We start from the raw sequence: 121,671 nt of genomic DNA on the forward strand, positions 1-121,671 counted from the left end.
CATGAATTTTCAAAACAACCAGTATTAGGTAACGCTACTGTCAGGTATTTATATGAATCAATTGAACTTGAAGGTGGTATAAAAGAGCGACTGATCCTATTTGTCGTATTACGACACATACAATTTCCAGCGTGGTAAGATCTACGGGTAGACCCGCAAATCTACAGATTAGATTCAACAGCTCCTCAACGTGGATTTGTACGCGAGCAATTACAAGTAAGTCCTGAAGACACACAACTACCACCGCATTCACTTTTGTAAACTAGCGCCAGGGTGGCAGCACCCTTACGTCGATTACACTCAAGACAGGTCAGCATTACATTTTCACTTGTATGACCAAAATTACTATTAATTCTGTCTACGGTGAGCTGTCTTGGATTATTATTTGAATACTGTCATAATATTACCGTGTGACAGCTCGCACAATGATTATTCTTATTTTTTTGTCACATTGTTTATAACTAGCCAATTTTTTTCTTACTATATCATTATCAATAACATCGCTAACACCTTCGTTGATATATTCTTTTGACTCGAGACACTGCGAGATATACTAAGCTTGACCATTCGATACGATCATCGACGATCCAAATATTTGCATCAGAGATGGTTAATCTTTGTGATGAATGAATCGTCATTGCGTATCCTAGCATCCATGGAGTATTGTCCCTCTCAACAACATTGACATGAACTAAAACAATATCATTTAATACAAGATTTTTTTTCTGACGATCCTGGTATATCAACATCGATATTCTGTTATCGTGTTTCTGCTGGTCGATAACACAATGGTACGGGTAGATTTGAAAACTTTCCTTATGTAACATAAATAATTGTTGTTGAAGTGTATCACAAACTATCTTTCTACTTGCAACTATCAAATTATTTGGTCTCCATACATTCCAAAAATTATTAATAGGAGTTTCTGAAATTATTTCACGCATTATTTCACATTGAATTTTATTCGGTTGTAGTCTGATTAATTTCTTAAACTCTCTTAATTCTGGATAATCTACAAAATTCTTCAGCCATTTATGTGGAGGCAATCCAAGAAAAGGCGGTGGTTGACCATGATCGCCACACATTATCACAGCAGTATTTTTTGTCAATAACCAGTCCAGAAATATTTGTAACATATCCAATGATACCGTGCATATTTCATCCCAAACGATAATCCCGGGAATATATTTCTCTCTCATTCGCTCAGGAGTTCATTTATCTCCCTTCATCGAAAGAATGTATGATAAGTGCATGATTTAATATTTCTGTCTCTCATTTCTCTTGCGAGTCTGTGTGTAGGTGTTAATACAACTATTTCTGAACAACTGTTCAAGAATAATTCGAGCACACGAGTTTTTTTACCATACCCTCCAGGTCCATTGAGATAAACTGTTTTATGTCTAGTTACAGGATCATATACAGATGGTGCAGATGATAATTTTTATATTTGATTATTTTGGTAATAAATATCCTTAATTTCGACGTCGGCGGATTCAGAATAATTGAGTTTATTTCTTGTTTTATTCTCCATTCACCCCATGATGCATAATTACCGATATGAAGTTGTTCTAGCAATCCTGTATTCTTGCTGTTATAGCACAAATCCATAGCGACTCTGACAGCAAACTTTGAAACTCTATTTATCATCGATAATAGATTTATCGAAACATACACGAGCATTGAAGATCTTAAATGAGTAAACTGCCGTGACTCACCATCAATATAACTCACAATTGTACCTAAATTAGTTCCGTCCGATAAGTTAAAATTACTTCGACTTGTAAACGTATTTCTATTCGTTGTATCAGCAATTATAAAATCTAATTCAGCATCATCTATAATCAATCTTGCGCAATTTCGTATAAGTTGAAATGATCCTCCTTGGGTGAATTTACCGATTATTTTTCTACCAAGATCTTTTGTGATTTTATTCTCAAAATTGGTTATATCAGGATTTTCATCATCAGAATATCTTTTTTTTGTGGTAACCAAAACGTCTTTCTGCGGATGATACGATTTAATTCCTTCACTTACAATCGATTATAATAGTATTTTTACATCAAGCATATATCGTAATAAAACTATTGGTACCCACATTTTTTCTGAAAAATGTTTACCAAACCAGACATAACAAATCGGATGAAGATTTTCAGCAAACTTAAATGACTCGATACAATCGAATCAAGTCAAGTCAGAATCCGGTAATGGTCCATTTATCGATACTCTGGTCATCTCGTGTGTGGGGTTTCCAAATCGCTCAAAATACTTAGAACACTCTTCCATACCAAGAAAACTTCCCGGATAAGATGCAACCATATCAACCGAAATAACATCTCTGAGATCGTATTTAGTATTCCATATTATTATATGCTCATTTTTTTCCCCGTTAACTTTACATTGTCAGAGTCGTCCAATACACATATAGCATTCACGTGCATAAAGGAACTACTTTCTATTGCAAACAAACAATGGACGCAGACGCCAGCACTTTTGATTTGTAAACAAAATCCTGTACACTCGCGTAAGAGGCGCTTTACGTTGTGGTTGTTTAAATTTGTTTCAAAATGAACTAAAACAGATGTTTCGTGGACTGCCACATACCACCTGCTCTGGCACATTCTACGTTGATACAATGTTTCGGATTTAGTCTAGCTACAGTATACAACAGATGCAAGAAAATGTCCTTACAAATAACATGCAAGTGACAAGTCATATACTGTCTTCTTTAGCTGGTGATAAGAATGGCAAAAAAATATACTTACAGTTTTACATCCAGAATTTCCTCAAAATGTACTTTCTTAGTTCTGCAAATCCGAATTACACGAGCCATGTCATTGGTTCTCAAGCTTGATTACACATTTCGATATTGTACTGTAATTTCGAATATAAGTGCAATTACATCCTCCTTACTGCACTCAAAATGAAATAAGCATTAAATTCCATAGCGTCTTTTTGATAATTGCAGTTGAAAGACTTCATATTTTTTTTACACATTATGAATTCAATCATTCAATGACAGAAACAGAAACACATTTGCAGATGTTAACAGGCTTCTCCCTAGCTGATTCAATCCTATGTTTTTCGTGTGGAATTGTCACATACAAATCCAGTCCATAATACGAAATTTCGTAGAATCGAAATTAATACCAAAATCTATTCATTCCAGATCAAATGAAAAAGTTGCTGCAATGCACATTCATTCACAATATGACTCCAAATTTCAATTTTGACTAGACACGCCATTTTCTTTCGAAATAAAGTTTTATTCGTCTGACCAACCAGAGCTGGCGTCATTAAGTCAAGGGATATTCTGTCAAGATTAAATTTATCTTTAGAAGGTTTTGTCTTAATCTAAGTTAATTCTTCCATGTTTTAATTAAGACAATTATATATTTAACTTGATATCTCATATATATATATATATATATATATATATATATATATATATATATATATATATATATATATATATATATATATATATATATATATATATATATATATATATATATACATACATACATACAACAAAGAATAAATGCAAATGGCTTATTGTAGGCTCCACAACTCCTTGTGACAAAGCTTGTGTAAACGAATTCTGCGGATATCACTTAAAAAGTGTACGGAAAGGGAGTTTAGGACCAAAACTGCGGTTACTGTGTCGTGTTGGAGTTAGAGGAGAAACGCAGTTGTATGTGCAAAGTGGTGGTACAAATACAGAGAGCTCAAAAGATATTATGATAAAAAAAATAACAACGACAATAATGATAAAGTTATAAGAAGTGTGATATATTATCTAGCTTGATTTTAAAAATAATAATTTAGACAAATCATTATTTAAAGAAATAATATTATATAGAAATGGAGCAAAAAGAATTAAAAACTTTGTATCTCTTTCATGCGTGATAGAAAAAAATTAGATCAGAATTAGCTCAGGAATAGGAAACGAAAACAATTATTAACACGCGCGTGAGGCAGTTAAAAATGTTTATGTCACATACTAGTTTATGGTAATATATCCATAAATCTGAAGAATTTGACAATATTTTTTAAGCTGATCTAATTCAATGTAAGAATGTGCATAATTCATAATGTGATCTCTATCACACGTAATCATAATAATATGTTCTCGCTGCAGTTCATTTAATTGTTCCTGCGTCAACAATAAAGTTTCATTGCCGTATTCGTCAATAATTATATTAACACTTTATTTTTCTGTATTTACTTGGGGTGGTGTTATTGATGTTCTGATATTATATACACCATCAGTTCCATTCGATATTTTGGAGTTGTTATATATTTTTTCAATTCTAAGAAGTTCGTTTAAGTTTGGTTCTATTGGACGTTGATTATCTTTTTGTTATAGATTTGATTCTGCGTTGAAATTCATCATTGATTTGTTCAATTTGATAATTACTTGTGGGTACGCCGACAACTTGCCAATCGGGAGTTTCATCGAAAATAGCTATCACCGTTCACGAACCAACTTTTGGAAATAAATTCGCCAGATTACGTCGTTGATATTTACCAATCATCGGTCAGAAGTGTGTTAGGGTGACCTGACGTAGCGCCTGTTTATCAAGGTCCACTAGAACCAAAGTTAAATGAATTTCTTACAAATGCAAATATATATATATATATATATATATATATATATATATATATATATATATATATATATATATATATATATATATATATATATATAACAACTCCAAATATCAAAATATTTTTCCGTGGAATGGAACAGACGGTGTATATAATATTTATGCTTTTCGTGATGAGTTATGATATTTGGAAGTTTATAACATGTATTCCGATCCCATTAAGTCTGAGATCAATCAATCAATCAACAAAATACGAAACTTATTTTCTTCGTTATCACCGTACTATAATGATGATATAAAACAACAGATCATTTAAACAATACTACATCTAAATCAGGTAGAATCAGATTATGATTATGTTAATAACACTTTCATTAAAACAGCATTTGAACGCGTTGTTTCTTAACCCCGCCCTAGAAAACCATTTATCAATCATTATAAAATAACAGAAGAAGAGTATAAAGTACCATACAATTTTACATTCGTTGTACCAAAATTTAAGAAAGAGGAAATAAAAAAATATCGATGAAAACTTTCTTATAATCGTCGAGTCATGGGAAGAAATAGCCCCATCAGCAAATATTCTCAAACGCAATAATTATCCGTACGGTAGCGGTAGACATATTTCACAAGGAATTGTAAATATGACTTGAACAATCGCATTCAATCTTGTATGTGATGCAAATGATGGCAGCTATCAAATAGATCTTGCGAAATCTAGTCAGGCGCAACAAGGATCTATTTTATATACATTTACACCGCAAGAACCTCCTGGATATTTTATTGTACAATAACCGATCAATCCGGTTTATCTACGGTTTCATAATCCGTTATTACCAAGAATACATTTCAAACTTACTGAACCAATCCGGACACTTAATCAAGAGGTATTATATAATGTACCAACTTATGAGAGTTCTTTTTTTTTACAGGACAAAGAGGTACTTAAAACGCCATCAGAACAATAATGACACCACTCACAGCCAATACAGAACAATTTAGTGTTAACAGAACTATTGACGAATACAGCAATGAAAATATTTTGTTGACGCAGGAACAATTAAATGAACTGCAGCGATAACATTATTATAGTTACGTGTGATAGAGATCAGAAGATCTTAAATGAGTAAACTGCCGTGACTCACTATTAATATAACTCACAATTGTACCTAATTTAGTTCCGTCCGATAAGTTAACATTACTTCGACTTATAAACGTATTTGTATTCGTTGTATCAGCAATTATAAAATCTAGTTCAGCATCATCTGTAATCAATCTTGTACACTGTCGTTTATGTTGAAATGATCCTCCTTGGGTGAATTTACCGATTATTTTTCTGCCAAGATCTTTTGTGATTTTATTCTCATAATCAGTTATATCGGGATTTTCGTCATCAGAATATTTCTTTTGTTGTGGTAACCAAACTTCTTTCTTCTTTCAAACTTCTCCCAAATGGTTTATAAAGCCATATTTTGCTTGTATCGGAGAAATCATGTCCTTGTAACATAAACCTTATGAATAGAAAACTATGGATGACAGGACATGTTTCAGAAAGGTAACAAATATTAAAAGAGGGTGCATTCATAGGTGATATGACTATTTTCAATAATAGCATCTGTTTCACAATTGTTTTGCACCCCTCCTTGCCATCGAATAATTAGTCAGAACAGTGTGGGATAATCTGAATTGTACAATATTTTAGGTCCCAAAAGAATTAGTTATAAACTGAAAAATAAATTGAAAAATAATAAAAATGTATCAGTTTATTCAAAATGGTACATGCGGATGGTTTGCAAAATGATAAAAGTACAAGAAAACTTGATTAAGACAAAGGACACGATTGGCAAATTTGCAATACTGATAATAGACTTGATAAGTAGCGGCTATTATTTGTCAACATCATATATAACATAAACTTGTAAAACAATGGTTCCATAGATTTCTTGACCACATCATACAATCAAACTTCACAATTCCGCCTCAGTATGATTAGCCTTATGCATATAGCATATCCTTCTTTAACCACAATGCAATAAATACATACATGTCCCTCTTTTAAAGCGTTGTAATTAATGCTTATATTGCCCTCTGTTACCGCGAGGTAATGCATATATATCGCTCCTTTACCGAGATTTTATGCATACATGTTCCTCTTTTACCACGATGTAATACATACAATGTATTTCTTTTACCGCAATGCAATGCATACAATGTTTTTCTATTCCTGCGGTGTAATGCATACATGTCCATCTTTTACCTGGATGTAATACATATAATATGTTTCTCTTGTAATGCAAGTAAACTCTGAGAAGTAAATTATGTCTTAATATACATTTAAAAATGAACATAAGTAGACTATTTCCAAACAGAAAATACATAAAGGAACATAAGTTCGTAAAAAAACACGAGAATGTTTATGAAACATAGGTCAATTGTGTATTACGATATATCATTAGGACGGAATGTTTATGAAACAGAGGTCAATTGTGTATCACAGTATATCATTAGGACGGAATGTTTCCTGCAGACAGAATTCGGTGAATTTAAGAAAAAAAATATATTGTAGACTTAATCAATTATTTTAAGTTATTGTGGAGCCCGAGAAAGGCTTTGCGTGTCATAACCAGCGTTGGTCTAGCTGTGAGCAATTATTTAAGAGTCATGCACACACTTGGATCATTGTGGCATTAATGAAGTTACTTTGTAAGCTAGTATTGATTTTCATAAACATTACCATACTGGTCTTATTCAAACTATGAATGCATGAAACAAGTATTACATTAAGTATCGGGATTCTAGGTAACTCAGCTGGTTGAGCATCGGTATCGTAACCCGTTCCTCTTCATGACATAAACATAAATGTTCTCCCTGTCTCATTAAAAGTAACCAAAGACATAGGTACTTGCTGGCATTGTTAAATCGGCTTAGCATTTATTTAATTTTTTTAGGGGAATGGAGGTGTAGTTGTTCCATAAATTTGTTTTTAACCTCTCGCAAAATCCCCGCTAAGCAAGCAAAAAAAGCATAATTAACTTGTGGTAAACCTATATCAGTTACTCCGTGGCGAACCTTATGATTCATAGTTTGTGCAAAAACTTATCATCTGTGTATTGACAGAGGATTAAATTTTATGATAGCTTTTGAACAAATGTTATAGTTACCGCGGATATTAGCTATGCATATGGAATAACAACACACACACACACACACACACACACATATATATATATACACACACACACACACACACACACACATATATATATATATATATATATATATATATATATATATATATATATATATATATATATATATATATATATATATATATATATATATATTCGTTCATTCTTTTCTTACTTTAATACTTGATATATTTACCGGATATATTTCACTGTGTGGCAGCAAAAACAAACGTAATAGTTTAACGAGTGGCTTAGACACGAGTTATAATAATTTTTTGTGTATCGTACGATGAATATGTCAGGCATTTATGCAAGACAACAAAATAATTTTATGCTTGGTATATACAAAATTTATTGCTTAATCTAAACTTAGAATAATAAACTCTACATAATCTTTCGCGTATCTGTGCCGCTTAACTATATTAAGTAAAATGTCGATTATCCGTATATTTCCACCTAGGGACAACTATAGTATATTCAGATTTTTTTAATCTATTACAGTGGACATGGATCTATGAATGAATCACAAATGACAATCCGACGCCAACATGTATCAGAACTATATAAATCAGAACAGAACAGTCAAAAATAATCTCATACAAGTTAATTACAAGGGTATCATGAATAATTTTTTTTTAAATTTTACACTTGATTGTTGATCTCATGCAACTTATGTGCAGCAGAAAACCTATGTTAATCAATTATGATTGATATTCAGAATGGTTCACAAGTATCCTAACATCATCCTGTAAGTATTTGCAAGATTTTTATCAAGAATATATAAAATGTTTGTCAAAGTAGAACATTATTAGAGATAAACCATAAGGGCCCGGTCGTTTCGCCTGGAAGTATCACAGGTTCTGTAAAAAGAGAAAGCACAGCAAACATAATATCCCTATCGCAATTTAGTTAGACTAGAGAGGAATGTATTAATGACAATCACAAGACGTTTATGAAAATTACATCAATGGTGCATCAATTATAAAATTTGTGTAAAATACAAAATAGGATGGATGTTAGTCAGGAACATATATTATATAAGAAAACTTGTGAATAACCTTGATAAACAATTCGTACTTATCGTTTCTCACGACCTATATAACTAATGAATATGCAGTATTGTGCCTAATGATATTTTATTATATATATGGCACTCTTGAAACAGAGAAATATTGTTTTCTTCATGAACCAGCCAAATGTTGGTTTACAAGACATATGATAAAACCGGAGAGTACAACAGTGTAAGTTTAAAATTAGCGCTGTAGCAAAGAACAGTAGAAACAAAATTGATTTATTAACAATGAGATAGAACAGAAAGTTCAAATGAGGATTTATCCAATAGACACATTTCTCAGTTTATCTCTCAGTGGATGTTCTCACAACATATAGAATGTCCTTTGAAACCGGTAGAATTTACGAAAATCTCATACTAAAGTAAATTGTGTACAAAAAGTAATAAAAGTTAAAGAAAAGGTAAATATTAGTACTAATCATCACTCTCACTAAAAAAAACCCTGACAAATACTCAAACCCTGTTTTCAAAGTTTAGTTTCACTTCATGAAACATGTGTTAAAGTATACTCTCACGAACGTTTGAAATTAATAAATAGATCGAGACCTATGATTGTATTCACACTTACTAAACATTTATAAAAATCAATACCTAGATCAATAAAATAATCAAAATCCTTAGAGAATAGTAAACTATCTTTGTACGTCATTTTGTAACACATGTAGCAACGCATTACTAATAAAACAAAATGTTCAGAAAAACAATGGTTAGACGAATCTTCCTCTGGCTCTTGCATGAAGTGTAATTTTAATTTTTTCACATTTATCAATACCAAATTGTAATTACGCATTTTCGTTGAATATCTTTATCCATTAATTATGCCATCAGCTTTCAAACTAAGTGTATTTTTATACTGGTTTAAGGATCATTACCAAGACGATATACATAGGAACCGTTGAAATGAGAAATATTATTCGATATATATATATATATATATATATATATATATATATATATATATATATATATATATATATATATATATATATATATATATTGTGTTGTGTTGTTTTTATGCCAAAAGGTGTTTAGATCTTATGTTAAACGTAAAGAAAGAAACGTTATCAAGTTGGCAATGACATATGCTAACAGATTAAAAGTAACGAAAGTAAACACAATTGTGACAATAATAGAATTTTACATAAATGTGCAAAATCCATTTAATTGCCATGAAAGGCAGTTCACAAAACTATGACTTTGCCATTGTTAAAAATTACGCAAACTGTTGTTGACCTTCTGTACAGATACATCTGAATTTAAATTTTAGTCCATGTAAACGTAACCATGTCTAAGTATCTCTAGTAAGACGGACTAAACGCTGCAATAAAGAGTCGGGGATCTATGTAATGGAGACTATTCTAACCTGGGCAGCAACATATTTCTGTATCAAGTTATTCAAATTCAATAAGATATTCAGGATATGCCTGTGTATCACTGTAAATGACATATTCATCCTTGTTCGGACTCGATGTGGAGTCAAACGTCATCCCTGTTGTGGGGTCAGTGGGAGGATATCTCTCCGCGTAACCCTGTGCCACTACGGTGGAGTTTCCAGAAAGAACTTTACACTGGTAAATGTATTTATGCCCGTTTGTATCCCTCTTGGTGTAGTTATCATCACATCCATACTCCGATTGTGTTGAAAAGTAAACACCCTTCCCATACCAAACTTTACCACCTGTGAAAACAAAATATAAACTAATGTAAAAATAAGGCATATTGTTCACTGGATACTCAATCGTGTCCCACACTTTTAAGTAGAACTCTTAAAATAGATGCAAGTTAATATAGATTTATATAGAAATGTTCTAAATTAAGCACAAGATCGTGGGCAAATTACCAGGTTCTCAGCGCGACTCGTTACTAAAAAACTTGGTAACAACTGGTGCCTGGTATGATATAGAATTTTGCCTTAGTTTTCTTACCTATCCGGTGGCCTATGTGATAAGAGCATCCGTATCGGTGGCCCGCAGTCGCTGGTTAGAAACCCGGCCGAGTCATATCAGGGACTTACAAAAATGGTACTATAAGCCAATCTCTTGGTGCTCAGCATTAAAAGGTTAGTGTTATGACTGAATGGATGGGTTTTATGATAATTTCACTGGGTGGGATATGATGCTACATGTCTAAACATAACTATAAACTGCCACGCTGCAGATATAGTTTTGATACGTCTAAAAGTTTTAAAGCTACTTTAAAATAAACACACTCGCGCGCGCGTTCTTTCCTCTCTGACATTAATGTAAAAACAAATATTTCTATCAATCAGTATAACGTTTTTCAGATATTGATAAAATATGAAAACGAGTAAGGAATCATCCAATCGGAAGATATGATCAAAAAGCTTTTACCTCAATTTCGACAAGAAACATTGTCAACTGGATTTTACAAGATTTGTAAAGCTGTGTTACGTAAAGCTGTATTACGTACGGTATCAAAATAAGACACAATACAGAGGCAGTGATAAAGATAAGCAGTCGTATTTGGAAAGATATATACTTTGAAAGCAGGCAATTATTTCAACATTACTATAGTAAATGTTTAACATAATAAAATAAGGGGAAGGATGCTGCTCCGCAAATTGCCAAATTAATAATCCACGTGATCTATGTGTTATTCTACACAGTATTGTTCATTATTCAGTGATTGTACTATTTATTATACTATTTGATAACATTGAAAATTTACTATCACGTTCTCATTAAACATTTCATATATATATATATATATATATATATATATATATATATATATATATATATATATATATATATATATATATATATATATTCTAATTTGGAAATCGATTCGGAAACAGGACACTGTTAATTTTCTTACCAAAAGTTTGGCCAGCGAAACTCCTGTTAAAACCATTGAGATTGATGCTATCCACGTTATCCAACGCCGTTCCATGCCATAATATCATCTCCACGGATTGAAGCGTAGGATTCTGATGTTGTATGAATCTGCGTTTCAGTGCATATTGTTGGAACATCGTTCTATTATGGATACTCTTGATCTGAACAAAGTAATGAGCTTGAATATGAGCCCTTGCGTATCGATTACAGGACAAAATAGACAAACACAAATAAAATAAACTAATGTGCCGTTAGCGGTATATCCTGGAAGCGAACAACTGGTTTGTTTAGAGCATATTTTATTGCCACTAAGTTTACACGAGTTCTCTGACTCACCTAAATCCCAAACTTCGAAACTGACCCCAAGATGAAAATAGTTTTACAGGAATTAAACTAAATGTCAAATACTAGGTCAGAATGTCATATATTGAAAGTCATTTATTATTCCAAGAAAATAGAAAAACTATGGACGAATATAAGTTACTGAGAGAAACAAAGGGCGGAAGAGACAGAGACACTAGAAGAGGGAGAACATATCATTATACTAGTTACATACACTGTTGTCCATTTCACGTCTTTAATATATATATATATATATATATATATATATATATATATATATATATATATATATATATATATATATATATATATATATATTGCTTAGAAGATAACTGTAATTACTTGAAACGTCTGGGTTCGTGGATATGTTTCTGAACATTTAGGAATATTACAGGGTTTGTTTCTTTATATAATCCAGCGTTGACTTTCAATAAAATATCTATAGTTACACAAGATGTGGATGAAAGACTCGAATCATTAGATATTAAAAATAATTTGAATGAGTGTGCAAAAGCTTGTGTATATGAAGAAAGGCTGCCTAATGAAACAGCTTTTAATCATATCTAATTATTTTATGTACTACTGAACCAGGCTATGCACCGTGGTATCGTACATGCCGTATTTGAAAAATAAAGATAGCTGATTGAGTGAATATGGTAACTGGGGGACAAATAACGTAATATTTTGGGAGGACCTTTATATTGGAAACGTGTCTGCACGGTTGAGTTTTAAACCATTGTCACTTTATCGCTGTCGCCTTGCAAATGGATATCTTCAAAATTGTTAAATGGAAGATAAATATGATTTGACAGATGGTTTAAAGGAAAACTACTGTTGATTCTGAAAACTTATAATGCAAACAAAATGTGATTATAGACCAGACACACAAAATATACACAACCCCTGTCTCATCGTTGTTGTGATTATAACACCGGACACACAAAATATACACAACCCCATTCGCAGACTCTTAGGGTGAATTTATTGGTTAATGTAGGTACAACTTGTTTGATGTAGACATAAAAAAATTTAAGCAGTTTTTAGTCACTCATGATTTTAAAAACTGGACCCCAGGATAACCTAAACAACTGACTTGTCATAATTTAGTGCAAGAAAAAGGAACTTTGTGATTGTAATTAGTAAAGGTCAAATAAAAATAATATACAGATTTTGTACCAGAATGTCTAAAATTATTAAATTTTTCCTATTTTGTAAAATCGGGTACCTGCCAATTAATTTTTAATTCGAAAAATAAATCCATAATTTCCATTGATTTTTTTGTTTTAAATGTTGGCTGATTTTATTGCGAGTGGACTTCTTTTCGACCCGGATACAATAATGCAACTGAAAGAGAAAACATTTTCCTGCAATATTTCAGGGGCGGATCGGGGACGTTCTACTATCGCCACACTACACTCCCACAAAATAATGAACTAGAAAAAGCCCAAACGTTTCCGGGAGTACATTTTATCTACAGTTGTGTCGTTGAAATTATGCCCAGGAATCACTTAAAAATGTAGGAACTTCGGGGGTCTTCGCCACTGTGGCCCCTCAGCCGGCGATGTCTCACATAATATCCATATAGCTGTTAACAAACTCTCGAAACTATGATTCATGATCCGCCACTGTACATTGCTAAACTATTTCGCTGGTGATTTAACTAATGATCTTTGTTTTAACTTTTCATTGACACGAGCTCCTATCAAATAACCACGTCACATATTTGCAACAGAAAGAGAGAAAGGAATATTCTACCGATTTTTTGTAACCACATTCATTAGCGCTGAGTATTTATTTGAGAAACGCAAAGTATTTGCGTCCAAATTCATCTAGCATAGGATATCAACTATACAGCTAGATAGGAAACACATGCTTCTTCTGGAATTTATCAAGAACTAAAAGAAGGAAACTTATATTCATTTTAAGGAAAATACTATTAATTTACCACTATAAGTAAAACCAGAATAGCTAATGTATAGTGAATAATATACAAATACTATTTTATTTTATTTTTCTTTGTTCATTCGGATCTTTTTGTGTGGACAGACGAATACAATCTTGATCGTAGACAGAGCATGTCCATGATTAATTTGTCTCATACTTCCTTCACATGAGGCGATAGACTTTCACAATGATTAGAGGTACATAAATTCCATCACTTGAAAAGTGTGTATGAAAGCATCATTATAATAATTGAACAACATCTGCTAATTTACGACTGAAAATATTGCTACTTTAGGACTGAAAATAGTACTACGTTACGACCGATAATATACAATTGAAGATAGTGCTAATTTACGACTTTAATTTACGACTGAAGAAAGTACTAATTTACGACTGAAATTTGCTACTGAATATAGTGCTTGTTTATCAACTTGTATTTGCTATATTAGTACACAGACGTGCCCACCTTATCTCGATCACGCACACATAGCCCCCACACCCACAACAACCCTACCACGTTGGAGAGCGTAACCAATTAAGAGCAGATTTATTGCAAACTGTCAGACCACCCTCGTTAGAATTTCAAAGATGTAATATGTTACATGAACTAAATTGATTAAATGCATACTGTTCTTTAGCTCTGACAATCAAGCTGACCAATAAGGAGTCTGTAAGCTAAAAGAGCTGTCTAATGCCAGACAGACATCAGACCTTGTTTAATGAAGGCTGTTTAACTCTAAATCTCGTAATTACCTGACGTTGTGCGATGTTTAGCAGCCGGTGTTTCTCGATAACATTGAATGGTATAATAAAAGGTCCGTGTTCTGTGAAGTATGATCTTAGGCATTTTTTTTTACAACGGCCATAACTTTAAGAGTTCAATGTGACTACCTATTTCTTCCTCCGGTGGTAGGGGTGTGTTTGTGTTACATTTGCATTTGTGATGTTGATGGACTTTCAAATCTATCACACATGAAGTTACAGCATCTTTAGCAGTTTGTATTCCACTAATATTAGATAATACAATGCACAATTAGTGAGTGTGAAAACAGATTTTACGATCTCGTTCTCAATGGTCACTGGTACATATGACAAGAAACTGTTTATGCTTGCAGTTTCTTAAATGAAAATATTAAACTTGCAGTTTCTCAAATGACTATGTTACTCTATAGTGTGATGTATAACTAGCGCGCTACATGATGATACAGTGTCCTTGACATTTGAGATCACATATGCAATATAAAGGAGAATGATCCTCGAGTGAATACACTGACTCAAATTCATTACCAACATGAAGTAGTGTTTTAGAAAAGTCGATAGTATTGCGGGCTAATCTCGCATTAATAAAAGAAAATGTTAAGCACAAGAACACGAATCGTAAAATTTTGAGAAATACTCATACCGCGTGTATCTGCTTCAGCATGTAACTGCCGATTGTACGCATGAAGTTGGCTTGAACATCCAAATATTCCTTGTCAGTGGTTTGTAATGTAACAACCTTCAGGTTGCTGGTATCGTTTTGATCCCAGTTAGCAGGTAGTGGCTCCAAATCACCTGTTAAGTCAAAAAGTGATGTACAGTAACAATTTCTCGAGCTATATTATTCATGTTAGTATTAATATTATCATCATGTTCTCTTCAACGGCCTTAGTATTACGCCTGCTTTGTTATTACATGAGATTGGGACTCCTGGTGTATTGCTAGATATCAAGGACTTTCCTTAGTACACAAACTGTTATGCAGAGCGCCGCTTTATACACATTGTTTGATAGTGTGCAATGTCTCCACGTAAACATTTTCCAATAACAGTCACCTAAATGCGTTTGAAATGTAAAAATAGGCAGCATAGTAATATGGATTTATTTAGAACTAGAAGCTATTAGTTTATTGCCGGGGACTGTAATTTATCTAGGAACGGGAAAAGCAGTATTATCTTTATATATCTACCTAACATCCATTATTTTGAAATGATTGTTAGATTAACTATTGTTATACAGGTAAAATGGGCATCAAATTACTGTTTTACCACATTGACATATGAATCTTAGCTCATTAGTCTCTCACTTTTGTTCATTTTCTCCTCCGTAACAATATAGAAGTCTTATTTTTGTACACTCAGTACATCGATTGTCTCTACCATTTGTCTTTTTGGGTGGGGGTAGGGTTCGTTTGCATTTGCATTGACGACATCATGCAGTTGGATGCATCTCTGGCAGACATTGTCTCTAATACGACTGAACTTCTTCCATGAATCATGATTTGCATTTGGGCCAGTGGAAACTAATGCTGACTACCATTTATTTTTCTAGTTAAATTTTAATGTGAAATGATAAAAATCATGTTTATTCAAGCTACACAGTGTGGAGAGTAATTAGGATTCTAGTACTAAATATCTTATTATATTAACTATTTTGGGATAATTTTGTGGTAAATATTGGTAACATAAGGTTTAATGGTTGTTTTAAAATCATACATGGTAGACATTTTTAGTAAAATGAAAGCATAATTTATTGTGCAACTGATTAACAATATTTGAATGCATTTTGATAGAAGTTTAAATGACCTCATGCTTATATCAACCATGTATACTATTTTCTTTACCGTTAACCTTATTCAACATTTCATATTGCAACATATATGTTAAATTTTATTCTGTTTCACAGACTTTTTATACAGTAGTTGGAATCAACTTCAGATGTTATGTTAGTTAATGGATGTACTTTCTTATTTCTTTGCTTCACTGATCAAGGTAAATTCACATATTTGATATATTTTAACCTCTTCATCGTATATTGCACTGTATTTTCCACACGGTACATCCTATAAACTCATTATCTTGAAGAAAAAGAAAAAATATTCATGGTAACTGTATTATGTACTCCATACTCCTATTTGTGTATTATATGCTCTTCTTTTATTTTAACGAGATAATTTTTCCATCGGTTAACGACTGTTAAACGGTGCATCATATAATTTCCATTTGGAAAGTATATACTTTCTTCCATTTATTATTTTGGTCCCGAAAATATTGTTTTAGCTTTGCACACGTCATCATCTTTGTCATGCAAAGACAACTCTTGTTCGGGAGACAAGCCCTTAGCCTCTTCAGAATTTTCATTGAGTGTGCTTCCTAAAAGTATTTCCCTAATTTTTAAATATTTCCTCTTTCAAATTCGGAAGGTAGCAGTTTGTTATTTTGAATCGTGAAATTTTAGCTGTTTAACCTATCTTGAATAGCAGTTTTATATATCTGATCTCTTTTCTTCCTGTCGTGCTTAAACAGGAGTATTGTCTATCGAACTCTGATGGTGCGTTTTTATATTCATTGTTTAGTTTAACACTTCTACATTTCAGTCTTAATAAACCTCTCTACTGCGTAATAGTTTTTGTGTTTCTTCTTTGATTTTACATTTTTTGCTAAAAAAAAGTATAATAGGAAAACATTTACAGAAAATCTTCAAACTTTGGTGTAAAGCTCAATTCATTCGTTAAAAATAATCTCTGTAAATATTTATATAAAGGCAACATGTGAATGATTTTTTTTCAGTGTTCACTTTTTCAGCGAAAGTGTATTTTTATGTAATATCCATCTCATACAAATGCATTCAAATGCATTTGCATTAATTGCATTTTTTCATTTTTCATATGCTTGCATGTTTTCTAAATCTGAGTGCAACTGGTCATCTTTTTGACTTGCACAATCTCTTTTGTGAGGATATCTTTCTCCACTGCCTCTACACTATCTGGGTAGACGTTTCAGTTACGTATTTTCTTAATTCATCGCTACTGTATTTTCCTTTATGCCAATATTTTTGTACAATAGAAAACTGTGCATTTAGGATCAAAGATGTGTCATACATTATCCTTCTCTAGTCATTTGAAACGGTATAAAATATCCAGAAAATACTTTATGCTAGAGAAATTAACAAACCAAAATAGACGAAAGATTAACACATATACATATATTTTTTTTAAATAGCAAGTTCTAGTCTTTCTCCAATTCTTTGAAACGCATTAATCATTTTAGAATTAGATATTTTTTTATTTTATTCCTATGGCTGACTGTTACAGTTACCTTATACAAGATTAACTGTTTAAATTGAGCCTTGTTCACCGTACAATATATCACTGTATTAATCAAAGTATTGTAAACTAAACTTAAAATGTTTACGCGTAATAATATGTTATGTATTAGTCACTGTTAAATGCTTACTTCCTTTCTAATTAGTATTGCAGTGAATTAATCCTGTCACTTTGAAAGCTATTGTTGCTTATTTTAATGTAATCATTATTGACAGTAATACGTAAATCTACATCTTTTATGAAATAATGGAACATGTATTTTGTTTATGTTGGAAATAGGAAATTAACATGTTTGTTCTTTTGAATGTTTTGTTTTAGAACAGCTGCCTTCGGCCACAGTTGTATCACGTACATAAAGATACCAGTTATGTTGGTTCAGTTTTAAACTAAGGACATACTAATATAGCCTATGGTCTATGGCTGTACAAAACAGTCTAGGACTCTTGCATTCAATAAAAGGTAGCTTTGTGCAATTAGTTATGATGTGTACCCAAAATTAAAATTATTCTTTCACAAAATCAAAGAAAAGAATATAATATTTTGGTAACATTGTGCTATTTTAATGTGAATAAACTTGATAATATCATTTTCAACGCATTATTCAGAAGCAAAGTTGAATGTGTTTTATATATGGAAAACCCAATGAAACAGAGACTGCTTAACACAGGGCGTAATATAAATGCATTATGGATGCCCACTCCACACAAGCAAAGTTGAATGTGTTTTATATATGGAAAACCCAATGAAACAGAGACTGTTTAACACGGGGCGTAATATAAATGCATTATGGATGCCCACTCCACAGAAGAGAAAATAGAAATGTATCGTAAGTTTGGAAACTTCTCTTTACATTCAGCATGTATAGTAAAGATATAAGTTTGCAAAATGTTCGAGATATTTGGCATATCTAAACAATACTTGATTATATCTTTTGACAGTTCTAAGTGACTCTGATATATACGATCTACCATTCGTTTGATGCATTAAATGTGACATTTTCTACTGTCAGAACTGTAGCATTTAAACATTGATGGAAGGAAAAATAAGAATAACAAAATCATACGTGCTTACAAAATATAAGACTTTTTATAACTATGACGTGCACTTTTATCTTAATACGTACGCATAAGAATTGTGGGTATATACTGATTTATTTCACGACTAAAAAGAAACTCACCCGTCATTCTATCTAATCGAACAACCTTGACTTTGCTGGATATGTTCCCCACTTCAAATTCTATGTTCTTTAAAAAATCAACACGGTATGTCTGACCATCCGTGTCTGTAAAATCGTAGGTTTTATTTTGATTTGTAAATGCGATTTCCAGCTCGATGCCGATTTTTCTAGGATAAGGTATAAGAATGTTTCTCTCCTCTTCATAACACCATTCAAAGTACTGTCCCACTAGTTTTCTCACGTTTTCGTTTTTCAAAACGTCATGAAGAGCCTGAAAAGGTTGTCAAAGAGTCAAATATATCGCAGCCATAATCAAAATCTCATCTTTAGTGGAAACGAAATATATTCTTCCAAGCATGATGCCTATCAAAGAGAAGCATATCTCTGGTAGTGACACCATACTACCGGATTGTTTATGTTTTGGAAATTGCACTGATAGTTTCGTTTCATGAAATTCTACAACCATTCATCACAACCACGTACATTCCAGTTTTCATGAATTATTTATAAATTGAAACATAAAATACTGCTAAATAAAATCGATAACAGCTGATATAATTTAGAAAAAATATTTAGACATATTTGTGACGTTTCTAACTAAAAATATCACGTTCCGGTTTCAGAATTATGGACTTAGTTTGTTGTTGCTATTAGCGACAGACGTAAGTAAAGCAAATATAATACTGGTACAGAAGAACATGCAGGAGAACAGAGATCAGAAATCATCTCCTTCAGAAATGCATCTGTAAATGACATATTAACTGCCAAAAATATTTCTTCTAACGTACTATGCATCTGTATGTCCGTTTCAAATGGTTAAGCTTTCATCAGTAGTACCATGAGGCTAAAATATGTGATCATGTTATAATAATACCAAATATTGAGACAATTGGAGTTTTCCCCCGTTAGATGTATCACTCTTGGCAGATATATCTTCAGAGTGACAGCACCATGTCATTGAAGACAGACAAAGAACAAGTATGCTTTTTAGTAAAAGGAAAACAAAAACTTTAACTTTTTTCTGTTGCATATCGAAAACCGGGTTCTATTCGCAAAGTTCAATTTTTTTAAAATCCCAAACCAAGTGGCTTTAAAGTTTAGAGATTAATATATTTGAGAGTCGAGATAGAGAGATTTTTAGGGAGGGTAACTTGCAGCATTCCTTTCAATCCCCTCTCCCAGCAATTGCTTGTAGCATAAATGGAATTATTCTCAAATACATGTCGCTCTATTTGGGGAAAGTTTCAGATGAGCTGCATTTGATACAAAAACAGAAAACTGAAAAAGAGCAAATCTTGCAAAACTGGCTATACCATTTAAATAGACACGTGAGTCTATTTCATAGAAAACAATGATTATGCCATTTAATTGACACGTTAGCATGTTTTATCGAAAACGATGATGACGTTATTTGCTCAGGTGAAAATATACTTCCTGCATGATCCCATGTTAACTTCTTTAGCTAATAAGTTACCGAAATTACAAACGTAAATTCATGGTTGGTACGGTCCTTCACATCATCCGTAGCAGTTGATATGTTTGAATTTATCTAGATGCCTAGTACGAAGGTATTTTTGTTCCAATACCGCTAATATGTGATAAATAGAAGATATCTACGTTTCTCGAGCAGATATAAGGAAGTATCTCACTAGTGACGTGGGAAACATTTTATGGTTATGAGTGGTATCGCTATTGTGGTGATAAAAGTAGTATCGCTACAGGAGTAATATTATTCCCCAATTTATATATTTCAATATCTCGTTTTGAATTACATAATACAAAATGATTCAGATGGCCATAGGGAAATATGTTTAACAATGCACTTTGTATTAGTTATTTACGTGTATTGAATGAAAGGTTGTTTAAATGGACCAACACCTGCAATATAATTACTGGTTACTAGCTTGGATTTAAGTCCTTAAGTCAACGATCTACTGTTTATTTTTTTCCTTTAGTCTATCATTACAAAGATATTGGACACTGTCAATAAACTATATTATGTCTTTATAGATTTTCGCGATGTCAGTAAACTATAATATGTCTTTCCTGATTTTCGCAGTGTCAATAAACTATACTATGTCTTGATTGATTTTCGCGATGTCAATAAACTATAATATGTCTTTATAGATTTTCAATAAACTATACTTTGTCTTTATTGATTTTCGCAATGTCAATAAACTATACTATGTCATTATTAATTTTCGCGATGGTATTTGAAACGGTTAATAGAGGTTTCAAGTGGTTAAGATCGATACAGGAGAGTTTTAGTACTAAATAAGTCAAGGTTTTTAAATATAGGTATTCACCAATAATGGCCTCCACTAAATATAATGGACAAATGTCAAGATCAATTGCATCATATAGAGGCGTTAGGTGAGGTGATCGCTTATTTCCAGTGGTATTAATATCCTTTGTTACTGACACAGTTCAAAACACCAATACTGAAGTTATGGATGTGTGTAATATCAATAAAAAAAATTCTGTTTAATCATATGACTCTGTAAATCAGAAGATTTTCTACGATCAATACCACGTCATTTGAAAGTTTAATGGCAGGGATTATGTTGATAAGTGAATATTGATATGATCTTGAAAATAGAAGACATATATGGTAGTAATTATTATTATTTTGTTATTATAAAATCTTTCACAATCCAGATCTTACTATGGCAAATTCTCTTCACAAATCAATGCTTATAAAGCCACAATAATAATTTTTGATAAAGGAAGATATACAACCGCTTCTCTTTGTTTTAGGAATCGAGTTAATCGAAATACCAGATTCCTTAACAAATTTTGTGGTCTTTTTTAAACAATGAAATATGGTTCAGAATCCAAAACTATTTTAAGCGAATATGTTTTATTTTCGTTGTATAAAATTATATATGATGTTTCCCTACCCATGCCATCAAAAATGTGACCGATTTGTTTCGTTAATAGTCTTTTTGATTCGTGAAAGTTCGTAGAAAATGTGTCTCGGAAATTCTATAGGAATTATCTTAAAAGTTAAGAAATGTCAACTTTAGTTCATGATTTTATCAGACCGTAATTCTTTTTTGTCTGAAATATATTGACTGTTCAAAACCGATGTTGAAACTTGTAGAACTTATAATGGTGAAGACTGGTCTCGCCAGATTAAACATATACTGTAACTGGTTTTGTCATGTTTATATCTGCATCATTGTATTGCTCAGACAAGTCATCCTTTAATTGAATAAAGGCCAGTTTGTAATAAACTAAGTTATTATGATTATCATAAGCAATTCTGACATACAACCATGTCTATATGCGATTACGAATGAAGACTGAAACAGAGCTTATTACTGATGTAATAGTAACACAATATTTCTGTAGAATTAGGTCTATGTTATAAACATATCCAGAAAAATAAGGCTTTGTTTATCATGTGCTCCAGATTGGACTGAAACAGACTATAACTTCCTCTTTACGTACAACATATATCGTTACCTTGGAAACGATCATTTACCTATATTCTCTTGCTTTATTTCTTACATTACGCAAATGTGCATATCCCATGTTGTCTCTGTCGAAAGATACAATTATTATAGTGGCGGAATACCTTTATCCATTTCTTACTGTACATTAAGAGATATCATGGTCAATTGACCACTTGTATCTTTGTTTTCTCCTTTTGGTACACATATCAATACTTGTTAACACGGTTCACTTAAGAGCTAATGGTTCACGCGAGTTATCGTATGACCACAGTATGTTAACATATTTCACATGTGTTATCGTATGAGCACATCATGTAGGATTGTTCACATGAGGGCATCGCCCTTGTGTTCGTTTAATGCTGAAATAATTATTCACATTTTGATTATCATAAGAACTATAGTTGCTGCATCAGTGAAAGCGATTAATATATCATCTAATTTATCCAACAATACTAAAACTAAGTTGCACTCAATAATGAATAAACATTTATTCTGTTATCATCTGTGTGTATTTTATGATACATTCTGGGAATGGAGACTTGCGAATCGTTCTCGTTTTATGACACAAAACATTGTTTCTCTGCTTTTTACTCCAAAGTTTAACAATATCGGGTTTTGTTTCGTTTTTTCGTTTAATATTCACCACATTTACTTCAGCGAATAATACATACTGACGGGATTTATTTTCATTATCTCAGTCTTAGACTGCAAAATCGTATTATTTTTTTCACATTAATAAAATGCCCAACTATACAACATTCATTCAATCTTTTGCATGCTTCATCCTATTACACTACACAGAATTCACTCAATTTAGTGTCTGCTTCACACACATTATACAACATTCAATCAAACTAGTATTTGCTTCACCCTATTACACTATAAAGTATTCACTCAATCCATACTATGATTTACTAGTATTTGCTTCACCCTGTTACACTATACAGTATTCACTCAATCCATACTATGATTTACTAGTATTTACTTCACCCTATTACACTATGCAGTATTCATTCAATCCATTCTATGATTTACTAATATTTGCTTCACCCTATTACACTATACAGTATTCATTCAATCCATACTATGATTTACTAGTATTTGCTTCACCCTATTACACTATACAGTATTCACTCAATCCATACTATGATTTACTAGTATTTGCTTCACCCTATTACACTATACAGTATTCATTCAATCCATACTATGATTTACTAGTATTTGCTTCACCCTATTACACTTTACAGTATTCACTCAATCTATTGGATACTTCACCCTATTACACTATACAGTATTCACTCAATCCATACTATGATTTACCCCCCTTTACACTATATGAAGACATACAATATTATCGCCAAAACAAATATAGACAAATCTAAGGCACAAATGAGACAGCCTGATGCATTAATCATACCTTAAGAATGAAATAAGATGTGATATATTGCTTGTGCTGGTCTTAGCTGCTCTAAGAATCACAATTTTTCTAAAATGGCAAACCCTATATAACATTGAATGGGTGTTATTCTTGTTAGTATACATTTGAAACTAATTATCATATAACATATTTTCTTAACGCTATGCACTATGTGTTCTATGCTTGATAGTAAAGTCATCAAAATAATTTATTTAAAAAGTCAAGCGAATACAAATTGATTCTAGCAAAATGTGATTATTTTTATTTCAGAAATTTTGGTATTAAAAGCTACGATATTTTGCTGGAATAGTTGGTGCCATGGTGATGTCCTGTCTCTACGGTAGTAACCCTAAGTTTGTCAAAGAAAAGACGACATTTGGCGTCTTTGGTTACCCATATACCAAGACAATTTTTATCCCATAAGGATACATTATAAATGAGGTACACAATACACTTGTTAAGTATACATTATAATGTTTCAGAGATACAGTTCTTAACGATACATTATAAAAGATACAGTTGTTAAGAATACATTATAAATGAGGCTCCAGTTACAGTTGTCAAGGATACGTTATAAAATATACAGTTATTAAGGCTACATTATAAATGACGCTCAAGATACAGTTGTTAAGGATACATCATGAATTACCTTAATCACTTCTAATACTTGTTCGTTTGCCTTTCGTACATTTCCAGCAGTCCCTTCGAAGTATATTTCTGTGTTTTTCTTCGAAACCTCAACTTCAACATCTAATTTCCTGCATATAATTTCTATTTCTTGGATCTGAAAGACAACATATGTTTATAATCCTCGCTTAAAACAGACATCCATAAAAAGAAAACGTACGAAATTTGTGTTTTATTTTTTGATATAGCAAATTACATACGTTTCTTATTCTCGTTCAGGCGAGACGTGAAATTCCATTTATTAGGCAATGTAACACACGGAATTTGTTAATGACTGTCTCACATAAAAATCAGCTGCACTGAATAACGGGGAAATAACTCTCCCAAAAAATCACTCAGCGTAGTACTTACCATTGTTAAGGAATGAAATACCTATCAAACGTTTCGCTGGCACGTGCGTGGATTTATACAGTTGCACCGATTTCTGTACTGTACATTTAGTAAAATCTAGCCAATACTCTGATCTAATACATTGAAACTGACAAGCTGAAAATCGGCATTTCTTCCATACTTTCTTACATATCTCTCAGTTAATAAGAGGCAATATAATTATTATTTTGCTCTTTGTGAAATTTCCCTCTTTCCGAGCCTCTTGAAACCTTCGACGGCCAACGGAACGACATCCGAATTTCCTGGTCATTTGTGGGCAAGACAAAAGATAACCATAAAATATTTTGGATTCTAGTGAATGGATACAATCACATCTCAGTCAATAATGTTAACTTTGCTTTTTTGTGTGTGTCACTTAAGAATAGGACATCAAGCTGCCAAAAGGCTATTTGATACATTCTCTTTAAACAATGATATCAAGCTGCTAGGCTGTTTGATACATTCTATTTAAATAATTATATCAATCTGCCAGGCTTTTTGATACATTCTCTTTAAATATTGATATCAAGCTGCCAGGCTATTTGATATATTCTCTTTAAATAATTATATAAACTGCGAGGCTATTTGATATAAATCTTCCAGGCTATTTGATAAATTCTATTTAAATAATTATATCAAGCTGCCAGGCTATTTGATACATTCACTTTAAATAATGTTATCAACCTGCCAGGCTATTTGATACATTCTCTTTAAACAATTATATCAAGCTGCTCTGCTATTTGATACATTCTCTTGAAATAATTATATCAAGCCGCTAGGCTATTTGATAAATTCTCTTTAAATAATGATATCAAGCTGCTAGGCTATTTGATACATTCTCTTTAAATAATGATATCAAGCTGCTAGGCTATTTGATACATTCTCTTTAAATAATGATATCAAGCTGCCAGGATATTTGATAAATTCTCTTTAAACAATGTCATCGAGCTGCCATGCTATTTGATAAGTTCTCTTAAAATGAAATAGTTGTGTTCATAAATAAACTATGTGTGGAACCTACATCACTTTGCCGCATGTGACCAATCATTTCGTGTTTCAGTGGGTCGTATCCTAAGAAGTCATGTTCTATCTTTTGTTGTATGCTCTGGAAGGTCTTATCGGCGTTGTTAGTGCTATCCGAGATAAACTTAAACAAGACAAAGTCACGGTTCTCGTGGTCGATAGTTGTTTCTTTTTCAGTGAAAACATTGACGTCGTCGTCTCCATCTACAAGTGAAAACCATTTTCATGATAAGAGAACGTGTACCAGTTGCATCGAAGATATTTCCCTAATCACGAAGCATAACCAAAAAATAAACAAAACAAAGACAATATAAGACACAACACAACTTTCTGTACATTTAAAATAATAAAGAAATGTGTGCCATCATTTCATTGTATGATTATTCATTTTGGAATTTTGTGAATGACCTTTTAAATTATAGTATAATTTCAAGTCGAAGACAACACGTAACTTCTATTCAGAACGAACTAGAATAAAAACTTACGAAATTATAATTATTAACTAAGCGATGATTTCCATAACAAAACATCACAAAGGTTAGTTATGTACACTTATACAAAGCAAAATCAATACAGGTGACAATTTATATACTAATATTAGTAATTCACCATATAAAATACGTTAATAAATGGAAAATAAAAATTTGTTATAGTTACTGTCAGCAAAATGCACTCCTTTCTTCTTTTTTCCACTGCCACCCTCCGTCACATCCTGGAACGTCATACAGGAAGGTACGTCTTATTTTCAAATTTAATGGTTTGTACTCGATTTATCATTGTGTTTCAGCGTTTATGTTTGCAAATGTTTTTGGATACTGGCCATTCTCTATTCGCCACAAGATCAAAAATCTTGGGCATATACTAACACATAAGTACATAGTTTGTAAAGTAAACTGATGATTTTGTGAGGATTGTATTTTGACCAATAACTGTTTACTTTACATCCCTCCATCTAAAATAAGAAGAAAAAACTTACTATATTTGGGTTAAATTTTATTTGTATCTATTAATTGTCCGCGAAACAAAATTATGCATTATTATGTACTGTTTTGTTAGATTGTCCATTAACTTTATTGATAAAATATCAAACTCAAAACCAATTAACTAATGGACATGTATGTTTGCTACATAATAATTAATTTCTTGGCAATACGTTTATCTTGGTGCTTAATATTATAGTTTCTCACAGACATCTCGTTTTGCTATCATGGCCAGCTTAATCACGATTTATCTGTGAACAGTGTATTACACTGGCCAATATTTATTCCAAACTTTCGAAACGGATACATTCATTTCTCGCTCATCGACAGGGGACTAAACTATTGTAAACAATCTTATTTACACTCTTCGTCAACACAAGTTTTGCATCATTTTAACAATTTGTATTTGTTTCCTCCATAACTTACCCAGTGCCTGAAAAGTTGCATTTACAGATTTCTGCACAATTCATGAGAAATCAGCATCGACTGATTACATACGAATGCGAATTATATTAAACCATCACGCTATTAAGTCATAAAAATAATCCAGTTAAGAGAAATAAAGAGTCTTGACCCTTTGACCAATACATGTTACTTCAATCCCCGTTAAGGACATAGAAATGTTTAGTGGAGTTCTTTTTTTTCTTTAAATCAACAAAGAAGGAACTGTCTCTTATGTTTTTAAAGCAGTCGAATATGCTTTACTACTGTAATATCAGTACTGTTTCTGTTTCGCTTTCCTTGATCTCAAACTTTCCAAATTAATCGCCTAACAGGAGGGAGTAACACAAGTTGTTTGAAATTTGTTAACATACAGTTTATTAATCAGATAACATTATCGGCATCGCAGTTTGTGTCAATATTTCTTCATATTTTATTTTATTTTAATCTTTATGAGATACATTTTCTGGTGCATTGCTTTATTTAAGACATTTAACTGCAGTTAGAGGAAATGTTATCTCAATATACAATCAACATATAATGTTGCTAAAACATATTGTTGGCATTTATTTGTGGATGGATTAAAACGAATTGCAAACCTCTTTCTAAAGAAAACTTCATATAAAGTCAAGCAATTGGGAAACAGTAAGTTAAGTGTTACTCTGATATTGTTGCATGTTTCACAGTTGAGAAGAATTACCTTCGCATCCTCTAGTTTTCCAGTTGAAAGCTCCACCTTTCCGTTTGAGAACGTTGAGCTACCGGCTTGATCACTATCTACAACGGCCATTGAACCTTTGAGAGATAGACGAGTTGTATGTGATTGTTCAATGATTAATCACTAGATTTGCACCTATCTTAAATGCAATAACAAATGTTATATTACACGAAATTGGGTATGACGTTCCATTGCAATACATTACGTTCTATGCAATACTTATAGGATATTGCAATTGTATAGGAAAATATGAACGATGTTTTTGGACGAAATACTGCACGACCTTGGGAATGCAGTATATCTATCCGACAAAACGAGTTCATATTTTCCCATACAAATGCAGTAACCTTTTTATTATATGCTTATTTTCGTATTCTACCAAAGTCTTAATTATATAACCAAAATACATTACAAGAAACAAAGTAAATGAGTGTATGCCGTATTCCAAACTAAATACACAAGCGCAGATTCATCAGTACACAACAACAACATTATTAATGCGCACATAACTCCACCCAGATAAATTTGAACTTGTCGCTTGCTAAACATAAGTTTCGAAAGATGATGTCGTTTTTATCTACTTAAAATTGAAATATGGAGTCATATTGTGTATGAATGCGTATTGCAACAAGTTTTCCATTTGATCTGGAATGAATAGATTTTTGTCCATTCTACGAAATGTCGTGATTATGGACTGGATTCATCTGTGCAAATTGTAGATGAAGTACATCGGATTGATGCAGCGCGGGAGAAGCGTGTTTACATCTGCAAGTGTGTTTGTTCTGTCATTGACTATTTGAAATCATAATGTGGGAAATACATGAAGTATTTAAATTGCAATTATCAAACAGACGCTATTGAATTTAATGTTTATTTCATTTTGACTGCAGTAAGGAGGATGTAATTGCACTTGAGTCGAAATTACAGTACAATTTCAAAATGTGTAATCAAGCTTGAGAACTCATGACATGGCTCATGTAATTCGGATCTGCAAAACTAAGAAAGTACATTTTGAGGAAATTCAGAATGTAAAACTCTAAGTATAATTTTGCCATTCTTATTACCAGCTAAAGGAGACAGTTTATGCCTTTATTACTTGCATGTTATTTGTAGGTACTAAGCAGTTTTATGAAATCTGCGTCATTCACCAAAATCTGAAACATGTATCAAAAAGGTTAACGCGAAATGTAACAAAGCAGCTGGTATGTGGCAGTCCACGAAACATATGCTTTAGTTCATTCAGAAACAAATTTAACGAAGCAAAACGTAAAGCGTCTGCTACATGAGTGTACATGATTTGTTTACAAAGTAGTTCCTAATACACTATTGGGCACACGTGTACTTCACGTGAGGGGGCCCCGAGTGGCCGAGTGGTCTAAAGCGCTCTCCGTTACGAATCACTGCCATCTCACCTCTGTCTGCGTAGGTTCGAGTCTCGGATTCAGCCAATGTGGGTATGTGAGAAAGCTTGCCAGTAGCTTCTCGAGGGTCGGTGGTTCTTTCCGGTGTTTTCTCGGGTTCTTCCTCCACCATTATTACTGGCCGCCATGTATAGCTTATCGAGTGCTGAAAAATGGCGTTAAACCCTACAACAACAATAACAACAACTTCACGTGAGTGCAATATGAAGGTGTGCAATATCGTAAAATACTTAACGATTCTGAGTATGTGAAGATAACGGAGAAAAAATGAGCATATCATAAATAATGTTCTATGCAATAATAAGACTTTCTATATAATACATGACGTTCTATGCAATATATGACATTATATGCCTGCCTCGCTTGGCGCTCAGCATTAAGAGGTTAGTGTTATAACTGGTTGGCCTGGTGTCAGGATAATGTGACTGGGTGGGGCATCTTGCTACATGTCTATGGCATGATGCCCCAGTGCTAGACATCTCTATAGACATCGTAGCGATATGACTGAAACATTGTTAAAGCTACGTTAAAAATCCAAATCACACACACACACACGCACGCATCATATGCAATACATGACATTTTTGCTTTAACCTAACCCATCAAGCATAAACATTTAGCTATGCCAAGATATATTTGAGAAATAACACACACACACACACATACACACACACATACTGAAAGAGAGCAGAGAGAGAGAGAGAGAGGTGCGGTCACTCTTGCTAGAAATTTATTTTATCACTGACAAAGTATTTTATTTTCCTAAGACTTTTTGTAGTTATTTTATTATTCTCACCTGGTGGTTTTGGAGCTGATCCTCCTTGGTCAAGCTTATTTTTGGCTGTTGTCCGAAACACCTGGAAAACAGAACCGTTACCAATATATGTTCATATATGTTATTTTGAATGAAAGCCCATTGTATTATATTCTAAATTTTTAGTGTAACCATCCTAAAGAGAGTCAATTTAAGCGGTTGACACACGATTCCCTAGGTCATTCTATGAAACACAACGCTTGTTTAATAACAAGTCCTTCTCGTGTTGAATCAGATTAAGAGTTCTTGTTAACTGATATAGTGACCCGCCCTGTTTAATGTCCTGTCAATGTGTGACGATGCTAAATCGATTTGATTATCCAGCAAAAGAAGAAACCGGGTGTTGTATTTATTACAATCTGGTCTGTATGTTCGTAGGATAGAAAGCAATCTTTCTTTCGAAAAGTAAGATTTCATTGATTCCTCTAAGAAATTAGGATCGATATTAAAATTCAATTTGATTCTTCTGGAATCCTCAGCATTTCCTCTTAGCACTGAACCGATCAGTGCACATCCCATATTGTCAGATAACCACGAAAGTGTTGTATTTTAAGGTTTCATAATACACTTGTAGGTATAAAAAAAATCAACACAAAGTAAAGCCTGGCACTCCTCTACCTTATCATTAAAATTAAAGTTTTTTTAAAAATTCTAACTCAATCTTTTTAGCAATCAGTTGAGATGTTTCCTTTATAATCTGCGACAAATCTTGCTTACCAGAGACTAACCCCTTTAAATAAATAAGAAAACCAATAAGCTAATGTTCCATTTAAAATCAATACGTTTGGCCTCTGGCTATGAAATAGGTACACATGTTCAGAGAACGTTAAGTGGAAGCATGATATTGCATTACAGGATAAAGAATGAATGGCGTTTAAAAAATCAATAAATTATTTATATATACTACTTTCGCTACTCACTTTAGAGATATAAAATCTCTTGTAAGTCTCGTTCTGGCTGCAAGTACTACATTAATGCATTAAACTAATGCATTTTTTTGTACAATTGTTTTGTCTGTCAGAACTTGATTTTCTCATGCGTATCATTCACAACGTTTCTGGCATATTACATACGAATATTATGTCACATGATCAAATAACGAGATGACACAACTACCTGCATGGGGTCGTTGGGGAAGCAGTAGGTTCACGTCAACTTAGCAAATAAATATCTATAATTTACATTTTCAAACATCGACCTAACAGAAGATGGAAACTATATTAACGTTTCGAAAGGACTGTTACATTGTTCTTATTATTTGATGCATTTGCTGCGGCTGTAAAATAAGCTTATTATAATAGCTACATAACTCGGAAGAAAACTATTCATTGCACCTACCATATCTTCAGGACTGTTCTGAGAAAATATCACGATATTAACATGCAGAGGAGATTTTGAGGTCGTTCTAGAATTGAAATAACTCTCTATAGCCTGGAAAGTTTCATCTGCCACAAGTTGTGCGGGGTACTTGAAACCGCCCGTTCCTATAGTTGGGAAAGCGATTGAAGACACGGCATCTCTGTCAGCCTGACCCAAGCATATGTTTACACTGTTGAAGATCAAGAAAGTCTGAAATAAATAATTGTAATGGCATAACATACAACTTAAGCCATTTTCGCTTGGTCGTTGTAAGCCTGTCCGGATCTATTTTAACATTTATCTCAGTACTACATGTATATGAAAATAAAGATAACTTGAATTGCCTTAACATCAGAAGCAGAATAGTGTACATTTGAACAAAAATGTTCATTCGGATTACACCACAGTTTACCACTAAATGTTGTGTCCTACTTTTGCAAATATAGCTGATTATATTTAAGACTATATGAGTGTAATAGTACTAATTGCTCAACTTAATTCGTCCGTTCATTTGCCATATCTTCATAATGAAGATAGGGATAGCTTACGGCGATAAAGAGATACACCTTTAAAAATTATGAACATAGATGTAAGTACATTCTGGTCATCGCTTGCATCGTAAAGTAACATTCACATAGCTAAGTAATAAGCAAAATATTTACTGCAGATGGAATACACGTTTTGTCTGACTTTACCTGGCTTCCTTTTTGTGAGTTATAGTCCTCCAGTTTCAAATGGTAGACCTTCTTACATCTCGTAATTTTCCCTGCCCCTGTAATAGCTATATCTCCTACTTTGACACCTTTCCCATATTTTCGTTGTAACTCGTCCTCGATAGTTTTCCCACCCGCAGCTTTCTTAATGGCAGATGGTATTACTCCATTTAAGATGGGAATTCCTGATGTCGGTGACACGAGTACTTCAGCCTTTCCAACAAAAGAAGATAAAATGCGATGCATTACTAAATCATTGGCAAATATGTGGAACAGACTGATATGAACATTGTACTACAACATAAAATAACATTTTAAAGTGTACCAGAAATAAATTGTAATCAACACCAAGCGGATTTACATTTCAGGGCATAGTAATTGCCTAAACATTCATAGAATCAATTCATACAGTTTGAATGTATTAAGGTAATACCATTCTGTAACTGTTTTTCTTTTCTGTTTTTTTGTACCTTGTAGCACACTGACACCATCCACAGATGCCTCCAATGTTATCAAATATGATACATTGGATTTTTATGTGACTTAATTCTTGAAAAATTTACACATTTTGCACTTCAGTAGTTGTGTACATGGCTTGATGGTACAATATGACTAAGAAGCGATATGATGACAAAGTTTGCTGCGTCCTTGATTGCATGTTCAGTATACCATATTACACTTACTATACGTTTCTAGGTAACATACACGTAATCTTTCTGAATATTACTGAGAACATAAGTGTTTATATGGACGAGTTAAATAACGTCGTGATAAAAGCATTTGAGTTTCGTTACTATTTCATCATTCAGGAGTACGACCTGAAAAGAATCATTAGAGTACGAACAGAAAAGAGAAAAACGTAGATGAGAAATGTACTGAAAGGCCATCAATCAGGGTGATTGAGCACGATTTCAAAGCAAGATTTTAGTGACGTATGAAAATAACGACGAAAATTATTAATATTCCGCGTTATCTAAATGAATTTAATATGGCAAACAATTTAATCGCAATCCCTGTCGCAATTATATGGTAAATTTCTCGATTTCATGGGACACATACTGTGCTGTATTTAATGTTTTGCTATTGTTGTTGTTTCTTAAACCTTTTATAATGTTCTAAAATATGAAAATGTCCAAAGGCCCCACCTTCCTCCCTCTGTCTGTATGTCTGTCTGTCTGTCTCTCTGGACTATCGTAGCAAGATACGGGCAAACATCTATGAAACGAGGAGCGTACGGGTATTTTCCTTGTCATTGCACGATGTCTATGGACTTAAGAATGATGGCAAAAGTTAGGTAAAATCGACCAAAGTGTGTGTGTGTGTGTGTGTGTGTGTGTGTGTGTGTGTGTGTGTGTGTGTGTGTGCGTGTGTGTGTGTGTGTGTGTGCGTGTGTGTGTGTGTGTGTGAGAGAGAGAGAGAGAGAGAGAGAGAGAGAGCAAGAGTTTTATGGTCGGTAGAACTGTTATTAAAGCAGAATAATAACTTAGATAAGCTGTCAGTATATTAAAATATTTTAATTCCCTCTTGTTGGTTCGTCATTTCGCTTAGTTTCTATTCCACACTAATGTCCATGCAACGGTACGTGTATGGCATCGTTCGTGTGAATGGCGTAGCTAACCATGTGTTTGTAGTGCTCTACTTTCTTCATTAAGACCATCTTTCATGTTTAAATCATAAGTGTGTCTTACATTGATTTAAATAATATGAATACAAATAGAAACTCAGAAAAGAAAACAACCACTTTATCAATATGCAAAGCTGATTGTAAATAGCAAACAAAAGGCTTAGAACTATGCTTTGTAGTGAACGCAGTCGGGATGCGAGGAGTTCATTCAATCGGTCAGTACACAGTTTGTCTGTAGTCAGTCTCTAGCTCCGCTCAAATGGCAAACATATGTATTTGTATTTGATATAAATAAAATATATGCACAGTATGTACGCTGTATCAATGATGCACCACTGGTTGTATAAATTTATACATCTCGTACTTTATAATTGATGCAGCGTATATATATATATATATATATATATATATATATATATATATATATATATATATATATATATATATCACAGTGTCGGGTAATTCTGCGTGTCGTGTAGGTTCTGCGCAGCGATATGCCATTTCTGTAAACAATGGATCACATATTGTTATTGGTCGAAAATCCAGTTTGTATCAAGAAATAACGGTCTTCCTTTAATTAAGGAAGCCACATTCTTAAAGTGTGCAAAAATATATCACATTTCTTTTCTAAATACATATGAAACTGTGATTTCTAAATGTCATCATGAAGGCCCACTCCATGACCTTCTTGAACTTGCAACCCAAAAAATCCTGTTTAATATTTCTTTTCTAGAATCATACAAATAAATACATTATTGAAACGATACAAAGTTTACATCAGAAGAATAATGCATCTTAAATCAAGATTCTAATTTTGCAAGAAGTTGTCCTACACCTACTTTATTGTCCGCTACTCAAACAAAATCTCAAGAAATTTCCGGCGTATAGTCTGTTTCTAAATTCTTATATAATTATTTTTCCATGAACGAGACGTTGTAGACATAACCTACTTCTTGCCATTTAGTGGTACTGTTACGTTGAATTTTGTGAAACCAGTTACTCGGCTTAAACGCTGACAGAGTGAGTCAAAATAAATTTGTTTCATTTCCATAGCCATATGTATTAACATTACAGCTTTTCAAAGCCATGCGCAGAATAGGCCGACATATCGCGAGACATTAAAACACTGGGGTAGTAAACCGCGTGTCCAAAATTAGTATTACTTTGAACAGAATGTTCTGGTGACTATTGCCGTCTTTCAAATGGAAAGCATTGCACTATTTTACTTTCATCAATCAGTCCAATTCGTTATGCGTTTTGCGCCAATATTGGTGAAGGAAACCTTAGATGCTCAGAAAAGCCCGATATATATATATATATATATATATATATATATATATATATATATATATATATATATATATATATATATATATATATATATATATATATATATATATATATATATATATATAATTGGAATTGTGTCATTACAAGTTACAGTTAAAACGCAAAACCATTAGTCGACTTAGGTGTTACGGATAGGTTTCTTAAAAAATATCATTACCCCTGAAGATTCAAGAGAGCCGTACTTGAGGGTCACATTTCCTCCATTTTGAAGCTGAAAGGTTCCCATTTGGATTGGAGAGCTAGGCGAAGGATTGACCGAAGATGGCAACGGTGGTTGTTTTTCTATGGAATGCAAAAACTGATGTCATAGTAATATACGAACGTTTCCAATATGTGCATTGTGAGAGATTCGTGCGAAATTATACTAGTGTTGTTTGAAATTCTTTACTAAACATTGTATTTTTTGTTACCTCCCCAATTAAGCACTATATAGAGGAAAAACAGAAATTAAAATAAATAATTAAACAAGAACAAGTAGCCAATAATATGCAAACATGAAAAATATTCAGATTGTGTTACCTTTCGGCGATCAAGACTAAACTAGAGCGAGCAAGATAAAGACATTTATTTAGATAATGATTAGTCAAGAAATGACAAATTCACCAAATGTAATTTATCGTATTTTTTATGTCCGTCAGTTTATATCTGGTAAGACACTGGTGACATTGTAGAAGTGAAAACGCAAGAGCTTTTATTCTAATAATTATATTGTCAGACAAAATACAAGACACCACTGGTTCCAAAGACCCGGAATATGCTTACATTGCTAAAATAATCATTCTTATTGAAAGCTACTCTGGCAATAGTTCACACAACATGAACAAATGGATACCGTCTGTCTTATTCTCTTCATCTTCCATGATTTCTGCCTTGATTTCCTCCTCGATATTGGCTACCGGTCTATGGGGACGTTTTGCCAGCAAACTTTGGAGTTCTTGCTCAAACACCTGGTAATCATAAGATATATTTATTGTGTAATCTAAAGGTATATTATGTAACACGCTAATCACGTCATCCACAGTTCTCAAATCAATTATTTCGAGTATGGCAAGTAGGGTTTAATTATTCTTGCATATGTTTGTTTGTAACAAGACAGGACATTATAAATGGTCAAGTTTTGGTTTCATTGGTAGCTAAACGTGATATTGCTCTTGCAATAAAATGTGCTTTGTAACACCCATTTAGAGACATATTCGCGTTAGGTATAATTATTGTATGTGGTTCACAACTCGACAATTAACTTATTAACAATTACAGACATCACCTAGCTAGAAATGCTCCAGTGCAATGGGTAGTAAAAATGCAATAGAAAAAACTTGAGGAATTGTTCCTGAGGCGATATCTAACATCTGAGCAATAAAGCTTTCTCTGTGTTAACGGCTGCCTTTGACAAACAGCAAACATATATACGATAGCAACATATACCAGCATGAAAGCCAGCGTAATATGAACAACAAATGAGAATGGAAAGCAAAATACAACCTTCAGCAGAATTCAAACAACGAAGCCTGGGAAATACATAGAACACAAGAGTGGAGAGCCTTCAAGTTTTGAGTCATCTAACGCCTATACCAAGGAGGCTGAGACTTCTTTGTGGATTAAAAAGACATGAGGCGATCTGTAAAATAGACTGAATGAAACCGTTTGTTGATGCTTGTATGGAAGGAAGAATCTAGGCGCTTTCGCAATGGGTTGCAGCACTTGATTTTATGCAATGAAAATAAATTCGGACCTTTTCTGCAATGGAGGAGCTGAGATAGCTGGAAACCAGGAACCTCTTGAGCTTGAGGATTGGATTGTCTTTCTTAGTAAAGTAAGCAGGACACTAAGTATGCACCGCTCAGCTGGCCAGAAAATGGGTTTCTCGGTTTTTTTTTTAATTAGCTAGAATCAACCCTCTATTTTCTCCAACTGATTGGTAATTCTAGCCTCTTTGGAATTGACTTGAATTCCGACGCAATCATTGTTTACTCAGCATATTTCAAGAACAATATAAACGGGAAATTAAGAAACGTATTCTTATGACTATCAAATATATTATGGGGTATTGATATCGAAATTCACGGCAACGTAGTTTTTAAGTTGAGGCAAAAGCGGAGCAGTAAAAAATATTAAGACACCTTTTGCTCACTTTTGCAAAGAAAATTAGTTTGGGTTGTCATCACAAACGTCAAAGTCATTTGAGCAGCGAAACAAATATAAAGCAGTCCAACTAAATAAACTACCACAAAAGATAAGTGAACACATTATTGACAAACGGACTCCTACCCTCAGCCCAGAAAAGGCTTTCATCTAAATAGACTCTACTAACGACATCGTTTAAGCTCTTCGGCTCGATGTTGCTTCTGCTGCCAAAGGACATACGCGAGGGCGAAAAAAACAGCAAAACGCTAGAATTGTGTCCAGGAGAGAAACCCGATGACCTTATAACCAAGCTTTGCCATTCCCCGTTCAACAATGACCATGGCAGTTTGGTATCTCATCAAAATATAATAGACTGATTATTTATACAGGAGGTAAAATAAGTATCCCTGTTTAACGTGTTCTGTCTTGAGAAAATGGTTGCGACCAGCCAGATGATCGTAAGGCCTGCAACGAGAGTGTAAAAGCAGACTATATGGTGGCTTACAAAGTTTTCGGGTGAAGTGACCCCAAGAGCTGCTTTCTCGCACGAAAAAAGTTCACATACGCTCATTATACTGTCGCCTAGGATACTTTGTTCACAATATATAATTGCAGAAGATGACAAGGTAATTGGCATATACTTATATACTTATATGATCGTCGATTGCGATAGTTCCTGCCAGGGTCCTGGCAAATATAAGGAGGATATCAAATGTTTTTTCATGTTTAAAGAGAACTATGCAATAACGCTAGGACATTACGAACCCTGATCCCATATATCAATAGTATATATAGTATTTCATATACTTTGGAGACCTGCTTAGAAAACCTGTCTGCTTCAATTGAACTTTAAACCAAAAGTTCTGGAGCTTTTCATATATTGGGTCTGATTTGTAATATTTATGTCATGAAGGGTGTTTCGATTTTGCAAGAAGAAACTTAACAGTGCCCTTGGTTTTCTTGGGGGTTGCGGTTTAGTGGGATTTACTTATAATAAATTGAGAATATGTTATTGACATAACCTTTTATAAAATAAATGTATAAGTGTATTGCAAATAAGAGCGAGAACAGTTAACAATAATTCTTAAAAGTATTTGGAAATTAGTAGAACATTTCGAGAAATCTTTCTTACGCTTACCAAACCCAAATTAAATGTCTTTTATCTCCGACAGGTTACCAACTCGTAGTAAACAAACATTTTGATCAAGAAACGTTTTATTTTACACAATATAACTTGGTCTTACTAAGGTCGTCTCAGAGTCTCGATGATAAATGACGATTATAACTTCTTCCAGAGACCCACTGGACTGTGCCTTGCTGAATTCTGCTATGGCATGGACGAAGCACCTGGCAACAGCATCACATGGATACCCTATCTTCCCCGTCCCTAACGTGGGGAAAGCGATTGTCTTTTTGCCTTTCGACAAGGCATAATTCATGCAGGTCTTTATGTACGTTTTCAAAATCTGTCAAAAAACATGTTTTCAGAGGTGATATATATGTCAGAATAGCCACATGTGATACATGATAGTTAATCTCAATTGACTCTGAGTCAGGGCTAACGTGTACAACTGTTTCGTCTTTATTGGCGATCTAAAAGCTCACGGGATATTGGCACAAATCCCTTCAATCGATACGCTCATTTCTAATGGTAGAATATTGCAGTTGCTATATACGAAGTCTAAGATTCGATAGCTTCAGTATGCGTGCTAAAACCTATTAATCTCTAACGAAATCACGGTATATATATATATATATATATATATATATATATATATATATATATATATATATATATATATATATATATATATATATATATATATTCCACATGAGAAAATATCGAAATGGTTTAACATTTAGTACAAGGCAAATATTATATTACTCTGAAAAGAAAACATCAATTATTGTACTTTTATAGCAAAAAGTATTATTTATGATATACATATTATTATACATTATCCCATTAATGATAATTTGATTTAAAGCAGCACAAGTGAGTTAATTTCTGGAGAACATATGTTAGGTTCCATGTAAACCACCACTTCGTATCGCTGAATGAGTTGTATAAGTTGAATGCATGTATAATTTAAATACAGTGTTGATGTTACTTCATATCCATTATCTGTCCGACCATATATTCAGATAAGTTAACAGGGTGAACAAGTACAGTTCAAGTATACCTGTTATTACTCATGTAAATAAAAACTTCGTAGCAGCTCAGGATAGATTCACTGCGAAGTGGTTTAAACCCACTGGATCGGCGCAATCCAGGGAATCACTATGGATCACGGAATTTGGCATACAACTCTAGCTACTTTACGCTAGGAAGGAAGATGGGATGTGAAAGACAAAACGTAATCTAGTAGGATGCGTCAAGATGTTATAAATATTTTTTGTTGTTATTAATTTAGAAATAGTGTAATATACACTTTTAATAAATTGAAGTTCAGAGTGAGACAACACTAAAAGGATATAATTTAATTTTACAATCAAGAATCATGGGAATTATATATATATATATATATATATATATATATATATATATATATATATATATATATATATATATATATATATATATATATATATATAACTCAAACCTCTTCATTTATTTTGCTCCAATTGGGTTCGATCTTCAAATGAAGAATCTGATCACATGGCATATACGGAGTATCAGTAGCCACATACGATCCATTCTGTAGTCCCCCTTTTGGCTCTTTCCTCTTGCATTCCGAATCCAAGTCAAACTTTCCCCCGTTACTTGTCGCGGCTTTCAGACCATTTGCAATGTCTCCAGTTAAAACAGGAAACGTAGTGGTAGGATTAACTATAATGTCTGCCTATCAGAGCCAGAAGATAAATGTTATTGATTTTACAATCCAAAGTATTTAGAAGACTTGTCGGGTACGTTAGTAATAACAGCGTGGACAGTTGGTCAATACAGTTTGTGGTACAGTTGTCATTTATCGACAGCAAAATTTGTATAACAATATGATTACCCAACATAATAATGTAATACACAGATATCTGCATTAAAGACATGGATGATTAGTTTGGTTTACAGTATGTTCTAAGGAGGAAAATGTCAAAATTCTTTTTCATTCTATGATAGAAAAAAAAAACATTTTTACTTGCTTCATTTGTACTCTGTAGTAGGGGTAAGAAAGGGAGAATACGACGCAAAAGATTTTATACATCGGTTATTCGCTTAATCATTCCGTTGAATTGTGAGAACAAATATTATTCACTAATCTGTTTATTTCGAGTAGTTGCTGTCAATAATTTTGTGACCTATGTTGCATACCGTTTTAGAAATGATGTTTTCTTTGCTCGAAATGAACTCAATCGTAACCTTCATCGGTCATTACATTCAGTGTTTTCTAAAACGCTTCCGGGTGATCCTTAATATACTGTACCAAACGTCAAGTCAATGCACGTGTGGTATACATTATTTGGAATGTGCCTATATATTTAAAAAGTGTTTGTTTAAATACATTATTAAACTTAGAAATGTATGTTTTCAAAATACATGTCACCCTCTTCTTCGTTGCGCTGTCCTAAATTTGGCGCAAATGAATTCTGTGCTTACTAACTAAACGTATCAATATCATAGTGAATGTATCAACTCTTCGAATTTAGAAATTTAATACTTATCTGTTAAATTTCTCCTTTAGCCATATTTTTATCTGGAAGTTCGAAACCTTCACCTCAAAATCCTTAAATAAACCAATTATGGTAAGCCAGCACAGACAGTCGACCAAGAGATTTTTAAATAGACAAAGGCATAAAGAAAATAAATTTGTTTTATCATTGTGTATGATTTATCAAATGAGAAGAAGAAGAAGAAGAAGAAGAAGAAGAGAGAGAGAGAGAGAGAGAGAGAGAGGTTTTCCAAACAAAAACTTTATTCGTCATTTTTCTGTATAATAGATGGGGATTGTGAAAATGGAAAATGTACAGAATAACAACACAACACCTAAGCTTTTTCTCCTTGCTCGCTAAAAGAGCAGCGCAAACTTCGAATTTTGCAGTAGAAGATGTCTTCTTTGTATCATAAACACAGACGAAGCATACTGGAACATGAGCGATACGACTCAGTCGGTGAAAGTGACCTTCGCGACAATCCTCAACTCTGAGTGTGCCTCATTTGTTTATCGTTCTGTCACCAAGTCTCAGCTCTAGACAATGTTGCATACGCTCATATAATGTATGTGATCAAATCTGGCGTACTTGTAACTTAAATTTGAAAAACGTTGTCCGGCATGATAGCAAATAGACAGCATTATGTTGTTTTTCAGATTAAGAATTATCTCTCTTACTGTAAGGGGCTGGTGCATTTTACAAATGCACATGATACAACTGATTCCAAATGACCAGAGTAAGAAATCAAAATATATAATTATCGTAGTCGAACAATAAATATATTGCATACGAAGGTGAAATCGAGTATTATTATCCACTATAGAAATTTAAGTCTTCTCAGATATATATCCTAAGATGTAGCTCTCGTTTTGGTTTTGGTTTTCTACTCCAAATTTTAGTAATTAAATTAGAAAGGTATTATATACGCAGTGACACATATGGCTGTCATGCAATGACCTTCTTTTCCAACTTGAATTTATTTAAAGCTAAAATATGTACACTCAAGATGGCTATGTATATTTATCCGTTTTTCTACCTTCGGTGAAGTTCATTAAGCACGATGCAATTCCTTCTGTGCACCTTTTTTCAATTAATTATAAGAAGACTTTAATACAAACTGTACAAAACTTAACTCAAAAACCTGATACAACCAGCAAGTAAAAAATTAAATACATATTGACTTCTAAGACAATGCGTAGTTCAATCCTGGGAACCTGAATTCAGCAAAATGCCATTCAATACCTCTCGCGTAAGGTCTTTTGTCAAAAGGCAAGCAGTGAGGAAATTCAACATGTAAATGTAGACACAAAAGATAATATTATAAAACAAAAGATAATATCTTTAAGGCACACGTGTATGACTCATCCGTGTGTATATATATATATATATATATATATATATATATATATATATATATATATATATATATAGTAAAAGTGGTGAAAGCAATTCGGAGGCGCAAACAAATTTCAGCATATGATTATCATATCATATCAGTGCGTAAAAGCGAAGTGAAAAATGGAAAAAGTTTAGAAAACAGAGCTGACAAAAATACACAAACTGCGATTGTTTAGTCATTTGAATAATATTGTTACTTCATTTCTCAGATTTCCCATGAATTTTTATCTGATTCGTTCTTTCATGGGAAGGATATTGACACCCTAAGGCATCCAACTTCTCACATAAATATTGTACACTTGCACAGACGATATTACCTTTAATGGTGGTGTGCAATGCGATAATTTGGCCAAATCCCCCCAAGCAATAATAACTCTTCTGCCAGCCGGCAGAGGGATGGTTCTAATACCTCTCCTTTGAACTAAGATCTGCCATCGCTCGTGGTTATTCTTGTCTGATCTTAGCGCAATTGCTGAAGAAAAGAAATGAATCTATATTTCTCAACGTCTTCCAGAGCATAGCCAATCTAAAATTGATAAAATCTGATTTGAAGATATGATTTACTCAAATATTTGTTTCCCTGTTCTCAAAACATTACTTCGAATAAATCGGAAATTGATGAATTTGATTGTTTAATCCAAATTTGCAGATTAATTCCAAGTAGACCAAATGACCCACCGACCAGAAAAATGCCTTTTGAACTGTATCGTAAAGTTCAGGATATGATGAACAAACAGTAGGATATGGAATTACTTCTAAATACTCTCGAGCAAAACACTAATGTCATTATAATTATCATCATTTTAGCTTTTTCTTCCTCTTCTAATTCTATTTCTTCATTTTATCAAAATCTTACTTCTACTCTTTGTTCCATATACAACCTTTCATGATTTCAACTATTTCTCGTCTTCAGAGAAGCTGTCTGCTGGAACAAACTGTCAACCTATGCATTTAATGACATTACTTCCGCTGAACAAATTTGTATAATTATAATGTATAATCTACATGAATAATTAAATACATGTTAATTCGAGTAGTTCCTTTTTTACATAATATATACTATATAAAGAATATAAATCATCCCAAACTCAAAAAAGTCAATTTTATAACATACGAGTTTTTATGAAGCAAGACTAAAATTGCTCTAAACGAAATACTACATGATATGGTTCATTAAGAAACCCACCGTATTAATAAGTGTAAAGAAAAATCTCAAACCTACATTTGCCAAGAGTCAGATTTTGACCCAGTGGAATGGAAAAGCATTTAGATCCAAACATTCCCTGTGCCAATTGCTTGAACTGTTCAATTTTATCAGAGTTCATGTCGCAGATGTAAATTTCTCGGATGGATTTAAACATTGTTTGGCAAAGCTTGATGATTGTCTGCAGCAGTATCTGACAAGGAAGAGAAATTTAGACATTTAAATAAGGCTAAGAGAAGAGTCACTGTGAGTTTTTATAATGAAAAATATACCACACATTGTCAGTGTTTGACTTATAATGCGCAATACGACTGAAGCGCTACTGCGCAAACATAATTTTTAGGAATTCAGGAAAAAATCATTTTCTACCTTTAACTGCTGTGTGTTGAAACTATTAGTGACGTTCTTCAGCGATAAAAAGAATTTCAAATTAGCTGCTATTGTGGATACATTGGATGTCAGATGGACCCCAATTTCGTTTAGGCCAAAAGTAGACATCAGTAGAAGTCTTTTGGAGAAAACTCTGTGTCACAGCAACAATCCACTCAGGTGAAGTAGTCGCAGCTAAATTGTCAAGACGACCTTCGGCAGACATATCGGATGTACGACAAGCATCATTTTCTTTTGGGAATGTTACTGTATTTGGTAATACATTTGTACTATTTAATACTGTCTTTATAAAGTCACGCACTAGTCAAAATTTGGTATTATCAAAATCATAAAACATTACCAAATGTTGAGAAGTATTTTCCATTGAATTAACTGTTCATGTCCGAAAAGCTCTTTCGAGATTTGGATTTTCCAGTCATTATTGCAAAAACATCAATATTCGCTTGCTAGAAAATTTGCTACATTTATTTTACTTGGACTAGTCACTGACAAAGAAAGCTGATGGGGTGATACGTCGTCCTTCGTCGGTCAGTCTATTAGCACAAGTCAGCTATGCCACAACGGCTCAAAAAGCTTTGTAAAGTAATCATATGATGTATATTTCTTTAACCCAAATGTTGTTGCCAGCTTTTCAAGTCGAAACAAACCCGCAAGGTACGTCAGAATTTCATATTCCATGCCAGAGTCATGGCGGATTATGCATATGACTTTAAGGAATCAATTTAGAATACAAATGCTTTTTTGTCTATTATACAGAGAATGACTTCATTTTATAATAAACATACAGTTTCTGCACTTTTATAAATTTAGAAATTTTGATAAGATTTTAAAGAGAACTTTTCATCGTCTTATTAACTGTAAGTTCCTTTGAGAGTATTATAATCTGCTAATGAACAATTTACAAGAGACTAAGTAATGTAAAGGTACATTGTTTTCCAGCGAAAATCTCTGCCTTAGATTTCACCTGCCATTAAAATATCAAGTGAAAAGTAGGCTTGTTCTTACTCTTAGTTTGTTCATTAAAAGAGAGGACATGAATTTGTCAGAAACTATGTTGTTCTTACCCCACATGCCCTTTTAATTGGATATCCAAACAACGTAGAGCAGGCCACCAGAGGCATTGCAATGGAGCGAACAGATTTAGAATCAGCCGTGAAGAGAATGTTCTCGATTGTTTTCTCTAATATTTTATCCTCATTTTCTGTCCCACCTCGCCATATTGGTGCTACAGCATGCAGAATCTTGAAACAAGGAAGTGTCCCTGGACCAGTGACGAACACTTGCCCTTCAGTCAGCTTTCCTTTCGCTTCAATATAATCTGAAATTTCTCTCTCAACCTCTGCCCCACCTGTGATAAAGCGATGAAATTTAGCAATTACTGATTCGGATCATATTAGCATATTGATTGATAAATCTGTCCCCATGATGAGTTATATATTCTGATGATCGTTATTGGGGACACTTATGGGTCTATAGGGTTGTGGCGATTTCGTGTGTGTTTCGCTCGATGATCACGCTTAATCCGTACAGTCTTAAAGAACAATCTTCTTTCATCCGTCGCGGGTTAGAGTCGAAAAGAAAGTTACTACTTACTCTCTGCGATATAGTTTTTCAAGAGCTCTCAGTCAGCTGACTACAAATCTTCCCCTTTTGCATCCTTAGTGAAGTATAGCAACTGCTTTTGGTGGAAAATGTACTAAGGTAAGTATTGGATTCATATTCCACATCATAACTAGTAACGTCACAATCATAGGTTGTTAAATGTAAAACATGGCGGATACATCTTCGATTTGTTGACATGTCTTCGAAGCACAAAACGTAATGATACGTTTTCCTAAGAAGGAAACTTTAAAGACGAAATTAAAGTGCTTCTGATGTGATAGAAAGAATAGGCATCAATATTAGTCCCAGTTCGTTTAATTGTCACAAATTTTCAGCTCTGATAAGCAAGGTATACAATTCCAATACATATAATAGTTATCGTAACGACGATGATGGTATTATAACTGCCATGAGTGCACTCAGTATTCTTGGATGATGATGATGATGATGATGATGATCGTCATGATCATGATCATGATGAAAATAACTACTTAAGTGTTTCTGCCAAAATCTTTTTTGGATCGGTTTTTCCCTTGCGTCTTACTTCAGCCGACGGGCGGACGAATTTTAGTCAAAGATTGAAAGGACCTGATTGGCCACATCTGAGCCCCTTATTACTTATAACGCTTAGATATCATCAAGCATTTAGTTTAAAATCTCTAAATTTAATCAATTAGCAACTTGCTGTGTACACATGTTAACGTTAATCCCAGTACTCAGCCAAACATCACTGCACCGGTCGCAGAGACTACTGAAACATTTCCGGTATTTAACAGGCTGGTTCTGGCTGACTTGTGTAATTCATCGATAGAATGAGTGAAAATACCATTTTTTTTTAAAAACCTGTTTATTTCCAAAGTGTTAAATTTCAACTGCGGCTGTGGTATGTGCGGTAGACTGCTGCAAACAGTCATTTTTTTTCCCAGAACCCCATGTATGTTAAAGGAAAGTGATCACTAATTACTGGTAACCCAGGCAAAGAGTTTCCTACTCCAGCCTTCGATAGAAGTAGGGTAAGTTGACGATCTTCATAAGGGATACATATTAACATTTACTAGTATTTCAAAAACTTGAAAATAAAATTCCGCTATTCATAAGCGTGACCGCAGTTTTCTCACGCAAATTAGTGTTCTGTTTCTTTTCTCGACAGGCCCAAATGGGCACTTTACTTAGAATTAAGGAATGTTATATACCATTACTGATGGTATATGAAAGTGTGATTTCCAATTGCGCATGAATATGATTTCAGCATTATGTTATTGATCCATTACTCTCTAGATCAGCGTTAAAATATGGAGAATAACTGTTAATAATCCCTGTTTCCTGAACGAATTAAACATGATACACAATTGCATCAAAACCCCTTCTGCTCTCTCTCTCTCTCGTGAAGAATTGACACGATGCGCGGAAATCTGTGGAATGCGAAAGAAAAGAATTTGCGCTGGATGAAAATTCTTGTACATGAACTTACCCCAAGTTCAATTTAAACGAACTTGTACAATTTAAATTGGATCAGTCTACATTGTTTACAATACCATTGATACAAAAGTACAATACCCTGTACGGTAAATCTGCACACACATCATATCATTTAAATATTCTTTTGTTTTGTTTTTGTGTTTTTTCGAGATTTTTCTGTTGTCCTTTTTAAACCTATAGTAATGTTGTAAAATATATATTATTGTTATTATTATATTAAAAATATATATATATATATATATATATATATATATATATATATATATATATATATATATATATATATATATATATATATATATATATATATATATATATATATATATATATATATATATTGTGAAATATTAACTGTTCGAAAGCCGCTCTCCTTCAGTTTTTTTTTCCTTCTTCTCACGGCGTTGTTTGGTCTTTCTTGATCGATTAATCGGCCAAAAGAGAATCATAGGATCAACAATATAAAATAATTTTATGGTAAGTCGCTCCAAACCCCACATCTCTCTCCATATATATATATTGTCAGCATATCAGTTTTATCAATACTGATACTCACTGTATGGATTTTCTGAATGATACAGCGTAAATAATTTAAATAACATACATTCATACATACATACATACATACATACATACATACATATGTTCATACGTACATACATACATAAATACATGCATGCAATGGAGTTTTTATTATTATATGCAGTGTTTCTTGCAGTAAGACAAATAACAATTTGATTGATATGGTGTTCCAAGTGGTACTCAGTGTCATGTTCAATGACCAGTTCAACTATATTAATATAATCTTCTTTCATTGTTAGTTCATAACCTAACAATGTTGATAATGCTTTTTTTTTCATTTTTATAGGAATAAAATAAAACTCTGATCAAGTACCTTTTTAAGATTTATTATCAAAATTCTCAGTTGTGAAAAACTGAACAAATAAATCGTTTTTTGCCATGTTCAGGTTAAATCCTGCTAATCTGTTTTCGTAATGTGCGATAAGTTACATTTTCTCTGATATTTAAATATGTTTAATGTCAACAACACTTAAATCTAAATTGCCTTTACACCTTCCAACTCCGACACTGAATTTGCATCACGTTTAATTTCTTAAGTTGTTTTATTATCAACAGTTTAACAATTTTGACGAATCTGCTTCAAAATTTGATATGGAAATATAAGGTCATATCAGCCTGAAAGCACAAAGTTACTAAAATCCATATAAAAAATATTGCAAACAACATACATCAAATGTTGAATTATTTATGACACATATCTTCAAAGGTTTATGATGTGTTCATAAAGATGGTTGATTCCTAAAACAATATATAAGAAATTGATATTATATAACTTTAAGACCTTATTTTTCCAGCATATGTACAATACAACTACAGTAAAACGTATATACATAGCTGGCTGCGTGGACCAAAGTTGTTTCGGTTTTATAGAGGCGGCCAATGCGGAGGTTTGAATTGTTTTAGAACAGATTTATTTGGACCGAACTATGTGGATATCATGGTTTGGAAATGGGTTTCGTAGAAAATGCTAAGGAAAGTCTCATATATAAATCTATCGATAAAATGGAATAGGAATACAATACCTGTGTATTATTTTGCAGTATAATAATTTGAAAAATAAATGTTATAACTGTCATTGTAACTTTTAAACTCGAACATAAGATTTCTTAAGACAGGACATTAAAACGTTATACAGTCCTAGAAGTGTCCGTGATGTTGAAACAGTGTACTAGTTCCATAACAGATACATAGACCATAAGGTCAGATCACGCAAAACTTTAACCATGCCGTAGATCTTTTAAAGTTTACCAAAGAAACATATGTTGTCGCCACTGCTGAGGCCATTATCCGGGATCTGAACATTCCTTTAAAAAAATATGAGAAAGTCCTGTGGAGTCTGTTTCGAAAAATTACCCGCAAAGTTATTGACCGTCCTTATCATCCGCTGTACCACTGTACCATAGTACTATAGGTTCCACCATCCCCATCCTCCCTCCCCCCAAAAAGAAAAAAAACAACAATATTCTGTGTGTAATGAGACAGAGGTATATGACATGATTTGTTGCAGCAACATTACTCACAACAGAGAAAATTGGTTCCATCCTGATTGTCTGGCTTTGGCATCTAATAATATATTGGACATTGAGTGTTTATATTCACAAGACCTTAAGAGAAGATTTAGCAATGATGTCTCAACAGCTAGAACTGATCCTATCTTCGAATACTCAAAAACCCTATAATGTAAAGGATTTAGAGAGACTGTGCATCATGTTGCATTATGGAGGGAAATGTTGAGAGGATGATCAGCTATTCGCGTCGTGACATCCAATGAAGACTTAAACCACAAATATTTCATTTATGGCCATCAACTTTTAATGAACATCACTGGGGTTGCCTCAGATTGTGTATCATAAGTTGTGGTGGAGTAAAATTGTTAATACCAGAGGAGGGCAGGTCCATAACACAGAGACGGACTTGTGGATGGAGTTTTACAAAAAGGAGTATGAAAATGCAGCTGGCGGTAACCTGGCACTAGAACCATTGAAAGACAAAGTCAGATGGTACTAATAAATCTGGTGCTGGATAAAGATTTGACAAGAATAAATAGCATGTACTGAAACGTTCTTGCGTAGCAGGAATGAGGTTAGGAGACGAAACGAAATTCAGGATCGTGTAAATATTCCCTTGCAGCATGACTGTTTTAAAATGCTCCCTGAGAAGGATGCATTCCCTAACTATATTATTGCAACAGAGTTTCATGACATCGATGCTTTTCGGACAAGGATTCGACAACGCATTTGAAAATTTATGCAAAGCGAATAGAACTATGATATACGGACGGGCGATTATTTATACTTGGCAATTTAATAATGTCTTTAAAGGAGGGTGGTGGAATCCTGAAAAAACGTTAAATCAACAGAAGATTCACTGGTTTTGCCTGTCACATAGATATCATATATACTGATCCCGACATGACAAGCTAGAAAACAAAGAAACCCTAGCCTCCAGACTACACTGGACAACAAATTTTTACAAAAGTCATGTTACTGAAATAAAATTAGTCAATTCTTATCAATTTTTATGTGCTGAACACGAATATGACAGTCAAATTGCAAAATTGGCTCTAGTTTTTTTGTAATCTGCAAGAAATTAATGTTTACATAACGAAATGCATTCCAATAGTAAAAGGTCAACTGTAATAGCCTACCTATAAAAAATCAAGTCATTGACTACATCTTAGATTTCTTCGCCTGTCTCTTGTACAGCTGTTCGGGAGCATCTCTGAGGAGTGTCCAGCAGTAGTCAGCCAGCATTGTAGTGGACCATTTTCCCTGGTATCTTTGTTCCATTGTTGCGATATCTTGATGAAAACGTTCGCCGTGTTCATCACTAACAATACCACAGTTGCTAGGAAAGAAATCCAAATGGGAATGAAGGAAGTGAATCTTTAGAGACATATTGCAGCCAAGTTTCTTATACTTCATCAACATGTCTTCTACTAGTTCCTTATAGTTTTCTGCCCTAACATTTCCGAGGAAGTTTGTAGAAACTAGGCGAAAAGCATTCCATGCTTGTTTCGCGTCACCTTCCAGCAAGTTGTTGAACCGGTCATCTTTGAAAAGCTCTCGAATCTGAGGACCCACAAAAACTCCCTCTTTAATCTTTGCTTCGCTGAGTCGAGGGAATTTTTCATGCAGGTATCGGAATGCTGGCAAAGTCCGGTCAATGGCTTTCACGAAGTTCTTCATCAAACCTAGTTTGATGTGAAGGGGTGGTAGCAAGATTTTCTGAGCCTCAACCAGAGCTGGGTGTTGGATATTCTTCTCTCCAATGGCTACATTCTGCCTGTGAGTCCATTCCTTCCTCATGTAGTGCATTTCCCTTGCTCGGCTATCCCACTCGCATAAGAAACACATGTATTTTGTATATCCTTGCTGCAGTCCCATTAAAAGGGCAACTACCTTCAAATCACCACAGAGGTGCCAGCTGTACTTGTTATACTCAATGGAATTCAGTAGCTGCCTTAAGTTATCGTATGTCTCTTTCATGTGGACAGCATACGCTACTGGAATAGATGGAAGAATGTTTCCATTGTGCAAAAGCACAGCCTTGAGACTCAGTTTCGAAGAGTCCACAAATAGTCTCCATTCTTGTGGGTCATGAGTGATTTTTAAAGCATTCATGAGGCCCTCAATATCGGAACAGAATATCAGATTACTTTCCTTTCTGAAGAAAGGCTCCAATTGCTGGTGGCGCTTTCGATATGCAGTAATTGTGACATCTTCTTCTAGAAGATTCCATTGTTGGAGTCTTGATCCTAGCAATTCTGCCTTGTTCTTTGATAAGTCCAAATCACGAATCAGGTCATTTAGTTCTTCCTGTGTTATTCTGTGTGGGGTTGATGATGCACCACAGTGAAAATCTGGATCACTGCATGCTGATGGACCAGGAGAAGAACAGGTCGACTCACCTTTGTCTTCGTCAGATGAATCAAGAGAATATTCTGCTGGAGGTTCTGGAATAGGAAGTCCCTCACCATGTGGAACTGGTCTCAATGCAGACGGAATGTTTGGGTAGACTATTCTCGACTTCGTTCGCTTCGTTATTCCGCCGGAAAGAGGAGGAACCAAGCAGAAGTAACAGTCATTTAGGTGGTTGCTTGGCTCTCTCCACACCATTGGGACTGCAAACGGCATTGATGACCTTTTGCAATTCAACCACTGTGAAAGCTGTGTTGTACATGTAGCACAGCATATATGCGGAGCCCAAGGCTTGTCTTGGTCACCAACCTTGCATCCGAAGTAAAGATGATATGCCTTCTTCACTTGAGAATTGATACTTTTCTTCTGGTTGGCAAATGTCACTTCCCCACAAATATAGCAAAAATTGTCCGCGGTATTAACACACTTTCGAGGCATTACTGTTCTTTATTGTACGTAAATGGATAAAATAATAAGTTTTATGTAACAGTAGCCTGAACTGTCTCGCACAACGTCTAAAATATTTTAAATGCTGAACCTATCTGATTGGGCTTTATATAGTACACTGCTTACGTCAGCTTCAGCAGCCGCCTGGCATTAGTATAATAGGCCTACACATGTATAGTACACTGCTGACGTCAACTTACTTCAGCAGCCGCATGGCATTAGTATTGCATTGCATCAGAAAATGATGCAATCAACTGTGGATGATGTGAGCATGATGGTATTATGCAATGTTACATCATTATTCCGGATGTTGCTGCAGTCCTACTGGAGAAATTTACACAGTGAAACATAGAAAATGAGGTATATGAATATCTTCAAAACGAGAGCCAATACAAATTTTTCACGGTTATATTCGTGTTCGGCACACCAAAATACTACAGATTAGGGCCTTTTCAAGTCAGTAATGATTTCACTGTTGACCAGTGCTATAGATGGATAGATGAAATCTTGTAGATTGTACAGGACACAATATTTAGTGCAAGGACGATCACATTAAATTGCTGTTCCACCACTCTGCGGCGGATATCAATCTGCATCCACTGACGCTTCCTGTGAGACTAACATATTAAGTACAAATATACGGATTTTTAATGTTTACTGGCTTGAATAGAGTTCAAGAATAAACCAACACATGAAAAATTATTCAGTGCAATAATAGTAAAGTGACTAGTCCTAAGACAAACAGTGATTGTAGGTACACAGTGGTTTAAACAGGATTTAAACCCACAGCCACTACTGATTGTGAGGGAAAGACACTGACACATACATACATACATACATACATACATACATACATACATACATACATACATATGTGTTTGATAACACATTTTTCATTGATATTTCATATCAGTCTTTAGCAATCTATATTTGGAGTGCATGATTGTGTTAAGATATTAATGAGATATGAATAATTATTTATTTCAATCGTTTTAATTACAAAGTGCCGTTTTGGATTAAAACTCTAGTTTGGAATGATTGAGAACTGCCTCGGATTCATTTTGGATTATATCATTGTGGTACATACATCAGGATATACAAGCCTTTTTGAATTAATTCCGAAAACAATTTCTATGCTTTCGGAACTGTGATAGAACATTCAGATTATTTGGGATTTAATTCAAAATCATGTTCAAATGTTCAGGGACATACATTATTTCTAAAACATGCAAAAACTCTTTCTTTAAATATGAAAATGAATTGCAAATGTTTTGAATGAATTGACAATTAAATATAAACATACACATATATGTTCTTTATTGTAGTCTGGCTAGAATAAAAGCTGTAATGTGCTTTCCTTTAACAATAATGAAAGTTTAATAAACATGTTGATATGCATCTTCGTTGCTGACTATACACACTTGGAGAGTGTTTCATCCTGATATATATATATATATATATATATATATATATATATATATATATATATATATATATATATATATATATATATATATATATATATATTGCGAAGTACTAGTGGTCGTCGAGAGCAAGTGATATTTCTGTATAGGCAATAGTTGTACGTGTGTATGTATGTATGTATGTATGTATGTATGTATGTATGTATTTCAGCAACTTGAGATACTGAACACACACCCCCCCCAAAAAAAAATTGCATGGGTAAGACTAAATAAAATAAAATAAAATTCTTAAACAACATTTTATCTGGAAATAATACGCAAATATGTCTACATCATATCATCGTATTCAAGTTTAAATCACATTCATTAGCATCATAAAAGAAATTTTAAAAAAATGAAGAAAAAAAATATTACAGGTTAATATTAATGTGTATTAGACGTATAAAACTTGTAATAAAAGAGTACCTATCAGGAATTTTGGAAAATCTGTGGGCGTCTTTGGATGAGTCAAAATTAATGCCAAACATTTCGTTACTTTAGGCTCTGGCAGTTGCATTGATAAAACAACGACGGAATATTTAAAAAGAGACTAATCAGCTCTGCCAATTTACTGTAATATGGCTTTAGGTAAAGGCCCCTGAATGAATTGCAATTGTGTTGCGGATAATTATATGTGAATGATACATTAAAATATAATTATACTTCTGCTCTTACTAGCAGTAATTATTTTTGTTGCTTTTTTGTTGTTGTGGATGTTGCTTGTGTTGTCCATAGTTAAATCTTATGCATGGAACAAAGCAGTACAAAGAAAATCAGACTACTTAGGTGGCCTAGTGGTTAAATCCTCCGCCTCGGATGCGGTAGGTATCGGATTCGAACCCCGGTCGAGTGACACCAAAAACTTATAGAAATGGTGCAAACAGTTGACTCGCTTGGCGCTCAGCATTAAGAGGTTAGTCTTAGGACTGGTCGGCATGGTGTCAGAATGATGTGACTGGGTGGGATAAACTGACACACTGCAGATATCGCAGCGATATGACTGAATTTTTTAAAAATCTACGTTAAAATAAATTCCAATTCACACACACACACACACACACACACACACACACACACACACAAGCAAGATATTCATAACTTAATGTTTGATAGTCTTATCATTGGTTAATGCAATGTGCTTCATCAAAACATAAAATGCAAATATGCTGCATAAAATGTTCCTCCTGAGTGGCGATGCCACGACCACAATAACCCTCCCTGACTTTGTCTCTGAAGACACGAAATGAAATCACATAAGAATATAATTTCATTATATGTTTTATTTGATTACTATGTATGCCTGTATGCATGTATGTATGTATGTATGTATGTACGTACGTACGTACGTATGTATGTATGTATGTATGTATGTATGTATGTAACAAATAACTTTAAACGATGTGTACATCTCAGCTTGTTATATATATATATATATATATATATATATATATATATATATATATATATATATATATATATATATATATATATATATATTTATTTATTTATTTATTTATTTATTTGATAGATATAATATGAGCTTACATTTTATTTGCATCAGTTGTAAAATATGGTTTTTGCTTTCTGTATAAAGCTTGCCTTCTGTGGATTACAAGGATAAAAATCTTTTATAATCCATACGTTTCATATGTCTCCCTAATCTAGCATTAGGGTTGTCAGTGAATAGATCACAAGAGATGTTTGCATCATGCATGTAATTTATAAAACATAGAACTGATTGATCGTGTACAAACGTTTCATATGTAGTAATATATGATTAAAACTCATGATAATGGTGTCCTTGTTTTATGCATGGCTTATATTCGTCCACGTGTCATGTCAAATTATTTCAGTATGGTTAATACTATCCATTCCGTAAATGTTTGAAAACAGCATATTCTACATGGTATTTAAGATGGCCATTATTTTGCACCTTGTTAAAATTACTGTCATTTTTAAGAGTATGCATGTAAAATACAAAATATATAGTTGTCCACAGGAATGTCAAAATTTGATTGGTTGTCCGCTAGACTGAACAGCTAAAAATGTAGGATTTACCATCGTAGTCAATTGATCGTGTGGTCGTTAAAGTTAAGTCTCAAGGAGCGTAAGTACTAAACCTCTTTTCGACTAGATCACGCAACAGATGGGAAGAAAAAAGTCCATCTTTAAGGCTGTACACTATGATCGTGATCTTCGAGTGATTCACCTGTTAAATTACTGAAAATACATTGCAGACCTGATATGGTATACCTCCTCAAAAAACAATCCTATGTATCAATATGTCCCCAATAACAATTACCAGAATATAAAATTCGTCTATACAGTATAAGGACAGTTCTTAAATACGTATAACCTATGTCAAAGAAATATCAGACTGTCGTGAAAAACATTCAGATGATAACATTTTAAGATCAGTAGGATACAATATACAATGTATTCCAAAGCCGTGTTAAACATCAGAGCAGTCTCTTGCCTGTATACTCTGTGTGCAAATATATTCGATGTATAAAAATAGTTAAAGACATAGTATTAGTCTCTTTCAGCTGTTTCTTATAAAATGGTTTTCATTTCTTAGTTGAAATTATTGCATTGTTCTAACTTCTGCACTCGAGTCATACATACTTTCAGCGTCAGAGATCATATGCGATACACCTTTTGACACTGAGATTGAGTGCTGTAAAATCTTATTTATGTTCTTAGGTTGGTGGGAGAACTTATTTATTGGACAAAGCCTTCGGAATCCTGATCCTTGGGTTAGGTTGCATCATCCTTCATCTCTGATTATAATTACTTGTTTGATCGAGCACAACTTACCTTTTTTAAAATGTTGAAAGTCTTCATTTATCACATTCACTATTCCATCCACAGGCTGCTTATACAAGTCAATAACTCCCATGCACAGGGCTTGGCCTTCTTCGGTCAGCGTTACTGCACGAATCTTCTGCTTTTGAAACTCATCTTGTCTAAGTATCTTCAAATGACAATTAGTTACCTCTGACTCCATGTTCCTACCTGCACCAATCGTGAAATATTTTTGTATTCCTTTATGCACGATACACCTCCATTTGACTATAATCTTAGAGGCTAGCATGTACAGAACTTCCGAGCACTTCGAACGAACAATCTGATTGCCGGTTACGTAGAACTTGCTGTCCTTGAAGGTCCAGACCGGAGAGTGTCCACAAGCAACTAAAAAGGCTTGTTCAATCTGTGACTTCATTTCATCGTGCATGTAATCTGCTATTGCAGCCTTGATGGAAACTCCACAGGTGCAGATGACGTGGACATTTATGAAGTCTTGTAAAGGTTGTCTACATTGTGCAATCAAGTCTTTTCTACATGTGATTCTGATATATTTTCCTGGGTTCTCCAGAATCGTAACTTTCGCGAAAGGCTCCAGAGAATTCTCGATATCTCTGATTTTAGTACTTAAATCGTTCAAGATTTTATGTTCCATTTCACCGTCAATGACAATGATATCTGTCTCAAGAAGTCCGAATATCAAAGTTGTTATCTTTTTGAAAGTATCTTTCTCATTAAATTCGTAGCAAACAACAACGTTTTGATTACCACCATCCGAAGTGATTCCCCAAGTGCCTCGAAGTTTGTTCTTCTCTATTTCCCGGTTAGATTGCTCTATCAGCTGAGGAGATTTAAGTATTTCAATATAATCCTCATTGGGCGGAAGGCATGAATTTTGTTGCAGTGATCCTAATTTCTTAACAATTTCAATCTTAGCTTCATGATTGTTTTTCTTTAAGCCTCTTATTTCGATCTTACCATTATTTACATGAATGTTTAGTTCAACCCTAGTCTTAGATTCCACGTCATTCTTGAATCCAATTGCTTCAAACGCTCTCAATTTCATCGAACTGAATCCATCAACAATGTCAATCACGGGCTCCTCTGGTGGTTCTTCAGATTCAATTATACTTTTCAAACGTTTGAGTGAGGTCTCGTCTGACCTCCTGGACACCAATGTAAAGGTTTGATGGCATATATCCTTGTACAAAGTTACTGCCGTGATATTTCTGCCGATTTCCTCTATCTTCTCCTGAAGATGTAACCATTTTCTTTCGTCCTTTATTTCTAGTTTTTCCACACATAGCTGAAGAAACATCTCTCTGAATATTTCCTCTACGCTTGTCTTCCATTCAGTCCCAATTACTGCAGCAGCATCTTCAACAGCTTCTGGACAGAATGTCAATGAATTTTGACTTTGATCTACTAGTTCAATGTGATGACTTTTCATGAAATCTTGGAATTCTTTCTTCATCTTCTCAAGGATGAACCTCAACTTTTCCTCATCAATCCCTTTCAGTACTAATTTATCTGATCTTCGATCATTTGGGCTATCTCCAAAATTTACTGCAACACTCAAATGGTCGTAATATGGTATAATACAAGTCTTCTTACCTCCTATTACGTAGTGTTCTCTTTCACAAACTCTTTTGACAACTGTAATTTAAAAAGAAGCATTATTTCTAAATGAGTAGCTAAACGTAAACACATATTCAACACTTTGTTGCATACATTTGAGAATTTATACTTTTCTGTGTTTACTTAATATACCATTTTTTCTTAAGAATATCATAAGTCGAAAACTCCATTTGTGTAATCGAAACATTTTGTCTGGTTTAGAGTCTTGCAGCCTTTGTGATCTTAACTTATAATTTGCATGTAAGTTCGTGCCTTGGAGTGATTTCGTTGTATTTTCATGTATACAAATATTGAGAATATGATAGCTAGATGTTGATTTCATTATTTTTCCCAACGGAGACCTCACACATTAAATTGCAGTCAACAGTCTTTGCAAACCAGATCTTTGAGAAATGTCGTTCTTTAGGAAAATGACAGGGTATGCCTGCAAAACGTGGCAAAGCAAGATTTAAAGAAGAATCTAGTATAAATTATTTCGACATCCCTTCTTAACTCAAAGTGGGTTAGACACATGCACATACTTAACATTCTTTAAGAATGAAATGCTGTTCATTGAAAGATGTGGCTTATAAATGTAATAGAAACAGTTGAATTTGTCAAAATGTGTAGGATGCTACAATGTTGTCGCTGAAAGCTCTCGGTTATATGCGTATATGACAACGCAATTCCATAATCACTGACAAACGACTCAAAACAAAGGAATGAAAAAGCCTGCATCTCAAAGGATATGACAGAACCCGTGGCATGACGCAAAGTATGCGAACTAAAGATTATGAGAGGATTTCGAGAAAGTGTTGACCTGAACAGTTATATCTCAGTCAAATTCTCTTCCGCTTCATATTAATGTAAAAGGTCGAACAGAAATTATGATTACCAACTTTCGAATTCCTTATATCCATTCGGTCTAAATTCAGACAAGAAGGTTGAAGTTTTTAAGTGTCTGGTAAGATTGTTTTTTTTTTCTTCTCCTGGTCTCGTGTCTCAGGTCTTTAGATAATGCAATAGATATTCCGAGAGAATTGTTTTAAATATCCAGCTGCTAGTCTCATTTCAAACTCTTTAGTGTATGAACATACAAAGTCGGAGTAGAGATTATTTTCATCCGTGACTGCGCTTGCATTTGTGTTACATTCATTGACACTGTAGATGACGACACGGCGCTATAGTATTTCTTGTGATATACACAAACACCTTTAGTGTCTTCTTTATTATGGATAACAAGGTGTTAACTTGTCTGAAAAATACGCTCGGTTCAAACAGTTGCGTCTTTTCCCTGCATAGCTATGAAATACATTATATAAACCAATTTACCAGTAATGCTTTCAATAATAATAATAATAATAATAATAATAATAATTGATAAATAAATAAATAAATAAATAAATAAAAATGAAGCTGTCAGAAAACAGAGAAGGTTGCCATCAGATATTTATTTAGATATCATATTTTTATTCGATATGCCGTTGGAGTGTTTATACTCATATTCTGTCTGAAAGTTATCCACGAAATATGTTCCAAGAACTTCACCTAAATATCAAAGGCGTAGAGAAACACTAAAATATAAAATGAATAGTGAATTTGTGTGGATCGTTATGTGGTGTTCTTCAAGTCAGAATTAAGGTTTGTGACTTTCAAAGAAGATCACCATACCATAACAAATATATAATGTAACGGAAGCCTTAAAAGAAGTCACCATGACCGACCTTTGCGACCGCTCCGGTGGCCTAGTGATTAGAGCGTCCGCCTCGGATGCGGGAGGTCGTGGATTAGATCCCCGGCCGATTCATACCAAAGACTTACTAAAATGGTACCAACAGCTGCCTCGCCTTTCGCTCAGCATTAAGAGGTTAGTGTTAGGACTGGTCGGACTGGTGTCAGAATAATGTGACTGGGTGGGAAATCATGCTACATGTCTGCGGACATCACTATAAAACTGTCACTTTTGCAGACATCGTAGCGATATGACTGAAACATTGTTAAAGCTGCGTTAAAAATCCAAATCACACACACACACACACACCTACCGTTGCTATAGATGTTTAGTACGCCATAGGAATAAATCATAATGGAATTTCCTTGCGAAAGAAAACAATACGAAATATAAAAGATTCACATTATCAGTGAAGGATGAAACGTATGTCACTGTGACAAACGTTTGATACCCAGATTTAGAGCCCCTGTGGATGCATAAGAATAATTATTTTCATGATATTACAAGCAACAATGTCACTGGAAATCACATAAACGCAAAGAGTGCACCTGGTCTTATCAATGTAAACAAGTAGGTCACTGTGATGTGCTATGGTGAGGTGTTGTAGTATTCCTCAGAATACATAAACGTATATAACGCCGTGATTGTAAAAGCAACAGTACCCCAAACCCTTTCCTAAACGTAATAAATGTTCATAAATGTTCGTGTGGTAGTCATCGAGATACATGTACATGGTTGTGTGGTACTCACCGAGATACATGTACATGGCTGTGTGGTACTCATCGAGATACATGCCCATGGTCATGTGGTACTCATCGAGATGCATGCACATGGTTGTGTGTTACTCATCGAGATACATGCACATGGTCGTGCGGTACTCATCGAGATACATGCACATGATCGTATGGTACTCATCGAGATACATACACATGGTCGTGTGGTACTCATCGAGATACATGCACATGGTCGTGTGGTACTCATCGAGATACATGCACATGCCTGTTTTCATGACAAAGTATTCTAGAAACTAACCTAACCATAAACAATGTACACGATCACTAGATTGTGAAAAGTAGGTCACAGTCACCTACTTTGAAAATAGTTACATCCTCAAACCAATATTGCGACTGATGATTAACATACGGGATGAATAATAAAACCATAGATTTCAGACATTTGTTTCCTTTACAAGGAAAGAACAATCTCACAATGTGTAGGAATTTGTTCTCTTCCAAGTAACCTCGAAAAGACAATATTAAAAATGAGGCCACTTTCTCGGAGTTTCAAATATTGTATAGTGATAGTTAATTTAGTGCAAAGAGGTGATTTCGGGAGGAAAGGAACGATGACTATGTCCATGATTCCATATATATTGAAGAGCATCAAGTGATAGGTTACGGGGAGAGGGAAATGAGAGAAAACAGCGTTGTCATACAACAACAAAAAACGAAACTATTCAAAAGCATATGCAAAACTAACAAAAACTGATAAGTTTTCTGTCGACGTTGCAATATAATGTTTGGATCTGGAATTTTATTTACATTCTTGTATAGTTACCCTTAGGTATCACATAAACATTACGCCCGTCGTCTATCAATATTTGCACTTGCCGCATTTCATCTTTAATAATGATCAATATAATTCATGGCCTTTTGGTTGCTTTCATTACTACAATGGATGCTAATAGAGATTTCAACCTAATTAAAAGGTCTAACCATGTCAATATAAATGTAGCCAACTTGTGGACAGGCGTATATTTATTACGCACAACACTTTTTCCAATAATACTTACCATGTATATATTCCGTAATACTTTACATGAATTATTATCATTATTATTATTATTATTATTATTATTAATAGTAGTAGTAGTAGTAGTAGTAAGGTCCATTACCCCGCTACACCACTGTACTGACATATTTACTTTAGAAACCTCAGGACGAATTTTACTTTAGTAAATATTGTTGATGGTGTTGACATACCGCCACGCGTCCTTTTTGCGACTATCCTCGGATTAGGTCAAACCATTTTGGTTTCTTGTGCGATAGACACTGTAAACCCTTTCTTTGATTTCTTTAGATGTAGATATGTAGCTTACCTGTTTTAAGACCACTTTTCAGTTCTTTATGCTTTCTTTATCACGTTTTATCCTTTGTTCGCAGATTCATCCTTGGATCTAAACATGTTGAAGTCCTGAATACATCTTGACTTTTGCGACTAGAGTTTGATATGTGAATTAATTTGATCCTCCCACAGAACTTGCTTAGCTAGAAGCGTTAGGTAACAGTTTTGTATTTATTCCGTTATAAATTTAGTTACACACACACACACACACACACACACACACACACACGTGTTTTGTGTGTTTTCTGGAACGTAAGTAGGAATAAGCAACGCTTCGTACCTTCTGGACTTTTTAGGTCCATCAAGCAGAATCCATCTTGAGGATCAGGTTTTCTATAAAAATCAGCTGCCTTGGTTCCCCCTGACTTTTTCGTGTTTGTCAAATACATTTTCACAGTCAGCAAGTTTGTTTCCCCATGTGGGATGTCGAGAACTTGTACAACGGTTGGTTCTTTAATTGCTTCAAACTGATAGTCTTGGGACTTCTTTCTTAATAAATTCTCGAGGTACTTGGGATCTACAGAGGGAAATAAAGTTGCTTGGTCATAAGTATTCACATATGTATGTAGTAAAACAGGCGTACAGGATAAAATAATCCGTACGAGCCTAATCAAAATGTAGACAAATCAACACAAAGAACAGACCGATGTTTTTGGAGATTAAATACGTTTTCGACCTTCATCCAGTGCAATTTATACTATTTCTACCTCAGTAACAAAAGAACAGATTACCATTTTGATTCTCTTTTTAAAAAGATTTCATATTTAAATGCGACATGTAAACAATTTGTTTTTGAAGGCATTATTTCAGATTTAAGGAGATTTAAAAAAATTATATGACTAGACATGGGAAAGGTTTTGAAATTGCTTCATTGTTTTACAAATGTGTAATATATATACTCTCATATATACACATAGGTCAGCATGCATCTCCAAAAGGCCGGTATATCTTACAACAGATTTGCCATAATCTAACAATATTACAGGACGTCAAAGCTTTTGGAATAAATTTAGCTACCTGGGCACCTTATATATAAAGAAATCGTTGCCAATGTACTTGTTCGCCAGGCATTTCTAATCTCTACAATGTCTTTGAATTTTTCGATTTCGTATATTCGAGATTAATTCCAATACAAATATCTTTTCAGCCATAAGACAGGGATCCATGTGTAAAATGAATGGTAGCTTATTAAAGTTTAGATTCTTGAAATATTAGACATGAACCAAAAAATCTAAATATATAAAACTCGCAGTGGAATATAATACATATAATACATATTTCAAAGTTCCCTTCATTGCACCACAGGTTCCCACTAATACACCGCCCAGGTTAAATTGGAAAATAAAGAATGAACAAAGAATACTCGACGTGTATACTTACTGACTGGCTCAGTAAATATTGCAACCACTTTATCTGAACTGCTGCCATAGGCAATCTTTTGCACTTGACTTCGGCCACCTAAGGCAACTTCCAAACGCTTCGTCAGGGTTTCTTTATCGACAGTGTCTTCCAGTTTAGTTATCAACAGATACCTGGAATCGGGCATATTTATGTTGCGCTTGTCTGTAAGAGATTTAATAAAGGTCATTTGTGTATCCATAATATTGAAATATTCTTTGATAATATGCAGCAATAATATTATAGGAGTTACAATATGCTTCATAATTATCTCAGTGCAGGACCAGAGCTATTGTGATTCATTTAGTCTGCCTATTTGTCCATTCATACCTATCTCCATCTAAACCATTTTAAAAAGGTTCACAAACATGGCAGATTATTTGTCAAAGTAGTTATAATTAGCAACCTGTTCATAATTTTGTCTCTCTTTGCCAAGTCCTTAGGAGATAATCAAATATGTAATATACAAGCAAAACATTTCTTTCATTTGTATTTGCTTGTTACATTGAACAACAGCGATAATTTAAATAGAAATGTACTAAGGAATTTTATTTGGCGGCGAAAATTCTGATTCTCGTATAAGAGTCGGCAAAACGCACAGATTCCATTGTAAGCTGTCACATTTGCATAAAGATTGTAAATTGTAATTTTGCATTCACTAATGCCACAATCATGAGAAAGTAAAAAGTAAGCAATAACAGAGATCACGTTCCTGGCTAGAGGATTAACATTTTCAATATGTTTCGTTATACCGTTCATTTTTTTCTGAATGGTTGAAAAATAAAGTCCAACAAGAGAAGCGGTTCTGAGAGAAAGTAGCAGATATCAAACAGTGGTGACACTGTTATTCGAGGTTTTCTTGAAAAGCGAAAGATCCACGAGGGTAGCGGAATGAAATGGTAGGATCAAGAGAAATTCACACCAATTTTTTTTAATGGGTGATAAATGCGGTAAACATACAATTGAGCGTAATCACAATTGAGATAAAGAAATAATCATGATTAGTATCGCATACCACCACACTTCCAAACGGTCCTACTGTGGGCATGGCCTGATCTACAGTCAAATGTTTCAAATACTGTAAATGTATGTTTCTCTTTCACATCCAGTTAGTATATATATATATATATATATATATATATATATATATATATATATATATATATATATATATATATATATATATATTAATTGATGGTAATCTTGATAAACTCTAATGTATTAACAAAGAATAAGTCCCCTACTCCAGAGGCATGGCCAGGATATGTGCTGCATGTACAAGTAGATATATGCACATTAGTGGTAGTTGGGTGGGGATATTAACAATTTCCATATTATGAGCCACGGTCGAGAAACCATACCATTAGCTCTTGTATACTTCTATAATGAACTATATTTTATAAACTCTTCTACATGATATGCTGTATTTATAGATGTATAAGAGTTGAAGGAGAACCGGCTGAGGTTATCCATATCTAGTGATATAGCAGAGAAAGAGATCCGTATTGAAACAGGATTGCCACTTTATTAATGAAACAATGATTTACAATCAGTATAATAAACTTAGCATAATCGATACTTTAAGATAAGCAGTGGTGTGTGTGTATAAGTTTAAGAGAGTTTTACCTATACAGCATAAGCTTATCTGGTGCAGTATCAATACTGACATTTGAAAGATGATGGAGTTCATGAGGAAGCTAGACAAATGAGTTTGGAGTTTTTAATATTTTTGTACTTTTGTAATCATCTTAACGTAAGTAAACATTTAGGGTGATTCGAATATTGACAAGAGCATTCTAATCTGAGCAATGTAAACCCAGGGTAAAGAAAATAATTCCAACATTAATGATGTAGAATACTTTCATACAAAGAATAAAAAAATATAATGATACCAGGAAGTGGCTGGACGGTTTCGTTAATATGGACTGTAGCCTCCATTTGAAAAAGTTCAAGAAAAAGCCATGCTTGTTTTGTGGGGTCTGTTTGAGGAATGTCTGTCTCCTCATTACTGTCTTCTGTTATGTTGTGCCTCAGGTCGCCTGTTTTAGACCAGCGTAGATAGAAGTGACCTTCGTAATTTTTTTTCTGTATCAATGTCTCTCGAAACCAAATCTTCGCAGGTTTGGCATCTAACTTCTCTGAACGCAGCTCCATGGATAGGTCATTTAAGTTTGTTATTTCGTCTGGAGGTTGGGTCAGAATCCCAAAGCGAAAATATACAAATCCTTTTATATCATGTAGAAAATGTGCACAGATCTGAAACGTTTTTTGACTGGTTACTGGATATTCCACAATGCTAGCCACTGACAGAAAGCCATGCTTCAAATATGCAATACATCCGTTATTATCGAGTTCAATTTGTTCCCCGTGTCTAGTGTGAAATGCCAGTTCGTTTTCCTCCGACAAGATATTCAGTTTAATTTCCACATCTCCGTGTACAATCTCAAAGTAAACCCAAACCTCAGAGGAATCATCTAGGCTCCGTACAAGACCTTTCTCTTGCTGCTCGGCGATGTCTGAATAGCGAATATTTCTCTGATACCCATCATCTGTCAAACTCAACGTTTTACGCAAAAAGCCTTTTGACAATATCTCTGTAAACACTGGCACATGATCCAAAGCTTCCACAAAATTTGGGTCCGTACCTATTACACCAATGTTGACATAGCCCTTCTTCCAAAAAGAAATTTCAAGTGTCTGTCCTGGTTTGATTGGTTGGCACGTAAACGCAACATTATCTATGCAACCCTTCTCATTTTGCCGCCACACAGCTTTTGTTTGTCCTTCCAGAAGTTTAATGTTGCGTCCACAAACATTATGAAATTTCAGCTTGTTTACGGCAGGGTTACTAGGTACTGGATGTTGTCCTTCTTCAAAAATAAAAAATAATGTAAGATAATTTAAATGTATACTAAATATTGCATCTGAAAATAATTTCTAACAGAAGGACCGAATATGGTATACAATACGCCAACCCTGAGGCTATATAGTTCGATCGGCATGGACAAGTAGAAAATGGTTGACTGTAGACAGTATTGACCAATGGATCCCGATAACCTTGAATCTGAGCTTTTAACCCTACTATCTATAGGTTTGTCGCTTGCAATAAAGGCCAAACATTTGTGAATTTTATTGAAAGAAGATACAACCTTGACAAATATATACTCCAAACTCTGTGTACGCTTTCTTCCCATATCAGATGTATCTCTTCAAAGTTTGGTGCATTTCGAGGTGCATAATTAACTCAAACTGCATACTATTTTCTCACGGTGACTTTTATCCGCTGGGTTTGGCAAATGTATACGGTCTAAAAATAAACTGACCCTGCAGAAGTAATTTCTGGCATCATTAAATTTAACGTGATCTTAAACTTTGACCCTCAAGTCCCAACTATACTGGTTTCTTTCTTAATCCAAATGCAAGTCGTCCACATTGCTTCGTCGTCGAGAACTTAATTTTGAACGAACATTAATGAGCGGGAAAGAATATTTCAACACATTTACTTAAGCGTTTAAACTTTTAAACAGAAATGAAATCATCATTTTTTAAAAATTCTAAGCTATGTATAAACCTGGGTCGAAATACTTGTCTAGAACTAACGATATGCAGAAACCAACTGGTTTCTGTCAGTCACATTGTCTTGGATCTTTATACGCTTTAACACGAAAATCGATAGCATTCGTTCTTAAATCTACAGTAGCAAAACCAAGACTGAACTCTTTTTTGGCAGGGGTTTTCATTAGCAACTACATTGTTTGGTTCAGCTGGGCGGATCGGGTGTGTGTGTGTATGTGACATGTTTTATAACATGCTACCAGCATGCTTGGATAAAATATATTTACGCATTTGTCCAGATTGTTCTCATGGCCAAACTAATATATGAACACCATGTCGACAAAGAACAAAAAAATATTTTCCTCTTTCGATTTAGAGGATGTGGTCTGCTGTAATAATACACAGCATTATCAAGTTTCTCATTCATCCCACATTTACGAAAAGTTAAATGAAAGTTGTTAACGCAGAAATCTTAAGAACGTAATTGTATGCACTAAAATATAAAGTCTGAAATTATTTACATTGCATATTAATTCTTTTTGCAAAAATATGAAATCTATTCATGCGCTCTAACGTTTGATTGAAGAAAATATCTTTGGTCCTCTTCCCCAAATAGTTTATGCCGCAAGTTTTAATTTAATCTCTACATAAAAATTCTGTCATGTTAAATATTGTTGTAAATGGATCATATATGTATTTATTAAAATTGCTTTTGAAATTAAAAAGTTAAGAAATCAGAGCAGAAAAAACGTTGAGATGGCAAGTAATTAGCACAAATGATATAAACGATATTGATGATGATATATCAACAATATGAATTTTATTACACAAACTACTATCACGCGTTAGATTCATAGCAATACACGAAATATTACATGATGACAATGCAACTGACTGAATGCCATTCGTCTGGGCAGGTAATTTATCATTGCAGATCCCATTCACATAAACTAACTACCAAATAACGTGCATTCCGTCTACTTCTATAATAATAATACACTCATTTATCGTTTCATATATAGTTCGAAAAATTAATATATATGCAGTTTGGCACTATGTATTTCAATCACTACCATTCCAAAAAGTTTGATAAAAGTACTGTTATCAGATAATGGCAAAAGCAATAAATGTCTTGAGACCTTTCTACTGACATGCTAACGTGAATACTAAATTATTACAGTAGAGCATATATTATCCATACTTTTGATTCCTCTGGACCAAGCCCCAATCTATGACACTTTACAGATTCTAAAATATGACATGTCGATTCGGTAATCCATTCTTCTGTCCCAAACCAGGTGGAATAAAAGAGATTCAACTGTTATTTGGTGCTCACTTACCTGTTGTAGTAGTCTTAATTGGACTTGGGATGTTACCCATGTTGATTTGTCATATGATTTTCATAACCATGTACAAGAACGGTCCAGTCCTCGTATTCTGCTTAGATTAGCATTGAACCAGTGAACAGTCTTTGCCATGTGCAATTTATACTTCCTCTCAAACATTGGTTGAACCTGAAAAATTGATATATACAAGAAAGATTAATAGCAATCAGAGTCTTTACATCCATTAATCACACGCATTACAGAGTATGTCTGTCTAACTTATCTGTCTATAAATATACGCATGAAGGCATCCATTAATCACATGCATTACAGAGTGTGTCTGTCTAACTTGTCTGTCTATAAACATACACATGAAGGCGTCCATTAATCACATGCATTACAGAATATGTCTGTCTAACTTGTCTGTCTATAAATATACACATGAAGGCATCCATTAATCACATGCATTACAGAGTATGTCTGTCTATAAATATACACATGAAGGCATCCATTAATCACGTGCATTACAGAGTATGTCTGTCTAACTCGTCTGTCTATAAATATACACATGAAGGCATCCATTAATCACATGCATTACAGAGTGTGTCTGTCTAACTTATCTGTCTATAAATATACACATGAAGGCATCAAGCAATTGGATCTTTAACAACATTTATCTATCTATCTATCCATCCATCCATCCATCCATACATCCATCCATCCATCCATCCATACATCCATCCATCCATCCATACATACATACATCCATACATACATACATACATACATACATACATACATACATACATGCATGCATGCATGCATGCATGCATGCATGCATGCATGCATACATACATACATACATACATACATACATACATACATTATTTTAGTGGCACACATCTTGGAAATCCTCTCTTAGGACTATGCATCCTATGTAAAGAAAGACAAACATGGAAGATACCTCACCGTACATACGTCATCACTGAATTGCTATTTAATTAAGATTTTTTTATGCATATATTGTTTTCACTTTTGACCCATCCCTATAGAGTGCATATGAGCTATAAACGTGTGTTGACAATGTTTAAAATTAATCATAATAATGAACCTGTTGACAAGTTTATAATAATTTCCCGCTGGCTGGTTCAGTCAGGTGGATTATATTGCGACGTTGGGTATTGTGACAAATGTCATGTAGGGTAGGATGTATTGCGACTAAAGAGTCGTAATACAATCATACAGTGTAAATAAGGTGAGACAGTTAGTGAATGAATCTATTCTTATATTCTATATTCTTGTTTAATATTAGTTCACATACGTCTTTAATGTTTTGTTTGTGTATATCCTAATAGGACATCATTTGTTTAGATTATTCATTGGAATCGCAAAGTTGTCGTTTACTCTTAACCAAAATATTAACCTGGGATTATTGTGAATTTATTCAAAGGAATTCTGGATAATGCCATTGTGAAACATCAAGAATGTTGGCATATCAACATCTTCAATGACCTGGAATTCATTAGAAATACTCGACTTTTGGGGCTTGTGTAGAACTTTATAAGGCGACTTTGGATTTAATTAATAATACTGTATGTTCCTCTTAAATTTTCATTTCATAGATTAGAGATTTAAATTATTTGTTAAGATTTGCAAAACTTGTCAGTCGTGCTTCTTTCTATTACCTAGTTTCAGATGTTAGTTGCTAAAATCATGGATTCATTTGGATAATTATTTATTTTCTCTTTGAGATAAATCAGGACTGTATGGAGGATGTGTTAACCTTTGGCTAAATTTTTATCAGCTATCAGAAATGCGGAAGCCATCATGTTTAATCCTTCCCGAGTTTCAAATGATTATTCAATGTATTAAAACAACTGTTAAATTAATGCATATTGTTACGAATCTATGGTCTTAAACTAAGTAACAGAATAAAGTGAACACCAACAAGTTTTGTAAACTTCAGCAAATAATCAATTTCCCTAGAATACAAAACGAAGATTTAAAAAGAATTTACAGTGATGTGAACTGAATCCTAAATAGTGATAAAGTTCTGTCACAAGTCCAAATGCATTGATTTCAAAATGAATGTTAGAGGTGTTTCTAATGAATTCGAATCTTCAATGTGCTGATGTACTATATCCTGGAATGTGGCGATGTGCTTGTTGTAAGATAATGATATAATCCAAACATCCTTGAATTAAGTTACCATAATTCCAAAATAGTCATGAAGTCCGAAAATATTGTTTTCCACATATCATTTCCTGTGAATATTTTAAATAAATAAACAAATCCTCTCAAATATTAACCGAAACATAAGCTGATTCACTGTGACTGATTTTAATTCTGAAATAAACAACATGGATACCAAAGCCAAATCACAATAACAGAACAAGTATGAAGGGTGTGTTTACCATAATTCCCAAATAATGATAAAGTCCGAAAAATATTGTTTTCCACATATTAATTTCACTGAACATTTTAAATAAATAAACGAATCCTTTCAAATATTAACTGAAACTCAACATAAGCTGATTGACAGTGACTGATTTTAATTCTGAAATAAACAACATGGATGCCAAAAGCCAAGTCACAATAACAGAACAAGGATAAGGGTCGTGTTTCCATCACATCCCGGAAACAACTTGCTTTTATAACATTTTTAATTTTCAACAACAATCTTAGACTTTGAACTCATATCTGTAACCATGTTTACCTCCAGGTGCTTATGATATTAAAATATTATCAAAAGTCCCAGAAAAATATTATTTGTGTAATATATTGATTACAAAATAACAATACATTAGGCAGGTAGGCCCAACTCCTGCCCTCAGCTATGGAGAAAGGTCAATTACACAATGCAAATTAAATATGCATATCATATAATCATATAATAATGGACAAAAGTTAACACACAATATAAATTAAATATCCATAGCATTGGAGCAATATAAATTTATTCCACTCATTATCGACCACCGTCATCTTCCTCTTCAACGTAGCCACTTCGTTGTCGTAAACAACAGCCCACAGAAAGTGAGCGATCTTTCATGCATTCGGCACCAATTTTAAAACGATGGAACAATGTCAAAACTGTAGGATATAACAGGGTATTACATCTTTAAACATTATCCAAGCGAGTCTTGATGTCACGTACGTCAGTAAGTGTTCTGATATCGCACACCCTAAGAACGCCCGAATGTTACAGTAAACTCTTTCCTCAGTAACATAATAGTTTTCTGTCTCCGACATTTATACGTCACTGTCATCTACTTATGTTACGGTACACACATATATTACTGCATGTAGATTATTTTGAAGGCTAGTGCGTCTGTCAAATGACGTAAACTTTGTGGAGAAGTTCAAGGAGCAAACGGTTATAAGATTCATTACATTTCGAATTCCCCCTCTGTTATATCTCTGTTATTGTTATATTATTATAGATATATTCCAAATATGATTCATGCTCAGTGAAAATTCTCGTGACAATATATAAAGCTATGAAAGATGAGATCCTATAAAATTTAAAACATTTGTTTAGGACTGCACAAGACCATATACTCCAATGGCGGTATATAAAACTTCATAACTCGAAATGCACCAAAGCAAAAGAATAAAATCTGTTTGGGTGCATGTACTTAAAAACAGATTATAAATATAAACACAAAAAGTTCAATGCAGATTTAGAAATAGATTAAGGTAATTCAACAGAAAACCAGGCTTTAAGCTTGCTATCGCTGTATAATTCCTCCTTAACTGTAATCGACTGCATCTGTTATCAACGTTAATAATAATCAAATAATCAAAATGTTGGTTAATATTCAGTTATCACTTACAAGTTCCATAATCTCTCGCTCCTGGTACTCCTAGACAAATCAAATTCCCTCCATTTCTATTGAGGTGATTATGGTAGCTATGGAAACGTTTTAATTCCAGCCTACATTTCTGCAAGGGCTGCTATAATTTGTATTTCGCAAAATTCATGATCTAATGGCATATCACAAACGAATACAACAGTTTGATCCAAATGCAACGTGTCATATGGTATGGTCAACTTGTCCTTCACAACACGTGAAAAAATTATTTTAATGATCGCTTCCATGCTACATTAGATACAATTTGTAGATAACATATTTTTTTTTTATAGAAACACGTACCGACTAAGTTATTCGCACTTACAAAATTAGTGTATCAAAAGACCGGATAGTACTAACAGGAAGTATTGGTTTCACCTCATACAAGCAGTAACCGCACTAGGAAAACAGTGAACCTCTGTATAGAAAAAGAATTGAAAGGTTAAAGGCTGATTTATCCCGAAATAAACTGGAGTGAGAACTTTACTTCAATTTTACAGATTTGATTTTTTTTAAAAATTATATAGATTATATTGGCCCAGATTTTCCCTTTCATTTCGTCGTAAGGGTACAGTTCCGCTAGAATAAGAACATATACGAAACTGAAGATATGGTACTGTACCTTTGTGACGAACTTACAAAAACTATAAGCAGAGTATAATTTCCTATAGGACTCAGGACACTTATTCAATTCCATAGTAAACCTAAACAAACACCATGATATTAAATATTCAATAACTTAATATTTCTGATAGCGTATGATCAAACTTATATTTATCAGTAATGACACATCCTTTATCAGATATTTTGTATAGAGAAATCATACGATTCTTGATATTTTCTGGATATACTTGTTAAAATACGTGCTTTCAATACCACACCAAAGAGTCGGGTGCTGATTTCAGTATCGAGTCGTTCAAACTCAAATCTGTAAAGGACTGAATTTCTATAAATAAATCAATGTCTCTGTTTGTTTGTTTTTTCTAAGTTGGAACTGGGATAAACTCTCAATAGATTACTTTTCCTAAAATTTTACTTTCATTATCAGCCAATTCTGGCCAGTCAAACCTAATATACTCTAATCTTAATCCAGTTCCTGAGTAGTTTCCATTTTCCATAACATTAGTACAGTGAATCCTTAAATGACCCCCCCCCCCCACCAGTCTCTCTCTCTCTCTCTCTCTCTCTGATCTGCCGCCGCATGTTGGGCTGTTATACTATTAAGTTCATGTATCTCATTATGAACGAGTTACAGCTAAGGAAGACGAGTCAATTTTACGGTTGTACTACAGACTCGCAGAGGTGGTTCTCTTCCAAAATTATAAGTGGTTTGGAGTGAGCTTCTCTTGGTGACCTCTTTAGGTGGCGTTCCAAGATTTTTATATTTAAAACAAGAATTTGCCAATTTTCCTCACAGGCTATACTCTCTGTTTAAACAAAGACCCGTATCATAGGTGTTGTTAAAGGAACATTTATTATCTTTATTTTAGTGTGATATTAATTCGAGTAATATGGGTCATGTACCGCGTGTCCTGAGTTCAGATGTGGATCAATCAAAACACTGCTAGTTCCGCAGTCATTTTCACCTCCTGGATATAAAAGGTAAATTGTTAAATATAAAAATCGAACTGATAAATTTCTTTTTTTAATACTTGTTATGTAATTTGTTGCTCGTTCATTGTTCGTCCGGATGCTGGTAATGCCTATTCTATCAAACTTCGCTTTCTTTATTTTAATATCTGCAAAAGTTCGTGTGTATTCAGATAACGTGAACATATTAATAACCATGGAGAAATAAACATATTTTAACCTGGAAAAGAATGGGCAAAATTGATTACTCCATACAATACGAAGCCTACTCAACCAATCTTCTTAAGAGTTCAAACATATTTCTAAAACATATATAAGCATTGAAATGTGCAATGTTATGTATAATCAAACTGTATATTTGTTGACCTCTCTTAATTACTGTATTCTATGCATTTTTGTATTTTGTACTTGACCTTGTCCAAAATTAGTGTCAGTAACGAGGTACATTTATTTTGAAAACAACATAATACAAAGCTAATAATTATCTATGAGTGTGAGTTCTATTTAATGTTTATTTGAATTGGGGTTTAAAAATAGTCCGGATTATGACTTTAGAATCTTATAAGATGGAAAATTCCAATAGTGACATTGTATTTTCAGAAAATGGTAATTGTAACCTAGGTCAATTAGAAAAGTAAATAATCTTGATTATCTAAAAATTGCTAATTCCTGCTTAAACATCTGAATCTCAGTCATTAGTATTGCTGTGTTCAGTGTTTCATTTAGGTGGATTTATATATTCAAAGTATTATTCACTTGAATTACAAAGTGCTCATTACTATTCTTAGACTTAATTTTGAATTATAGTGAATTCAGATGAGAACAATTTTGATTATATCGTTGTGATACATTAAAAACTCTAGCACATCTCCACATTCCAAGATACTTGCACATTAGCACGTTCGAGACTACAGGCACATCAACACATTCGGTATTGGAATAACACTGGAATTCAGTTGAAACTTCATACATTTTGACTTGTGATAGAATTTTAGGACTATTTGGTGTTCAGTTCATAATGCTATAAGTTTTTGTTTTAAATTTTCATTTTGTATTCCAGGGAGTAAATTACTTGACGAAAAGTTTACAAATCATTGGTTTGCACTCTTTTCTGTTGCTTAGTTTAAGTCCATAGAGTCGTATCAGTATATATTGTGCCTCATATTTGCAAGCTTGCAAAAGACGTTTCTATTATCATATTCAGGTTTAAACTCTCTCTCTCTCTCTCTCTCTCTCTCTCTCTTTCTATATATATATATTTATATATATATATATATATATATATATATATATATATATATATATATATATATATATATATATATATATATATATATATATCTGCGTGTCTCTCTCTCTCTCTCTCTCTCTCTCTGTCTCTCTGTCTCTCTGTCTCTCTATCTCTCTCTCTGTCTCTCTGTCTCTCTCTGTCTCTCTCTCTGTGTCTCTCTCTCTCTGTCTCTCTGTCTGTGTCTCTGTCTGTGTCTCTGTCTCTCTCTCTGTCTCTCTATCTCTCTCTGTCTCTCTCTCTTTCTCTCTGTATCTCTGTCTCTGTCTGTCTGTCTGTCTGTCTGTCTCTCTCTCATGTTGGGGATATTCGAGCATTTTCAATGACAGCGGTGATCTAAAGTAAAATCTCAAAATTATACAAAGTGTTTCATCTGATAAGACCGAGATTGTAACCCTCTCTCTCTCTCTCTCTCTCTCTCTGTATACAATAAACTTACAGCGATTAGTGCAAAACTAGTTTCTAGCTAGCATAGGCGCTTTCAATGAATCGTTTTCAAATGCAAACACAAAACACAGACAAGACAAACAGAAAGCAATAATAGTTGAGGTTACAAGATTTTACATGATTGTTTCTACAGAAATAAAAGTTTTAAAGTTTTGATGTTTCAACTAGTTGCTTTCAAGTTGTGCTGATGCTTACAAATATTTTATGTTTACCTATCGATGAGCCATATCACCATCTGTTTTTTGACGTAAATTTGCGTAACCGTAAATTATATCCTGTATATTTCATTGTCTTAGTAGCAATTATAGGTTATTGGGTGATTAATAAGCAAAATGAAAGAATTATTTAAATGAAAATGTGCCGGCTTCAAAAAGATAATGATTTTATTTGTGCGTTGCTGTTATGCTCTCGTCTTCATGGGTTAAATCACTAGGTTTGAACGTTCATATTTATAACGTGTATAGTGAAGCCCTGTCATCCTAAATCTTCACACACACACACACACACACACACACACACACACACACACACACGAATAATTAGTTCTTGTCATAGTGAAACCTTTGCATGCATTCAACATGTAACTTCTACATAGTCTTTAGCTTCTATACAAAAACTGCAAATCCAGGCTTACGCTCATTTTCTTCTAGATCGAAGTCTCTAGGGTACTTATGGATAGCTTCAGAAAATGAAATAATTCCGATTTATGTTGAAATATCTTAAAGGTCCGCAAGTTACGAGTTGGTAACGATAGACAACAACGGATACGGTTGTTTCGTGCAGCATAAATTTCAGAGTGACGCCACTGAGCTTGGTCCTGACGTCTTAAAAGGTACTTGGTTTTAACCTCACTATAGTTATCTTACGAAACTAATTGAAGGGAAAGGTTTTGCTGCTATAACCTACGATGACTGTAGCTTTTGGCATAACTTACTAACGACTCAGTTTTCATTTTGTAGCTTAAAAATACGTTTGCTCAGGAAAAAGAGTTCGATCTGCACTTGCGCATGAAATGTCTCGTGCAGGAGAATCAGTCTGAGGTTATAAGCACACTATCAGCTAATACGTGGGTATCCAACTGTCATTACATGATGTTGATTGATCTTTCTGGGATATAAAATTGAGGTAAACCTCATCTGATATTTGACTTCAGTTGGAAATGATATAATAATTATCTTATCCGGCTCCTTTTTAACATGTCTTTGTCAACGTATGTTTCATCAATATCTCTTTGTTTGAGTGGTGCAACCTTACACATGACTTATAAGATGACTTTGAAAACAATCTCGATATTCTTTGTATAGGCGATATGTAAAATGACAACGATAATATATTGGTCCTTTTCTGTCCACCATTGGTCCCTTCCAGTGAAATGAACAGTTAATTCAATATGATTGTTGGATTAATTTTTGTTGAAATTCACTTTTACGCCATTGTATGTTTTGATCCTTGGGCCATTCGAACAAAACAAACAGAGAAATAGTTTTGGCGTAAGAATACATATATATACAAATCGATTAATGATCTGTGATCTACCTTTTAGAAGGAACTGATGTTTGGTTATAAAACTGTATCCTATTCTCAACACTCTAATAAATAATGAACAGAAGAATAAATACGGTACTGAAATATAATTGTGTTATCGGTGTGGGAACAAACAGATTTAAGACGTGAAGTTGCGACAGAATATCAAGAGTAAGGCCAACTGTAGACATCATTCATTCAATAATCAATTCGCGAAAAGCCCGCCGAAGGTATGCATTTTTCATCTCAAGTGTATATGCAACCGAACTGACCTAGCGTTTCTTTTCAAAGACAGATAGTTATATAGATAGATAAAGATGGTGACATTAATTACCCCAAAAATGAATGCGTGGAGTGCCTGCTTGTCTGACTGATTTAATGATGGAACGATCGATTTACGTGGCAACTAAAGGACAGTAACTCTCCAACACCTGTTTAGTTTATGTTTGTTTACAGTTGTGGCCGTGTGGATTAAAGCGCTTGCCTTTTTCGATCATTATTAGCTCACCTATGTCGACGTGGGTTCTAGTCTCCGCCAGAAATCTGCCAGTAGCTTCCAGTGGGTGGATGGCTTTTACCAAGCTTTTTCCTGGGTTCTTTCCCCACCGCCATATATAGTCACTCGTGTGCTGAGAAATGACGTTAAACTCGAAAACAACAGCAACAAATTATTGCAGAGATTTATGTTAACCTCCGCGCAGTACTGGTTATACGGTGACAACCTCAGGCAGATGTTCGAAGAATGTAAAATCTCTAAAAAGTAATTGCACAAAACCCCCAAGGAAGTTAAAACCCTTGAACCAAAGAAATGTAAAGGTGAAGTGCATGTTAAAATTTAAAACGTAATATGTGTTCAGATTCTGTATATAAAACGAAGGATAGAGATAAGATGTGTAAAGTTGTATTAAAATTAATTTTATAAACCGCATTAAATTTGGACAATTTGACTGATAAATACAGATTTTATCGACTTTGACTTTACCCTTGTTCGCGATTATTTTGTTAAATGTTCTTTTCTTCTATCACGCAAACAAATATTGTTTCATCCAACTATTTATATTAATATCATTCAGTAAAAAGAATGACTATACAATAATGTGATATGTTTTCCCATGATTTTCAATATATTTAAATTAAGAGAAACCTTGTTTAATAAGAAAGTCAGAATAAATAAGTGACAATGAAAATGAATATTTATATTGCTATGCACATTTAATTTGTATTATTTTTTGGCTTTTCATAAAATTATATGTTTGTTTATTTTTTGTTTCGCTATTTTGTACTTGACTTTGTCCAGAATCAAAGGCATTGTGTACATGACCAGAAACATTTATTTTGTAAACAGCATAATACGTAGTTAATATTTCTCTATGAATGTGGATTAAATATTCAGATCATTATTCTTGTAAACATGTTTACTTCGATTTACATTAAAGATACAGTCTTGATTCTGACCAAAGCAGCTTCCAGAATGAAAATTTCTTATACGTTGTCAAGTATTTTCAGAAAATGATAATTTCGACCTAGTTCAGGTAGAAAATGTATAGATATGTTTACTTTAGAATTACTAAATTTTTTTTAAACAACTGATGCATGATGATTATTATGGTGTGTTCAATTTTTTTATTCGGATGGACTTATTTATTCAAATTATTATTCATTGGAAATACAAAGTGCTCAATTGCTCAATAATATTCTTCAATAGAAAACCTTTACTTTCGAATTATAATGAAATAAGCTAGGACATTCTGCATCTATATTATTGTTATATATCAAAGCACTGTTACAACATTGCCACAATACAGATTATTGGCACATTAGCAGATTCTACATGCACATCAACACATTCAATATCGGAATTTGTTTGAAAAACGCAAGGAATTTCGCAATACTGTGAATTCTTTATAAAAGTTTATTTTACATTCCAGCGGGAAAAAAAGTGTTTGTTAAATTTTACAAAACGTCTTGGTCAAATGGTGACTGGTTATCCGCTGTCAGCACGGCTGACTGGTAAATATTCAACATACACACCGGAAAAAATCCCTCAACGACAAATTCTCTCTCTCTCTCTCTCTCTCTCTCTCTCTCTCTCTTAAAACGAAACTAGGTGTCAAATAGTTTCTCAAAAATTGCAGAAAGAAATTTTAATAAATTTGATAGAAGACATCTTGCCTAAATAATTCTCTAAACTGCATAAATTATGTTTGTCACCACTTGCAATCTATAATAAAACTACGTTGCTGAAATATGAAAATTCTTTTAACGACTTCCTATAGAATATACCAAACTTTTACCAAAACTGAAATTTAACAAAAATATTTCAAATATTTACTAAAATTGAACAAATCAGCTGAGGGAAAGCTTGCTAACAGTATTAATTGGCCAATTACTCTTGCATTCATACAGTAGTTCCATATAACCAGGAGAGCAATAAGTTATCAACTTGTGTCCATTATTATTATTATTATTATTATTATTATTAATTAATTAATTAATTAATTAATTACTTAATTAATTAATTAATTAATTAATCTCCAGTAGTTAATTTTTAAATTCGGGATTTGATGACAATGAAAACCCTTAAAGATTGTGAAATTTATCCAGCCATTACTTTTATATTCAGAATTATAGAATGGAGAATTTAATTAAAGTAAATTGGGAAACTGATCACAGAATGACAATTTAATTGAGTAATAATTTTTGTTTTAGGTTGCTGTGAATATTTTTTCTCGTAGCAAAAACTGATATCGTTCAAATCTCGTTTGCAAAGAAAGTCACAAATATGGGCGAAAATCCACCGAATCCTATGTTCAACCCCACTTTACGTTTTATGATTTGGCCTACACAACGCAGTTCCAGTGTTTACGTTGAAATTTTACATTACAATTGCGGCTGCTGAAGTAAGTTGACGTCAGCAGTGTACTATACATGTGTAGGCCTATTATACTAATGCCAGGCGGCTGCTGAAGTTGACGTAAGCAGTGTACTATATAAAGCCCAATCAGATAGGTTCAGCATTTAAAATATTTTAGACGTTGTGCGAGACAGTTCAAGCTACTGTTACATAAAACTTATTATTTTATCCATTTACGTACAATAAAGAACAGTAATGCCTCGAAAGTGTGTTAATACCGCGGACAATTTTTGCTATATTTGTGGGGAAGTGACATTTGCCAACCAGAAGAAAAGTATCAATTCTCAAGTGAAGAAGGCATATCATCTTTACTTCGGATGCAAGGTTGGTGACCAAGACAAGCCTTGGGCTCCGCATATATGCTGTGCTACATGTACAACACAGCTTTCACAGTGGTTGAATTGCAAAAGGTCATCAATGCCGTTTGCAGTCCCAATGGTGTGGAGAGAGCCAAGCAACCACCTAAATGACTGTTACTTCTGCTTGGTTCCTCCTCTTTCCGGCGGAATAACGAAGCGAAAGAAGTCGAGAATAGTCTACCCAAACATTCCGTCTGCATTGAGACCAGTTCCACATGGTGAGGGACTTCCTATTCCAGAACCTCCAGCAGAATATTCTCTTGATTAATCTGACGAAGACAAAGGTGAGTCGACCTGTTCTTCTCCTGGTCCATCAGCATGCAGTGATCCAGATTTTCACTGTGGTGCATCATCAACCCCACACAGAATAACACAGGAAGAACTAAATGACCTGATTCGTGATTTGGACTTATCAAAGAACAAGGCAGAATTGCTAGGATCAAGACTCCAACAATGGAATCTTCTAGAAGAAGATGTCACAATTACTGCATATCGAAAGCGCCACCAGCAATTGGAGCCTTTCTTCAGAAAGGAAAGTAATCTGATATTCTGTTCCGATATTGAGGGCCTCATGAATGCTTTAAAAATCACTCATGACCCACAAGAATGGAGACTATTTGTGGACTCTTCGAAACTGAGTCTCAAGGCTGTGCTTTTGCACAATGGAAACATTCTTCCATCTATTCCAGTAGCGTATGCTGTCCACATGAAAGAGACATACGATAACTTAAGGCAGCTACTGAATTCCATTGAGTATAACAAGTACAGCTGGCACCTCTGTGGTGATTTGAAGGTAGTTGCCCTTTTAATGGGACTGCAGCAAGGATATACAAAATACATGTGTTTCTTATGCGAGTGGGATAGCCGAGCAAGGGAAATGCACTACATGAGGAAGGAATGGACTCACAGGCAGAATGTAGCCATTGGAGAGAAGAATATCCAACACCCAGCTCTGGTTGAGGCTCAGAAAATCTTGCTACCACCCCTTCACATCAAACTAGGTTTGATGAAGAACTTCGTGAAAGCCATTGACCGGACTTTGCCAGCATTCCGATACCTGCATGAAAAATTCCCTCGACTCAGCGAAGCAAAGATTAAAGAGGGAGTTTTTGTGGGTCCTCAGATTCGAGAGCTTTTCAAAGATGACCGGTTCAACAACTTGCTGGAAGGTGACGCGAAACAAGCATGGAATGCTTTTCGCCTAGTTTCTACAAACTTCCTCGGAAATGTTAGGGCAGAAAACTATAAGGAACTAGTAGAAGACATGTTGATGAAGTATAAGAAACTTGGCTGCAATATGTCTCTAAAGATTCACTTCCTTCATTCCCATTTGGATTTCTTTCCTAGCAACTGTGGTATTGTTAGTGATGAACACGGCGAACGTTTTCATCAAGATATCGCAACAATGGAACAAAGATACCAGGGAAAATGGTCCACTACAATGCTGGCTGACTACTGCTGGACACTCCTCAGAGATGCTCCCGAACAGCTGTACAAGAGACAGGCGAAGAAGTCTAAGATGTAGTCAATGACTTGATTTTTTATAGGTAGGCTATTACAGTTGACCTTTTACTATTGGAATGCATTTCGTTATGCAAACATTAATTTCTTGCAGATTACAAAAAAACTAGAGCCAATTTTGCAATTTGACTGTCATATTCGTGTTCAGCACATAAAAATTGATAAGAATTGACTAATTTTATTTCAGTAACATGACTTTTGTAAAAATTTGTTGTCCAGTGTTATTAGGTCTTTTAGTTTGTTCTTGCAGTTGAAATAAGTAAATTTTAAGAGCACTCTTGAATGGGATCACTGTGTCTGTGTCTAAGTTCAGTGGACAATTCATTTCACGTTGCTGGGCCCTGGTATGCAAAAGAACGTTGTCCATATGACTTTGTTTTCATAGTGGGAATAATGAATATACGATTGTCAGAAGAGGAGCGTAAGTATCTTGCTGGTGTGTACACATGGGTGAGGTCGGATAGGTATGTTGGACTAGAGTCCGACAGTGAAACATAGCACAGAGAACAAATTTTGTGTTTGATTCTGGATTGAATGGATAGCCAGTGTAGGGTACAGAGCAGCGGGGAGGTGTGCTCTGATCGTGGTACTCTAAGTATGATCCGAGCAGCTGTGTTTTGAATTTTTTGAAGTTTCTGGAGTAGATACTTAGATGAACCAGACAAAATTGAGTTACAATAGTCTAGTCTTGAAAGTACTAATGAACACACAGGTATTTTAGTGGCATCAACTGAATGATATTTGCGAAAGGAGCTGATACGTCTCAGCTCCAAATATGCAGCCTTGCATATGTTGATGACATGTTGGTGCAATGTGAGAGTACTGTCCAGAGTAACACCTAGGTTTCGTACTGGCTGTGTGAATTTAATATTGGTGTTGCTGATATTTATTGTTTGAGGTAAAGGATGTGAATGAGAAAGTCTTTGTTTTGTGATCAGAATGGCCTCAGTTTTATCATCATTCATCTGCAGCTTGTTATATGTCATCCATGATTTCACACCAGAAATGCACCTCTCTACACCTTGGATGGTAGCATCAACTTCAGTTGGGTGGCTAGATTTGTATATTTGGGTGTCATCAGTGTATAATTGGTGAGACACTGGATGATGATCTATGACACTTGAGAGCGGCTGAGTGTATATAATGAAGAGAACAGTTCCAAGAACAGGCCCATGTGGAACACCACAACATATGTTAACTGGGCTGGAGTGTATTCCATTTGCAGACACAATTTGTGTCCTGTTGACCAAGTAGGACTTGAACCACAGCAAGGATGCATCATGAATGCCAAATACATGCTGGAGACGGTGAAGTAATATATCATGGTATATTGTGTCAAATGCTGCAGACAAATCAAGAAGGGTGAGGACTGTAATCTTTCCTCTATCCAAAGCAGAGAGAATGTCATTAACTACTTTTAGAAGAGTAGTTTCAGTAATGTGGCAAGGGCGATATGCAGATTGTCCATTGCTAAAAAGACTGTTTGAATTTAGATGAGATACAAGCTGGGATAGAACAACCTTTTCTAAGATTTTTTATATGAACGGGAGATTAGAAACTGGGCTGTAGTTCTTTAAATCGTTATTGTCTAGTGTTGGTTTCTTCAGAAGAGGCTTTACAATGGCAGTTTTGAAAAATGATGGGAATTCCCGGGATGAGAGAGAGGTATTAATAACATCAGTTAGTGAAGGCAATACTGGATCTAAGCACTCAAGCAGCAGTGATGTTGGAATTGGATCAAGTTCACATGATTTTGGTGTACTCTTCATCAGGATTGTACGTATGACATCCATAGAGACAGGTTCAAATGCTGCTAATGGTTGCCGATCAAATTCTATATCCCAGCTGTATTGTGACGACGAGTCAATTGAAATTGTGGTGTCAAGCTTATCTCTAATGGTTTGTTCTTTGTCACGGAAGAAATTTGCAAACACGTCCGGAAGGTCGACTGGAGAGAAGTAGTTGGAAGTGGTGTACATTTGTTCCTTGATTTTAGCTTGTTAGTAATCTCGAAGAGCTCTTTGCAGCTGAATCTTTCCATGATCTTAGTACTGTAGTGGGTTGATCTCGCTGCATGGACTATATTTGTGACATTCTTCTTAACGGCTTCATATATTTGCTTATGAATAGTGAGTCTGTTGGAAAGCCAAAGCCGTTCAGCTTTACGGCGGTCTCTTTTAGCATTGCGAAGCTGGTCCTTAACACTGCTATACCATGGAGAACACTTTTGAATTGATACTCTGCACTTGGTAGCTGGGGCATGTTTGTCGGGCAATAAACGCAGGAAGTTATCGAGTCGTTCTGCTGTAGGAGGTAAGCAAATTGTTAGGTTTGCTTGGATGTCATGCGTTAGTTTGGTTCTATTTATCATACGGAGATTTCTCTTAGTAGCAGATGAAGGTGGAGGGTTAGGGACTGATATATCAAAATGGCATATAATGCAGAGGTGATCCGATGCAAGTTCGTGGGATACAAGGGTGGACCGTAGAAGTGTATCATCAAGGTCTATAAAGAATACAGTCTAAAATGTGACCATGTTTATGGGTGGGTTGGTTTACTTACTGTTTGAGGTTGAAAACATTAATGGAATCAAGGAGTTTTAATGTGTTTGGCTTCCCGGGACAGTCAAAGTGAAAGCTGAAATCTCCAAGAATAATCAGGTTGCTACCTATCGAATTTCCATACTCCAGGAGATTCGGAAACTGCTCCAAAAAGAGAGATTCAGTCAGCTTGTTTGTTTTGTTTACTGGGAGGAGGGTGGTATAGGCAGAAAAAATGGACCGACCTTTGCTCCAGTGTGAATGTGGTTTGAACTAGTTCAAACAATGTGTGGTCGAAATTGAATGTTGTGGTGTGGTTAAGACGTGTGATCATGGAGTTCTTTGTGATGACAGCAATTCCACCTCCCCGAGAGTTACGGGGGAAAGACTTGATGGAGTAACCAGTGAGTGTTACATCCGCGCACTTGGGCTCATTGCCTGATGTTTTTAGCCATGTTTCTGTCAGGAAAAAGACGTCGATATTCTGGTCGTTGATAAAATTAACTATTTCTGTGCGCTTTCCCGGTTGAATAATGCAATACGCACAATATCTCTTGAATAGTTGACACAAAGGTTGACGATTTAATTGGGATTTGAATTAGGTTATCTAATTTAACGGTCGAATTTTAAAATTATTGAGCCGGAAAGGGCATAAGGGAGATAACAGGAATGCTTCTTCCTGTTCTACGCCGGCCAGCTTTGAAACAACGTTTATTTTTTCGCTTCTGTTTATATTTAGGTAATGATGAATGTAGCCCCAGTTGGTTTAGTCTAGATCACAATTTAGTATGAAGAGCTAAGGAGTGGTCGTTTAAAGCAATAAATGAGGGTCCATCATAGCATAAACGGGTTGACTGGCGAGTATCACGTGATGTCGGTTTGTTCAAAAACAAAGGAAGTTGTAGCAGTGGAGCAAGACAGCTGAGAAAAAGTCTAATTGTTCTCGTTTCCAAAACAAGGAGATGAAGAAACACATACGAACTGAACAGCCAATACATGATGTACACAATAACGTAGACGAAGACAGGAAACAACCACAAATATCATGAAAACGGCACAAAAAACGGAACAGGTGTTTCAAGCCGGTTAAGCGATTGCGGCCATCTTGAACATGTACACAAAACACGAAACTCGAGCACATGTATTTAATAAATAAAGGGATTTATAAAATTCCGTGACATCCTTTGATCCGTAAGTTTGATATATTCGAGTTATTCTATCAACTTTAAGTATCACTTATTAAGAGCCATGCGTAGGTAACAAAAACTAACTAGGAAGTGTACCAAAACAAGATGTCAAGATGATTAGCATAACATATTACCGTACTTAGCAAACTCAGCCCATTCTTTTAAGCCGTCTAAACAATCTTAAGCGATCATATAGGAGGGTACAGCATTGACGGTACTATATAAATATTTAAATTGTATCCAATGTACATGCCATCATATTTAATATCTGCACGAACACTTTTATATCACCATATTCAGTCAGAATACACTATATTTCTTGCCTACCTTTTTCTCTCTCACATGCACCCATACAGTCACACACACACATACACACACACACACACATAATCCTATCGTCATGAATATTTAATTTGCATAGTTCGTTCCTTAGTGTTTTCTTAAATTTCATTATATGATATTGTGATGTAACATTGTATGTTTGACTTGACCTCCACAATAAGGTTTATTTTCTACATGGTCTGAATGATTGATTTTGGTATTGTTAGTAAATAATTTTATCTCAATCTGTGTCTTGCACTTTAAAAAATCTTTATGAATTCCCAGGTCTAGTTGTTGTTTACTACAAAATTTATATGATAATTTTATTGACAGACTGCTAATTAAAGCTAACATTGTATTTTGTGAACAGTAAAAACATTCTAGAAGGTTTCCATTAGGTAATGTTATTTTTTTTATAGAAAAAGTTAATTTTGATCTGAGGTCAAGTTGAAGACTATAAAATCTTGTTACTGGAAAGATTATTCATTCGTGATTGTGATCTAGCAGAATCCGTTTGTATTTTTGTTGTGTCCAAGATCATTTGGGCTGGAATTTATTTCAAATTATTCAATTTAAGTGATTTTTCTCTGGAAATACAAAACTGCTCTGATAACTTTATTGGACAGAGACATTCCTCTGGATTAACAGTGAATTCAAACCTGGAATTATATTACTGTGAATCAAGAAAAACTCTTGGTACAACAACACAAACCAGGCTGCCACAGGCACATAACCACCTTCAGCGGTGGATTTCATTTGTATTTCTACTAAAATTTATTCAGAACTTTAAATTATTCGGACTTGTATCTGTAATTCGATGATTATTTTGGGATTTAATTCGCAATACTCTAAGTTTCGTACTTTTCAATTTGTATTTTCTAGAAATAAATTAGGTATTGAATTTTACAAAGCTTGTTGCTTTTCACTCTTTTCTGTCACTTATTTTAAGGGCATAGACTCGTAACAGAAAATCGGGTGCTCATATTTGGGATACGAATTTCTCTAAAATATTTCAGGAAACGTTACTTCTGAAATTTAAACTCACCTTGTTTTGGAATTTCCAAAGTTTCACTTATATTTCCATAAGTGAATCCAGCAAGCCTTTATACTATCATATAATGTGGAGATCTTTATTTCAAATACAAACCAGGAACAGTTAGAGTCTTTGAAAAAGGATGAATTACTTCATTTGCCAGAAAATATGATCTTTCTGAGTCAAAGGTTATCTTTAACAATGCAAAAATAATTTATTTTGGTCAAGAACATTTTGGATAAAGTGCTTTGGTTTTTATTAGTCAGTCTTAATTTGACTCAAATTTGCTAGCTATGGAATTGAAATTAAAATGCAAGAATGAAATTGGGTTAAGCCTTACCGAGCTTTACGAAAGACAATTGCAGCTACAGAAAGAGAAAGATGAGAAACAAATGCAATTAGAAAAAGAGGAAGGAGACAGGAAAATGTTGCAGAAGGAGGTAGGAAGGGAAAAAAGCAAATACAACTGGAGTAAGAGGCAAAACAAAGGCAAATGCAATTGCAGAACGAGAGAGAGAGAGAGAGAGAGAGAGAGAGAGAGAGAGAGAGAGAAATGAAGAAAGGAATTTCAATTTATATTAAAAGAATTAGAGCTGGTAACTGAAAAGCAATCTTTCATTTATGCACAAGTTCAGGTTGTGATTTTACTAAGGTTATTAGGTTAGTAGCGCTTTTAAAGATAATGTAGTAGATAAATTGATGAAAATTTGAATGGCAAAGAGAGCATTGAATTCTGTTATTACAAAGTCCGCCTTGTGGCAAATCTTGAGACATTTACACATCCCTGTCAGTACAGCAAAGTGCTGAGTATGAACTGGTCAAGGAATGTATCTTGAAGGGTATGAGTCGATACCTTAGGCTTATCAACAAAAGTTCATGAACTATGAAATAGAAACTGGACAAACTCATGCCGAATTTGCACGAGAAAAACAGCAGTTATTTGATAAGCGGTGCTAGCCAAGAAAGTTGGTCAACATTACGTAAATCTTAGACAACTCATATTAGTTAAAGAGATCAAGACCTGCGCCCATACTGACGTGAAGTCTTAACTTGATGAGCGTAAGGTCCAAACTTTAGAAAATGCTGCTCGTACTGCGGACGAGTATTCCTACTCGGCAGTCTTCTGGTAAAAAGCAATATTTGAGTGATTCGGCCAATCCTATCCCTAATGAAAGTTTTAGGGACACAAGAGCTTCTCGTAGTCTTTATTTATCAGGTACTTTGCCTTTTTCTGAGAAGTCTTCTTTTTAATGAAAGTGTTATTATTCAGGAGTAGAATGCGGCGTTTCCTATCCATTGTGTAAATTTGTCACTGGTCTTGGTCTCGAGACCTTGATTGTCGGAATAGTCTGTTCTTCGCCTATTGACAATATTCATGTATTACCAGACAATGACCTAGCTGGAGATAAGGTTGTGGTTAATCCACTTGTAAGCGCCAAGCCTTGTTTGGATCAGAAAGTCGATTCTATTGGAAAAGAAATCCCTGGTTTATACAAAGCTTGTGCAGTTACTGGCAAATACATGTCTTGAGAATGATGTTGATCAGGAAAATAGTCCTTTAGCTGACACATTTTACTGGTCAGGCTTTTGACGAGGTCAATTGTTCTTGCACATCGTTTGGATAAATCAAACGGTATTGACCACAGTGATCCTCTTTTAACCACTCTTTCTCTTTATTTTAATTTTAGGGTGACAAAAGACACTCATCGTCGAACAGGGAAAAGATCCTGATATATGTTTGTTTGAGAATGCTGTTTGTGACACTGAAGTCACAGAAGTACCTGTTTGTTATTTTGTTACAAATGGGGTCCTTATAAAAAAAATGGAGACCACCTGAGTTTTCTGCTGGTTATGCATGATTTAGGCATCTAACAATTTAAATCTTCTGCTTGCCACCCTGAAAGTCAAGGCGCTTTAGACACACATCATCAGTCTTTGAAAAATATGATTCGGTCATATCGTTTTTATACTGGGTAAGACTGGGATGCGTGAGATAATTTACTGTTGCTAGCTATTGTGGAATCAGTTAAAGAATCTTTAAGATCCAGTCCCGTTGAACTAGTTTTTAGACATAATGTGCGTGGACCATTGAATTTTTAAACAAGTTTATTTTGTAAACATCAGGAACTATTAGGCAATAGTTCTTTATGTAGAAAATGTTAATTGTGACATGAGGTCAAGTAAAAGACGATATAACCTTGTCACTGAAGCGAAAATTCATTCGGGCTTTAAGTTCTAGCTCAATTAAGTCGTATTATTTTTGTTTGTGCAGTTTTATTTCGGGGTGGAATTTATTTCCTTCAAATTATTGAATTCAAGCGATTTTTTTCTCTGGAAATCCAAAAGTGTTCTGATAGCATTACTGGATAGAGACAATCAGTGGAATTTTTAGCAAATTCAAACCTGGAATTATATTACTGTGATTCAATGGAAGACTGTTGATACATCAATGCTCGACAAGTTAACACAGATACATCATCACATTTACCTTTTGAATGTATAGAGAATAATCACAATTGTATAATTTGAAGAAAACAGATCCCAGCCAGAATCAACACTGCACACAACATATATTTACAACTTGATTGTGCTAGAATTTAAAGCTCGAATGAATTTTCCATTCAGTGACAGGATTATATAGTCTTCTACTTGAATTCAGGTCACAATTAACATTTTCTATATTAAAAAAAATATTACCCAATGGAAAATAACCTTCTAGAATGATCCTCCTGTTTACAAAACATAAATGTTAGTTATTATTAGAAACTAGAGCCTGGTTAAATACACTAAGGAAATTAGTAGTTTAGTCAAATACACTAAGGTAATTCCAAAACCTATACTTTGGCTCTTACGTTTCTTAATAATACTTCTGATTTTAAACCCAGACACGCAGAATAATTTAATTCTGTATAGTTGTTTACAAATTAAAATAAAAAAGTAAATTCAGATCAAGCAGAAATGAACTCTGTTTTGAACAAGGTCAAGTCCAACATACAATGTTATATTACAATAACATGTACTGAAATAAAAACACGAGAACCCCAACTATCAAACAACACAAATTAAATATGCATAACAGTATATTTCATTTTGCATGTTTTATTGTTTTTTCTTAATGAGTATTTGTTGTCAACATCTGTATTATGTATTTGACCCTGTCAAGCGTCGTGTTCATAGTATACCTGACTATTGTCATTTAATTTGGTAAACAACATACTTCATAGCTAATTTATCTCTAAGAGTGCTGATTAAAAATATTCATATCATTATTATAATAAACATATCTGCTTCGATTTGAGTTAAAGATACGGCCTTGATTCTTGATTCTGACCATAGAATCTCCCAGAATAGAAATTTCCTATTATAGCACACCAACATTAGGTTATTCAATGGCAAGGCAAAGTGCAACAAGGACACACCACGGTAACTGGCACTGGCAGATCCGATGTTAGGTTTCAAACCTGCACTCTTCTGGCCTTTACTTCCGCACGTCAGCAGCTGAACTAAAGCGACTTCTTAAAATTGGACAAGTTAGCATATGGCATTATTGCTACGAAATGCTTTGCAAAGAATTAAAAGAACGGGCTTGTAATAGTATTCAAGATGGTACCGATAAAAATGTTTCTGCCTTTTTTCTGCAGAGGTGCTCTTCGTCGGGTCTTCTTTCGTAAAAGTAATAATAAACAGATGCATGATTAATTGACACAAATATATATTTTATTTGTTAGATGATGTAAATTAAAAAATTATAACCTTAAAAGTAGCTGTAGTAAATAGATTATCCATCAAGTCAGGATGATATCACAAACTTAGTCTAAGTTAAACATTATATTTTCTTCTTTTCGAAATCTGTACCGTATCATGTATATTTTCTGTTAATATAATTAGTTTCCTTTAACTTGGATTGATGGATGGCTGGATATATTTATTTCTCTGTGAGATAGATAGCTGAGAGATGGATTAAAAGACAAGTGAACAGCAATGATGGGTTATAATTTTAAAAAAATATGAATACTATTTCCGTTTTCGTAATTTTCTGCAAGAAATTGACGAATGATTGATATGTCACATGTATCGTGGCCTTTATTTTAAATATATTTAAATTTAAGATTAAGCTATGCTGACTAAAGTATCATTGATCAATAAATGTAGGCGCATGGACTCATCCGCTCTCATCTTCATACAAACAGGTCACACTTTTAAAAGTATTTAGCTTCCTTTCTGTGTCCGGTCTATTGTTTTTAATTTGCAACCATCATTTGACTCAGAATGGACCATAACTGTTTTTGAAGCATTTGTCTTGCGTGTATGGTGCATGCTATCCATCTTTTTCATATTACAATTTGGACAAGAAGAAACAAAATACCTTCATACCGTATATATTAAATAACTCCTACCTCAGGAACTTCAGATCCACCTTTGCACGAGGTAAATAGGTATATACCGACATGCTAAAAGAAATTTTAAAAAACAACCCTGTTCTCTCCGGTACTAGAGTATGTAACTGCACTGGGGTCTTTGAAGATAGTATACCTCCGACCGAACCTGTATGGTAAAACTATGAAGCAAGTTGATCAGGCTTTAGATAGTGTGTCCCTTATTGATATGCCTTATAAATGTGAAAGTTATTATACCTGTCTACAGTGCTAGAAATCAGGCTAAAGAATTATGGTAACAAGATATTGAGCACGTTAGGAATTTCACCTTATCTCACGCAAGCTCGTAAACCTTTTGTATTTACGACCTGTTGATGGGTAAACTTTCTGTTGTTCACCTATGGAACAATTCTCTCTCTCTCTCTCTCTCTCTCTCAACTGTTGACTGTTCCAGTACATTCCGGACACATCATTTGATTTTCGAAAGTAGGTTGTGGAGGGTGTCCAATGGTTTCTCCATATAAGAAAGAAATCCCGATCCTCAAATAGTTTTTTGTTTTCAATTTTGATCCTATTTAAAAATGAGCAGCTATGAAATTCGTTGAATTAATTGAAGAGAAAAAAATGTAAACTAAAGGAAATATAATGTCCTAGATGGAACAAAATCCCAGAAACAACTACCCACCCCCACAAAGAAGATTAAATGATCGGTCCCATAGTCAACTGAAGATAATTATATGAACGATTCGTATAACTGTCATTTGCTCGCACATCAAAATATCTATCTCTAACACCAAAAAAAAACAAACAACATCCATTACAATAACTATGCCATTCATTATATCATACTCACTATCCTAACGCCATGTGTAAGCTTAGAATGTAAAAGGAGGAGATAAAATCACACAAAATAGACTATTCCTTCCACCACAAAAATAATATCCATTACACCCACTATGCCAACCATTATACTCACTGTCCAAATGCCCTTTGTTAGCTTAAAACAGACACACACACTAACGAACGAGCACGCAGATAAACACACAAATATACACACCAACAAACGTACAAGCACGCAGAAAAACACACAAATATACACATCAACAAACGTATGAGCACGCATATAAACATACAAATACAAACACATACAAACTACGCGAGCACACACACACACACATACACACATATCAGTAAAGGAGTTAGTGCTTATAGACACAACACTCCACACTCATACAAATTGGCAACTTAATTATTCTCTTTTCTAGTGATCTGGATCTAGTCCCCATTCTACTGTCATCCAATGCAGTAACAAGCGCGTGCGTGCGTGCGTGTGTGTGTGTGTGTTAGATTTCTTTTGCACCAAAATGTCATAGGAACATGACATACAGAAGCATAGTAATCACTGGCTTAAACCGTTTAATTTCTCTGTCTAGGTGTATGTCATCGTTCTCAATTTTGTTCTGCAAATCACTTTTGGGCTAATAGGTTGTAAAACATAATCTTAATGTGACACCAAAAGAATTTCTTTCTTCACTGGTCTTGTTGATTCTGTCATCCAATAAGATTTACCACCTTTTTTTCTCTCTCAATTTCTCAGTCTCTCTCGGTAGTGGATGTAGATGGTGTTGAATATGAGGTAATCACATCCTCTTCAAGACCGCTAGCACAAACGTTTACTAACACATTTGGAAAGTGTTGTGTGACACCAATCGCTATTGTAGCTTTGTGTCAGCTTTCACCTAGAAAATGTGTCATCGTTTCATTTATGCTATAAACTTTAATTTCACTAAGTTTTACAAACTATTTGAACTCGTAACCTTTCATATTGTAGGTGCAAACCATCGATTTCAATTTTCTGTAAGTGCATTTTTGGGTCTCTCAAATATGACAGTAACGAATTTCTTTTTGAGGCTTAATTAGGGTTCTCGTGGTTTTGTGACAGCAATGGAGGAGATTGGTGCAGGATCACTCGACTTTGGAATCACTGAAAGTACAGTGAGGTCAGTGAATCTGGAAATTTTGAGACTATAAATATAGACTTGGGGTTTTCCACAGGTTGTAACTATAAATAGATACCAGGGCTTTTAAACAGGAACGTCACACAAGTTGAGCCTATAAAAAGATAGTTTTTTCCAAATTAATTTTCTACCAGTAGTGACTATAAATAGATACGTGAGTTTTGTTGTAAGGGGATGTTTTCCGTCACGTCCGCGCTTTAAAAATATAAAGGGTAGCATTCGTCAGTCTAGCTACCCAAGGTTAACTAGCCAAATTAAACATGAGTAACAGAATTGCCAAATTGTTGGAACTCCAAAAGCACCTGGAATATGCCCTTGACGAGCTAGCTATAACGTCCATAGCTGAAGAAGCTAGATTGTAAGAAGATGACGAGAAGAAAAAGAAAGAAGAGAAGAAGAAAAGGCAGATGTTGCCTCACCCAATTCTGAGACCTATTTGTGAGGTGAAACTGTCAGTGAGGACACCGTCACCACCACCACCACCGCAGCCACAAGGATAAGTACTACAACCACCGATATTTGATATCCACCTGATAGAAAACTGGAAGGAAGAATCGGAGAGGCAGAGGCAAGAGTAGAGCCTCAGCGTCAGCAACATCATCCCAGGGTGTGGCAGAGAAGAAAGGGGAACAAGTGTTCACTATCCCTCAAACTGATGAGTGGAATAGTGAAGCCACTCAACCCCCTCTGCGCTCCCAACAACAAACATCAATTGGGAGCAGGACTTGAGCCGTCGTTGTGTCTGTGGTGACCGACCAGGAAGGTGCCACCATTAAAAAAGTTGCAATTGAAGATAAAAAGATAACCAAAAAAAAAAATCCTTCCCAGGGCTAACCAGCTGTCTAGAAAAGAGGACGATTTTGTTGCCAATTTGTATGAGTGTGGAGTAGTGTGACTATAAACACTAACTCCTTTACTGAGATGTGTGTGCATGTGTGTGTGTGCGTAAGTTTGTATTTGTTTTTATGTTGAGTTTGTATGCGTGCTCGTACGCTTGTTAGTGTGTGTATTTATGTGATATTATGCGTGTTCGTACCTTTCTTGGTGTGTATATTCGTGTATTTTTCTGCGTGCTTGTGCGTTTGTGTGTGTGAGTGTGAGTGTTGTATTCTAACACAGGGCGTTTGGATAGTGAGTATGATATAATGGATGGTCTAGTGGGTGTTATAGATAGTATTTTTGTTGCGTAAGGGATGGATATTTTTTTTAGATTTCATCTTCTCTTACAGTCTAAGCGAACACAAGGCATTTTGGATAGAGAATACGACATGTTCGATAGCATAGAGTGCCATGGATAATAATGTTGTGGTGTAAGGAATAGTCTATTTTGTGTCATTTTATCTCATTCTCTGACATTTTAAGCAACACGGGGCTATTAGATAGTGAGTATGATATAATGGATGGTATAGTGAGTGTAATGGATAGTACTGAGTGTAATGGATGGTATATTTGTGCTGTGAGGGATATATAATTTGTGAGATTTCATCGGCTTCGTTTACATTCTAAGCGAACACAAGGCATTTTGGATAGTGAGCATGCTATGTTGGATAGAACTGTGGTGTAATGGATCATATTTAAGTGGTGTAAGGCATATATATTTTGTGCGAATTATTGTTCTTCTCCACATTTTAAGCTAACACTGGGGTTTGGATAGTGAGTATGATATAATGGATGGTATAGTGAGTGTAATGGATAGTATTGTTGTGGTGTAAGGAATATATATTTTGCATTATTTCGACTCCTTCTCTTACATTCCAAGCCAACACGAGGCAGTTTGTATAGTGAGTATTTAATGTTGGATAGATTATTGATGTGATGGATAAATATTTTGTGGTGTAATGGATAGTCTTTTTTGTGAGATTTCATCTTCTTCTCTTACATTTTAAGCTAACACAGGTCGTTTGGATATCGATTGTTTGGTAGTGATTCTTTGTCTGTAAAGTTATATGTCCCACCCCGCCAGGCATTATAGACTTTTTCCGTTGTCAATAATTGGCCCGAACGAGGTCAGCTCCTTGTAACATTGTTGTCAATGTCCTGTACCGTGCGTCATCCATATGTTCCAATCGTATTGTCGATATACGGACCCAATATACTATATATAAAAGCTATAACAGTTGGCGGGGCGGGACATAGTTATAGGTTACTGCATTTGTATGGGAAAATATGAACGAGTTTTTTGGCTCGAATACTGCACGACCTTGGGAGTGCAGTATATCCATCCGACAAAACGAGTTCATATTTTCCCATACAAATGCAGTAACCATTTTATTACATGCTCATTTTCTTATTCTACCTAAGGCTTACTAATATAAACAAAATACACTACAAGAAACAACGTGAATCAATGAATGCCGTATTCCAAACTAAACACACAAGCGCAGATTTATCATTACACAAGAACATCATTATTAATGCGCACATAACTCCGCCCAGATAAATTTGAACTTAGTCGCGCGCTCGATATAACTTTCGAAAGAAAATGGCGTGTCTACTTAAAATTGAAGTTTGCAGTCATATTGTGAATGAATGCGCATTGCAGCAACTTTTCCATTTGATCTGGAATGAATATATTTTGGTATTTTGTTTCGATTCGACGAAAGTTTGTGATTTTGGACTGGATTCATCTGTGCAAATTATACATGAAATACATCGGATTGAAGCGGCGCGGGAGAAGCGTGTTTACATCTGCAAGTGTGTTTGTTCTGTCATTGACTATTTGAAATCATTATGTGGGAAAAATATGAAGTGTTTCAATTACAATTATCAGACAGACGCTATTGAATTTAATGTTTATTTCATTTTGAGTACAGTAAGGAAAATGTAATTGTACTTGTAATATAGTCGAAATTACAGTACAATTTCGAAATGTGTAATCAAGCTTGAGAACTCATGACATGGCTCATGTAATTCGGATTTGCAGAACTAAGAAAGTACATTTTGAGGAAATTCTGGATGTAAAACTGTAAGTATATTTATTTGCCATTCTTATTACCAGCTAAAGGAGACAGTTTATGTCTTTATAGCTTGCATGTTATTTGTAGGTACCAAACAATTTTATGAAATTAGGTGTCTATCGCAAAATCTGAAACAATGTATCAAAAAGTTAACGTGGAAACAGTTGGTATGTTGCAGTCCACGAAACATCTGCTTTAGTTCATTCAGAAACAAATTTAATCAACCAAAACGTATTGCGTCTACTATGCAAATATACATGATTTGTATACAAAGTAGTTCCTAATGCACTATTGGGCACACGTGTCCTGCGCGTGGGTGCAATATGAAGGTGTGCCAATATCGTAAAATATTGAACGATTCTGATAATGTAAAGTTAACGGAGAAACAAATGAGCATATAATAAAATGGATACATAGCTATGCGGGGCGGGACATTTAGCTTGATATAACGCCTGGCGGAGCGGGCCATATCACTTTATATAACTCCTGGCGGACATTTGCCAATGTCCAGTACGGTGACTTCATCATTCCTATTTTCCTTATACTAACCCAAACTATGTTAAATTTCCATTCCCCAGAGTGGATATACCCCTTTTTAACATTAAGGTCCCATTGTCCCTAGGCTTGCTACATTGTTGCCAGTGTCCATGACGTCACACTGTTCCATTCCTCTTGTCCGTAGACAGGCCCAACCTCTGTTCGACTTTCCTTTCTCCGTAGACAGGCCCATGTTATTTTGTAATGGTAATTCCCATTGTCCGTAGACATGTCCAATCTATTGTCCCTATATATTCCTATCTTAAAATTCCCCGTGTCAAATTCACATTGTCCCTAGGGTATAAACCCCTTAGTTTAACAGAGAAGTCCCCTTGTACGCAGAGTGACCCTATCCCTTGTCGCTATGTTCAATTCACCATTCACTCCAATTTAAATTTCTCACATGTTAAATTCCCATTGTCTTCAGAGTGGATATACCACATTTTGACATTAAGATCTCATCCCTGTTCTATTCCTCTTGTCCGTAGACAAGTCCAACCACTGTTCAATTTTCCCTTGTCCGTAGCGAACCTAGGCTATTTTTTTAATGATAATTCCCATTGTCCATAGACAGGCCCAATTCATTGCCCCTATACATCCCTATGTTAAATTCCCCATGTTAAATTTACATTTTCCATAGGGTACAATCTCCAAGTTTAACATAGAAGTCCCCTTATACGTAGGGTGACTCAATCCCTTGTCGCTATGCTCAATTCCCATTCACTCCATGTTAAATTCCCCCCATGTTAAATTCCCAATGTCCCCAGAGTGGATATACCCCTCATTAACATTAATGCCCATCCCTGTTCCGTTCCTCTTGTCCGTAGACAGGCCCAACCTCTGTTCAACTTTCCAAGGCCGTAGACAAGCACAGGGTATCTTGTAATCGTAATTCCCATAGCCCGGAAACATAGCCAGAGGTTTTGTCTATGTTAAATTCGCATTGTCCGTAAACAGCCCAATAGGTTTTGTCTATGTTAAATTCCCATTGTCGCTATAGTTGTTCATGACCTTTTTCACTGATATTTATATTGTCGCTATAGTGGCCCAATCACTTGTCGCTATATTCAATTCCCCATTCAGTCCATGCTAAGGTTTCCCAATGTTAAATTCCCATTGTCCCAAAGGTACAAACCCCTAATTTAAAATAGAAGTCCCCCTTGAGGATAGGGTGCCCCCATTACTACAACCAGGTAACTTTTCCTCAAATCAAGAAATTTTCCTTACCTGAACATTTGTTTTCTTTCCTTTTCAAAGAGTGGATATCCTTCGAGTCCTATGTTGGATATATTCGAGTTAGTTTATCAACTTTGTTTAAATATCACTTATTAAGAGTCTTGCGTAGGTAACATAAGCTAACCAGGAAGTGTACCAAAACAAGAAGCCAAGATCATAAAAAAAAACTTATAACCGTACTTGGCAAACTCAGCACATTCTTCTAAGCCATCTAATCATGTTTATGCGATTATAAAGGAGCATACAGCATTGACGGTACTGTATAAATATAAATATTCGAATTGTATTCGATATACATGCCATCGTATTTCAAATCTGCACCAACACTTTTATATCACCATATTCAGTCAGAATACACTACATTTCTTTCCTCTCTCTTTCTCTTAATCACACTCTCTCAGATACACCCATACAGTCACACACAGACACACACACATTATCATGAATATTTAATTTGCATTGTTCGCTACTTAGTGGTTTCTTAAATTTCTTTGTATGTTATTGTGATGTAACATTGTCCGTTGTACTTGACCTCCAAAATTAAGTTTATTTTCTACGTGGCCTCAATTATTGATTTTCATTTGTTTGTTAGTAAATATTTTTTATCTCAATCTGTGTCTTGAACTTTAAAAAATTCGTTATGAATTCCCAGGTCTAATTGTTGTTTGCTGTAAATTTTATATTATAATTTTAGTAACAGACTGCTAGTTATAGCTGATCTTTTATTTTGTAAACATTAAGAACTTTCTAGAAGGTTATTTTCCATTAAGTTATTTGTTTTGTTTTGTTTTTTTGTTGAAAATGTTAATTTTGACCTGAGGTGAAGAGGAACACTACAAAAATCTTGTTACCGGAAAGATTATTCATTCGTGATTGTGATCTAGTAGAATCCGTTTGTATTATTGTTGTGTCCAAGATCATATGAGCTGGAATTTATTTCAAATTATTCAATTTAAGTGATTTTTCTCTGGAAATACAAAACTGCTCTGATAACATTATTGGACAGAGACAATCCTCTGGATTTATAGTGAATTCAATCCTGGAATTATATTACTGTGATTCAACTAAAGACTTGGTACAACAACACAAACCAGGCTGCAACAGGCACATAACCACCTTCAACGTTTAATTTCATTTGGATTTCAAGTAAAGTCTAAAGTATATTCATTCGGACTTGTGTCTGTAATTCGATGATTATTGTGGGATTTAGTTCGCAATAGTCTAAGTTTCTATATTTTCATTTTGTATTTTATAGAAATAAAATAGGTGTTGAATTTTACAAAGCTTGTTGCTTTTCACTCTTTTCTGTTATTTATTTTACTACGATTATTAGGCTAGTAGCCCTTTTTAAGATAAAGTAGAAGATAAATTGATGAAAATTTGAAATGGCAAAGAGAATATTGAATTCTGTTATTACAAAGTCCCCCTTGCTTGTGGCAAAGCTTGAAACATTTACACTTCCCTGTCAGTACAGCAAAGTGCTGAGTATGATCTGGTCAAGAAATGCAACTTGAAGGGTTATGAGTCGGTACCTTAGGCTTATCGAAAAAAGTTAATGAACTATGAAAAGGAAACTGGACAAACTCAAGCCGAATTTGCAAAAGAAAAATCAGTTATTTGATAGGCGGTACTTAGCCTAGAAAGTCACGTAAATCTTAGACAACTCATATTAGTTGAAGACATCAAGACCTGCGTCAATAGTGACGTGAAGTCATACTTTGATGACATACGGTCAAAACTTGAGAAAATACTGATCGTACTGCTGAGGAGTATATCTTAGCTCATAAAGATTCTTTTGCCACTAGGTCTACAACTCGGCAGTCTTCTAGTAAAAGAAACTATTTGAGTCCAATACGAGCCTTCTAAATTTCAAACTGGAGCAACTTTTGGAAATCATGTTTCTAATAGAACTGATCAAAAGTCCTTAAATATTCCTCTGTGTACCTGTTGCAAGAAGAAAGGACACATTATTTCTGATTGCTAGAAATTGAAAAATAAGCAACAGAATAAAGAAGGCCTATTTCAAATGCTCTTATTTCTAAGAGGTCAAGGTCGCAGCCATGTATTAAAGTAATACATTTGTTTGATCAAACAAATCCCAGTCTGATTTTATAACAGAGAATCATGAACAGTGCACGTCGAACGGTTCTATATCACTCACTGGTGATTCGGCCAATCATATCCCTACTAAAATTTTAAGGGACAGATGAGCTTCTTGGAGTCTTTAATTGTCAGGTACTTGCTGCTACAGTTAGAAAATAGTGGATTTGGAGCAAAGATTCTATCAGTAGTTAAGTGGGCCACCATAGGGACAATGGGACTTAGCATTAAAAACACCCCTGGGCAACTCTAGGGACAATGGAAATTTAACATGGAGAAAAACGCTGGGCCACTTTAGGGACAATGGGAATTTAACATAGAGTTTGGGTCTCTCTAGGGACAAGGGAAATTAACATGGGAATAGAGTTTGGGTTTGTCTAGGGACAAGGGGAATTGAATATGGGATTTTTTTTTTTTTAAAAGTTTTTTTAAATTTAAATTTAAATTTAAATTTAGAAAAGGGGTAGGCAATGGAAAGGCTATCTCTTTTCGAGAAATATGGCTGGCCCTGAAAAGGGCCTTTGGGTTTATGTTAATGTATTCATTAACATAAATGGTACCGCATTGGTCTTCTTCTTGTCCTTAGGCTACGTCTCACTGTTGGTCCGTAAATCAGCACTCTTTTCAGGCATCCTTGTCTTTCTACGTAGATCCTACGTAACCACAGGCTGGTGTTTGTCCTATGGACAACGGCCCACTTGGATTGGACATACATGGGTATGTCCGTCCGGAACATCATGGAAGACACAAGCGTAGAAGATTGCACATCGGTCCACATCTTGAAGCGACGAGAACAGGTGAATCAATGCACTGAACTGCGCTTATTTATAGGTAGAGGCAGGATTGAAACGGATTGAGTTCATTCACCAATCCAAACACGCGTTACAAAATTCAGTCAGCCCGCATCCAATCCGAAGAGAGTAGTCTGTGACGTCAGTTGGTCTATATAGATTCGCTAGCGCTTGTGTGCAGTCAATCTATGCGACAGTGATTCAACATGACGGAAACTCAGAAAACGATCCATTGGGGTGCACCAGCAGGGGAGACTGCCCAAGGGAACCCGGACTTACTTTCAGAAGAGGTACATTGGGATTTTGTGGATTTTCTTACCTCGCAAGAATTTGTTCCAGAACCTTCGTTACCTTCTTCATTACCGCAAGTGGAGAATTTTAGACAGAGACAGAAAGAAGAATTGGAGAAATTTATGCAACGACAAAAGGAAGCGGAACAAGCTTTTCTCCTACAGCAACAGCAACAGCAACAAGAAGAGGTAAGAAAAAAACAACAGCAACAACAGCAAGAAGAAGTAGCAGCAAAGAAACAAGAGGGTGAAAATCAAACGGTCACGGTACTGTTGGACATTTTAGCGGAGTTAAGAAGTCTGAAACAAATGTATCAGACTTCTTTATCACGACCGAAGAGAATACGACCTTCCCGAGCTAAACACGCCAACCCTGTGACTAAGCCTGTCGTACCACCCTTAGTGATTTCAACCCAATCATCAGAAGTAGACCTTGGCCGTGGCAAAGGCTTAAGGCAGTTAAAGTTGATTGGTTAAACTCACTCCTACACCATAAAGAAAAAAGGCCCTTTTCAGGGCCACCCACATTTCTCGAAAAGAAATACAATTTCAATTTGCCAATAACTCTAAAATAAACCCACCCATTTTACCCTTATAGTACGTGTCTGTGTATGAGTGCGTGAGTGTAGCTTCTTATTTTAAAATCAAAACTCAAAGACACTTACCTTATATCATTCATGTATTCTTTTATCCATTTTTTTACAATCCAATTCACAATTCACCACAGAACACTTTAAAAAGTTCGTACACTTCTTCTTTTTCATTATTTAGTCTCTATGTTTTTTGAATTTCTTCACCGTTTTTTCCTCATTTTCTTCCCTTCTTCTTTTCTTCTCCTGTTTCTTTGCCTCTTTTAAATAGAATTGTCTTCTTTCCTCCTCTTCTTCCTCTGAAGAATCCCTCTCTTCTTCCGAAGAATCCCTCTCTTCTTTTGAAGAATCCTTCTTTTCTTCTGACTCCTCTTGTTTCTTTTTTGGGCAATCTGGAGACCAATGTCCTTTTTCTTTACAATAATAACAGGTATCTTGACTTTTGTCTTTTTTAGTCCTTGTTTTTGTTCTTTTTTGACGGTCTGGACACTCTGAAGACCAATGCCCTTTCTTCTGACAGATATAGCAAGTATCTTGACTTTTATCTCGAAAGGAAGGAGAGTAGTCCGTCGGCTGGTCTGAAGAGAATTTTCTAATGACCCCTCGCAAAGCTCTGACGAAACGTTCCATCTGGGTAGTCTCTTCCATCGTTGTGCTCAGCTTGAGAGTGAAATGAATAGTGAAAGGACAAGACACACACCCTTTTTATATACGCTGGTTTGCCAAGACTATAAATTAGTCTATGGTGTTTAAACTTGAGTCATTTGACGTTTTGCACTCAAGATGAAACGATCCCATTCATTCGAGAAGAAAGAAGAAGAAGAAAGTAAGAGGCAGAAACGTGATCTATCGCCTCGTACCAGGGCTGAAATCTTGGCACAGATTCATGCCAGTGATTTTGAAGAGGACATGAGTGAACCAGAATTTGAACCCTCTAAACCAAGTTCGTCACCCTTAGTCAACCCTGAAAAATACTATTCCATTCGAGAGACGGAAAAGCGCTCCTCTAGAAAATTTAGAACCACGGCTTACACCTACACGGTGAAGTTTAAAGATTTCAAGGCCGACGTACCCTTGGAGAAAGCAGAAGGGTTCATCACCGAGATGTGGGATTCTTTGCTCACCGCACTCAAGCGACAATGTCAAGCCCAAGAAGACGATCGCTTGACACTATCCATAGATCACGACGGTTTGAAATCCCCTGTTTGGATCGAGTTTAGCAGACCCGCAGAACTAACCCCTTCCAAAATCATGGACAAGATTCAACACGTACAACAATCTAATGACCAGTTTGACATCACCGATGGTAAAGCCACACTGAAAATGGCCCACGTCTCTCTTCCTCAAGGGACAGGACGCAAAAAGATGTTATTGGTGAACGAGTTTCGCAGCATTAAGCGTAGTCTTGTCCAAATTCACAATCCTCATGACCAGATGTGTTTAGCCCGTGCCATCGTGGTGGGACGAACCTATGCCAACAAGAACGACACGACAGAATGGAAAAGAACCTGGGAGAACATTCGAAATCGAACCGAACCAAACAACGAAACGAAGCAGAACTCCTGTTGCAACAAGCTGGCCTGTCCAAAGACACACCCTGTGGCATTCCTGAGATGCAAAAATTGCAAGATGCCCTAGCTCCACGCTACACCTTGAAAGTGCACCCTCAAGAAATGCGCGGGTCTCTGTTGTTTCGAGGCCAAGACTTTAAGGACGGAAAATACATTCATGTTTATCATCACGATGACCATTTCGATACCATTACCAGTATCACCGGATTCCTGGGATACAGATATTACTGTGAGAAATGTGACTATGGTTATAATAATCGAGAGCAACACAAGCATTGTGGATGGAAATGCCCAGGATGTTTGGCCTCTCCACCCTGTCTGAGCGAAGAACCAGTGCCATGTTCGACTTGTCTGCGCACGTTTGTCAGCCCTACCTGTTACCAACAACATTTGAAAACACAAGGTTCACAGAAGAAATGTGCTTGTCAACTCCTGAGATTGTGCCCTACGTGTAGACAAGGCATACGTCCCAACAATGCCAAGGCACACGTATGTCGAGGAAAGAAAAAATGTCATATTTGTCACCACATCGTGGACTTGGAACACGAATGTTACGTGCAAAAATACCAACCCCCACCAGAGAAAGAGGACGGTCACAAGAAGAAAGGCAATTTCATCTTTTTCGATTTCGAATGCATGCAAGAGACTGGCATTCACATCCCTAATTTCTGCGTGGCTCATCGAGCGTGCGAGAAGTGCATTCAAGAACCTATCTTCAGTCATTGCCCTCACTGCAGCAAGATTCCTGGAGGACGTGAAAAAATCTTTCGGGGACCAAACACGTTAGCCGATTTTGCCCAATGGGTCTTAGACCTCATCGACAAGACGTGGAGCCAAGAGGACATCGAACGTTACGGAGATTGTCATCGTCATGCCACGGTGATGGCTCACAATTTCTCCGGATACGATGGACAGTTTCTTTTGAGGTACTATACGGAACATGGCACCGAACGTCCTAAAGTGATTTTGAACGGAGCCAAAATCATTTTCATGCAAGTGGGACAAGTACAGTTTAAAGATTCGATGAGTTACTTGGCCATGCCTTTGAGCCGAATGCCTAAAACGTTTGGAATGACAGAAATGGCTAAAGGGTACTTTCCACACTTTTTCAATACGGAAGCCAATCAACATGCTGTTCTACCCCATTTGCCTGAGGCTCACTATTACGACCCCGACAACATGCGTACCGAACAACGAGAAGCTTTCTACGCTTGGTACCAAGCTCACGCCTCGGACCCTTTCGACTTTCAGGAAGAAATGTTAAAGTATTGTCGTTCCGACGTGGACATTTTACGGCGTTGCTGTGGAAAATTTCGAGAACTGTTCATGGAACACGGAGGGGTCGATCCTTTGAAAGAAGCTTGCACCATTGCCAAAGCGTGTTCCTTAGTGTACCGCCAACGATTCATGCCTGAAAACACCGTGGCTGTCATCAGTCCTCAAACGACCCACTATGTCAAGCGTCAATACTCGGTCAAAGCCCTACGTTGGTTACATTACTTGTGCGACAAGGAAGACAAATGGATTCAGCATGCCCGCAACGGAGGAGGCGAAAAGACCATCGGAACGTATTCGGTAGATGGCTGGGACTTAGAAAACCCCATGATCGTGTACGAGTTTAACGGTTGCTTATTTAACGGATGTCCCGTCTGTTACCTTGACCGTGACACTAAAAATCAGTTTTTGCAACGAACCATGGAAGACTTGTACCAGGACACTTGTCAGCGACGCCTAAAGTTAGAACAGCAAGGATACCAAGTGGTGGAAATGTGGGAACACGAGTACGATCACCGTTTGAAAACCGATCCCGAGTTTAAACGCCTCGTGGAAAGTTACCAGTTCATGGACCCGCTGAACCCGAGGGATAGTTTGTACGGAGGAAGGACCAATGCCACCTGTTTGCTGTACCAAGCCGACGAAGAGAAAGGAGAAGAAATCAAATACTTGGACGTGTGTTCGCTATATCCCTACGTGTGCAAATATTGTCGCTTTCCTGTAGGGCACCCGCAATTGTTGACGGAACACATCGACCTGAAAAACATTCGACAATACGAAGGCTTGATCAAGTGTAAAGTTTTGCCTCCCACGAACCTATACCATCCCGTCTTACCTCACCATTGTCAAGGCAAACTGATGTTTCCATTGTGCCGTACTTGTGCCGAAACGTGCAACCAGGACCAACCTTGCCATCACAGCCAGGAAGAACGTGCCTTGACGGGAACCTGGGTCAGCGTGGAATTGTTCAAAGCTCTGGACATGGGATACCAACTGTTAGAAGTGTACGAAATTTGCCACTTTCCCAAGACACAAGAGTACCACAAGGGTGACCCTACTCAGAAAGACATTTTCGCCGACTACGTGGATGCCTTTTTGAAACTGAAACAAGAAGCCAGCGGCTATCCTTCCTGGTGTCACACTCCCGAAGACCAAATACAATTCAAAGAGAAATACTACGCACAAGAAGGCATCTCTTTAGACCACATCGAAAAAAACGAAGGCAGGCGATCGTTTGCCAAAGTGATGTTAAATTGCTTGTGGGGTAAAATGGCACAACGACCGTGTTTACCCAAGACGGAATATTTGACAGAACCTTCCCGCTACTTCCAGATGATTCACGACAAAACCAAATACATGAAACACGTGGACGTCGTTCGAGAGGATTTGATCTTGGTCAATTACGAAGAAGATCTGGACTTTGTACAAGACGACCCATTTGGAAACGTCATCATTGCGGCTTACGTGACAGCTCATGCTCGCTTAAAATTGTACGAAGCTTTAGAACTGTTAGAAGAACGCGTCCTGTACTTTGACACGGACAGTTGCATTTACATCCATCACCCGATTCAACAGCACCCTGACATCGAAGGAGACCGTTTAGGAGTCTGGACAGACGAGCATCCCGACGACAAGATTCTAAGTTTCGTCAGTGGTGGTCCCAAAAATTACGGCTACGAATACCGGGACAAACAAGGAGAAGTGCACACGACGTGCAAAGTGAAAGGACTGACTCTGAATCATCGTACCAGTCGAGTGGTCAACTTTGGGGTATTGAAAGAAGCCTTGCAATCGGGAGAGGATGGAAACTTTAAAGTGACCACCTATCAACCGAACAAGATTGTACGTTTACCCACTCACCACATCGTCAGTCGACCCTTGGAAAAAGTCTATCAAATTGTATACCAGAAGCGAGTGCGACTTCCCAATCACTTCACCTTACCGTACGGTCACGTTGGTATTGGTCTGTATATGAAAAGGAACCCTAGGCAAGATCGATAATTCATTGTTCATTGAAGTAACTTACCATGTCGTTGACGAAGAAGAAACCAGATTGGTTAGGAGTCAAATGTTGGACATCACCGAGACCAGGGTTTTGAGGCTTGGACACAAGATGTGGCCCAGTATGCACGAGAGTTATTCAAGGAAAAAAGTTACTTTTCAACCTGTGTTAGTGACGGTGCCAGAAGAACCCGTCACCCAGGACAGGACTGTCGTGGACAGGCCTGAAAGACCCTTTCGGGAGGACACTTGTGTGACCTTACCCCTACTATAGAACTGGTTAGAACTTTACCCAAAACATGTTGTACAGACACTTGTGTTTATTCCACGTTCATGGTTATCATGTGCCTTTTATTCTTGTACTTAAGCCTTTGGCTTTTATGCATTTTTGTCTTTCGTATTCATGTTTGAAACATTCAATAAACGTGTTCTGAAAAAGTATATAAACTCTTGTCTTGTTTGTTTTTTTCGTGTCACAAGTGACATTTCTCACACCATGGCTACCTCTGCTGTCTCTGCTCCCTCTTCCTCTACTGTCAAAGTCATCGACGAACACTTAGATCGTGCCAGTTGGGAGGCTTTGTATCTTCGCCATCCCTTTAACATGCTCATTGCTGTACCTAGCGGTTCAGGCAAAACCGAATTCGTCAAACGTTTGATCGAACATAAACATCATTTGATCGATCGACCCCCTCAACGAATCGTGTGGTGTTACAAAGAGTGGCAATCGGCGTACAGCCTCTTGCGAGAAAGTCAAGGCGATTCCATCGTGTTTGTGGAAGGCATTCCTAAAGAAGACGACGGCATCGTCTCTGACTTCCGTCTAACCCATTTGGTCATTTTCGACGACATGTTAGGAGAAGACGAAGAAGAAATTAAACTGTGGTTCACGCGCAAAGGGCATCACCGTAATGCCAGTGTCGTTTACATCACCCAAAATTTGTTTCAACAAAGTAAAGCCCATCGCACCATCAGTCTCAATGCGCATTACGTGGTCTTGTTTAAAAGCCCTCGAGATAAATCGCAAGTGCAAGTCTTAGCCAAACAGTTAGGAACGCCTTGGCTGACTCAGGCGTGCGACGATGCCACTCAAACTCCACACGCCTATTTACTCGTCGATTTGAAACCTACGACTCCCGAGGATTTGCGATTTCGTACCCACTTGTTTCACCACTGGTGCCAAGACGGAGGGCCTGTCCTGTACACGTCTCCGTCCTCGACTTCATTTCACTCCCCATAAAAAAATCTATAAAAACCACAGACCCTTTTTCGTCTGTCTCACTCTCAGTGCGAACATGACGTCCCTTCAGTCGCATCTTCCCGTCAAATTAATTCGTGCCTTGTATGGCATCAGTCGAGAAAAAGATCCACAAACACGAGCTCGTGTCTTAGAAGCTAGTCTCAAAGAAGTCTTACGATGGTTCACGGTGACAGCACGTCAATTACTCCAAGGAATCATTCAGATTCCTCATCAAACCAAACGCTTTTTCGATCGAAACAAAGTCGCTTTGGTCCAACTGGCCGATCCCCGCATCGACACTCAAACCAAAAAACAAATCATTTTGAAACCTGGAGGGAGCGGTACTCTAGGGGGGGTCATCATTCGCTCACTCTTAAGATGGGATCCTAATGCCCCCAAAGTTATCCCCAAGACAAAAGTCCAACGAAGCCCCAAGAAGAAAAAGACCAGGTCCCCAAGGAGAACTTCTCCAGTGGCAGGACCCTCCTCTGACCAGACACCACCACCACCCCGGAAAAAGAAAAGAAGCCCCCAGAAAAAGAAAAGTCCACAGAAAACTAGTCGCAAGAGAGGCACTTCGGCCAGGACGCAACCTTACACTCGCAAACCACGACCTGCCACAGCGGTGACTGCGTCTCCGGCAGCTTCACGTTTGTCCACTTCTCCGTTAATGACACCCAGAACTGAAGAGTACTTGGAGACGTTGATCACACAAAGAACTTCTCCGTTCATGACCCCCAAAAGAACTTCCCCAGTGGCAGGACCTTCCAATTTAGTGGCAGTGGCTGCTGCTCACAAAGTACCTTCTCCCAAAATCAAAGTTCAAGAAAGATCGGGCATGTTACAAAGTTTGCTGGATTTGTCCAAGCAAGAACTGGCTCGATTTAGTCCGTTACGTACCCCTGCACGACGTGTCATGCCTGTCCTCAACCTAATACGACGTAAAGACAATCAGTGGCGACGCGTTCCAGTATAAAAAAGGCCTGTGACCAAGTCGGGTATCAGTGTTTTTTTGGTGCTCCTGAAGACTCAAAGATGTCACCCTCCAGAAAACCCCAAGGAAAGAAAAGGAAAGGACTGCCACCATGTTTAGGCAAACATGGGGACATGTTATCTGTCCTGTCCAAAGCTTCTCCACCCCTACGATAAAAACTCATTCAAACAGCCTCCAAAGAGGTTATCGATACCGTGTGCGAATGTTGTTTGAACGTTTTGAAAGGCACGATCCCTTTGTCCAAACACCAGAAACAATGCTTAGGCAAACATCGTCACGTTCTTCGCCAAATGATTCAAAAGAAAATTCCCATTCGTCAAAAAAAGAAGATGTTAGTGCAACGTGGAGGTATTTTACCTCTCTTGTTAGGCCCCATACTGAAAGGAGTCTTGGGAACCATGTTGGGAGGACTGGTGGGAGCAAGATAAAAAGGCCTCGGAAGTTCCAAGATCTCAGAATCGACCCCTGACAACCCCATGGAAGGACGAAAACTAGCTTTAGTACCTTACAAACGATGGATGGAATACCATCGGTGGCAAGAACAACACACCCCGCATTTACCTCCCAATCCCCATTTGAGCGAGATGTCCCAGTTACAACACGAATTGCAGTCCTTGATGGATCGCCAAGATTTGTCCGAAACAGAAAAATCGCAAAAGTACGGTCAACTCTTGCAACGATTGCAACTCTTTCACCAGAAAGCTTTAGACGAAACAGCTCTACCCACTCTGAAAGATTTTAAGACCTTGATGAAAAGTCCAGCACCATCACCAGTACCAGTACCAGTACCACCAGTACCCGTGACCAAGACAGAAAAAGGAGAAGAAGAGGAAGGGTTTCAAACTCCACCAGAAAAAGTACGCAAGTTAACAACACCACCTACCTCCAGAATTGGATGGATTAAAAAGATGATGGCCACCCCTTCTTCCTCACAAGAGAAAAAGAAAGTGAAGACAGAAGTGAAGACAGAAGTGAAACAAGAACCGATATCCCCCGCTCAGACATCCTTCTCCTCTTCGACGCCTATTGCTGGCCGCACACGCAAAGCATTGCAATCCAAGAAAATACCCCAAGAGAAAAAGAGTAGCATCCTCCAAGAGTGGGTGTCTTATTAACACACCAACCAACACAAAAAAATGGAAAAAGTCTTAGCCAGCATTTACTACGATCCCTCCCATCCTGCAGGTTACGCAGGAGTTCAAAAATTGTATCGTGCTGCCAAAACGCGACTGAAAAGTCTCCGTTTACCTCAAGTGCAACGATGGTTACAAGAACAAGCTACCTACACTTTACACAAACCCATTCGACGCAAGTTTGCCAGAAGTCGCACCCGAGTGGAAGGCATCGATCATCAATGGTAAGCCGATTTAGCCGATGTCTTTCATTTGGCCAGCTACAATCGTGGCTACAAATATTTGTTTTGTGTCATCGACGTCTTTTCCAAATTTGCCTGGGTCGTGCCCTTGACTTCCAAATCGAGCAGCGAGTTAGTGCGAGCCCTGCAACGGGTGTTGAAACAAAGCGGTCGTCACCCTCTTCGATGGCAAACGGACAAAGGCACCGAATTTCTGAACCAAGCTTTCCAAAAAGAATTAAAGAAACGTGACATTCATTTTTTTACCACCGAGAATCCCGAAACCAAAGCCAGCATCGTGGAACGTTTTCGACGCACTTTGAAAGAACGCATGTGGAAATATTTTACGCATCACCACACTCTGAAGTACATCGACATCTTACCGCACCTGGTGCAAGCGTACAATCAATCTTACCATCGAAGCATCGGACGTGCCCCGCAAGACGTGACTCCCGACAACGAAGTGTTGGTGTTTGAGCGTCTGTTTGGTACGTCCCCGACGAGGGCTGTCCCCGAGAAAAGTGGAATGTTGGCCGTAGGAGATTGGGTGCGCATTGGCAAAACCAAACGCACTTTCGACAAAGGTTACTTACCTAACTGGACGACCGAACTGTTTCGCGTCACTGGACGAGTACATGGCCGTCATCCTGCCGTCTATAAATTGGAAGACATGAACGGAGAAGTACTCAAAGGAACGTTTTATTTGCCCGAGTTACAACGTGTCACCAAAAAAGAAGACGACGTGTACGACATCGAAAGCATTCTCGAACGCAGAACCCGTAAAGTGGGCAAACGACGCGTCAAAGAAGTCAAAGTACGTTGGAAAGGATATCCACCCAGTTTCGATTATTGGACCGACGCTTCGCAAGTCATCGACTATAAAAAGAAGTGACCATCATGCCCTTTCACACAGCAGACGCAGCTACGTCGACCACTCCTCCTTCACCTAGTTCTTCTGTGCAAGATTTACAAAAACAACCCTTGTGGGTGTGGTGTGGAGAACGTGTGCCTAAAACGCAAATCGTCTTTTTCTGCCAAATCTTCGTGGTGTATTGTGTCATCGGGGCAGCCATCGCCAATTTGAGTTTGCAACAAGGAGACAAACAATTGTGGACCATTTTATTGAGCAGTTGCATCGGTTACCTGCTTCCTAATCCCTCCCTGAAATTCACCTCGAACGGGAACCCCGGGAACCTTGTGTCCAGTGCCAGTGCCAGTCACCACTTCAACCACAACCAGAACCCCATTTTAGACGGAGACACGCCTCTGACGTCCAGTAATATCCCCTCGGACAGCCACAGAACTCTGGAATTATGAGTCACCAAAACCAATTTTACTTAACCTTACCCAGTGACAGTTCCATGGAGGTGTTTCCCAAGAACACGTTGTGCTGTTACACGGCCAAATTACCTTAAGCCATCCAGTTAGATCACGAAGCCCATTGGGAAGTGGCTTTAGTAGAAATGATTCACCCGACCCAAGTCCTCAATGTCCTTCCCAATCAAAATTTTTTTGATGTGGAAGTTCATGACGAGCAAATGCAACAGTGGATGGATAGCAATGTCAAATATGACAAGAAAACCCGTACACAAAATCAAAAGTGCACCACCTATCACTTGTTGATTCCACCAGGCTATTATTTTAGTGGTCAACATTTGGTCAGCACCATAACCTCCAGGTTTAATGTCGTGTTTCTGAAAGCTTTGGAGCATGTCAACAAAAGTGTCACCATGGAGTACCACAAAACAGCTCGTCGCTTCTTGATGAAATTTGAACGGAGTAAAATCATGTCCATTTTATTTTGTCCTGAATTGTTTGACATGTTGGGCGGAGACATGGACATGAGAAAGACCATGATCAAGAAAAACGAATTACCCATCGTTTACGACAACGAGTCTTTTAGCAAGTTATTTCGTGCCCCGGTAGAACTGAACCAAGGACTGAATTTGATGTTTGTGTACTCCGATGTGGTGGAGTATAACGTGGTGGGACACACCTCCGTACCGTTACTGCGTGTCATTCCTTTCAAAGTAGATTCTGCCACGGGCGCTGACGAGGAAGGTGGAAACACTTACCACGTCCACCGCGAATTTGTACATCCTCACTATTTGCCTGTCAGTAAGTCGTATTTGGACACGGTCAACATTGTTATAAAAGGAGATCTGGGACAAAATATTCCATTCACCAAAGGAAAAGTCACGGTGAAACTCCATTTTCGAAAACGGTTCTCTCACGACTCGTAAGTAAGTCATGTATCCAGTGTACCGAGGGGTTGCTCGACAGCGAGGACACGGTTTAGGAGATATGTTAAAATCGGCCTTTCGTTCGGTGGCCCCGGTGTTGAAACCGATGGTGACACGCGGATTGCACGCCTTGAAAGATGCGGCACTGACGCAAGGCAAAGAATTTCTCCAAAATGTCATCATCGACAAACAAAACCCTAAAGAAGCCTTCATGAGGGCAGGCAAAAATGTCTTGCTGCAAACGGGCAAAGACATTTTAGGCCAACGAGAAACACCTATAAATGCCCTGCACGCTACCGAGTCAGGCATTCAGCAAGGACAAGGCAGAAAGAGACGACGAAGAAAACACCCTTTCACCAGACTTCAAGCGAGAAAGGCCAAGAAAAGAAGAACCGTTCGAGACTTAGACGTTTTCGATTATTGAGAAAAGAGACAAAAAAAATGATGCACCGAGAATCTTGCGCTTGTTCCAAGACGGAGCTGGATCTGTTTGCCATGCCCCCTACCATGATGACCATGCAAGAATCCCAGTGGGTGGAATTTCACCCCGTCTCCTCACTGACCGATTCCGCTCCCATCGAGTTTGAAATCAAAGGACAGCCCGAAGATTACATCGATCTGAATAGCAGTTACTTGTACCTGAAAGTCAAAATTCTAGATAAGACTGGAGGTGCTATTCGATGAAGCAGTAGCTCCCGTCAACAATTTCATGCATTCCTTGTTCAGTGGAGTGGACTTGTACTTGAATAACAAACTGGTCAGTAGCAGCATGGATACTTACCCTTATCGTGCGTACCTGGAAAATCTCTTGACGTACGGAATAGATGCCAAGAACACTCATCTCAATGCCTGTGTGGTATGGGAAGCTGACGAACCTACCAAGTTTGAAATATTGGAAACTGATGAAAAGAAAGACAACAATGATGGATTTGTAGAACGAAGAAAGAGAATCACGGGAGCCGACACAAGTTTAGAACTGATGGATCGTTTGCATTTGGACATGTGGTTGCAAGAAAAGTATTTGCTGAACGGGGTGGATGTCCGCCTGAGACTGAATCGTAGCAGTACCGCTTTCCATTTGATGGCTGATAGTGACGGTTACAAAACCAAAATCCTAGAAGCCAGACTCTACGTACGCCGTGTGGAAGTGTTACCTAAAGTGGGAAACGACATCAGTCAGACGTTGAGCAGAACGACCGCCAAGTATCCCATACGACGCGTGGAAGTGAAAACCTTCACCATTCCCAACGGACAGCGATCCATGATCGAAGATCATCTGTTCCAAGGACAGTTCCCCAAACGTTTGATCGTTGGTATCGTCGAGAATACAGCCTTCAACGGAGCTGCCGAAAAAAATCCTTTCTACTTTCAACACTTTGGCGTGTCCAAAATCGAAGTCAGTCGCGATGGCAAGACCTTGTGTACCCGACCTTTCGAACCTGACTTTACCAAGAAGAATTACTTGAGATCGTACTTGTCCCTGTACGAAGCCACCGGACAGTTAGGAACCAATACCAGTCACGGCATTACGTACGAGGATTATGCAGGAGGCTACGCTTTGTGGGCTTTCGATTTCACTCCAGACCAAGGCAGCGACGAGGGACATTTCCACCCTATAAAATCCGGCCAGATTCGTGTGGAAATTCAGTTTAAAGACCGAGACCCTGATGAAACGGTGAACGTCATCCTGTATGCAGAATTCGATAATACCATAGAAATCAACAGTTTGAGAGAAGTCATCCTAGATTACTAGAAACCATGGAAGACTGTTATCCCTCTTTACCTAGTGGAGAAACTTTAAAGATGGAATGTGATGAGACTGTGGAAAAAAATGTTGTGTTTTGAAAAAAATTGTTTGATGTTATGATGTTGGATTATTGTTAAAAATGTTAGAGTTGTTGTTTAGTGTTAAGTGATTTTTGAATAAAAAATGTTGTGTTTTGAAAAAAATGCCTTTGTCTTTTGTTTAGCTATAAGAATGTTGGATTGATGCTCTTTCATTTCTTACTATCCCTCTCATGACACTCACTAAACGTTGCGACTCAAAAACCGTGTGGGGGATGTTTTCCTTCACGTCCGCGCTTTGACTTTAAGAACCAGGTTGTTTCCAGTCTAACCATCGATTGTCGACTCATCCTCCTAAGAAGATGTGCTCCAAACTAGCTAAACTCAACGAAGCCTACGTGAATTTGCATAGGGTCAGACACAGTCTGATACCGAAGCCAGAAGAAATAGAGAATGTGAGAATGTTAAAAATCACTGAAGACCTGATAGAAGAGCTCTTTAGAGAAGAAATGAACAGGGAGAAAGAAGAATGGACAGAGAAGTACAGACTTCAGAGACAGCAGCAACAGCAGCAACAACAACAACAACAACAGCAGCAGCAGCAGCAACCTGAACCTGACAGAGGCTTTGTCGATTGCCGTATCGACACCAAAGAGTTCTTCTTTTCTTTCCGAAGAAGCAGACCTATCGCCAGAAAGTCTATCCTCAGAGGACATCGCATTCTTAGAAACTAAAAAAAGAATGCCATAGCAAACAAAAAAGACCAGCCCTTTTCAGGGCTACCCCAATACTCTAGAAAAGAAATAACGATCGATTTGCCAATGTGTGTAGGTAGAGTAGTGTGAAAATAAACACTAACTCTTTTTTAAAAAATGTGAGGGTATGTGTTTGTGTGTTAGTAAGTGCTTAAGTAAGTTGGTATGAATAGTAGATTAAAATCATGTTTTTTTGGTGTTTGAGGTGTATATTTGGAGTTAGATTGGATTGCTTTGCGTATGTGGATAGTCTAATGAAGTGATTTATAAAAAATTTTAAAATAGTGATGGGTAGCATAAAAAAGTGAGTGAGTGTTTCTTTTAGGTCCGCGCGTTGTTGTTTTTGGTCATGATGTAGGTAACATCAATTTTATGTTTTTTTAGGGGGATGTTTTCCTTCACGTCCGCGCTTTCACTATAAATTGAAACTCGCTGGGCAGTCTAGCTACCCTTGTTGATTGATCAACACCAAAAATGAACACGAGACTGTCTAAACTGTTGGAACTTCATGTGCATCTGGAATATGCCAGGCGCCTGTTGAATGAACTGGCCGCGGAAGCCATTGTGGAGGAGGGAAGGATAAGAGAGGAGGAGGAAAGAAGAAAAAAAGAAGAGGAGGAGAGAAGATATAAAGAAGAAGAAGAAGAGGAAAGAAGATACAAAGAGGAGGAGAGAAGAAACAAAGAAGAGGAGGAGGAGAAGGAAAAGAAGAGAAGAAGAATAAATTTCAGAATCCCAGAGAGCGAAAATTGGGATTCTGAAGCGACATATCCTGCCTCTGCTCTCTCCCCCAAAAAAGTAAAAAGTAACTGGGGGATAAGATGTGTATGTGGCGCCAGGCCTGGAAGGTGCCATCATTAACCAGGTGTCCATGAAGTTCCAAAAAAACAGCCCTTTTCAGGGCTACCCAATACTCTAGAAAAGAAATAACCATCAATTTGCCAATGTGTAGGTAGAGTAGTGTGAATATAAACACTAACTCTTTTTTAAGATAGTGTGAGGGTATGTGTTTGTGTTTGTGTGTTTGTGTTTGTACCCGCTCACGTACGATTGTGTGGATAGTAGATTATGGATTTGTTTATCGTTTCTTAGCGTATGTGTTTGTGTGTTTGTGTTTGTGTGTTTGTGTTTGTACCCGCTCACGTAAGATTGTGTGGATAGTAGATTATGGATTTGTTTATTGTTTCTTAGCGTATGTGTTTGTGTGTTTGTGTTTGTGTGTTTGTGTTTGTACCTGCTCACGTACGATTGTGTGGATAGTAGATTATGGATTTGTTTATTGTTTCTTAGCGTATGTGTTTGTGTGTTTGTGTGTTTGTGTTTGTACCCGCTCACGTACGATTGTGTGGATAGTAGATTATGGATTTGTTTATTGTTTCTTAGCGTATGTGTTTGTGTGTTTGTGTTTGTGTGTTTGTGTTTGTACACGCTCACGTACGATTGTGTGGATAGTAGATTATGGATTTGTTTATTGTTTCTTAGCGTATGTGTTTGTGTATTTGTGTTTGTGTGTTTGTGTTTGTACCCGCTCATTGAGTCATCCACCCTTGTGTCTTCCATGATGTTTAGGACGGACATGCTCATGTATGTCAGGTCCAAGTGGACTGTTGTTGATAGGACAGATACTAGTCAATGGATGAGGAGAGTTTACATAGAAAGACAAGGATGTCTCAAGAGGGTACTTGTGTATGGACCGGCAGTTAGAAGGAGTTTAAGAAGAAGAAGAAGAAGATGTGACAGATGCCATCTATGTTAATATTAATATTAACATAAACCCAAAGGCCCTTTTCAGGGCCAGCCATAGTTCTCGAAAAGAGATAGCCTTTCCATTGCCTACCCCTTTTCTAAATTTAAATTTAAATTTAAATTTAAAAAAACTTTTAAAAAAAAAAAAAATCCCATATTCAATTCCCCTTGTCCCTAGAAAAACCCAAACTCTATTCCCATGTTAATTTCCCTTGTCCCTAGACAGACCCAAACTCTATGTTAAATTCCCATTGTCCCTAAAGTGGCCCAGCGTTTTTCTCCATGTTAAATTTCCATTGTCCCTAGAGTTGCCCAGGGGTGTTTTTAATGCTAAGTCCCATTGTCCCTATGGTGGCCCACTTAACTACTTCTATCCTTAGATGTGGGAAATCCAACTCTAGCTGATGACATTTCACTTTTGGTTATATATCCTAGCAATCTGCAAAAGCTGTTAGATATAACATACGCCTATCGTAATAAGTGGCGATTCGAGCTTAGTGTCACAAAGTCATACACTATCATTTTCGGTCTCCACTACAGAAATTATGTTAGTATGAAATGGTATCTTGGCCCGTCATGTTTGCCGGTTACTGATTCGGCAACACACCTGGATCACCAGATTAACTCAAAGCTGACGTCGCATGATGCAGTACTCGAGGCATGCAAGAAAGGAAAAAGTCTTTTCACGGTCTGTTTGGTATTGACATTAAACCGAATGGTTTAAATCCTTTGGTTGCTGCATATGTAATTAAAAAGGTAATTTTTCCTTCAATGTTTAATGGAAGCGAATTATGGTGTAACATTTCAAAAAGTGACCTCTCTTCATTGGATAAAACATTTACAAGGCCTCCCAACACATGCAAGATCAGACATCGCAAGGGTAATGCTAAGAGGGACATCAGCGCAGTCCGAAATTGATGGAAGAAAATTGATGTTTTTACACAGATTGTTTGATGCCTAACTGCATACTAAACGTGTGTTTAACGTTGCGCTATTTCACTTCATTTTGAGTGGATGCATGTCAATTTACGGGTTAATTTCAAATTTATATTATACGTTAAAGAAGTTTGACTTGCACGAGTATCTAACTGATTATTTGCAGCATTCCGAAATCCAGATAAACAAAATTGGAAAGATATTATAAGGGAAAAAGTTGCTGGTCTTGAAAATAACCTCTGGAGAGTTCGTATGGATAATAAAGCAGATTTTGATAGATTCTCTTCGATACACGAGTACTTACGACCTGCCTCAGTTCGGCAGTTGGCTAAAACCAGACAGCACACTGAGGTATTTACATATGTAGCTAAACTATGGGCTGCTGTTCCTCTAACACAGCTCGATATTTGTATTAGATGTGAGAATGTTTACACAGACTTGATGCTTCGTTGTCGTGTTACTTGTCCTTATATGTCGAATTTTAGAAACTCTTTCTGTGATTTCCTTACTGATAAATTTCCACTGAGCCTGCACATTATGTTATGTAATGCAGAAGATGAGCTGAAACTACAATATCTTCTAGGTTAAAGGTTACCAGCAGGTGTAATCGACAAAGAAAACTTCAAGCTACTGGTCCTGTATGCAGCATACTTTGTCATGCAGTGTGCATCTATCTTCTGCAAATAAAATACTGAAACTACAACTTATGCAGTTGACGAACACTTTTTTGATTGATATATTGTAAGAATTTGTATTCTAATATTCAATTTTTTGAAAAACTAATTTGTGGTATTTATTTATTGATTGTATGTAGATGGTTTATTGTTCTATCATGCAATCTTCTATGGAAGGAGATAAAGATGAGGAGGAGTAGAATGCGGCATTTCCTCTCCTTTGTTTCTAATTTGTCATAGGACTTGGTCTCGAACACCTTGACTGTCGGATTAATCTCTTCTTCGCCCATTGATGGTAGTCATTTATTACATGACAATGACTCAGTTGAAGATAAGGTTGTGGTTAATCCATTTGTAACTGACAAGACTAGTTGGGATATAAAAAAAAAATTCGATTCTGTTGAAAAGAAATCTCTGACTTATACCCAGCTTGTACAGTTACTAGAGCTATGGAAAATAAAGGTATTGAGAATGAAGTTAATCAGGAAAATATTCCTTTAACTGACACGTTTTATTAATCAGGCTTTTGATGAAGTCAATTGTTTTTACTCCTCGTTTGGATCAATTAATTTGTATTGATCACGTTGATCCTCTTTTAACTACTCGTTCTCTTTATTTTAATTTTAGGGTGACAAAAGACACTCATCGTCTAACAGGAAAATATCCTAAGATATGTTAGTTTCAGGGGACTCTTAGTGACACTGAAGCCACAGAAGTACCTGTTTGTTATTTTTTTTAAATAGGGGTCCTTTTGATAAAATGGAGACCACCTGTGTTTCCTGCTGGTTATGTATGAATTAGGCCTCTAACAATTTAAATCTTCTCCTTGCCACCCTGAAAGTCAAGGCGCTCTAGAAAGATATAATCAGTCTTTGAAAAATATGATTCGGTCATATCGTTTTGATACTGGAAAAGACTAGGATGAGTGAGTTCATTTACTGTTGCTAGCTATTGGGGATTCAGTTAAAGAATCTTCAGGATCCAGTCCTTTTGAACTAAGGTTTGGACATACTGTGCATGGACCACTGAATTTGTTTAGACGTTTATTTTGTAAACATCAGGATCATTGTAGAAAGTTGTTTTTCCGATAGGTATGAGTTCTTTAATATAAAATGTTAATTGTGACCTGAGGTCAAGTAGAAGACTGCATAACATTGTCACTGAATCAAACATTTATTCGGGCTTTAAGTTCTAGCACAATTAAGTTGTATTAGTTTTGTTTGTGCAGTTTTATTTCGGGCTGGAATCTATTTCTTTCAAATTATTGAATTCAAGTCATTATTATCTCTGGAAATACAAAAGTACTCTGATAGCATTCTTGGATAGAGACATTCACTGGAATTTAAGGCGAATTCAAACCTGGAATTATATTAATGTGATTCAAGAAAAGACTTGGTGCACCAATACTCGACAATTTACCACAGACACATCATCACCTTTACCTTTGAATTTATAGAGAACAAACACATGCTATCCTTCTGTTTGATTGCAATTTGGAAAACAACAAATAACATACTTTCATACCGTATATATTAAATAACCATTCAGATCCGCCTTTGCGCAAAGTAAAATGATATATACGGACATGCCAATAGAGATTTTTCTAATAATAAAAAACAGGTTCTCTCGAGTACTAGAGTATGCAGCTGCACTGGAGTCTTGGAAGATAGTATACCTCGGACCAAGCCTGAAAGGTAACTATGAAGCAAGTTGATCAGGCTTTAGATGATGGAGGGGGATTACCGCCATAATTCTATGCATGTATTTTCTAATCCTCCTTGATGCATTATTGTAAATGGCTGCTTGCAAGTGCTACTTTCATAATTCTATCAATGTATATTGTATTATTCATTGATGCAGATTGTACATGGCTGCTTGCAAGTGCTGCATTCGTAATTCTAGTCATGAATTTTCTATTCTTCATTGATGCAAGCTGTAAATGGCTGCTTGAAAGTGCCTGGATCTACATTCCTTCTGCGTCATTGTATCTTGCAATTTGTCAACTACTGAATTGATTCTGTAGTTTGTTGTATGGCAAATGCTATGTCAGTTATTACAAGTTTTAACATTCTACTTATAAACTTGCTATATCACAAGTTACACAAATTGCACTTTCCAAAATCATGACTATAATGTAGCATCAAGCACGTTGCAAGTTAGAATGAAGGAAGTTAGCAAAAAATAATGCCTCATTATGACAACAGATGGCGCTGTAAAACGTCAATTTCTTACAATACGATTACTCCCCTGACCCTAGCAAGAAGAGGTTATACCACTTCACGGCATGTTTGGGCGTCTTATTTAAAATATCATTCGAATTAAACTGCAGCAGCTGATGTCTCAGAGTATTAACATTCGGAAGAGAGATGGCCTGCAAGTAGCACAAAATAAATTAAATGTATCAAATCGTATACAATTATACGTATTTACACAACGTTATATTTCCGCTGACCTATTTTGTCTGTCTAATTCATCGCTGCCGCACGGTGGCAGAATAGGGTAACCGCTTACAAGCAAGATTTAAGGCCCTAATTTGTTTACATATTCTCATTCACAATGTTATCAGTTTAGAGAATTTTTATTATTTTAGAGTGCAGTGCAAATTCTGCTTTTTGTAGCAGTAAAGACATCATAAGGTTTGAGCAAATTGCAGATAATTGCACCTCGAAGCCATACTTTCATTTCTTCTTTATTTACGAGAGAGAGAGAGAAAGGGAGAGAGAGAGAGTACATTACAGAGATGAGGATTCTGTTTATTCTGTCAACGCTATGTAATTAAATTTTACTGTTAATCTGCAGCTTACAGCGGCAGTTTAATATATATATATATATATATATATATATATATATATATATATATATATATATATATATATATATATATATATATATATATATATATATATATATAATAAGAGAAATGAGGTAAATAGTCAGATAATACAGAATTCTTATGTATGTATGGCATGGATGATTATGCTATAGCCAGCAAGTATTGTAACTAGATGTCTGTGACAAGTATGTCATATCTCCAATTTCATTTTAAATCTCGAATTCCAATACAATAGCAAAAGGCAATTGACTTGAAACAAGGACATCACATACAAAGCATATATGCTACAAAATATGAACTTATTTCATTATATAAGATATAATATATGTACACATATAG

General features: G+C 35.7%; 1 protein-coding gene across 2 annotated transcripts; it reads right to left on the bottom strand.

Annotated features, from left to right (window-relative positions):
• Positions 1–6,355: 6,355 nt before the first annotated feature.
• Positions 6,356–68,640, bottom strand: LOC149785195 (protein mono-ADP-ribosyltransferase PARP14-like). Of its 2 annotated transcripts, XM_089978997.1 has the most exons (23): positions 68,468–68,640; positions 65,465–66,442; positions 63,555–63,737; positions 62,455–62,691; positions 56,714–58,357; positions 45,471–45,754; positions 44,035–44,209; positions 43,130–43,284; positions 40,373–40,612; positions 39,014–39,235; positions 36,478–36,592; positions 35,803–35,927; positions 32,654–32,884; positions 31,938–32,168; positions 30,582–30,642; positions 28,347–28,441; positions 26,883–26,937; positions 26,224–26,429; positions 24,796–24,930; positions 19,272–19,542; positions 15,414–15,565; positions 11,706–11,886; positions 6,356–10,545 (listed from the first exon to the last, which is right to left on the bottom strand). In XM_089978997.1, exons 1-23 carry the CDS (start codon positions 68,505–68,507, stop codon positions 10,259–10,261), a joined length of 6,303 nt encoding a protein of 2,100 aa, XP_089835123.1. In that variant the 5' UTR covers positions 68,508–68,640; the 3' UTR covers positions 6,356–10,258. The 2 variants fall into 2 exon arrangements, with proteins under 2 accessions (XP_089835123.1, XP_089835124.1); XM_089978998.1 differs by lacking the exons at positions 6,356–10,545; positions 11,706–11,886; positions 15,414–15,565; ... (2 more) ...; positions 26,224–26,429; positions 26,883–26,937 and adding an exon at positions 26,951–27,177.
• Positions 68,641–121,671: the final 53,031 nt, after the last annotated feature.

Source organism: Sinohyriopsis cumingii, chromosome 13, assembly GCF_028554795.1.
Source record: "Sinohyriopsis cumingii isolate HCF-2022 chromosome 13, ASM2855479v2, whole genome shotgun sequence".
NCBI lineage: Eukaryota > Metazoa > Mollusca > Bivalvia > Unionida > Unionidae > Sinohyriopsis > Sinohyriopsis cumingii.

Coding starts and splice junctions, on each gene's coding strand:
- LOC149785195 (XM_089978997.1), bottom strand. CDS start 68,507: ATGGGTAACATCCCAAGTCCAATTAAGACTACTACAACAG. Junction 28,442..30,581: donor ATCAGCTCCAAAACCACCAG/GTGAGAATAATA, acceptor TATCTCTCAAAG/GTTCAATGGCCGTTGTAGAT. Junction 26,430..26,882: donor AGGAGTGCATTTTGCTGACA/GTAACTATAACA, acceptor TTTCACTTGTAG/ATGGAGACGACGACGTCAAT.